This window comes from Elaeis guineensis, chromosome 3, assembly GCF_000442705.2.
Source record: "Elaeis guineensis isolate ETL-2024a chromosome 3, EG11, whole genome shotgun sequence".
NCBI classification, from domain to species: Eukaryota; Viridiplantae; Streptophyta; class Magnoliopsida; order Arecales; family Arecaceae; genus Elaeis; species Elaeis guineensis.
Window position 1 is genome coordinate 94,888,217 of NC_025995.2, and position 144,179 is coordinate 95,032,395.

At 39.4% G+C, this 144,179-nt stretch overlaps 7 protein-coding genes across 9 annotated transcripts; 3 read left to right on the forward strand and 4 right to left on the reverse strand.

Annotated features, from left to right (window-relative positions):
* The first annotated feature begins 47,244 nt into the window (after positions 1–47,244).
* On the forward strand, positions 47,245–49,910 carry LOC105041749 (uncharacterized). The gene is made up of 3 exons (XM_010918763.4): positions 47,245–47,861; positions 48,055–48,486; positions 49,331–49,910. The coding sequence occupies exons 1-3, from the start codon at positions 47,381–47,383 to the stop codon at positions 49,624–49,626; spliced, it is 1,209 nt and encodes a 402-aa protein (XP_010917065.1). The 5' UTR covers positions 47,245–47,380; the 3' UTR covers positions 49,627–49,910.
* Positions 49,911–52,275: 2,365 nt separating this feature from the next.
* LOC105041746 (uncharacterized) lies at positions 52,276–60,787 on the reverse strand. Of its 2 annotated transcripts, none has more exons than XM_010918761.4 (6): positions 60,667–60,787; positions 60,420–60,491; positions 59,801–59,901; positions 59,348–59,586; positions 54,018–54,166; positions 52,276–52,694 (listed from the first exon to the last, which is right to left on the reverse strand). In XM_010918761.4, the coding sequence occupies exons 2-6, from the start codon at positions 60,459–60,461 to the stop codon at positions 52,452–52,454; spliced, it is 774 nt and encodes a 257-aa protein (XP_010917063.1). In that variant the 5' UTR covers positions 60,462–60,491; positions 60,667–60,787; the 3' UTR covers positions 52,276–52,451. The 2 variants fall into 2 exon arrangements, with proteins under 2 accessions (XP_010917063.1, XP_010917062.1); XM_010918760.3 differs by having other exon boundaries at positions 59,801–59,998; positions 60,667–60,726.
* Positions 60,775–65,254, forward strand: LOC105041747 (pentatricopeptide repeat-containing protein At5g39680). The gene is made up of 2 exons (XM_010918762.4): positions 60,775–63,199; positions 64,679–65,254. The coding sequence occupies exon 1, from the start codon at positions 60,775–60,777 to the stop codon at positions 63,010–63,012; it is 2,238 nt and encodes a 745-aa protein (XP_010917064.1). The 3' UTR covers positions 63,013–63,199; positions 64,679–65,254.
* A 1,267-nt stretch (positions 65,255–66,521) lies between these two features.
* On the reverse strand, positions 66,522–67,359 carry LOC105041744 (probable calcium-binding protein CML46). Its single transcript, XM_010918759.4, has one exon. The coding sequence runs from the start codon at positions 67,178–67,180 to the stop codon at positions 66,620–66,622; it is 561 nt and encodes a 186-aa protein (XP_010917061.1). The 5' UTR covers positions 67,181–67,359; the 3' UTR covers positions 66,522–66,619.
* A 23,665-nt stretch (positions 67,360–91,024) lies between these two features.
* Positions 91,025–92,045, reverse strand: LOC105041743 (uncharacterized). Of its 2 annotated transcripts, none has more exons than XM_073254039.1 (3): positions 91,626–92,045; positions 91,443–91,507; positions 91,025–91,365 (listed from the first exon to the last, which is right to left on the reverse strand). In XM_073254039.1, exons 1-3 carry the CDS (start codon positions 91,933–91,935, stop codon positions 91,246–91,248), a joined length of 495 nt encoding a protein of 164 aa, XP_073110140.1. In that variant the 5' UTR covers positions 91,936–92,045; the 3' UTR covers positions 91,025–91,245. The 2 variants fall into 2 exon arrangements, with proteins under 2 accessions (XP_073110140.1, XP_010917060.2); XM_010918758.4 differs by having other exon boundaries at positions 91,443–91,516; positions 91,626–91,988.
* Positions 92,046–96,957: 4,912 nt separating this feature from the next.
* On the reverse strand, positions 96,958–99,822 carry LOC105041741 (cyclic dof factor 1). Its single transcript, XM_010918757.4, has 2 exons — positions 99,553–99,822; positions 96,958–98,589 (listed from the first exon to the last, which is right to left on the reverse strand). Exons 1-2 carry the CDS (start codon positions 99,670–99,672, stop codon positions 97,336–97,338), a joined length of 1,374 nt encoding a protein of 457 aa, XP_010917059.1. The 5' UTR covers positions 99,673–99,822; the 3' UTR covers positions 96,958–97,335.
* Positions 99,823–104,961: 5,139 nt separating this feature from the next.
* LOC105041740 (uncharacterized) lies at positions 104,962–106,433 on the forward strand. The gene is made up of 3 exons (XM_010918756.4): positions 104,962–105,322; positions 105,408–105,466; positions 105,993–106,433. Exons 1-3 carry the CDS (start codon positions 105,235–105,237, stop codon positions 106,089–106,091), a joined length of 246 nt encoding a protein of 81 aa, XP_010917058.1. The 5' UTR covers positions 104,962–105,234; the 3' UTR covers positions 106,092–106,433.
* Positions 106,434–144,179: the final 37,746 nt, after the last annotated feature.

Here is a 144,179-nt window from a genome sequence, read left to right on the forward strand (position 1 = left end):
CGCGCCGGGCGCCATTTCGTGTTCGTCGACTCCGGACGAACTTCTCCTGATAAGGGCTCGATACGGGGTCCCTGCGGAGTACGACCTGGAGCTTCCTGGCCCCTCTGATAGGGCCAGCGCTCCCCCTCCCGACCGCTTTTGCCTGTACCAGGAGGCCTTTCGTGCCGGGCTTCGGCTTCCGCTCCCAAACTTCGTCGCCGCCTTCTTTCGCTTTTTAGATATTTCACTTGCTTCTGTTGCCCCGAATTCCTTTAGGTTTTTGATAGGGTTTCTCTCTCTCTGCCACATAGCCGAGGTCCAGCCATCCCTCTCCTTATTCAGACATTTCTACACCTTCAAACGCCATCCTTCAGCGAAGGATTGGTGGTACTTCTCCCCCCAGTTCGGCAAGAAGAGGTTGCTGAAGGGCGCCCCTTCTTCGATTCACAACTGGAAGGGGAAATTCCTCTTTGTCTACTGCCCGACCTTAGAACTAAGTCTGCCCCGTTGGGGGGCTCTGAGGGATTCCGTCCGCCGGGCTCCCAGCCTGGGAGAGGATGACCTCCAGGCCGTCCAGAAGCTTCTGAGTTACCCCGCTCCTTCCCTTCCTAACCTTCTGAGGGAGCAGCTTCTTTTCAACATCGGCCTGAGCCCCCAGGATCCAGCAAGTATTTATCTTTTCTCGCCTTCTTTTCGTTTATTTTTTCTCCCCTCTTCTTTCTCTTTTTTTCTTCCTTTTTTTTTTTTTTTTTTTTTTTTTTTCGGACTGATCGATGTTGCTTCTTTTTCTTCTTCTTCTCTCCCCCCCTCCTTTTTCTTTAGCAATGGACGCCGAAGCCACGCGGATGCTCGCCAAGTCCATGAGAGCCCAGAAGAGGAAGGGCACGACGACCTCCGGCTCAGCGAAGAGGGCCAAGGTGGGAGAGACGAGCTTGGTCGCGCCCGTCCAGGCGACCCCGGCGATCGACACTCCTTCGGATGCCGAGCCAGCGGCCCCCCGGGCTCTCCCAGGGAGCCCACCGACCGAGGTCCCCATTCCGGAGGTCCGCCCCGCGGAGGCGCCCGCCGTGGGGAGGAGAAGGAAATCGGTGGCCCGCAGGGTGAGCGGCCACCGAACTACCGCAGACGAGTCCGTCTGCTCCGAGGGGGGATCGGAGAACCCCTTCAACGACAAGGCTCTGATCAGGCGGCTGCTCGACGGCTGCATTCTGCCCGATGTCGTGGAGAGGATCGACCATGCCGATCCCGAGCAGCGGGCCTGGGATACTCTGGGATCCTTTCTTGAGGTAAGCGGATGTTTATTTGCATGGTTGTTCGGTCTTTGTTGTAATTCTCTATCCGTCCTTGCAGATCGGGCACCAGCTCTTCGCCTACGTCGAGGCATCGGGCCGCGCGAGAAGGGACCTTCTCCGAGCGGAGGAGCGCTGCCGGGACGAGGCTGCCCATCTTCAAGCGAAGACGGCCGAGGTGGCCGTCCTCCGGGAGGCCCTGGAGAGAGAGAGACAGGAGCGGGAAGAGGAAAGACAAGCCCGGGAGGAGGAAAGACAAGCCCGGGAGGCGGAGAGACGGAGCCTGGAGGAGTCGGTGAGGAAGGCGGAGGCCGAAGTCGCCCATCTGGCCGAGTAAACTCCGGTTCTGGTCTCGGAGGCCAGGACCCTTGCGGTGGAGGAGTTCAAGGCCTCCGCGGAGATGAGGGAGCTGAACGTCCAGTTCGGCCTGGAGGCATTTACCAAAGGGTTTGAGCTTTGCCGGGAGAAGGTGGCTAGCAGATATCCCGATCTTGGCCTCGAATTCTTGGAGGAGTCCGACGACGAGGCCGGCCCTTCGCCCGCCGCCACAGCAGTTGCACCCCCCGCGCCGAACTCTCCACCCCCCGTTCCCGAGGTCTGAGACCTCCGACCTTGTATCTTTCTTTTGTTGTCATGCTTCCTTTTCATTTGTCTTCAAGATCAATTAATAAAGCCGAATTTCTTTTTGTGGACGATTTTTTCCTCCCTCTGCTCCTTCTTTCCGGCCTTCCTTCTTGTAACGAATCGGCCTTTGACGCTTGCCTCTTCCGATGGCAGTGTCTCGCTGAAGCACTCCCCTTGCCCCTGGGGGTCCCGCTGAAGTCCACTATCCGACGGTTGAAAAAGGAGGTCCTCCGCTTGACGAGGAAGCTGAAGAAGTCGGAAGGTGAGCTCCGTCAAGCGAAAAAATGCTACTCCGAGGCCGCTGCCGAGGCCGCCCACTTCAGGAGTATTCAAGTGAAGGCGATCATGGACTACAGTCGGAGGAAGGCGAGCTTCACAAAAGAGCTTGAGGAATGTAAGAAGAGCACCAGTGACCGAACTTGGGCTCAAGAAGCCAGGATCAGCGCCCTTAAGATGGAGCTTTCAGCTGCGCAGAGGAGGATTGGCCAGCTGGAAGGAAACTCATCCCGGACCCTAGTGCGGGCTGACGATGCCCAAAAATGATCGCAGAGGGTCTCCGACCTCCAGAAGCAGCTTCAAGACGCCGAAATGAGCCACGACGTGCAGCGGGCTAGCTGGCGCCGACTGGTAGAGGAGCACAAGGGGAGATTCCGTCGAGCGGCAGACGAGGTAGTCCGTCTCCAGAGGCAGTTGGTTACTAGGGCGCAGCTTGCTAACGCCCAAGATAACGAAGAGCTCCGAGCCCTGAGAGGCTCTGTCGAAGGGATTTCTGTCTCCCTTGGGGAGAAGACAGCGGAGCTTCAACAAGTAAAAATTCAACTGGGACTTGAGCGGAAGGCCATCGCAGACGCAGAGGCGGAGTCCGAAGTTCTGCGGAAGTGGCATCGGGAAGCGGAGGCTGAGAGCCGGCGACTTCGTCAGGCGCTCCAGGATATGCTGCAAAAGAAGGAAGAACTAGAGGAAATGGTGGAGACCCTGAGGCAGTCCTGGTCGGGGGATGGAGGTGATCACCCTATGTTAGAGGGAGCAGGACCTCCTTAGAGTTCTTTAGTAGTCACCCCCCTTTTGTAGCTGCCCCCCTTTTCTTTTCTTGTCGTTTTGTCCCTCTTTTTCTGGCCGTCCTGGCCCTGTAGCACATATATCGGAAATGAGAAAAAGGTATTTTGTGTTACCTTGTCCGCGCGTAGCACTAATATTGTCGTTCGTTGATCCTTTCTCGTTGTTTAGCCTGTTTGGCTTAGAGGTCGCCGTGGGAAAGGGCTCTTCCCTTCCATCCGATCTCATCATGTGGCCGAGCCTCGCCACCGTTTTTAACCCTTGCTGGCGAAGTGGCGGATGGAGCCCGGCTTTCTTAGGAGCCCGGGCGAAGTCTTTCTTGGGGGCGGAGCCCGGCTCCCGTAGGAGTCCGGGTGAAGCTTTACCTGGCGGCGGAACCCGGCTCCCGTAGGAGTCCGGGTGAAGCTTTACCTTGGCGGCGTAACCCGACTCCCGTAGGAGTCCGGGCGAAGCTTTACCTTGGCGGCGGGACCCGGCTCCCGTAGGAGTCCGGGTGAAGCTTTACCTTGGCGGCGGAACCCGGCTCCCGTAGGAGTCCGGGTGAAGCTTTACCTGGCGGCGGAACCCGGCTCCCGTAGGAGTCCGGGTGAAGCTTTACCTTGGCGGCGGAACCCGGCTCCCGTAGGAGTCCGGGTGAAGCTTTACCTGGCGGCGGAACCCGGCTCCCGTAGGAGTCCGGGTGAAGCTTTACCTTGGCGGCGGAACCCGGCTCCCGTAGGAGTCCGGGTGAAGCTTTACCTGGCGGCGGGACCCGGCTCCCGTAGGAGTCCGGGTGAAGCTTTACCTTGGCGGCGGGACCCGGCTCCCGTAGGAGTCTGGGTGAAGCTTTACCTTGGCGGCGGAACCCGGCTCCCGTAGGAGTCCGGGTGAAGCTTTACCTGGCGGCGGAACCCGGCTCCCGTAGGAGTCTGGGTGAAGCTTTACCTGGCGGCGGAACCCGGCTCCCGTAGGAGTCCGGGTGAAGCTTTACCTTGGCGGCGGGACCCGGCTCCCGTAGGAGTCCGAGTGAAGCTTTACCTTGGCGGCGGAACCCGACTCCCGTAGGAGTCCGGGTGAAGCTTTACCTGGCGGCGGAACCCGGCTCCCGTAGGAGTCCGGGTGAAGCTTTACCTTGGCGGCGGGACCCGGCTCCCGTAGGAGTCCGGGTGAAGCTTTACCTGGCGGTGGAACCCGGCTCCCGTAGGAGTCCGGGTGAAGCTTTACCTTGGCGGCGGGATCCGGCTCTCGTAGGAGTCCGGGTGAAGCTTTACCTGGCGGCGGAATCCGGCTCCCGTAGGAGTCCGGGTGAAGCTTTACCTTGGCGGCGGAACCCGGCTCCCGTAGGAGTCCGGGTGAAGCTTTACCTGGCGGCGGAACCCGACTCCCGTAGGAGTCCGGGTGAAGCTTTACCTTGGCGGCGGGACCCGGCTCCCGTAGGAGTCCGGGTGAAGCTTTACCTTGGCGGCGGAACCCGGCTCCCGTAGGAGTCCGGGTGAAGCTTTACCTGGCGGCGGAACCCGGCTCCCGTAGGAGTCCGGGTGAAGCTTTACCTTGGCGGCGGAACCCGGCTCTCGTAGGAGTCCGGGTGAAGCTTTACCTTGGCGGCGGAACCCGGCTCCCGTAGGAGTCCGGGTGAAGCTTTACCTGGCGGCGGAACCCGGCTCCCGTAGGAGTCCGGGTGAAGCTTTACCTAGGCGGCGGGACCCGGCTCCCGTAGGAGTCCGGGTGAAGCTTTACCTTGGCGGCGGAACCCGGCTCCCGTAGGAGTCCGGGTGAAGCTTTACCTGGCGGCGGAACCCGGCTCCCGTAGGAGTCCGGGTGAAGCTTTACCTTGGCGGCGGGACCCGGCTCCCGTAGGAGTCCGGGTGAAGCTTTACCTGGCGGCGGAACCCGGCTCCCGTAGGAGTCCGAGTGAAACTTTACCTTGGCGGCGGGACCCGGCTCCCGTAGGAGTCCGGGTGAAGCTTTACCTGGCGGCGGAACTCGGCTCCCGTAGGAGTCCGGGTGAAGCTTTACCTTGCGGCGGAACCCGGCTCCCGTAGGAGTCCGGGTGAAGCTTTACCTTGGCGGCGGGACCCGGCTCCCGTAGGAGTCCGGGTGAAGCTTTACCTGGCGGCGGAACCCGGCTCCCGTAGGAGTCTGGGTGAAGCTTTACCTTGGCGGCGGGACCCGGCTCCCGTAGGAGTCCGGGTGAAGCTTTACCTGGCGGCGGAACCCGGCTCCCGTAGGAGTCCGGGTGAAGCTTTACCTTGGCGGCGGGACCCGGCTCCCGTAGGAGTCCGGGTGAAGCTTTACCTTGGCGGTGGGACCCGGCTCCCGTAGGAGTCCGGGTGAAGCTTTGCCTTGGCGGCGGAACCCGGCTCCCGTAGGAGTCCGGGTCTTCCATTTTGCTTGAGCCGGTGGTGAGGTTCTCGTCATCAGCCTGGCTTGTGGGGGCGCGTTAGGGCGCTGTAAGGCCTCTTCCCCCTCCGGTCTAAAAGAATCGGGCCTTCAACTTTGCTCATGTCAGGACGAGGTTCTCCTCCTGTTCCTGACATGGCTATGGGGGCACATTAGGGCGTTGCAAGGCCTCTCCCCCCATCCGGTCTAAAAGAACCGGGCCTTCGACTTTGCTCAAGTTAGGGCGAGATTTTCCTCCTGTCTCTAACAGGGCTGTGGGGGCACATTAGGGCGTTGTAAGGCCTCTCCCCCCATCCGGTCTAAAAGAACCGGGCCTTTGACTTTGCTCAAGTTAGGGCGAGGTTTTCCTCCTGTCCCTAACAGGGCTGTGGGGGCACATTAGGGCGTTGTAAGGCCTCTCCCCCCATCCGGTCTAAAAGAACCGGGCCTTTGACTTTGCTCATGTCAGGACGAGGTTCTCCTCCTGTTCCTGACATGGCCGTTATTTTTTGGAGAGGTCATATCCAGTCATAATACATCCGCGTTAAGCAGGAGGAGTGCGTTAGCTAAAAAGAAAAGTAGATTCAAAATGAAACAGTAAGCAATATATTTACAGTTCTCCCGCTCCTCCTTGAGGCCCTCCGACGATGGAGTCGATGGTCCCAATAGGAGGCCGGTCCCCGGGCTGCTCCTCCCTCTTCTGTGGTTCGGGCGGCGGGAGGGCTCTTGGCCGGTCTCCTCTACCCTCAGGCCTGCGGCGGATGAATCTGTCGAGCCGACCTCGCCGGATGAGCTCCTCGATCTCGTCCTGGAGCTGGATGCACTCTTCGGTGTCGTGGCCGTGGTCGCGGTGGTAGAGGCAGAACTTGTTGGGGTTGCTCTTCCCGAGGTGCGTGCGCATCCTCTCCGGCCTAGGGATCAGCTCCCTGACCTCCATCAGTACCTGGGCCTTCGAGGCGTTGAGGGGGGCGTAGCTGCGGAACTTCCCTGGCGGGGAACCCCGCCGAAACCTGTTGTCCGGGCTTCTCTGCCTGCGTGCCCGGGGTGGAGTATGGGCGCGCTTGTGCCCAGGAGGGGATCGGGAGCGAGGCCGGGCTTCCCTTGGCCTCTTCTCAACTGCGGGCTTGCCAGAATCTCCCACCTGGCGCTCCCTTGCAGTCTTTTCATCCTTCATTTTGAAGGCTTCTTCCGCTCGGGCGTATCCTTCAGCCCGAGCCAGCAGATCAGCGAAATCCCTGGGGTACTTCTTCTCCAGGGAGTACAAGAGATCATTCTTCTGAAGGCCACCTTTCAGGGCGGCCATGGCCACTGACTGGTCCAAGTTCCGGACCTCCAGCGCCGCGATGTTGAAGCGGTTGATGTAGGCCCGTATGGACTCCCCTTCCCTCTGCTTGATGTTGATGAGGGACTCCGAACCTTTCCGGGGACGTCGGCTGCTGACAAAATGGGCCACGAATTGGTGGCTCATTTGGTCGAAGGAGAAGATGGTACCCGGCTTCAGTGCCGAGTACCAGTTTCTTGCTGCTCCCTTCAAAGTAGACGGGAAAGCCCGGCACAAGATGGCGTCGGGGGCACCATGAAGCAGCATCATTATTCGGAAGGCCTCCAGGTGGTCCACCGGGTCCGACGTCCCGTCGTAGCTTTCAAACTGGGGGAGCTTGAAATTCGGCGGGATCGGTTCCTGCATAATCATTTGGGAGAAGGGAGGGTCAGTGCAGATATCCTCACCGTAAGCGGGAGGCGCATGGCGGAGTTCTTCGATCCGCCGGTTCATCTCCTGGAGCCTCCGGTCCAGGAAATCCTCTCGACTTCGAGTCTCGAGGGTCCGTTGGCAGAACGGGGGCAGGGATCTCCCAGGGGTGGGGTCGTGGTCCGACTGAGGGCTCTCCACCCTCGGGTTCGCCTTCTCGGGAAGGACGGGGCGGCTAGCCCAGGTGGCTCGCCCCACCGCCGGGTTCTGGCATTCCGGAGATGCCCCTTCCGGATGCGCTGACGCCTGCGGCGGCTGCTGCTGCATCGCCTGTACGGCCTCGACGAGGCCCTTGACCTGCTGCGCCAGCAAGTCAAACTGCTCCGCGCCGACCGCCATCGCCGGAGGGGGAGGAGGGGTTGGCTGAGACACGGGAGGGGAGGCCGGAGCCTGAGATCTGGCCGCGGAGGCCGTGGACCGCCGGGTGGACGCCCTGCGCGGAGGCATCGGGTGTCGATCTCGCGGGGGAGGATTAGCAGTAGATGACGGAGAGATGGCCGGAGGTGGCTCCGTTGAGCGCTCCTTTAAGAACAAGGGTGCTGCGAAGATTCGCGCCCTTCCTCTAGCGCCAATCCTGTTGGTGCAGAAATCTGTTCGCGCCGGGGAAGCTGGAGTCGGAGAAGCCGCGGTCGCCGCCGCCGGGACCTGCAAGGGAAGTCTAAACCGGAGGTGGGGTTGCTCTGGCAAGACCCTCCGATGCTCAAGTCAGTACTCTGCCTCAACAAGAATGGAGTGCTCGAACGGAGAGTTTAGCAGAGTTTTGAGATAAGAAAAATGAGCTTAAAAAATAACGTATCTGAGTCCCCCCTTTTATAGGCGGGGGAGGCAACGGACTGATGGCGACGTGTGTAACTGCCTGGTAGTGGGCCGCCCATGGTCAGGGGAATTGATTGCGAAAGATAATGGAGCAGACACGTGGGTATCACCTTGACTTGCCACGTGGAATCCGTTATGAGGGGTGGAGCAGCATCCGTCGTCAGGAGAATCGCATGGTATCCGTCGCAGGAGGTGGAGCAGGTTCGTGGCCGTTACTGTGGCCTGCCAGGGGGACAATGGAGCTGTGCGGAGTCCGCCACAGGAAGTGGAGCAGGGCGGCTATGGCTGCTGCGGCTTGTCAGGGAATGATGATACTGCGTGGAGTCCGCCACAGGAGGTGGAGCAGGGTCGCGGCCGTTTTGAGGGCCTGCCAGGGGGCGTGGATCTGTCGATTGAAGCTCGGCAATGGTCGGAGCCGTCGTGAGCGGAGCCCGGCTCCCGTAGGAGTCCGGGCGGAGCTGTTCTGATGTCGGCGGCAGAGCCCGGCTCCCGTAGGAGTCCGGACGGAGTTGCGCTGATGTCGTCGGTGGAGCCTGGCTCCCGTAGGAGTCCGGGCGGAGCTGCGCTGCAAACAAAGTCAAGGGGTGGAGTCCGGCTCTGATAGGAGTCCGGATTGAGCTTACCAGCGATTGATATTGAGAGTGGAGCCCGGCTCCCGTAGGAGTCCGGGCGGAGCAGCGCTTGCTGATGGCGGTGGAGCCCGGCTCCCGTAGGAGTCCGGGCGGAGCTGCACTTGCTGATGGCGGTGGAGCCCGGCTCCCGTAGGAGTCCGGGCGGAGCTGCACTTGCCGATGGCGGTGGAGCCCGGCTCCCGTAGGAGTCCGGGCGGAGCTGCACTTGCTGATGGCGGTGGAGCCCGGCTCTCGTAGGAGTCCGGGCGGAGTCGCGCTTGCTGATGGCGGTTCCACCGTGGATTCGGGCTGTGGGTATTTTATACCCAACAGTAACATTCTTGAACTTGTTGTTGATGCCACCAAGATCATCTCAGGTAGCGACTATCCTATAGCTAATTTATTTCTAAATGAAGTTTCTCAAGTGAAAGAAGTACTAGATGACGAAGTTAATGATGAAAATGATTTCATTAGAAATATGGTCCATGCTATGAAAGAAAAGTTTGATAAATATTGGGAGGAGTATAACTTAGTGATGGCTATAGTTATACTTTTAGATCCTAGAGCCAAAAAGGTTTCTATGGAGGATTGGTTCCCTCAATTATATTTCGGTGAAGAGATCAAACAGAAAATTGAGTTAGTGGAGGGAGCTTTGAAAGAAATTTTTAATGAGTATGCACAACAGTATGGTGCTTCACCTAGTTGGCAAACAAGTGGTGAAGTTAGTTCTCAAAATGTATCTTCTTCCATCCATACGGCTTCCTCTTATGCAGAAGGTTTCCAGGGGATGAAACAATTTGTTAAGTCACGTATGTCCACTTAACCCAATAAATTTGAATTGGATGTGTTTTTTGAGGAATGGTTGTATGTATGTGAAGGAGATTCTAGTTCATTTTGTGTATTAGATTGGTCGAAGGTTGTTGTGGTCATGGGTCAAGAGATCGAATGGCTCAGATGATTGGCTTATACCTCCATCTCCGCATACATAAGGTATTGTCCGCTTTAACTCATGATCATTTTTAGGCTTCAGTGAGCCTTAAGCTTTAATATTATATGGGACTAAAGAAGTCCTCTCTACCCCACAACACAGCCCCTTAGTCAAGAGGGAGTATGTGTGGATAGGAAGCATTTCCACAGACGGCGCCAATATTGTAGTCATGGGTCAAGGGGTCGAATGGCTCAGATGGTTGGTTTGTGCCTCCGCCTCCGCATACGTGAGGTATTGTCCACTTCGACTCATAACCATCTTTAGGCTACAGTGGGCCTCAGGCTTCAATAGGCCTTTGACTTCAATGAGCCTTGATCATTTAGAGCCTCACGGTTTTGTCCTTTAAAAAATGCTTCATATTGGGAGAGAAGATTTCAATCCATATAAGCCATATTTTCTCTTGACTCATAACCGATATGGGACTAAAGAAGCCCTCTCTACACTACAACAAAAATAAATCAGTTCAAATATCTTGTATTGTTTAGAATGATAGTAAATATTTTAACGATTTTCATAACTACCGTAGCTCCTAAAGCAACCTTTTGTGTTGGCACCAGAGTCATTGATACTTATAGAGCCCCATTAGCACCATCAATGGTACAAGCATTGATTTATGGGAGAGATTGGCTTAGGTATGCTGTTGGCTTAAAGAAGAAAATAAAGTTTAGTTTTGATTTTGAATAAGTGAAATTTAAATTTGAATTTTAAAAAATTTGATCTAATCTTTTTTTCTCCTTCTTTTGCAGATTAAAAAGGAATCTATTAACATTAATCTTTCGTGAAGACTGCATCTTTGTGGTGTAATATTATTAGTATATGTGATCTTTCAAATTGATATTAAATTCTAATTAGAGTTGTGGCAGTATATTGTTGAATTGAACAGATTTTTTTTTAATTTTACAGATTGATAAGGAATCTGAAGGAATTAATTTTTCATGGAGGCTGATGAAATAACGTGCCACTCATTTTTTTTTTTTTTTGTCAAATATTGATGTGCAATGAGTACTTTCCTATCAAATGTTGATGTATTTGAGATTTGAAACATTTTGCAATGTAATTTATTTAGAATTTTTGATTTTTGATTATAGTTTGTCATATTATTGTTCTTTCTATATATTTTTTAAATTTTTTTAAATATTAATTATTCTGAATAGGTTCGGCTCGATCCAGTAAAAATTTGGCTTGGCTCGGCTTGGCTTAATTTCTTGAATTTAGCCGAACTCAAGCCATCCTATTTAACTCTCGAGCGAGTTTGAGTCGGATTCTTATAGACTTGTCGAGCCCGAGCTGAGCTTTGAGCTGGCTCACAAAAGAACTGAGCCGAGCTTTGCCAGTCAAAGCTCGGGCTCGGCTCGATTTTGCTTGATAACACTACTACTTTGGAGAAGACTAAGATTTTTTACATTGCTATCCGTTAAAAAATAGACCAAACATAATGGAGGTCTTCCATAATAAATGATCTAGTATCAACATAGACCACTCTAGGAGCAAGAATTTGCCACGTTAGATTAGAAAGTCAAATCATATATTAAATTTCTGGAGATCCTAACTTACCAATACAATATTGGATTAATATATTTTTTTAAAAAAAAGATGATAATTTTCTCATCTCTAACACCAACTCATGGAGGGCTTAACATGCCTAGCATAAATAGAGAATAAACTCATGATCGACTAAACATGCCCAGTGATTTTGAAATTCAAAATAGATGGTTAAAATAAAAAAAAAAAAATTAAGAAAAAATTTTGACCGAGTATATCTTCCAATCTCAAAAGAATTAGATGAGGTGGCTTAAGACAAGATTGGGAGGATTTAAGTTTTTTTTATGATGATTTTTCTTAGCCATTTTAATTTCAGGAAAGATGCAATCTTTTTTAAATAGAAGAGCCATCTGACTTAGATTATACAATGATGAACTTTACTAGCATAAATAGAGATTTTGTAAATCAATTTTATTGTTCACTAAAGAAAGTAATATCTTTATTGAGGATAATTTCTGATTCTTGCATTTCATTGTTCTCCAATAGGAATATATATATATTACAAGGTCTAGCTATTGTAGCAATTACAAGAAGAAAGAATATCTCGATTACATACTAAGTAAAGAAAAATCAAATGTAAAATAGCTAAATAAGGAGAAAGACCAAATAGGAGTGTCAGCCAAATATGAATATGTGTTGACTTGCTAAACATAGAAAAGAGCCAAATAAAAGTGCAAGCCAAAATAGAATGTTGGGTTGGAATGAGTGTGTGCTGATACACCCCCTCAAGATGAAGAATCGGGAGAACGAATCTTCAGCTTGTTCCTTAGGAACCTAAAACGGGAGGTACCCAATGGCTTGGTGAGAATATCGGCAAGCTGATCTTGGGTGGAGATGAACTGAACAGATAGTTGATGTCTTGCAACACGTTCACGAATGAAATAAAAATCAATTTCGACATGCTTCGTGCGAGCATGAAAAACAGGATTGGCCGACAGATAAGTGGCCCCAATATTGTCACACCATAGAATCAGGGGACTATGTAAGGGATGGCCAAGTTTCTGAAACAATGACTCAAGCCAGATAAGTTCAGCTGATGCATCTGCTAAGGCTTTATATTCAGACTCTGTGGACGAGCGGGCAACTATTTTCTGTTTACGAGATGCCCAAGAAATGAGGTTGGGGCCGAGAAAAATTGCATAGCCCCCAGTGGAACGTCTATCAATCCCACTACCCACCCAATCTGCATCCGAGAAAGCTTGGAGAGAGCGAGAGGTGGATCGGCGAATGTGTAACCCATGATCAGCTGTAGCTTGAAGGTACCGTAAGATGCATTTGACCATAATCCAGTGATCAGTATTAGGAGACTGCATAAACTGGCATACTTTATTCACTGCAAAAAAAATATCCGGACGTGTCAATGTAACATACTGAAGAGCCCCAACAATGGAGCGATACTGTGTGGGGTCCGGATGGGGAGCACCCCCTGAATCAGAATCTTTTGTCATGGCCATTGGGGTCTGAACAGGTTTACAATCAACCATGCCTGCCTTTAAAAGAAGATCTTTAATGTAGCAATTTTGAGATAATAATAATCCAGTAGAGTTCCGAACAACCTCAATTCCTAAGAAAAAATAGAGATCACCAAGATTCTTAATAGAAAATTCCTTAGCAAGCTGTTGAAGGAGAAGAGAGATCTGACTGGAGTCATTGCTGGTTACCAAAATATCATCAACATAGATGAGCACATAGAGGACATGAGACCTCATCCTTAAAATAAATAATGAAGGATCAGTTTTGCTAGCAACAAACCCTAGTCGGAGAAGAAACTGGGAGAGACGGTGAAACCAGGCACGGGGTACTTGTTTTAACCCATATAAAGATTTGTGGAGATGACAGACATAATCTGGATGGTCGCGGTCCTCAAACCCTGGCGGTTGGGACATGTAGACTTCTTCTATTAGGTTGCCATGTAAAAAGGCATTATGAACATCTAATTGCCGGATGGACCAACCTTGAGAGATTGCAATACTTAGAATAGACCGAATGGTGATAGGTTTGATAACCGAACTGAATGTCTCATTGTAGTCGAGGCCAAGTTGCTGATGGAACCCTTTAGCAACTAGATGCGCTTTGTAACGCTCGAGAGACCCATCAGCTTTTCTCTTGATCCTGTACACCCATTTACATCCGACCAAATTCTTTTGATGAGATGAACGTGAAACAAGAGACCACGTACCATTACGAATTAAGGCATTAAATTCTTCAGTCATTGCAGCACGTCACTCAGAGTGTTTAGAGGCTTGAGTAAAGCAAGTAGGTTCTATGGTGAGGATAGTGGTGGTGAGGGCGGATGGCTGGTTGGAACGGGGTCGAAGTATCATGGAATGTGTACGGGTGGGTTGGGCAGGTGGGTCAGGGGAGGTTTTATCTTGCTGGGAGTTATTTGTAGGGGAAGGTGGTAATCTGGTCCGAACAGGTGCAGAGTCGTTAATGCTAAAAGGGCTTGGAATGGGATCGGTCATAGGAGAAGGTGTTGAGGCAGACCGAGAAAAAGGGGATGCAGCCGATGATGAGTTGGACAGACGATGCAAAGGAGAATGTGAAATCAGTGGAGGAACGGATGGTAGTGGGGTGGCCTCTTGTAGAGGTTGAAGTAATGTAACGCCCCAAGGTGGGGAAGAGGGAGATGATGGTGGTGGACAAGTTAATGAAGACTGAGATTGAAAAGGAAAGATAGATTCGTCGAAGCGAATGTGCCTAGCGATATATGTATGATTTGTTTTTAAATCGAGACATCGATAGGCACTATGAGAGGGACTATAGTCGAGAAACACACACGGTTGAGACCGATACTCCATTTTATACCGAGTGTAAGGACGAAGAAGAGGATAGCAAAGACACCCAAAAATTCGTAGGAAAGCATAGGATGGTGGTTTGTTGTGAATGAGTTCGAAGGGGGATACATCACTAGAGACTTTAGATGGCATCCTATTAATGAGAAAAATAGCCGTTTCAAAGGCATAGTGCCAGTATGACATGGGCACGGATCCATGAGCAAGAAGGGATAGGCCGATTTTCGTAATATGATGGTGACGACGTTCGACAGCCCCTTGTTGCTCGTGGGTGTGAGGAGCAGCAACACGATGGGTAATGCCAATTTTACGAAAAAATTAAGGAAGAGAGCGAAATTCTCCTCCCCAGTCGGTTTGGATTGATTTAATAGTACGAGAGAAATGCCGTTCAACCAAGGCTTGAAATTGTAAGAAAGTAGAGAATACATCAGATTTGCGCATTAATGGATAAAACCAAATATATTTACTTTGATCATCAACAAAAATTATGTAGTAGCGGTGTCCTAACAAAGATGGAGTAGGGGAAGGACCCCAAACATCACTATAAATAAGATCTAATGGAAACTGACTGCGACGATGGGACGGAGATAAATGCAACTTACTAGACTTGCCTAATTGACATGAGGGACAAAGGGGACGAAGATGTGCAGACTTGCAGGGTAGATTATTGGTCTTCACCATGGAGCGAAGCAAGCGATAATGGGGATGGCCCAAACGGTTGTGCCAGCCATCAAGAGTGGTGCTCTCGACTACGTGAACAGATGCAGACAATGGAGAAGGACTGGAATGGAGAGTGTATAATCCTCCTTTACTCGGACCGGATAACACTATGGTCTTGGTAGTTTGATCCTTCACAAGAAAATAAGGGGGGTGAAATTCAAAAAAGACGTTGTTGTCTTTTGCAAACTGTTGTACGGAAAGTAAATTTTTAGAATTAGAAGGAACGTGTAAGATGTTAGATAACTGAAAAGAAAGAGAAGAGTAGGGAGAGGAAAAAGAACCATGACCAATATGTGATATATGTAATCCCTTACCATTGCCTACATGCACCTGATCAGGACCAGTGTACTCATCATAGGAGGACATAGAATGAATGTCAGGAGTGATATGGTGAGATGCTCCTGTATCTAGGTACCAAGTGAGGGCAGTGGAGGGGTGAGGGGTAGGGAGAAGTGGTGGATTAGGATGACGTTGAGATGGATTTGGATTTGGATATGGTGAATATGAGAAATTGACATTGGATTGTGGAGAGGAAAAGTATGGATATGGTTGCTGAGGGCGATAGAAGCAGGTGGCATTAGAGTGGTTGTTACGATTGCAAAACGAACACCATTGAGAACCACGGCTACCAGGTGGACCAGAACGACCACGACCTCGACCAAACTTGCCACGTCCTCCACGACCTCGAGTAAAGCCACGGCCAATAGAGGGCCTAGGGTCATTAGAAGAATGGACGAACCGTTGAGCAGTATTGACGGTAGGATTGGTAGGAGTGGCATCAGCAACAGTTAATTTTCTAAATGCTCGCATGCTTTCATGGCTAAGTAACAGCCCATGAAGTTCAGTGTATGTCGGAGGGGTGTGTCGGTTGAGAATGCCAGGGATCGCATCTTGTAGATCATCACATAGAGCACGCAATACATGAAGATTAAATTCGGTTGGCTTGAGGGCATTACCAGAGGTAGCAAGTTCATCAGCTACAGCTTTGGCACGTCGGAGCAGAGAGGTGACGGTCTCATCTGATTTTTGATGTAGATTTTGCAACTCTAGATGCAGAGACATGAGCCTGGTAGGAGATGCTGAACCAAAGGCTTCATGAAGAGTGGTCTAGCACTCAAAACTAGTTTCTTTGTCAAGAAGATGAGGAACCAAATCTTCAGATAATGAAGCAACAAGAAGGCTTACGAGTTGGGCATCTTGTTGTTGCCAAGCAGTAGCGGCAATCGGATCGATGGGTTGTGGGTGAGAGCCATCAAGGAATCCAAACAGGCCTTGACCCTTTAAGAAGGTTGTAATTTGCTTTCTCCAGATCAAAAAATTGGATGCATTTAATTTGATAGATAGAAAATGCTGTGCCAATGGAAAAGTGAGAGGGGTCATTGTGTTGGGTGGAGGAGGAGGAGAAGGTTTGGAGGAGGTGGAGATAGATGAACTGATGGCCATGAGAGAGCACAGAAGGAGGAAGAAGAAGAGATGCTCGTTGGAGCTTCAAGGCTCTGATATCATAAAGAAGGTAATATCTTTATTGAGGATAATTTCTGATTCTTGCATTTCATTGTTCTCCAATAGGAATATATATAGATTACAAGGTCTAGCTATTGTAGCAATTACAAGAACAAGAAATATCTCGATTACATACTAAGTAAAGAGAAACCAAATGTAGAATAGCTAAATAAGGAGAAAGACCAAATAGAAGTGCCAGCCAAATATGAATATGTATTGACTTGCTAAACATAGAAAAGAGCCAAATAAGAGTGCAAGCCAGAATAGAATGTTGGGTTGGAATGAGTGTGTGCTGATATTCACTAATAATAAAAGAGAAATTTAGATTCTATTTTTATTGATTTTTTTATTTTTTTATTTTCTTTAAAAAGATTTGAATTGAACGATTGGATGAAATTTTCCCCTCCTTCGCGGTCAGATCCGTACCAGCCTCTTGTTCCTTATTATTATTATTTTTTTTTGGGTAGGATTGTTCCTTATTTGAAGCATCCGCTAAAACTCTCACACTTACTTGTACTGTGCCTCCTGAGCAAGCGTGTTTATATTTGTAGTGAAGACTTGCTTGTGAATCAAAAGCCATCCTTCTTCCTCCCTTCCATTCTTATGGGCTGTTTGGCGGAATAAAAGAGTGAATGCTCTACTTCAATCAAGCTGGGATAAACTGGCAGTGGCCTTTTGCTGAAATCAACGGTGAGAAAAGAGCCAAAGCGTGTTCCTCAAAAAGAAATGTGGTGCCGTCCACGTTCTCCATAAAGTTCCGGAGGACTTTTAAATGGCCCTGTGCTCGAGGAAGTTGGCCAAGGGCAAGGATCGCTAGCGAGTCTTTGAGAAGGTTTTTGGCGCTCCTCAGTCATGGTCTTTCTTTATTTCTTCCTTTGCTCCTGTATTTTCTTCTTTGAACGATAATTTTGATTTTTAATAAAGTTCAAAGGTAGAAGAGTTCTCAATCCTTTATATATTAATTTAAAAAAATTATCAAAATCAATATAGACCATTTTAGCTCCTACAAATATGATTGAATAGGATCCAGGAGCAAAATCTGTCGTATTGAGAAGCAAAATTTTTGGAGATCATAATTTGATCATACAATGTCCGATTTCGATCATCTTTTTTTTTTTCAAATTGAACAGTTTTTCAAAATTTACGACATGAGCCATTCTATCGAGGAGATAGTGCCCCCAGCGATCGGATAAAATTCCTCCATTTTGATTCTGAAATGAACCTATCAATCCAAAAATTTTTATTTTGAATAAAATTTTGATCGATGGTAACTTCTTATCTGAGAAAAATCCGATGAAATGACAGCAAGCAAAATTGATCTAGAAATCGAGATGTATCTCCTAAAAAGTTTTAGTTTTTTTTTCAAATTATTTCTAATAGATTTATCTATCTTAGATAAAAGAATTCTTTTAGAACTAGAAGATATATATGACTCAATTTGTATAAGAACAAATCTCATTATGATAAATAAAAGATATATATTTTTATTTTAATCAATAAAAAAATAAAAAAAGGGTTTATTCAAAAAAAAATTTGCTTTTATTTTTTTTTTGAGAGATCTGGGAGAACCAAAGAAAATATTCTTCCTTCCCGATCGAATTATATATATATATATATATATATATATATATATATATATATATATATATATATATAAAGAGAGAAAGAGAGGAAAATAGATTAGATTAGGCTCAGATCAATTAGGTTCAGCTCCAAATCTGGTTAGAATCCCCGTTATCCGATCCGTATGGATTTTCATACAGAAAAATAAAAAGTTAATAATCACTTTTCCACTCATTTGAATTTGAAAAAACAAATATGCCACTAACGTGGATTGGATGGGAGTCCATGCATCATTAATGTATATGAGATGAAAATCCACACACGACGTGAATTGAAGATGAATTTATATTTATTTTAAAATATTTTTATTTATCATCATAAAATTTTTATTCTCAAATATTTTATTTATTTTAAATTTATCCATATATATTTTAGAATGATTTGTTTTTATTCTACAAGGGTTTATATTTTTTCATTCGTAATTTATATTTGTTCTTCGGAGTTCATTACTTAAATAATATTAAAAAAAATTATTTACAAAACTAATGTATTTTTTAACTTATTTATCAAACTAATACAAATCTGTAAAATACCATTTGAAATGTCGTTTTACGGTGCCACGTCACTTCCCATGTGGACACAAAAAAAAAAATTCATGTGAAAACGCCATTTGGAATGGTATTTTAAAAAATACCATTCCAAATGGCGTTCTTGATTTTTTCTAATAAAAAAATATCTCAAAAAAAATATCTAAAAAAAAAATACCATAGAAAATGACGTTTTCATCTATTAAATACTCAAAAAAAATAAAAAAACATACATGCGGCGATCACCACAAAAAAAAAAATTAAAGTCACCATTTGGAATGATATTTTTGAAAGCTTCAAAATCTTTAATTTAAAAAATTCTATATCCTTGATAATATAATATATCATAATAATATAATATAATATAATATAATATAATAATAATATATAAAATATAATAATATATAAAATATAATATAATATATCATAATAATAATATAATATAATATATAATAATATTTATATTAGATATTATAATACATTATTACAATATAATGTACTATATTATATTTTAATATAGTATATTATAATATAATATAATTACTATACTATATTTTAATATAATATATTATAAAATAAAATAAAATATTATATTATAATATTATAAAAAATTATTACAAGATATTAAAATATAATAATAATATAATATATATTTTATTATAAAATGTAAGATATTAATATAATATAATATATTATATTATTATAATAATATATAACAATATAATTATATCATAATATTTGTATAATACTATAGTAATATAATAATATAAGATTTTATATATAATAATATATACTAATATAATATATTATACTATATTAATATATAATCATATTATAAAATATATATTATATTAAAATAAAATATTAATATAATATAATATTTTTAATATAATAATATATAATAATAAAATAATATAATATATTATAATATTATAATATAATAGTATATCAATATAATATAATATAATATTATAATAATATTAACAAGCTTTTTAAATACATAAATCTTATTATTAGTGGTTTTCTTCTCATACAAATCTTTAAGCTTCTTCCAAAGTATAGTAGCCAATATTTTATTATCTACATGATGGTAAATATTGTCATCCAACCATTATCGAATAAAACCAACACATTATCGGTTCAAAAATTTTTACTTCTCATTGATCATATCTTTAGGCTTGGCATCATCACCTTCCAAGGGAGCATGCATCTCCTTACAATAAAGTAAGTCTAGCATCTTGCCCTTTCATGTCTCTAATTATCATCATTTAGGCTCACCATTCTATTTGTATTCACCTCCATTACTAACTTAGGAATTTTATAAAACACCTTATATATACCAATTATAGCTCTGATACTATTTATTGGGAAGGAGTGCTTTCTTCCCCTCTTAGGTGAGGTATTGATAATATTTCACAAGCACAATGTACAATGGCAAACAACAACCCAATAAATGTAAAAAAATCAAACAACTAAGAGAATAGGAACAACAAACTTTTACATGGAAAATACTTTAAGAAAGAGAAAAATCACGAAGCATAAAGTGAAAATGTACTAATCTAAACTGTATTGCATCGATCAGTGTCATCTCTATACCGATCAGTATCGATCAGAAAATCAATTCGTGTCATCCCCGTACCAATCAGTACTAGTACCGTACCGACTTATACCGGTCCAAACCGCATCGCACCGAACGGTTGGTAAAAGCACCATATCATACCAATGCCTTACCAACTTGTATCGGTCCATACCGCACTGTACGTAGCGGTTCGTGCCCTACCGACTTGTCTGATTTAATTTATTTTTAAATATTTTAAAAAATATAATTAAATTATCTGACATATTATTATTATTATTATTTACGTTATAATTTTTATAGCCTTTTTAGCATAATTTTTTCTCTCCTAATCTTCTGAGACACATGAGACTATGTGTATCCATGTTCACAAAGCATAACATCTGATCACTTGAAATTAAAATAATCTTTGATAAAAATAATAATTAATAATATAAAATAGAATAAAAAATATCAAGTGTAAAAAAAATAGTACAATAAAAGTATCAAAAATACTAAGTACAAATCTAAAAAATACTAAGTCCCACAAGGACGTCGTGGTGCTCGTGATCGCTTGGACTTTCTAAGGAAGATTCTCAACGATCGCTCCTGTTCTTGTATCTGCTATGATGGCTCCTCCCCCATATCAGTGGAGGTCTGCTGGTTATGCTGCTCAGGAATAACCTCTTCATCTCCTCAGGAATGGTCTGCTGTGCTGTCGGAGCATCTACGGACTGAGTGACACCCTCAATCCCCTCATCTGGATATACGGATGGTCCTGAAAAGAAAGTATCATACTCATGTGGCCAACTGGTACCCGTTGATGTCATTTAGGGCATGTTGGAAGAAGAAGGCCCTGCCATCTATGGATTAAGTGATGACATCTGCAGAATATGCGGTGATGACATATGTGAAACATATGGTAACGACGTATATCTCATATATGGTGCATCAGCTGTCCCATACCAAGGCACACAGCTATCTGGATCAACGCCAATCGTCACCAATATTTTTGAACTTATTCTCTCTATCTCACGCAGTATGCAGATCCGCTCATCCTCATCAACCGTAGATAAAGTACGACAAGCGTCCAACATAAGACCTGACATAGAATCAGTCTACATAATAAAAATAAAATTAATAATATATTATAAAATATAAAATAAAAATATAATAGAACTATATAAAATATTTTTTAATTTAAATTATTAGAAATAAAGATATTGATATAAAGTATAATTTTCATGGTCTTACCAAAAGACGCACAACAGAACTCTCACCCTCATATCTTGGAACTGCATACCGAGGCTGTCCAATGACCCACACTGTAATGCTAAGAAACTAAGCTATGTAATCCTCGGTATATGGACGACCTCTCAAAATAGGATCACCATTGACTATGTGATCTCGACGTGCATCCCAAATGATGATGGACTTTGCATGTCTGATACGCCAGCCAATACGAGCTCTCCCTCGTCGATCAATACGATGAAGTCTTTGGTTAGTATTAAACTGCTCTGGGATGCTCTGAATCTGGCCAAACTGCTACATAACACGATCGAAAAGATGTCATTCCACCACATCAAAATAAATAAGTGGCATCCTAGCAGTCCATATATCATGTCCAACTGTACACATCTGCAGCAATATAGCCAATATCTGGTCTGTATATGGCTCCCACAAAAATTGATAGAGTTAAAATAAAAAAAAATTAGTAAGCTAAAATTTTAATAGATTATGAATACTATAAAATGATATTTGTAAATAAATCAAATTTATCTATCTATATGTATCAACTAATGTATCCAGCTGGCACCTATAAATCCATGCCACTCTTGTCAATACGTGATGAACGTTGAATGCAACATTCCATCTACTTCACAGTCTACTCATGTTAAATAAATTTTATCAAATTTAAAATAGTACTAAATTTTAAATAAAAGAAGTAATATTTTTATACCTATATCCCAATGGTTCGTCTAGTCTGAATAGAACATCAGGATCATGCTACTTTGGTGACATCTCGAGCAACTGTCGTCGTAATGGACTGATAGTCGGCATACACTCTCATACCCAAATCTATAAATTTTAAAAAAATCATATATGATATACCCAATCTGAGCTACAATAGAATGTCGATAATGATAAAAATTTTTAATTCAGATACCTGTAATAATACAAAATAACAACCAATCTCGCTCTGGTCAGCATAAGAATCTCGACACATAATTCTGTGCAAGCAAGCTAGTACTGCACTACCCTAACTGGGCCTATGAGCGAAGTCTAAATCCTCTAATAATGGCAAAAATATTAACTTCATCTTATTCAATGAAGTATCGGATAATAGAACACCATCTAGCAACCGCAGCACCTGACCCCTAATATACTGCTGCACCATCTCCTCTGGTGCATCATCCCTAATGTAAAAATATCGATAACGATCTTCCAAACACTCTATCCTGAGTCATGAATGATTGAAAAACTGGACGTCGGACTTAAACCCTAGCAATCGCAAGCACAAAGCTTGCCACTCTGGAATGCTAAGCGTGGGATCAACTCCGGTTACTGGATCACCATCAACTAATAGTCTGATAAGGATGCTGACATCCTGTAACGTGATGGTCTCCTCACCAAATAGAAGATGAAACATGTGTGTCTCTGGATGCCATCTCTCAAGCAAAGCAGTAATAAGACCAACGTCTATCTGTATACGATCAATCCGATACACTCCATAGAATCCAAGATATCGTAAATAATCCAACACTCTATGTGGGATATTCTCTGTCCTCCAGAAGTCAGCATCGGATCATCGTAGACGAAGGTGTCTGGGCTCCTGCAATAAGATATAATAATTAGATAATGTATATAATTTTTTTAAAAAAATTTAAATAGTAAGAGTAGGATTGGAATGCTTATGCCGCCATCTAAAATAGTCTGTGATCGATGGTGCTCCTGCAATATAAGAATACTACTGTCTCGAGGACCGGGATGCTGTGGATCGTAAGTCATAATACGTTAATGAATCTAAAATAATGATATTATCATAAATATATTAAAAAATAAAAAATATGATAGCCATTCATTATATGAGAGATATATTTTAAACATAATATTGTCACATAATACAACTTAAACACACAATTCAGTTCATCTCTGGATATTAAACAACATTGAAAATACAATCCCACAGAAATACATAAAATAATGGTGAAAATATATCTTCAGAGCCTTTAATTTCTTCCACTGCTTGAAGTTGAAATGTGTTGAAGTATCTTAGGACAGCGGTGACGATCATGACTCTGTTCCTTACAAATGCCACAGTGGTTCTTACTTCTTATTTGCCTATCATCCATCTCATTTCACAGTCTTATTGATTTTGATCTACCTTTTTGCTTGGGTCTCATTTGCATGTTGAAGTGCAGCCATATAATAGGATAATTTAGCATAAGATGGCTCCTATTCTCCATAAATATCAATCAATACCTTCTACTTTCCACACTATGTTTTTCTGTATGACACTGTGTATTGAAATTGATCATTAACGGTTACCACAATAGCTTCAACTCTAACATCGGGATCTTTTTCAATAATATGTCGGACTAGTATGCTAATCATCCTTCCACTGATATATTTGTGGTCTTGACTCAACCCCGTAAACAAACAAGTGTGAGGATCCTCATATTTTGTGATTTGAAAATATCCATATTTTTTCAATAATGCAGCAAGAAGCCTCCATTTATAATTTGGAACATTATCTGATAATGTATATCGTACGGACCATAATTTTGAATGTGACTGAGCTATATTGTATGTCCGATGCTTCATAATGTGATAAAGATTAACAGCTCTCTTTAGATAATCTTTACTCTCAAACATTAGACCTTTAAAAAATTTAGTCATCGAGGAGTCCTAAAACTGATAGTCAAAGTTTAATCTTCGACCAGTACTAACACAACCACCATTATTTAAATTTATATCATTAAAAAATTATGGAGGTTCGTACAAATGAGGTTGAGGTTCTCCCACATTAATATTAAGCTCAACATCTTCATCATCATCCTCATCTTCACCATTATCATTATGACTGCTACTGTCCTCATCCATTCAATAGTCTTCATCCCCGCTTTCATCTAACTCAAAACCTAGATTATTAAAATTTATTCCACCGCCTATCCAGTCATCATCCCTTATATGAGTGTCGTATCCAGTACTTACTACTACTTTTATCAAAGGAGAAGTCACCATAGCAGAAGACACAGGAGAAATCACTATAGGATTTTGAATAATTGGACAATTAGGGCCAGCAGTAGTAATGTTGTTCTGCAAATATGGCTTCAACACTATCGGTTTGCACCATAGGAGTTACGAAAGACGAGGAAGGCCTAACAGTATTGTCCGCTTAGGTTAAAAACCGACTATAGTATCCAAAGCTCGGTACATCTTCTTTTTCAATATATAATTCTAAAAATTGACATTCTGAATATTTCAAAGAAAAGGTCAGCATTTCTTTGACATCTTCGTCGTCATCAATTGGAACTAAGATATACTTGTTCTGCATTAACTGTCCCGACAGATTAGGAGATCTCCATTTCAATTTTATTTCATTTTTTTTTTGTTTATAGGAATACTGCTGTATAAATGGTCCAATAATTCTTGATGTGATAATAATGAAGATATTCAAATTATCCGGTTTGCAGGGTGACTGTACTGCATATCAGTTTCATCATTCTGTATTATGCCATCATAATATAATAGTAGACGAACCCGAGTACTGGCCATTTTCTCAAAGAAATCTATGACAAAATCAAAATCAAAAAATTTAGTATTAGTAATTATTTTATCATTTCAAAAGATTTACATGATAAATGCATCATATCATCAACTAATAGGCACAAATATATCCTATCTCATTCAAGAATTGTATTAATTCTATAGGTTAATTACATTAATCAAACGATATGCAATAGAGATCGAAAAAAATTTTGACAGTATTTTTCCTTAGTTCTCTCCACACGGCTGAAAATGTGTGAGGAGAACTAAAGAAAAATACTTCCGAAATTTCTCTCGAACCCTCTGCATATCGTTCGAATAATATAATTACCTATATAATTAAATATAATTTCTAAACTGTCCAAACTAGACAATCAATTGATCAATATATATATTTTACGATGTCTATATAAAAATATATAAGTAAATATATATTTTATATGGATACCATAGAATATCCTATATTGGTCAACTGATGGATCTACGGTTTTATGAAATGTAATATATTTTAAAATTCTTAAATTAGAGTCGAATTGAATTTTAAATCAAATCCGAATCTAATGAGATAAAAATAAAAAATAAAAAATAATATGATAAAAATAAAAAATAAAAAGATTGAAATAGGAGGTGGGGGGGTGGGATGGGGCCGACCAGCCACCGCAGGGCCGCGTCGGGCTAAGGAAGGGGGGTTGGGAGGGGGCGGCCACCGCCGCGCTGTCGATGGGCCAAGGACGTGGGGGGGGGGGATAAGGCCGCCGCCGACCAACTGCCGCCGGCTGACCGCCGCACCGCCGTCGGCCAAGGAGGAGGGAGGGGGCACGCTGGGCCGCCGCAGGGTCGCTGCCGGTCGGCCACCACAGGGCCATGCGATACCACCGCCGAGGGGTTGCCACAGGGCCGCCGTTGATAGGCCGCCGCAAGGCCGCGCGGGGCCACCGTCGGTCGACCGTCATAGGGCCGTCGTCGGGGGGCCACCGTAGGGTCGTGCGGGGCCGCCACCGGGAGGCCGCCGCTGGCCGGCCGCCGCCTGCCGACGAGGGGGGAGGGCCAACGAAAAGGGGGGGGGGGCGGGTGGGGAGGGGGCGGCCGTCGCCTCCCTGCCATCGGGCCAAGGATGTGGAGGGGGGGTGGAGCGCGGCGCCACCGATGCACCGTCGGCCGACCGTCGTAGGGCCGTTGCTGGCCGAGCAAGGGGGAAGGGCGTGGGGAGGGGGGGCCGAGCAAGGGGATGGGGCGGCCGGCCAAGGGAAGGGGAGGGGCGGGGCGGCCGCCACCGACCCGCTAGTGGGCCAACGATGTGGGGGGGAGCGCAGGACCACCGCCAGCGGGCCAAGAAGAGGGAGAGAACAGAGGAGGAAAGCGAGAAGGAGCTCACTGCCGTCGGAGCTCGCTGCTTGTCGTCGGAGAGGAGAAGGAAGATATCGAAGGGAACGCCGGAGCTCGCCGCAGAGGTGAGTTTTGGTTCTCTCTTAGGTGAGTTCTGAATTTTTTTTTTTACTTCTTAAACAAAGAAAACTTCAGAAGAAATGGCGTTTTTGAAAACACCATTTCAAATGACGTTTTTAAAAATGCTATTTCAAATGACATTTTCAAAAATATCATTTTTTATGATATTTTTTTTAAAATATTTTTTTTTAAAAATATATTTTTCTTAAAAAATATAAAATAAATTATTTAGAATTGTGTTATTGAAAATGTCATTCCAAACCACGTTTTCACATGAAATTTTTTTTTTTGAATCCATGTGGCAGGTGACGTGGTATTATAAGACATCATTTTAAACGGCATTTTACATATTTATATTAATTTAATAAATAAATTAAAAAATATATTAATTTTATAAATAAATTTTTTTTAATATCATTTAGATAATGAAGTAATGAACTCTGTTCTTCGTTACTGCCATTTGTTGCGGAAAACATGTAAAGGCGCCTATTCTGTCCGCATTAAAGGATGTACAGTAATGTGAAGCCACCGTTAATATGGATAGGATAGGTCATTTTACGTCTTACCATAATAAACAACAATAATAAAAAATATAAATTGAAAATAAAATAAATATAATTTTTTTTAAAATAAATATAAATTATTATAAAATAAATATAAATAATTTAAAATAAATAAAAATACTGTAGAATAAATGTAAACTCGTTCCTCAACCCTTGACGTATGTGGTGTGTGAGTTTTCATGGGCTTGCATGATCTGTTCCATTCATATTAATAGCATATATTTTTTTTTTATTTTTTTAAATTCTGGCGATGGAAAAGTGTCCGTTAATTTCTGCTTTGCTGCGTGAAGATTCATATGGATTGGATGATGACAAATTTGATCGAATTTGCTCTAAACCCAATGGATTTGAGCCTAAACTCTGTCTCTCTCTCTCTCTCTGTATATATATATATATATATTTCTTGCACTGAGGTGGTAAGCTTTTTTTTTTTTTTTTTCCTGACAAAAGGGAGTAAGAGACCCTGCGAGGTGGGAAGAGGTGTCAATTTTAAGGGATAGGTGTGGTCGATTGGAGGTTGGCTGCGCTGGATCAAGAGCCAAGTTTGGCAACACATGGGCCTGATGGCTTTTACTATAAAGGAGAAAATTTTACCAGGCTTTTGCCCTTGACCATTTGATGGCGGTGGGGTGCTTCCCGTGCTCGTACGATTGAGGTGTGGAGATGACTGACGGGACAAGCTTAAACATCCCCTGGCGTGTAACCCGCGCTATACGGCAAAATTTATCTTACATCAAAATAAAAATTTATAATATTTTATTAATATATAATTTTTTATACAATATAACATATAATATTTCTATTAGCCAATAAATTGATGTTCTTTTTAATCTTCATCTAACATAATTTTTTTATCTAAATTAAAAAAATATAAATATCAAAAAATTTTATTAGAATATAAGTGAATTAAATTTCATAACAAAATATAAATCAAAATGATTGAAAAAATAATCCATAATTTGAAATATTTAATATTTAATATTTAAATATTTTTATTTTTTAAAAATTTATATTGATCTTATTGGTGTACTCTAAAAATATATAATAATTTAATATAAAGTAATTGATACTTAATAATAGTATAACAAACAGCTACATACATCATATATAAGACATCAAGTATCATCCTTATCTAGAACTTCATTTTTTATTTTAAAATTTTATTTAAAATTATCATCAATATAGTAATAAATTTTTTAAACAATCGATAATAAAATGATAAAATAATAATGATAAAATTATTTCGACCGTTCGAAACTTTTCATTCGATTGAGATGAATCTAAAATTTCCTATTTAGCTACTCCAAGTCTTCCACCAAATTGTGACTCCTGCGAACGAAAAAAGTGAATGGAAAAAGTAAAGAAAAAATTAAAAAAAATATACAAAAAGTCAATGAAAATAAAAAAAATAAAAAAATAAGACCTTTTTTCATATTGATTTATAATTTATTTTAGTACAAACCAAATACTATAAAAATAGCAACATATTCTTCAAACATAATAAAAAAAGATAATAAGATTTACGGTCTTTTCTTAAACCTACCTAACATCATTTGCATCATGTTTCTTTAGAATAATATTTTATTTTAATTTAAAAATTTATTTAAATAGAGTTAAAAAGTTAAATATAATAGGAGAAAAAGAACCATCTAAATGATCAAGTACTCCACTTTTAGGTGATATGAGCAAACATAACTAAATCAATAAAATCACATAAGAATATGAAAAAAAATCACTCAACTAATTTACCCCAATAATAATGATATAATATAATAAATTTTAATAAAATAAAAAAGATAATATTGTTTGATCTAATAGAATTTAGCGGCCATCCATCATGTCCATGAAAATAAAAAAAATCTCAAACAATAATTAATACTAATATTATTCTTATCCGTCTGTATTAAACATGTCTTAAATCTTGCTAACCAAGAGATTATAATTAAATACCAACAACATGGAATAAATAACAAAAAAAGTGCGGCTATAAAATATAAAAAAGATAATTACAATAATAATTAATATAAAATAAGATGATACTATAAGTTATATTTAAAAAATATCCTAACAAAGATGCCAACAATAAGACAATGAAATTATTCATTATACTATAAAATATAAAAAAATAATTACAACACTTTTTGATCTGATCCAATGGATCAATTTAGATCTCGAAACATATTATTTTTAAAAAAATAATAAAAATAAAAATATTATTTTTAAAAAAATAAATTAATATGTTATTATTTTTAAAATTATAAAATAATGTATTATTATTTTTAAATAATAATAAATTAGTATTTTAAAAAATATTATTATTTTTATAATATTTTATTTTTTTAAAATAATATTTTTTTTAAAAAATATTGTTTTCGTCTCTTATTCCTCCCCCATTTTTTTAAAAAATATTGTTCAATCTGGAAATCAAATTAACACTAAGACAATAATAAATTTTTTAATTACTAAATAGCAGTAAAAAATAATCTATAAAAAATAATAGGTTTCAATAAATTTTATTGAGAGGAGGAGAGAAAGCTACCTTGTCTGCTCCAAGCCTCCGATCCAATTGAGATAGATCTAAACTTTTTTACTCCACCATTTTGAGTCTTCCATCCGATTGAGACCTCTATAAATAAAAAAATATAAAAAAAAATTAAAAAAATATAAAAAAATCAATAAAAATTAAAAAAAAGATGAAAAAATTAAAAGATAAGATATTTTTTTATATAAATTTAAAATTTATTTTTTTACGAATCAAAAGCTATAAAAATAATAATATATTTTTAAAATATAATAAAAAATAATATAAAAAAATGGTAATGAGATTCACAGTCTTACCTGCTAAGTGCAGTCGATAACTTCATTATGTTGTATCGAATCTCAAGTTCGTATATTAAACCTCAACTTCATTATACTGTATTGAACTCTCCTTTTAAAATCTAGAAGCTGTCAGATTCGTATCGATATCATTTTATTAAGCTAACGAGAGAATACAAAGCATAATGAATGATCAAACAAACTAACAAAAAAGAAAAAGATATGTAACTCACCTTTTGTGGCTCAATTATCTGAGTTTCTTCTTCAGCAAACTGATGAAACAACAAAAAAATAATAATTAAAAAAAAATAATCAATAAGAAATAATATCACTAACCATACATTGCTTTGAGCGAGATAGTTTTTAGCATCATATGATAAACCTAATTTGATTTCTCATTAGCTATATAGGAGGGTTGCTGCTTTAGTGACAACAGCCTTCCGCTTATTGTTTTATAACATCATTTGAGGGGAGGGTTGGTTAGAGGGTCCGAATATAGTTGCTAATGCGATGCAGTAGCCTTACTATCTCGAAAAAAAATTTTGAAGCACGGTTACCGTTGTGCTGTAGTAGTCTTTCAGTGCCTATGAACTTGGACAGAAGTTGCTGCTAGCTAGAATTTAGCGATCGTTCATCATGTCTATGAAAATAAAAAAAATTTTAAATAAAAATTAATATTAATATTATTCTTATCAGTCTGTATTAAACATGTCTTAAATTTTTGCTTACCAAGAGATTTATACTTAAATACCAACAACAGGGAATAAATAACAAAATAAGTGCAGCTATAAAATATAAAAAAATAATTCCAACAACCAATATAAAATAAGGCAATACTATAAGTTAAATTTAAAAAATATCCTAATAAAGATACCAATAATAAGATAATAAAATTATTTATTATACTATAAAAAATAAAAAGATAATTACAATAATAATCAATATAAAATAAGATAGCACTATTTGATCTGATCCGATGGATCGATTCAGATCTTGAAACATATTATTTTAAAAAAATAATAAAATTATTATTTTTAAAAAATAAAGTAGTATGTTATTATTTTTAAAATTAAAAAATATATTATTATTTTTAAATAATAATAAATTAATATTTTTTAAAAAATATTATCATTATTTTTATAATATTTTTTTCAAAATTTTGTTTTCATCTCTTATCCCTCCCCTACTTTTTTTAAATATTATTTTTTTAATTTTTAAAATACTATTTTATTATTATTTAAAAATAATATTTTAAATTATTATTAATAATAAAGTAATAATATTATTTTATTTTTTTTAAAAAAAATATTTTCGTCTCTTATCCCTCCCCTACTTTTATTTTTTTAAATATTATTTTTTTCTAATTTTTAAAATACTACTTTATTATTATTTAAAAATAATATTTCATATAATTATTAATGATAAAATAATAATATTTTTTATCTTTTTTCTTTTTTCCTCCCCTCCCCAAATTTTTTTCTTTTTTTTTCTTTCTTTCCTTTTTTCCCCTTCCCTTCCCTTCCCTTCCTCTCACCAGTTTCCCCCCCACCCCCTGCCCCCACTGCATGAGGCTCAGGTCGCTGCTGTCTGCATTGCCCCTGCCATGGTCTCACTCCACCACCGTCTGCACCACATCTGACTTCGCATGACCACCAAACCCTCTCCCCTCTTCCGGCTTCGGTGCCACCAACCCCTCTCACCTCCCCTCTCCAGCCTCGGGCACCTCCCATACCTCCCCCACCTCCTCCAATCTCCTTCAGGTGCTTTCCTTTTCACATATCTCCATTTTTTTTTGCTTCGTCCCTTTTTCATACCTTTTATTTTTTTGATCTTTCCTTTATTTTCACTGATTTTTTTTTTATATTTTTCTTCTTATTTCCTCTATTTTTTTTTCATTCTTTAGCATTTAAGAAACCCTGATCTCCCTCAATTACCATCTCCTTCCCACAGATCTTCGAAAAACCCCCTAATTGGAACCTAAGAAACCCCAATCTCTCTCAGGTATTATCCTTTCCACAGATCTTAAAAAAAAAAGCCTCCAGAAGGGTTTGAAGTAAAAAAAAAAAAGAAAAAGAAAAAGAAAAACAGATATCTAGAAGAAGAAAAGCACCTGTGGGAGATTTGGAGGGAGACTCGATGCTGATGAGGATTGAGAGAAAAACCTCCTAATCGGAATCTAAGAAACCCCGATCTCTCTTAGGTGCTGTCCTTTCCACAATCTTCGAAAAAAAGGGCCTCTAAGAGGGTTTGAAGCAAAAAAAAAGAGAAAAGAAAAAAAATATGGAAAGGAAAGCACAAGAGGGAGATGAAGGCAAGGCTAATGCCGGTGATGATGGAGATAAAGGTGATGACAAACATCGATAGGAGATGGTGGCGAGGAGAGCAGTGCGGTGGCAGGGAGGGGAGTGGGGTTGGAGAGGACAGCGACGACAGAGACCCACGGAGAAGAAAAAAAAGCCTTCGAGAAGATCCAAAGGAAGTCTACAGCATGCTGAGCACAAAAAAAAAAAAAAAAAAAAAAAAAAAATCATGGGGAGAAGGTCTGATGGGCTGCCACATGGTGTGCTGAATATCTGACAAATATCACGTTGAGAAAATTCTAATCTCATCTTTAATATATAGGAAAGATGCCTTTTAAGTAAATATGGATAAAAGATTCTAATTTTTGGACGGTGCCCCATGTAGGAGTGTATGATATACCATTCGCAACCCCCGCTCTCTCGGTAGTGACCATCTGGACTCAATGTAGCTCTCTACCACATTATGACACTTGCAGCGTTCTATATCTTTTATTTTTTAAGAATGAAATTATTTAAATAACTAAATAGGGAATGCTAAAACAAAGGTTCAGGCCTTCCATCTCATGGTTGATTAAGAGGTGAAATACAACAATAAGTGTTTAGAGATGTTTTTTCTTAATTAAAGGGAAATGTAGAAGTTTATGAGTTTGTGTTTGCAACTTATTTTGAATTGTTTGATAGTGAATAAGGGCTTCAAGCAAATAACATATTAAAAGGTGGAAACAATGTTCTTATTTTTATTCTGAAGCTGGGAAACAATGTTCAGCCTATCCCGTCTACAACCCAATACGCAGAGCTTTATATGTGCAGCCTCTTTATGGTTTCCGTTACATACACTGCACACAACCTTTAATTATAATGTACAAATACTCTACTTCCAGATTTAATGATATATTCTTTCCCAGAACAGGAACAACAGGTAATCTCTGTTTCCCAACAACAAGAACAATTGTCACAGCTTACTACGTATATTTGTCCAGTAAAATTTTTGCTTTATTTTTGGAGTTTCTTCATCTCTTCCATCAGCACTTAGACTGTTTGTACAACATTTTTGGCAGCTTTTTCTCTTATAGTTTCTCACATTATTGTAATGCAATTTTGCCTAGTTGTATCGTCTTACAGTTCATGTATGGGCACTTCGGAACCGAGCCTCCTTGTCATCTTGGGCTCTGTTTTTTTGTGGTTAACATTTGTACCGTATGATGTACCTTGTTTACTGAATGAATAAAATATCCTGATGTTTCACCAAAAAAAAAAAGTGGAAAGTATAATACTATAATACTTCTATATTATCAATATATTTACACGTAGCCAAGTTAGTACGAATATCCTGTGATTTTGTGGGGTTTCATAAATTAGAATTATAGGATTGATAATATTGCACAAGAACATAGCTGCAAGGTAGGATAGTTGAACAAGGTTGTCTGGATCACACTTGGCTGGTAGATAGGGGTTGTATTTTTTGAGGAAAATAAGGATTCCACTTTCTTCCTATCTATCTATCATTGGATCATGCAACAGAGGCTTCGAAATTTGTACAAAAAGATGAGTGAAGAACTTTAGAATGCTTTGAGATCTATGCAAGATGTGATCCAACCGTTGACATTATCAAAGATCTTTTTTCCATACAATGAGGAAAAAGATAAGAAAAAAATAATTCAGTTAAAAAATGTATAAGAACAATAATATCTATTTTCAGTGGTAGAGAAAAATTTTGTGGAATCAAAGAACCAACTTGTAGCTCAATCGTGAATCCTAAATCGGCAAGCCAATCAGTAATCTAGTTTGCTTCTCTGTAAATATGCTGTGCTCTAAAATAATATAAAAAAAAATCATGCAATAAATTTTCAATAGAAGAAGAGAAATTAAATATATTGAAAGATATTTTCAATTCAGAAAATGATTGTGAATGAGTCACCCTCCAAGACAATTCTCCCACAACCCAACCTAGAGGCTGCACTAGCGAGCCCAAGTTCCGTTTGTGGAACAGAGGCAGCTGAGAAATTCCTCATGAAAGAAGTTCAATCATTTTTTCATGCGAATGATACAACCCGAACCCTTGGCCTGCAAGATATGCCGACAAGCAGCTCTCTCTCTCTCTCTCTCTCTGTGTGTGTGTTTTTTTTTTTTTTTTGCTAGAAGACAAGCAGCTTTCATTGGTCTTCCAAAGGTTGTATCCAACTTGTAGAAAATTCCCATAGACAAGAAAGCCATTATCACCAACTCTCAAGGAACATCTGTATCCTATCATCTCTTTTCACTAGTTACAAGGTTTGAGTTCAAATTCCCAACATACACCCAACAATTCACCATTTGGACCAGGCCAAACAATATTCGATCCAATTGAGCCAACTCTCCACCAAATAAACAGATGGTACCGTTAAGTTTCCCAGTTGAAACCAGTACTAGATCCATATCCCAACAAATTACACACTAGATGATTGCCATGTCTCTCGCAGTACCCATTTGGAGGTCCTTGCCCCTTGGCAATGGCCGGTTCATAGGCTTAAACACCACCAACACCATGTGGTGGTGATCTTCAAGTACCCCAGTATCCGAATATTCCCAACCACCACCACTGGTAGCCCAAGCGTGGGTTGGATTTTTCGCCGGGGGGGGTGGGGGGAGGGGGGGAAGGATATGCTCGTATGGAGGAAGTAGCCAAAAACAAACTCGATAGAGAAAGAGATTGCGTGATGAAAGCAAAAGATATCCTCCTTTTCTTTTCTTTGGTAGAAAAAGATATTCTCCTCTGCAAGTTGTCCCTTGTCGTCACCCGGTTCCTCCAACCATCCCCCCCTCGTCTTCAGGGCTGGTCTGAAAAGCTGGGGACCAGCTTTGCTCTTGTACCATTTCCTCAAGAAAAATAGCAAAACTAGGGTCTCTCTCTCTCTCTCTCTCTCTCTCTCTCTATCACACACACACACACATCCATCATAACTAAGCCATGCTACTTCTGTAGAGAGAAATAACATATGGGGCCTTAAATGTCCCCAAGAAAGGAGGGCAGCGCTTTCACACTTCTCCATCAACTTGACCATGATTCCTAACTCACTCAAAGGACATGGATGGTACTGAAAAATATCCCCACACCCTTCCTTGGATCCTTTGTTGTGTAGGCCACCCTAACAACCTTCTAACTTTAGAAGCATTTCCTTCCAATGATCCATCACTGAAAACATGGACCAACGGCACCAATGACTTGTTAAAAGAAAACACTCGCATGTTGACAGAGTTCTGCACTCCTTGCTCCTCCATACTTTGGCTACTCTTAGATCATGGTCACCATTCATATTATTTTCTTGTGCCACTAAGGCCAACTTCTCAATCCTTCTAGGTAGTTTTTCTTTTCATGACTTCAGCACTAAAATATGATTTATAAGCTATTCATAATGGAGTTCAAAGGGATCTCCAAATTGAGCCATGTCGCTTTTCATGATATTATAGTCGTGACTCAGAGATTAGTAGTTCCACATTTAGGATTGTTTGTCATCTTTCTCAATAGTGGTTCTGCGGTAATTCTCCACATTTCTAAACATATTTCACTGTTTGGCAGCTTATCCAACATTAGTTATACTGCACTAATTATTTGCCCAATTATTTATTGCACCTTGCTCTCTCATTCAACTAAATTGAAAGAAAGATAAGGATATCCATTAGATGAGGAACCAATGTCACTTCTAACTGCAGCTGGAATTAAGAAAATTTTTCAAGTAATGCTGTGGTAGCATTACTGGGACCAAATGTCATGAGATAGCTCTTAGTCTCTCGCTCTCCCCCCCCAAGCTCTGATAATTACCAAGACAAACTTTAGAAAACAATGGCTGCGAGGAATTAGGTTAATTCCCTGAGGAGATTAACTCATAGCATTTTACTTAATGTATCAACTCTTAATCAAACAGTGGCGGAAAGGGTATGACTAGCTGCATCAAACCCATTTGACGCATTCTTCCTTAAAAAATAAAAATAAAAATAAAAGATAAAAAGCCTTTCATATTTAATAGCTTGAACCTAGGTTTTTGATACAAGCATTTCTGTTACATCCTGATCCATTCGTACAAGTTGGGTACATGAAAAATGGCCGTACATTCCATAAGATTTAGCTGCCGACTGATGTTGGAGCATCGTAGTCTCACTTGTACAACCATCAATATGTAACTAAGTATTATAAATTAAAATTATTTGGATTTACTTGTAGTTGCACTTAATGGGTATGGCTTTTGAGCGTGATGAGTCTCTTTGTTAAATTGGAATTATTTCTCTGAATGATTAGGTGCCTCGAAAAGAATGTTCACTCCCCCCCAAGCTGAAAGCTTTAGAGATCCCGAGCATTGCTTCACACAACTGCCAGGACCATTCATGGCAGGCTGCAAGCAACTTTTCACATGTAAACTTGCTTTTTTTTGGTGAACAATGTAAACTTGCTTTCAAGAGAACGCCAATCATTCATCCATCGTTCCCAAAAAAAATCTTTTGCTATTATTGTACTTCATCGATCTGTAGACATAATTTGTGGATGCTATATATACATTAAAAAAAAAAAAGTGCGCTTCAAAGAGAATGCGCTTAGCACACCAACCTTCTAACGTTAAGACAATCAAGAACAATCCTCTATCCTGTAGGCTATCCTAACAATCTTTTAATATTATAAATATTTTTTTTTCAAATTATATTATTATATTAATATGAATGTGTGAGGATTTTTATGAGACTATAAAGTTCATAAATTTTTTTTTTTTAAAATTACAGAGTATTTGTACTTGGTTAAGTTTGGGATCTTAATTTGAAAGAATTGATTAGATAGAGCATCATTAATAATAGTTGGACGGTCAAATTATATAAATTATATAAGATTTGATATTTATTATGAATTGAGATCAAATATTTATAAGATTTTAAAATTATAATAAATTTTAAATTTTTTTATATTTTTTAAAATTTTATACTATAGAATATGAGATTGCCGCATTACTAACCTGGATGCTGAGATCAGGACATGATGTTAGAATTGTTTGGTACCTTCTTCGGTGGTGATTCCACTAATCATTTTTCTATAGATATCTTCACTGTTTGGCAGCTTATCCAACATTAGTGATACTCCATTAATTGTCTATCCATGTTGTTTGGCCCCACTCAAACTGCTCAGTATCCAATTATTAACTATACCTTGCTCTCTCATGCAACAAAGCCAAAAGAAAGACAAGCATATTAATTGATACGAGGGACCTGCCATATGTGGGCCAATCTGTACAACATGTTACTGATGACACTTTTAGCTGCAGCTAGAATTAGGAAAATGCTTCAAATCTTCTAGTCATTAAGAAATACTGTTCTAGAGTGATTCGAACCAAATGTCAAATAGCCCATATACTCTGTCCCCCTGCTTATCAAGATAAACCCGAGATTATGATGCCTGTGTGGAATTATGTTAATTCCTCAAGAAGAGTAGCTCACAGCATTGTACTTAGTGAATCCTCAGGCAAGCTGCAACAAACGTATTTGACATGATTTTTCTGGAGAAATCGATGAGATTCTCATATTTACTAGCATGAACATAGATTTTCATTGGAAGTGTCTACCTAGTTCATCGGCACGAGCCTAGCATGTGATCATAAATGGCCGTGTCCATGGAGAGCCCCATAAGATATGTAAGACCTAACTGTATCTTTTGCAGAGCTTTGGTTGGAACAGGACGGTCTCATTTTTATAGCTACGAAGGTATAACTAAATATTATAAATTAAAATTATTTGGATTTACATCTAGTTTTATTTGGTGGGTTTGCCTTTTTGACTGTGATGATTCTCTTCGTTGAATCTAAATTATGTCCTTGAGTGATTAGATGCCTTAAAAGGAATGCTCATTCTCCTGATGCCAAAGGCTTTAGAGATTCGGAGCAGTGATTCATGCAACTGCTTGGATTATTTATGGCAGTCTGACTTCAAATGACTTTCCACATGTAAACACGCTTTCAAAGAGAACACCAATCATTCATCTACCGTTCCCTAAAAATCTTTTGTTGTTATTGTACCTCATCAATCTGTGGACATAATTTGTGGGTGCAATATTTACATCAAACAAAAAGAAAGTGCACATAACATTTTCTTAAGGACAATTCAATTAATGTTTTAACCCTCATAACATCATGGATAAATTATATCCAAGACATGAACTTTGATATTCCCCCATGGGACAGGTTCGGCACTTGGATGGTGCATCTTCTTCTTCCCTTTTTTTTTTTTTGTTTGATGAATATATCTTCTGTTGGGTATAAAGTGCCTCCCGATCGAAGTCTGCAGAGGACTGATCCTTCGGGGCTCCTCCGGCTCCCGAACTTGTACGTGACGCCTCTTCAAACTCCCTCGGCCGTTCGGACTTCTTCGACGATGGGCCTCAGTGTTCACCCATTGGGCCGCCCCAAAGGCCCTCTGAGCCTCGCTGTTAGCTGTCCTTCTACAGTAATCGACTACCCCCGAACTTCTTCCGGTCTTCGTCAGCATCCGAGCTTCCCCGACAACGAGATTTCTACAGTAACCAGGCTCCTTCCACGTTTCTACGGCGGTCGACCACCTTCAGGATTCCAGCCGAGCTCCTGCGATAGCGAACTCCTGCCGCGAGCGGCCTACTCCGAACTTCCACTATAAGTGGTCTGCCCCGAACTCCTGCTGCGAACGGTCTACTCCGAACCTTTACAGCGGATGGCCTACCCCGAACTCCTGCTGGAGCAAAGTTTGCTGAATTTTGTGAGGACCTAAACATCTCCCACAACTTCACTTCGATGGCCCATCCTCAGGCAAATGGCGAGGCTAAGGTAACCAATCGGACTCTGTTACAGGGCATCAAAGCGAGACTTGAAAAAGCAAAGGGAGCTTGGGCTGATGAGCTCTATCATGTGTTGTGGGCATACCGGACTACTCAGAGATTGCCCACGGGGGAGACCCCCTTTGCCTTAGCTTTCGGGACAGAGGCCGTGATCCCAATAGAACTCAAGCTTCCGTCAGCACGAGTTGTGGCGTTTGACGAACAGCACAACCCACAGGATCTCAAGGCCAATCTCGACTTGTTAGAAGAAAAGTGGGAGACAGCTCGAGTTCGGATGGCGGCCTACAAATAGAAAGTAGCCCGCTACTACAACTCTCGGGTCAAAAGCAAAGTCTTCAGAGCGGGGGACCTGGTGTTACGGCGAGCCGCTGTCTCACAACCTCAGAATCAAGGAAAACTTGCCCCAAACTGGGAAGGCTTGTATGAAGTCAAGGAGGTAGTCCGGCCCGGAACATACTATTTAAAAAAGCTTGGAGGAGCAGAGCTCTCGCGATCGTAGAACTCAGAAAACCTACGAATGTATTACCAATAGCTTCGCCTTAAATAAAAATTTCATATTCGCATATTTTTCTTTTAGCATGAGTTTATAACGATGGAGAAAAACTCTCCCATGCAATCAGAGTTAAGCTTGTTAGGAACAGGAGGAGAACCTCGTCCTAACATGAGCAAAGTCAAAGGCCCGATTTTCTAAAGATCGGATGGGGGGAGAGGCCCTCACAACGGCCCTTATGTGCCCCCACAGCCTTGTTAGGAACAGGAGGAGAATCTCGTCCTAACATGAGCAAAGTCGAAGGCCCGATTTCCTAAAGATCGGATGGGGGGAGAGGCCCTCACAATGGTCCTTATGTGCCCCCACAGCCTTGTTAGGAACAGGAGGAGAACCTCGTCCTAACATGAGCAAAGTCGAAGGTCCGATTTCCTAAAGATCGGATGGAGGGAGAGGCCCTCACAACGGCCCTTATGTGCCCCCACAGCCTTGTTAGGAACATGAGGAGAACCTCATCCTAACATGAGCAAAATCGAAAGCCCGATTTTCTAAAGACCGGATGGGGGAAGAGGCCCTCACAACGACCCTTATGTGCCCCCACAGCTTTGTTAGGAACAAGAGGAGAACCTCGTTCTAACATGAGCAAAGTCGAAGGCCCGATTTTCTAAAGATCGGATGGGGGAGAGGCCCTCACAACGATCCTTATGTGCCCCCACAGTCATGTTAGGAACAGGAGGAGAACCTCGTCCTAACATGAGCAAAGTCGAAGACCCAGTTTCCTAAAGACCGGACGGAGGGAGAGGCCCTCACAACGGCCCTGATGTGCCCCCACAGCCATGTTAGGAACAGGAGGAGAACCTTGTCCTAACATAAGCAAAGTCGAAGGTCCGATTTTCTAAAAGATCGGATGGGGGGAGAGGCCCTCATAATGGCCCTGATGTGCCCCCACAGCCTTGCTAGGAACAGGAGGAGAACTTCGTCCTAACATGAGCTGAATCCGACTGTCGAGAACACGGGGAAGACCTCATCCCGACGCAAACAAAGGCTTGGTTGATCGGCAGGGAGGAGACCTTCCTCAACGATACCTCTACACCTTCACGACCCCGTTAAGAGCAGGGGGAAAAACCCTCACTCAAACACGAAAAAGAAAGGGAAAGATAAAAGAGAAAGGCCGACGGACTACTTCTGTGACAGGTAAGAGCAAACTGCATCAAAGACATAAGGAACTTCGTCCCAGCCGCTAAGAGGGAACCTGACATGGGCCGAGGATAAATCGACCTCTTCAAGGTAACGAAAAGTTCGGACCCTCGAGCTCGCGCACCAGGAGAAAGCGTCAAACTCAAATAGCCTCGAAAGAACCTACGATCATAAACCAAAGGACAAATCGACACTGCAACGACCGGGAACCCCCAAATAGCGTCGGCATCGAACACGACGAAGGCCAAAAGGAGTCCGGTAAATAACCGGTTAATACCAGAATGGGTGAGGTAATAAGCAATTTCATTCTCATTCCATTGGTGAAGTGTACATTGCAAAGCCTCGAAGGCCCAAAAAAGAAGGGGGGAACGAGGTAACGAAAGATTCTCTTCTCATTCCATTGGCAAAGTGCATGCTACAAAGCCTTAAAAAAAAAATAAAAACACATATACAAAATAAACAACTCTAAGGAAGCTCGGCTCCATCAGACTTCGAACTCCCGGTTCCAGCCATCATCGAGAATTACTTCAAGTACTTGGCTTCTTCTTCCAGTCCCCCTCTCGGATCGATGATTACTCCAGCATTATCTTCGAAGTACATGTAGACGCCATGATGACGGCGGGCATGATCGGCGATTACTCCAGCATTATCTTCGAAGTACACGTAGATGCCATGATGATGGCGGGCATGATCGGCGATTACTCCAGCATTATCTTCGAAGTACACGTAGATGCCATGATGACGGCGGGCATGATCGGTGATTACTCCAGCATTATCTTCGAAGTACACATAGACGCCATGATGACAGCGGGCATGATCGGTGATTACTCCAGCATTATCTTCGAAGTACATGCAGACGCCATGATGACGGCAGGCATGATCGGCGATTACTCCAGCATTATCTTCGAAGTACATGTAGACGCCGTCTTTGCCGCGCCATGGCTTCCACTGCCTCATGGTGATGGCAGGCATGACCTTCTTTCTGAGGTCAAGTTCCCCCTCACAGTGACGGTGGGCATGACCTTCTTCCTAAGGTTAGGTTTTCCCTCACAGTGACGCGCACCAGGAAGCCCTCGCGGTCGAAGATGTGGCATAAGCGCGGGCTCTGGGCCGTTAAGGCGAAACACGGTCAGATCTGTCTCTTCTACCCTCACCTTCTTTGCCAACCCAGAAGTTGCAGCGTCTTCCCTCTCGTGGACTTTCAGGCTCTGGACTAACATCAGAGCCGCATCCGTGCCCATATCGGCAACGAAGGAAGGCCAGTGCCGTCTACAAATGGGGCTGCGGAAGTGGAGAAAGCTTTGAGGCTAACCCAAGCTGGTCTGAGAAATGCAAGGGTACAGAGATGAGGACGACTCGACGGATGCCTAAGGCAAGGAAGGGAAGACTGAAGAGGCTCCCGTACAAAGTGAGATCCCAAAAGGGGGGAGAGGCAGGTTTAAATAAGCAATGAGAGCCGGTGCAGTAATGACTGCTAGACTCCTCAAACCAGTCCGCGACCGCCGCATGGCCCACTCACCATGGCAAGCGGCTAGAGGTGGCCGACAATTAGTAAAACCATTATGGCACCGTACCTGAGAATGCGTTCTGACTGAAATTCCAAAAAGGAGAAGCCTTTTCCGAAAAGGCTCCAGTACCAGCGTACCGAGCATCAAAATATCTGACGACCGCTGAGTACGGAAATCGAGGAGAGCAGCTTCGGTCATGAGAAATTCTCTGTACTTTCTTCGTTCGGAACCCGAACTCGAAAGTAGGGGGATCGGTGTTGGGTATAAAGTGCCCCCCGGTCGAAGTCTACAGAGGACTGATCCTTCGGGGCTCCTCTGGCTCCCGACCTTGTACGTGACGCCTCTCCAAACTCCCTCGGCCGTCCGGACTTCTTCGACGATGGGCCTCAGTGTTCACCCATCGGGCCGCCCCAAAGGCCCTCTGAGCCTCGCTGTTAGCCGTCCTTCTACAGCAATCGACTACCCTCGAACTTCTTCTGGGCTTCGTCAGCATCCGAGCTTCTCCGACAATGAGATTTCTACAGTAACCAGGCTCCTTCCATGTTTCTACGACGGTCGACCGCCTTCAGGATTCCAGCCGAGCTCCTATGATAGCCGAACTCCTACCGCGAGCAGCCTACTCCGAACTTCCACTACGAGTGGTCTGCCCCGAACTCCTGCTGTGAGCGATCTACTCCGAACCTTTACAGCGGACGGCCTACCTCGGATCCCTACTGTAAGCAAATCCCATCCGAGCCTCTGTTGTAAACATATTCCTTCCAAACTTTCATTACAGGTAGACTTCAGTCGAACTTCTTCGTAGTCGGATCCTGCGACAATCGATCTTCAACCGAGCTTCTACAATGGGATAGGACTCATCGCCCAGGTCGCTACTCCAAGCTCTCACGATAACTGACCTTCGACCGAGCTTCTACAATAAGCGATCTCCTTTCAGCCTTCTACAAGAACCAGACTTCGACCGAACTTCCATAGCGGTTGGATATTGGATGAGCTTCTACGACGATCGGGCTCCAGCAGTTGGATTCCTACAACGACCGATCGCCTCCGGTGCCAGCCGAACCTCCCCAACGCCATCTGAAGTCCATCACCGGCCGACCCTCCACCAGATCCTTCATAAAACCAAACTTTCCCAACGGATCATCTTCAGGCGAGTTTCCACATCGGGCGAATCTCAGACGGACTTCTCTAGCAATCGGATTCCTACCGGGCTTCGCCAACGAAAAGTCTCTATCCGAGCTTCTACAGCAGGTGACTCCCACCTGTAGTATCAGTGCCTAAGCTACCCGACAACAGTAGACTCGTTAGCAGCTTCGGGGACATCCGAGCTTCTCCGAGACCAACAATAGAGAGCCATTCTGCTCCATCAGATGTCCCAGCCGAGCTCCAGCCGACGGATCCGAACTCTCTGACGAGTCGCGACAAGAGCCGCCATCCTGCTCCACTCCCTGCAACGGATTCCATGCAGCTCCACCACTCTCTGACAAGTCGCGACAAGAGCCGCCCTCCTGCTCTACTCCCTGCAACGGATTTCATGCAGCTCCACCACTCTCTGGCAAGTCCCGACAACGGACATCACTCCACTCTCCGCAACAAGCTTCACGTGACCCTGAACGACCCCTGACGCCACTACTCTCCGTAACAAACTCCACGCGGCTCTGAGCGGTCCACTACCAGACAGTTACAGACGTCGCTGTCGGTCAGTTACACCCTCCATCTATAAATAAGGAATCCCCAGACACGTTCTTCTCTAAGCTGGTAACTCTATCTCGAAACTCTGCCAAAATTTTCGCTCGAGCACTCCATTTCTGTTGAAGCAGAGTACTGACTTGAGCGTCGGAGGGTCTTGCCGGAGCACCCCCAACTCCGGTTTAGACTTTCTTTGCAGGTCTCGGCAGTGGCCGCGGTCATCCCAACTTCAGATTCTCCGACTTCAACGGAATTCTGCACCAACATCTTCAATTATTGAGATCTAGATAATTATAATACAGCTGGATCGATCTCTGCCCTCTATCTAAAGAATAAATAAATAAATAATAACCAAGACAAACACTAAATCTTACCCACCTCAATAAAGAATTATTTCAGTTGATAGTAGTATGATGATGCTACAATTAAATCCAAGATCATCAAATTAATCCTCATACTTAATACAAACGAATTCAGAAATATCACCATTGTGAATTGTTATCATTTTGGGATCTGAAAAGTGGCTTCGAAAATTACTGCCCAGACTATTGAAGACCACTATGGAGAACTTTCCACGTCTTGATATGCTTTTCAGACAATTCAGTCTTGGTGTCTTGAAAAAAAAAAAAAAATTCCTTTTTTGAGATAAAGATAAATCTTTTATTATCATTATTAAATTTTGGTAATTTGTGGGCATATATTTTATGAACTGTTCCAATAATGGGTGATCCTTCTCAATCAGTTAGTCCTAATTAGTAATGCTAATTTCGTACTTACTGAAACTGAAATTTGTGCCAACTGATATTAGAATATCAATGTTGCAGCAATCAGCAGATTTCAAATTGTTTAATTGCATAATAAACATAGACAACGATCCTAAAAATGTTTATCTTTGTACCCATGTATTTGGCCATAATGTTATAATGATGTAAACGTACCAGGAGATGATTACCAAATACTGGCATTTTTTGGAGTTGTTGTGGGGTTACATGGTGCAGAACTCAGATAATACGACAGCATTCATAGGAACATAGTATAATTAGTGCTGCAAATAAGTGAATAAAACTGAACATGTTCTATAATTAAAAATGAGGACCAAGTGGCACTGACCTGGAGAGGGACTTAGATTGGTGCGGAAGGGTAACAAATTTCAAATGTTAGGTGCCAAAAGAGTGTTCCAGAAGAATGAATGGGTGGTGGAGTTTCAAAGTGGATGTCTAGTCGACTGTGTAGAGCTGTGTCACATTGTAGAATGGTAGCAGACAATATTATTGTAGCATCTTTTTCCCACTAAGAGGGTTATATTTTACAATTCACTCGCCAAACCTTCTCAAACTGCTGAAAGAACCTTTTTTGGATTCATTTATTCAGGTTCTTAGTTTCCTTGTGTAAACTTGCATGTTTTCATCTTTAATTTGGAAGTGATGGGGTCCACTCAAGACTTTGTGAACTGTTGGGAGTGTTGTTTGTTTTCTGCTGCTCCTTGGCAGTGCTCCCTTCCAAATGCATTCATTTAGCACACCTTTAAATGCTTGATTCCTTGGGTTGGTTGTACACTTAAAATGGCTTCAGTGCATGTGCATGCCTTCATTTTAATGAACCCATGGATCTGGGCATGAGTCCAAATAGCATGAGAGTTATGGGTTAAGATGAGTCAGATTTATGGACTGTCAAGGAGATCTGAACTGGGTTTCCAATAGGTCCATTGTTTCAGCCAGCTAGTACAGTATTTAGCATTGCAAACAATCCAATAATCATCAAAATATGGATATTCTATCCTATGGACACATCCTAGGTGAGCAAGCATGATCTGGCCATCTGCTTTTCCCTCGTGCTATCATCGCTTCCCGACCATGCATGAGTCAATGGCATTGATTATGTTGAGAAATAATAGTCTAATATAAGATAGGCTAAGAACTTTTGTGATGCTTATATACTCTTGGACCCATCTATTTAAATACCTGAATTTTTAGATTGGATCTTAACATGGTATCAGAGCCCATCGATCTTGTTTTGTCTATCGAAATCTTTATGCTCCGACTTACTAATCTATGTGTTGTCCTTCATTCTGGATTCTGCCACTCGGGCTCTACACACAAGTATCCAGTTTTTTAGATAGAATCTTAACACATTGATTGGTGAGTGAGTGAGTTGCAGATTATAAATGCACTAATGAGCTTATCATCAGCCTTAATGTACATCATTAGTAAAGCAACCCTTGTAAACTAGATGAACTTAACAAGATCCACGCTCAAAGTTAACATTTGGGATTTACTTGTCCTTTTTTCTGTAGGGATTCCTGTTTCAGATTTGATGGATTTCATCTAAATCCAATGAATGATATCCGTAATAAACTAAAATGACTGCATTTCTCTTTGATTGGGAGAAGGTTCTGTAGGTTTTTTTATCAAGTGTTTGGCATGGCTAATTTTTCCACTATTTCTAGAAAATGATTGATGGTGGTCCTGTTGTTATTCTGATTGAAGATTCAAAACAAAAATGACATACAGAATCCATGAGGAAAAAAAAGGGTAATGTTGATATATACATACGTATCAAATTTTTATGAACATATAATAAATTTATCATGCATGCAAATGACTATCAAATTATTTATCACTTAGAATAAGATCAAACCGAAATCAAATCTAATAGGATCACCTGACTACATTTTAAGATGTAAATATTATTATTCTCTAACTATTAAAATAGGTTAGTGTGGATGATCATCCTTCATCCTTTCATTTGTTGTGCTTCTAACTATGCTGTTGTATATTTATTCTACTTGTCGACTAATTCTTCATTACTTTAAGCTTTAAAAGTAGTTAATTAACATCAACAACCAGTGACTCCTCAAAGATGATTTTTTGTTCTTTTTGGAGAACATATTTATTAGCTGAGGCAACTTAAGGGAAGGTACATTCCACTGACACTGTTCATATCGTATTAAATAAAACGTCTGCCTCTGCCCTCTGGGCTTTCGCAGGATCAGGGTGAGTAATGGTGTTTGAGCAAAGAGGAAGGCAGGTTTTTCCTTCTGACAACGGGATGGCTGTTGAAATACGACTGCAAGCTAGTACCTTCCTCATAAGGAAACATGCAACCTCGAACAGTTTTTTTTTTTTTTTATTTGTGTTGTACCGTTCTTGACTCTCTCTCTACTTGGGTCGAGTACCACTCGTTAGGATATTGTATGGTAGTAACAAGGACCTAATTTATGAAAAAAAGGGACCTCGAGAACTGTTGAAGAATTCTGTGTCGGTATTTCTCATAAAAATCATATCTTGGCGATGGTCTAATGTCAAAACTAGATGCAACATGAACTGATTCAGAGGTGACTTTGACTGAAAAGTGAAGTAGTTTTTTTTTTTTGGTAGAAAAAACTGAAGTAGTTTGGTGAGCAATTGTGAAACATTTTGGAACTTAATTTAGTGTAATAAGAGGAATCAAAGTCACAAACACACTCTCCACCCTTTTGGACTCTTCTTTTAGTCTAGACCCATGAACCGGTTCATGTCCAGCGTGTTATATTTTTGATATTTTTATTTTGCAGGCTCTATCTATTTCAGGTGGCCAGCTAAACCCTTCTCAGGTTAGATAGAGTGAGAGCGAGAGAGAGCGCCATAAGTGCATTTACCAGGGTTGGGATGGACAGAGATTGTGTCAGAACGCAATTGGCCTTTGATAAGAAAGGTGTGCATAGGCCTCTGCAGGGCTCATGCAACCAGACACCACGGTAGCGTTTCTTTAGTCAAGCAGGGGACAGGCAGCCATAAGACAGATGCTAGAGAGATAGGGAGAGACACCCTCCTTCATGCCACACGTGCGGTGAATGGACACCCACGTGTGGTTTGAGTCAGGTCTTGTTAAATGAGCGGTGACTGTGATAGATGAGGGGGCTGGTTGAGCCAAAGGGGGTTCAAAAAAGAGTGGAGAAGCAGTGCGAATTCCGTTATATTATCGCACTAAGATGCTATAAATCTAATCACTCTCTCGTACACCCTCATCTCTTCTTATTCCATCTCTTATCTTCTCCCCCTTGTGTTAAGGATGGCTCTGAAGCAGTGTAATGGGAGCCAAGGCTTAAGGAGTTTCCCACCCTCTCCTTCCCCTTCTACGGGGTTGTTTGCTGAGATGGGTTCTCTCTCCATAAATCCAACTTCTTCGGTGGGGAGTAATTGCTCCAACAAGGGCTCAGAGAAGACCTTTTGGACTTCCTCTTTCATGAGGAACTACATTGGACTAGAGGACCACCCACCACAAAACAGTGAGGATGAAGGTGGGAAGTGCTCTGATGCCACTGATGGTTTCGGAGAGAACCACATCAATGCCATTGGAGAAGAGAGCCCAGAGGGAGAGAACACAAATGAGGGATCATTGGCAGTAAAGGAGGCTGCTGATTGTGGCCAGTCAAAGCTCTGTGCCAGAGGCCATTGGAGGCCTGCAGAAGACTCCAAGCTCAGAGAGCTTGTGGCCCTCCATGGCCCTCAGAACTGGAACCTTATAGCAGAGAAGCTGGAGGGCAGATCAGGTGAGGAAAGAAAAAAGAGATCGATACATCATCTCCTCTCTTTTGTTGGTGTTGCTGTTGTTATGATTGCCTTTTTGTTACTAGAATATGTATATATATATATATAGTTAGTTGGTTGCTTTGAGTTTGAAGGCTGAGCTCCTGATGATCTTTCTTGTTTTGCTTTATTTCTTTATCATCATTGGTGGTGAAGGGAAGAGCTGCAGGCTGAGATGGTTCAACCAGCTGGACCCCAGGATCAATAGGAGTGCTTTCACTGAAGAAGAGGAGGAGAAGCTAATGGCTGCTCACAGATTGTATGGGAATAAGTGGGCTATGATTGCCAGGCTCTTTCCTGGGAGGACAGACAATGCGGTGAAGAACCACTGGCATGTGATCATGGCTAGAAAATATAGGGAGCAGTCCAATGCCTACAGGAGGAGGAAACTTAGCCAAGGTGTCCACAGGAGACTGGAGGATGCTGCGGCAACCTCACTAACCTGTGGCTTCAACACCAATCTACACCTTCCCTTCACGCATCTTTCTCTTGCCATGGGTGGGTCCAATGGCTCGTATCACATCACAACTGATGGGGGTGGAGAGGATGGGTTTTGCTCAGATCAAGCACCTTATGATTTCCTTTCTGGTGTGTTCTCCCTCTCCCTTATCATCACTGCTATTTTCATTATAATTTATTATCATGTTCATGGGGAAACCCATTTTTTTCTCCAAAAAAAAAAAGAAAAGAAAAGAAAAGAAAAGACATCATCACCATCGATCATCATCATACCAGTCAGTGCAGTTTCTGTCGCATTTTGGTTCCTGTGCTTCCCCTCGTTGGTGTTTCCCATAGGAGGCTTTAGCTCCATGGCCTATTGATTACCGGTCTCCTAGTTGAAATTGTACATTAGTTCAACAGTAACTTGTGAAGCTTTCTTTTTCTGCAAAGCAAAAAGTTTGCTTAATTTTCTTTCACTTCATGACTTGAAAAATTGTACATTAGTTCAACAGTACTTGTGAAGTTTTCTTTTCCTGCAAAACAAAAAGTTTTCTTAATTTTCTTGCACTTCATGACTTGAAAAATGGTACAAAGTTTAACAGTTCTTGTGAAGCTTTCTTTTCCTGCAAAACAAAAAGTTTTCTTGATTTTCTTGCACTTCATGACTTGATTTTTTTCAAAGCCTGTTTGGAATAGGAGGGGAAATCCAAACCTAGATCCTGCCACTGCCCGCAGAAGGGCAAAGCTTGCAGAGGGAAAATCTGCACCAGAAACCCTAAGTTGTTTATTTTCTAGTAGTCAGTATGTTAACATGCACAGTGATTAACTATAAAAGATAAAATTATCTTTCTCAAAAAACTACCAGAGAAGAATAAATATATTGAAGGAAGAAAACCCGATGAAGATAGAATGAAATGAGTGCCATAAATGATGGCGAAAAGTTCTTCATCGTATGCAAAACTGATTCACTCTTTGGTTGGTCCAATTGCAGGGATAAAGGGTCAAGGCAAGACAAGAAGCTTCCACAGCACCAATAACTGGCGTTGGGATGGACCAAGAGATGAGTCCTTCATGTGTTCTTACTCCCAACATCCATTCATGGTGGGTATGCAGCAGCCAAGCTACCCATCCCACATCTCAGACTGCTCCGCGGCATCGGCAGCATCAGGAGCTTCAGCTACTGAATCATCATCATCATCATCATTCAAGGAGAATGGAGAAAATGGTCAATTTGAAGCCACCACCTCACCACCTTTCATAGATTTCCTAGGAGTAGGAGCCACTTGAGGGAGAGGAGTAACACAAGAATGGGAAATGAAGAAGGCTGGCAAGGAGGTCAGAAACTCAGATGACATGGTGGGAAAATGAGAACATTGTTTTGAGTTGGGTAGCACAAGTAACAGGAGACCGTAATCATTTTAACTCTTCTTCCATGTGAGCGGCCACCTGCTCCACCTCAGTTGGAATCCAATTAACTCCTTTCAAAGATGAGATAAAGTTATTTGAGTATAAATTGCAACCCATCCTACTGTTCTTCCCTCCCTCTTACTTAAGTTGCCATACAAAAGGATGGTTTTTAGTGTGATCAATAGAAATTTTCAGCCCATATCAAATTTGACCAATTAAATGAAAGAAGAACAAAGTATTAACAAAATAATAAAATGTGATAACCAAGACAACAGATGCACCTTTTTATGCATGATTGTTGTGTGCGAGGGAAGAACAGCAGACACCACTATTAAAGTCACCACAAATGCAAACATGACAACAGTGTCAAAGCAAACTGCTAACAAGCATTACACACCATACAAATCATGGTCAGCTGTTCACTTATAAACTACTTAATGCTATTATTCATGGTCTGGTCTCCAGTCTGTCTTCACTGTTAATCTCTATATCAACAGTTCAGGTGGCTCCATTTCAAAGTAAATTAATTTTTATCTTCTTTGCTCTGATTTATTCCACACTTCTTAAGCTCACACTTCTCTCTACAACTATTTCTGTTTGCGCCTGAGCATTCTTTCTTACAAGAGCCTCAATGAGAGAAGGCCTATCTAAAAGAACAAGAAAATGAATAAAGTAGTAATGTTATTGCTTGAAGACATCTAGAGATTAAGCTAGTGAAGGAACAATGAATCCCTCACCTACCGACGATGCTAGCTAGCGTGTTCGTAAATTCTTGTGGTTGTTATACTAGTAATCTTAGATCAAATCTTGCCTACATTTGGGTTGAAAGGGTCTGGGAGCATTGGTGGATGACTATCACCCACCCCTTTTTTGCTGCCTAAATTTAGCTATAGAACTCTTAAATATTCTCTCAACTTTTGGATGCAGAAATTAGCATATTGTTTTGTTAATAAGCAACTACTAATTTGCCTCGATAATTTTACTTATCGAAATACTATGACGATGGCTACAAATGACAAACCAGTAGGGATGTTCATCTTGCAACCAGCTTTAAGAAACATGAGAATTTTAATCAGCTTAAGTTTAGGCATGTTTGGTTAGATGTAAGTGCTCAGAACTGCATGCGTCTACTTCCAGGAAGTAACTTTGGACCACCCCCACCCCACTCTAATGCAAAGGAGCTTGGCATTTTTCAGAAGAATAAAGGCATGATTTATACTGTCATATCTCACTTGCGAAACCAAACAACCAGAAGTGATAACTAATACCAAAACACCACTTACATCTGATCATTTCCAACTTTGGAGAAGTTTATCCTATGCAGCTCCAATTACCACCACAGAGAACTTGCTTCAAGTTCTTGATCATAACCATCCAATTGTATAATTGTTCAAAGTTGTGGACAGCACTGATCACTGATCCCACTTTTAGCCCTTTAAATGCCAAAAATAAGAATAGCTTCTTTTGTGAAAATGTCCTATCCACAAAGGAAGAAGGGAGCAACACAAAAATGGAAGAGAATCACTGATCACAAGAAGAGGCCTTTATAATAGGAACAAGACAGAGAGACAGAGACAACAGGCTCACCTCATGACTGTGGGAACGCCTGGAGAAAGAAATCAGGCCTGCACAGATTCTCCTAGCCTTTTACATCAAACGGCACACACTTATGAGAGGGAGGGCAAACTGTTTCTGCTCAAGAACAAGAGAATCATGGCAGAAGGCCTATTTCCCTCATCCCCATGAGGCAACATTTTTTAATTGTTTTTTATTTCCTTTTTGGACTCAATAGAGAGAATAAGGGCATAGGATCTTATGCCTAAGGGTACAGACACTAGTAACACTACCCACAAGATGACCATGAGATGATGTGGAAAGGACCCAGGTCAAAGGTCCAGCATTGGCTGTGGTTGGCAAACTTTTCCAGTGACCTTTCGCTCTCTTCCCTGTCATTCTTCATTTCTTTCCATCACATGTAGATTCAAACAACCAATGCCAATAAAGATTGCCAAACTTTACCGTAATTGATCAGATTCTCTTGGGTAATCAAATGTGGGGGTAAATGAAAACTACAGACTAGAATTATGAGCAATACTCAGCTGTTTTATTGGCATCTTCAAACATGTAACAACTTAGGATCTCATCAAAAAGACTCGTCGAAAAGTATTATTTAGATTTTTTGATCTTATATAAGTATCCCAAATATGTCCAATATATAGTTGATATAAGACTAAACACAAACCGTCACATAAGCAGCCTCAAAGGAGTTACCCTAACATTACTTCAAATTGATCAGGTTCGAAACTTGAAAGCCCCGAAATGGACTACAACGTACAGTAGTTTATATCCATTAGGATCTTCTTCAACTTGATTAGATTGATTCATGCACCATTATTTCTTGTCCAATTCCAAGCAACTCCAGATTTATCTGTTAACATTGATTAACATGAAATGTTCTTTTATGCATTTTTATGTACCTATGGAAGTAAAATATGCTGCGATGTTAGTATTGTAATATTTACAATTAAATGCATAAAGAGGTCTGCTGCACAATATGCAGAGCAAAACTTTAAATTAATGAATAGAAAAACAATTAGACACACGATACAATAATTAGGATTCTGAGAAGCAATGGAAAGGCAATTTCTCTGGGAAAAGTAGTCAATCAATTGGGGAAAAAATATGCATCAGCATCTGTTAAAAAATTATACAGGAATAGGTGCCATCTGAAGTTTTTCACACAGAGATGAATATGCCTCCTCCAGCTCCTGCCTGGTCAACAGCTTTGAACCGCAGTGTAATGTACCGGAAGGATCAATTACTCTATCCTGCTGAATGGATTTAACTGAGAAGTGGTTTCCAAGAGCTGCAAGGGTTCTCTCAATGAAAGTTGATCTGGATGGCACATATTCCTTCATTCGACATAAGAACTCAACATGGGGCCTTGCCTGATAGAGAAAGCAGGTAAATTCGCATTAATGCGAGTTTTGGAGTTGTTGTATTAAAAACTTCAAAGATAGTGCTGCTCTTCTTGTTACAAGGTTTTTTTTTTAGTGAATTAAACATCCTAAGTGAAGGATATATAATCAATGCAGGGAAGTTTATTTTAAGTGCAGATACCAAGTTTAGCAACACTTAGATAAGATACGTACTTAATAAATCAATCATTTCATGTTTGTAATTTTGTACAAGTGCAATAACTAACAACAATTGGAAGTTTGTTAAAATAAGAACTCAGTGATATAATTACTAGTGACAGGAGGTTAGATACCAGTGATAACACATCAGCAAATTTCGAAAATGTTAATTGGACAAGCTAGAAGTGCATCATGGAATGCTGTGAACGAAATAGCTCATAAACTGAGTTTTCTTATCTGAAAAGGCCAGGCTTTGAGGTTTGTTTACTGAGTTTATGATCTAAAACTTCAGCAGGAAGACTCTATCTTGCAAGTGACTAGATAATTCATTTAATTTTATGTTCTCCATTGAGCTACTTGCTATTAAGTCCCCAACTGGATACGGCAAAAAAATTGGCCAAGCTCATTAATGGGAACACTTTAATCTGATCATTACACTTCAAACAAATCACCACATCTTGAACTGAAAGCAAAACTCACCACCCGGCATCATTAAAAGAAAAAAGAAGTCTTCTCTTTTAATAATAGAATTTATGCAAAAGAATCAAAGAGTAGAAAATCATCATGAATTGGAATTCAACAATTCATCAAGTTTGTCATGTCCATATATGACACATTGTACCATGTACACGGATACAGAAGCAGTGGTAGCTCACTTATATGCTAACGAGTGGCCTTCGCAGTTTGCATACAAATATGCTCAGTATCTATTACATATTCCATATAATATATTAACACAAAGTGTTGCAAGCCTGTAAACATGTCCTAAATTTCAGAAAAATAAAGGCTGATACCTAAAATCACATATCAAATCCACATCATGTCACCTTTTCATACAAATACTCATACAAAGGGTCATGACATTTGATTTTCGTTTTAAGAAAAAATCAACATATTAGCATGAGACACGGAAAAATAGCAAAACCATAGAACAAAGCCGGATCAATTGCTTTTCTTTTGGTGAGTCAGAAAAATAGCAAGGAAGATGTGCATTATTGATATAGATATGGAGATAGCCGTGATTATGAGGCATTTAGGAAGGACATGTCAAAGCTCAAAAGATTCTTAGTAAGTTCCCATCACATTCTTAATACAAAGTCATAAAAGGATATAGAAAAGAAACAGAAAACATACAGATCGATACTTGGGAGCTCGCGAGGGAAGTTTCAGGTATTCCATATTGTTGATATCATAATCCCATAAAAATGATGTGTGGTGGACCCATCGATTTTTAGTTATGGATTGAGCATTTCCACCAAACTTGTGAGTACTGAATGCATAATCTGAAATTATGTAGGTAAAGAGAATCTGATTAGCAAGCATTGTATTAGATAAATGATAGCAGAATCAATAATGCACATAAAGTTTGGAGTCATGAACTTCTACAGTCCTTGAAGAACTAAAATTACTAGTGAAATATTTATTAATCACTATTAAGCTCACATGTAGTAAAACAAAATTTCTGTAAGACACAGAGCAACAGAAATTTGGAAAAAAGACAGAAGAAATCAATTTAGATGGTTTGGCCATCTGCAGATGGATTTAAAAGAACTATTACTTTTGCGCTTTCCTGCTTCAGGCAATTAGTGATCATGTAGGATATAAAGAAATAAGTGGAAAACTATGAGCTAAGGCCTTGTCAGAATATTCATGTGTAAAGAGCATATGATTGACAATGATGCACTTGCACAAAATTAGTAATGTCATCTCAAACATCACTTTTCTAATGCTATCTATACACATACAAATAAGAGCATATGCACAAAATGAGTGACGCTGATTAACTTGCACAAACTGAATGTATAATGAAAATATCCTTGACCGTTGACAATGATGGAAGTTGTCCACCAAATTTATTCTTCTGCACGTTCTTGCACGCCAACTTAAACTTTGATGCTTCCTAGTATGAGCCACTCATCTTTGCTCCCCATGGACCAAGATGTCCTTCATGCTTCCATGAAGGCACCTAAGCAGCCTTAAAGTCCTCTATTCCAATTACTCTCTCTTTCATCTAAGATTAGAAAGAATCTTAACTTTAGATAGCAGCATTATAGTTGTCCATACAACACTCTCAAGCTCATAAAAGCAGTTTACCTCAAACTGAGATGTGATAGCATGCATGTCTGGATGCACTTTACATGGCCATGATGCATGCTTAATAGCACTATGTGAATAGGTGTCTTAAGCTGCATGTGACAGCTAAGGCCACTGATCATGCAAGCCTATTGATGCATTCCATGGCCCATTTGGCATACATCATCATCTGGATAAGGATCACATCCAGATGTAGCACAAGCATTGCCCTTTCTCAAACCTTCACCGCTTTCTTCAAGCTTGTTTCACAAATTATGGCCATCCATCAACCCAACTCTCAAGAAACACCCACAGAAATTATAATCAGCATGTTCCAATGGGCCTACATGCACCAAGCATTGATTGATGCGACTCTACTATAGTGTATGTTCTTTTATATGAAGCAGCCCCATGAAAAGATGTAGTAGACAGATGACAGTAGTCTGCAATAACCAGGAGATATGATGCAGGTCATCAGAGGGGAGACTTTTATCAGTCCCAAACATTCAATTTGTGTGCCTTTCACCTTCTTTACATGTGCATGTGGGTGCACAAGCAGTGGTATGATTGCATCAGCAATCACAATTTATATAGCAGACTTGAAGACCAAGAAAACTTGCAATATTCATAACTTCCTGCACAAAGCGAGTTCATAAGCATGAAGCATCATATATTCAGAATATTGATCCCATTATATGTTTGTTTTCTCCTCCAAGATAACCTGCTATGCAAAAGGTATTGCTCTACAGCCATTCGAGGTTTCATTCCTGCATTCACTTGTCCCTTGTCTACCAACCAATAGAAAAACTACAGCCATGATTACACAAAGGATTTTAGATCACGAGAAAATATAGCACCAAGTCTTCGCACCATAAAAGAGGGAGATCATTGGGCTCCCAATCATTCTCACTCAAAGGCATCAACTTCGTAACTTCTAACCCTTCCTTTTAACAGGAAGAGTGCTAGGATTTCCTCCAAATAGACAATTTGACGGATTTATTCCCCATCTTTCTTCCCTCTTCTATCTGCACCATATCCTTGCATTAAATTGAGGATATGGCATATAATTTCTAAACTAAGTTCAAGTTCGGATTTTTAGATTTTGTTCATGAACTGTGGTGCAACTTAAAGAGGGTATTTAGTGCAAATTGTAGAAAGAAAGAGCGAGAAATCAAGTAACAAGAATACTAGAGTTATGATAAAAATTAGAGTAGATAACAGTAGTTTTTTATAATATCTCACGAAAGATCATGACAGCATATAATATACATGATTTATTCAAGATGTTCCATAAGGGACTATAGTCAAACCACATAGAAATGAGTATTCCAGCCTAAAGTATCAACTTAACAGAACAATCAATCAAAAGAATATTAATGTAGACTTTGCAATGAACTCAGAAATTTCCATGGTAGACTATATTTAGAGGCTCATGTCAAATGGAAGGTGAGTAGTGTTTTTATTTTTTTTCTTTTTAATTGGAAAAAAGACTGGAACTGAGATTTGTTGTGGCTCTTTGGATTAATTATGCCTTCAAATGAAAACAGCTTCATATGTCAAAAGATAATATCATATTCCTTCATGCGGACTCTTTGCAAGTCTACAGGATTTTGGAGGACTTCTCCTTGGTTGCATGTGCAAAATCTGTGACCAGTAAGGTAGACCACCAACCACCCTGCCATGTAAATTACTTGGCAATTTCCTTTCTTGTATAATATTGCATTGACATCAAGCTGACATAAGGTCATAAAAATATGCTCAAGCATTCTGTAATTTTAATTCTGCTCTATAGAGGACCCATATCTGATGGGAAAAGAATAGGACAATGATGATTGGAAGAAATCAGTAAAGGATATGAAGGTCAATTTAATAAAAGATCACAACTTCAACATTGCTGGGCCAAATGCTCTCCCTCTCTGGAATCAAGCACACATCCATCCTTCCTATTTATCACTACATCATCCATGGTCATTCCGAATCTGCTCCAACAAAGTTGTGAAAAATTGCACATCTCATGCAACCTCCCTTACTGGTGAACAACTGATGATATTACTGTGATCATGGGCCAGATGACAGATAATATGCATTCACAGCATCCATCACAAACTGTCAACTTACAAGGTGGGTATAGAGGGAGGAGAGAATTATCCAAAAGGTTTCTTGTGTATGATTATCCTGCTCAAGGAATCTCAGAGCTGGCAATAGTTAATTTTGTTCTTTAATAAACTTTCCTACGTCAATTGTAGGGGCAATTATTTAGTGGATAATTCATAAAGGACATAACGCTACAATTTACATAGCGGCAACAAATTGTGTGAAGGAGGTTAAACTTGATCTGAAGCTTTATTGGCTTAAATGTTCATCTGTTTTTTTTTTCTGAATTTAAGGAGAGAAACAAGTCCAGTGAGTTATGATTGTGGGCTACTGTTCTATTGCATTTAAGGAGCTTAACGAAATGATGCGATGTGATTACCTATCTTTTTCTAAAAAAGGGAGATAAAAACCCCTCCCCAATTGTAGGAGGCAGAGAAAATATTGCTATATCTTCTTAGATGTCACCAAAAATTACATGCATCTGGACATCAAAACAGGTTTGTTTTAGGGACAGTGATGATCAACAATGATAATGTTCACAAAGAAAGATGAAAAATTTTACATCTACTTTAAAAGGCAGACCTCAATGTGGATAAAATTGATAGTTCATGGTCATGACTAGCTCATACTAGTGTTTCAAATGCTGCCAAAAAATAAATTGCTTCTTGTTCATTTTGTGATAAGTGCTTCAATAGCAGAACAATTATTTAGATTTGAGACTGAGACATGTCTCAAATATCTGATACCTTAAAAGAATGAACAAATTTTAAAGCAACTGAATTACTCCAAAATTTATCACACATCAAAACTCAAAGATAAGAAACATATAACCTGTTAAGCATGGTTTTCGGAATTGTCCCGAACCAAACCGATGGCCAAACGGCCCGAATCGGCCGTGAAAACCGGCACAGAAAAAAAAAAATAGTGAACCGCCCGGTTCAGACCCGAACCAGGCGGTATGGGGACCGAACCGAGCAGTTCGGCCCTGTTTCGGACCGAACTGATCGGTTCGACTGTTTTAAGAGGGGGAAAGACCTGAGAGGAAGCCGAAAGACTTTCTCTCTGTTATTTCGACACAGCAGAGGCATCTTTCATCCCTTTTTCATTCCAAGAATGGTCGAAAAATGCACGATAAAGCTTGATTAGAGGTACATATTCGATCCTAGCTCCCGTTCTTCACCTTCTCTCCTCTTTTTTTTTTTAATTCGTGAAAAATAAAAAACAAGGGGAAACTATGTCAAAATTTTATTTTTTTATTTGATTTTAATATATGTTGTAGATATATGGAAGATCTACACAATGACACTAAAATCATTAATTTTTGTTAAATATATAATTTTTAAAATTAAAAATATATTCTAAGAATAAAAAATTATTTAAAAAATAAAATTCAAAAAAAAACTGTAAAATCAGATTATGAATGAGGGTCTTATAAGCTACTTTCGACATAAATTTGGTGTCGATTGATTAACGTTTTGATGCATCTTGCGCATAGTATTCTAAGCCTAAATTTAAAAAAAAAAAGTATTTTATCGCTCTCCATGGACTAAGAAATTTATATGTAGCATAAATGGTGGGATCCTACATGGGTCTAGGATCAATTTTTTTCATAATTTTTTATTTTTTTAATATAATTATTTTTTAAAAAATAATAAAAAATAATTAAATAATTCAAAAAGTGCCTTAGACTTTGTAGTTCGGATATCGCTAGTTAAAAAGTGATCAAAGAATTGCAAGATCATAAATATACTTAATGAAATTAAAAGAGAAAAAATGCTGCCAACTTGTCAGGGCTATCAATCCAAATATCTGGCCTCTCCTTTAAATTATTTGTTACTTTATATAAAGATGGCATTTTTTTTGGATACTCATTCTTCCTAAAAACACAATTTGGGATCAAAGAATAGTTTTATTAATCAAAATTTCTCAAAAAAATAAAAAAATCATTAAATACTCCTTAAAAAAAATGACGTGCCAGTTTGACCGGCATGCCTGCTGTACCATATGTCGGTACGGTACCGTACCGTATCAGCCAGCGATCGAAATGGCATCCGATACCAGTTCAAAAAATCTTGCTGTCAAGTATCACGAAGGGAAGTACCATGAAGGAAACTCCCGGTTATTGCATATAATTAATAGGAGGACTATATCAAGGAGACTAATGTATAACTTGAAGCAGATAGGCTAAAGTAAAACACCACCCAACAAAATATAAATTCCTAGTCGAAAGAACAGTAATGGTGTCAAATTGTGCAAACCATGCAAATGAAGGAGCTTGAATTTTTCCTTTTACTTACCATTTTCTTGGAGATGGAAATCACCAAACCCATGAAGCACATCCCCATACAACTGGCCTGTCCAAGACATAATAGGGTGAGGATATGGCTGCAGCCCAGGAATAGCATCCTTATTGCAAATAAAAGTGACAAAAATTGTCCCATCATCAACAATGACAGTTCCTCCTCCAGAAAACCTTCTAATCACAGGAACATGATCACGAAGCACGGACTTTAGATCAATAAGTTCTGAAGGTCTCCTGATGTTAAAAATTCCTATCCACAGTCAGTATTTTATTCACAGCTCAAAATATTTCTATGAGATTGTCCAAACAATACATTGAACAAGACTTCAAGAACAAAATTATAACAGTCAAGGCTTGCAACTGTCCCACAAACAAGATTAGACAAGTGAAAAGGTAAAAATAAATAAATAAATAAATAAATAAAGAGCGTAATGAAAGGAGAGATTACCCAGATATCCCCATGACTATATTAGGACGATTTGTTCCATCATTAATAATGCACCAATTATCCGATGAGCTCCTGAGCAGCCTTTCCTCCAAATGCAGCTGCTGTAGAATAGGAACTGCTCTCAATTTAATAAGATTCATCAGGGGAAGACCATCTCTAAATCGATGCAGAATCATCTCCCAACTGAACTAAAGAGTTCTGAAATTGTGTCCCATTTAGTAAAGAGAACAACATTGTTTCTCAAGAAAAGAAAAAAGAAAATCAGAACTTTGGACATAATCTAGAATTAGCTCAACAGTTTCTATCACAAGTTAGGATATTTTCTTTGTACCTACGATACTAGATAATTAATCATGAATTTTTCTTAAAGACTCTTTTTTATTTATAATAGGTAGGAAATCAAATTTTAACCAATTTCTTCTGTCTAGACGACAGCATCTAAACAAAAAGAAGCCTCTTTTGCCTAGAATCAAAGTGCTTCTAAGGTTTTAAGAATCAAAAGACGAGGTTTTAGGATCTAAAAACCATCAAAAGAAATCACCGCTCTCTCTCTCTCTCTCTCTCTCTCTCACGCACACGCACGCACGCACGCACGCAGCAACAACAAAATTAACAGTACCTGCGCCAAGAACAGATCAAATCCACTACAAAAACAGTTCATTCCTCCATGTTTAAGTTTTCCAACATCCTCCTGAGAAATAAAAATTGCCTTTTCTTAGTATCAGGTAACATATTTGGGATCAACTGAAGCAGTAAACCGATCCCAGTAATCCATCCATGAAACCAATCCAGAAGAAAGAGGAGGAAAAAAAGGAGAAGGGGGTGGGGGGGTGGGCGCGGGCGGCAGAGAAAGAGATGTATGTTACCTGAGACTGAGACAACCCTCGCTCCTCCGCTGCCAGGCTCCCTCCGGGTTGGACGGCGACGGACCACGATATATACGAGGGTATTAATTTGCAGTTACCCCCTCATGAATGCGTCTAATGACATATAACTCCATTTATCAAAAGATTAAGATTAGTGGCAACGGGTGTATCCTCTTTTCTTCGGACAGAGCACTTAATGACCAAAGCCGGAGACTTGAATCCATGACAGTCCATAGGCCCTGCGCTAATGGGTTTGCTCTCCTCATCCACAGCATGCCTTCTCCTCTCTTCCAACCCGCGCAAGCCTTTGTTTCTCGGCGGAACAGCTTAGATCTCTTGAAAAGGTTCACGGAGACTAGGAATTTGAATTTGGGAAAGGCCATTAACGCACACCTGATCAGGATGTTCCAACTTGATTTAATCCAGGCGAATTATTTGATTAATCTCTATGTCAAATGTGGTCAGCTTCATCTCGCCCGTAGACTCTTTGACATAATGCCTGAAAGAAATAATGTCTCTGGTAATGCACTAATGGCAGGCTATTTCCATGCTGGGTTTCCATTGGAAGCGCTTGATGTGTTTAAATCAATGGATTTAAGCCAATTGTCGTGTGGCCCAAATGAGTACATGCTCACCACGCTCCTCGCTTCTTGTGCGGAAGTCCGCGCCCTCGAGGAGGGTCAGCAATGCCATGAATATGCGCTGAAGTCTGGATTGGTGTCGCATTCTTATGTCAGGAATGCACTTCTCCACATGTACAGTAAGTGTTCGGGCATGGAAGATGCATTGCAAGTTTTCAGGACCATACCCAGTTTTGATATCTTTGCATTTAATTCCATTATCAATGGATTTTTAGAGCATGGGCAATTGAATTATGCCATGGAAGTAGTGAGTGGTATGGTGAAGGAGGTTGCCTGGTGGGATCATGTCTCATATGTTGCTGTTCTTGGCCTTTGCGCTGATTCAAAAGATTTGAATTTGGGAAGGCAAATTCACAGCCAAATTCTTAGAAGAGGAGTTGAGTTCAGTGTCTTCGTCGGTAGCGCAATCGTGGATATGTATGGGAAATGGGGTGATGTTCAAAGTTCTCGGTGTGCTTTTGATGGGCTGCTGAATAAGAATGTAGTCTCATGGACAGCAGTTATGGCCATCTGTACACAAAATGGATGCTTTGAAGAAGCCCTGAAGTTATTCTTAGAGATGGAAGTAGTTGGTTTTCGGCCTAATGAATTCACCTATGCTGTTGCACTGAATGCCTGCGCAGGTTTGTCGGCTTTGAAGAATGGTGATGCACTGAATGCTCATGCAGAAATATCAGGATATAAGGCACACCTGACTGTTGGTAATGCTTTGATTAACATGTATTCTAAGAGTGGTAGCATTGATGATGCAAAGAGAGTATTCACAAGCATGCCTCACCATGACATTATTTCTTGGAATTCCATCATAACTGCTTACTCTCATCATGGGCTTGCTAATGAAGCTTTGGAAGCTTTCCATAAGATGTTGAAAGAGGAGGTTCCAACGTATGTGACCTTCATTGGGGTTCTATCAGCATGTGGTCACTTGGGTCTAGTAGATGAAGGGTTCTACTATTTGAATCATTTGATGAGGGAAGTAGGAATAAGACCTGGTGTGGAACATTATACTTGTATCATTGGGATGCTGTGTCGTGCTGGTCTACTAGATGAGGCCGATAGATTTATGAGATATACATGTGTTGATTGGGACATCGTTGCATGGAGAACTCTTCTAAGTGCTTGTCAAGTACATAGAAATTATGGTCTTGGTCAGAAAGTTGGTGAGCACATCCTTAAGTTGGATCCTGATGATGTAGGAACAAATATCTTGTTATCTAACATGTATGCTAAAGCACACAGGTGGGATGGCGTTGTAAATATTCGGAAGTTAATGCGAGAAAGAGATATTAAGAAAGAACCTGGAGTCAGCTGGATACAGGTGAGGAATGAGACCCATGTTTTTGCTTCAGAAGACAAGAAACATCCATGGATGAGCCAGATCAATGAGAAAGTAGCTGAACTAATAGCCCAAATAAAGCTAATCGGGTATGTTCCGAACATTGGTAGTGTATTGCATGATGTTGAGGATGAGCAAAAGGAAGAGTACCTTAGATATCATAGTGAGAAGCTAGCTATTGCTTTTGGGCTTATTTGCACACCGCCAGGAGCACCTATCCATGTGATGAAGAACCTTCGTATGTGTGATGATTGCCACATTGCCACAAAACTTATATCAGTTGTCACAAACAGGAAGATAATAGTTAGAGATGCCAACCGCTTCCATTGTTTTGAGAGTGGAATATGCTCTTGTGATGATTACTGGTGATCTGAATGGGGGAAAAAGGACTCTCTCAAAGGATAACAAAAGCAGAAGGTTTGCTACATCAGATTGAAAATGCATGCTCCATTCTTGGAGCTGCTCCTGCACATGCAATCTGTTGATGCTGAAACTCATTTAACTCTCTTTAGTCTTAAGAGCCCATCCAGATTTCCTGGAGAGATTCCTACGATTGGTAAGCTGTGCAAGAATTCTGAATCACAATTAATGCAAATATGTAACATAAATAGCAGCACCATGATTCTTTTTTTTTTTTTGAAATATAGCAGCTCAGAATGAATAATTTTAACTATTTGGTAGGCAATGAACAATTTTTGTGTGCTAATTGATTATTAAAAATATGTGAGAATCTCACAATAGTGCTTTCTCTAGGACTTTCTTATTTGTTTCTTCCTTGATCTAAATTCTGCTGTTTGTAGACAGCCATTCTCAAAATGGGTGTGCCTGCTTGTGTAGACAACTATGAGAAGAGAAGATCTGAAAAACTAGCTCCATTACCAGCTTATAACCTTGATGCATCTGTGCTCTTAAGATCAGGATTTATTTGACTTAGTCTAGTCTAGTAGAAGATTTGCTGTGAAAGGTTTAATGGTGGATATAGTAGTTCTCTTCAGCCAAATTCACATCCTGTAAGTCTATTAACATCCCATATGAAATCAGTAGCTATTCATTTACTTAGATATTACTAATATATATAATATTGCTATGATGTGTCTTGTATCTAGATAATAGACTGCTAAAGGGTCTGTTCTCTCGAGCCTTCAGCAAAGGGGCACAGGCCTAATGCAGGGCCATGTGTGCTATGTCTATGTCTTGTGACTGGCTAATCTAGGGGGTTCAGGGGCAAAGTGCCCTACCCGAATTTTTTAGGTGTTCATACATGGATAGGTTTCGCCTGTCTTAGGGCTTCCAGGGATTACACCTTTGTACTTTGGAGCTTTTGGGCACTTGTGAGATTAAGGGTTTTTGTTTTTGGGTCTTCTCCTCTTTGTGCTTTCTTCATCATTAGTGAGGCTTTTCCCAATCATCTTTGCCTGTGGACGTAGGCCTTTAGCCAAACCACGCAAATCTTTATGTTCTTTTCTATCTCTTTGTTTAGTTTGCTGTCTCTATATTGGAACTCTGCATAACAAATATTGAAATAAAAATGAACTGCATGACTGATTTTGTGGCAATAAGTCTTTTTTTTCTTTGGGCTTTACTCACTTGTGCGGTTGTATTTTTACTAGTAAGTTATGTACATTTAGCTTCTTTTCTCTAAAAGAAAATTCTACATTTGGCTTGTTCTCCAAAAGCTATTTTACTTGATTGTTGGATTGTTCATAGTTGCTATCTGCTTTCAGCACATGGTTCTCCAATAAAAGAAACCTACATTTAGGTTCTGCTGTAGTGTATCTAGTGTTTAGGTTGGAAGGTTCAGTAGTGATGCACACATTTCAGTGATGTTCTTTTGGAAAAGATGGACTTCTTTTTTCACTCCCATTTACGTTCTGTTCTTCTACCTGTTTGAATTTTGACGTAGCTGTTTGATTTCCTGGTGCGAATCACTGTCAGAGCCAGCTGTTCAGCTTCCTATTTAGCAACAAGCTTTTCCACAAGTTTGCTAATTGTATCTGATATATTTTTTATACACCGACTTGTTGTGATCTTCCAGGTTCCAGATTCCAGCTCATCAGTGTACTTCAGAAAGCCTTGCTCAGCTTATCACATGCTGTGTCTCCTACATTATAATCAATAATCAATTTGTGTGAGATCTGTAAACAGTGAACAGAGGGTAACATGAAAAAAAAGCAGATACAAGAAGCAAGTTGACCACTATTTCTTGGCTGAAGGGTTAGCAGAATGATCCTTCTTAAATTTATTATTGTGAAGGGCAATGCAAAGATAGGCCATGGCAACTGGGTTCCAAGTCCTTTTGCCAAATGGCATGGTGTGATTATTTGGCTTGTTGCCATAGAATTAAGCCCTTAATTACGTGGGTCATATATAATACTCCTGCTAGCATCCATTTAATGAAATTTCTTTTTTTTTTATTCTTTCAAAATTTGTATTTTGAAGTGTGGGTTGTTGAATCTGTATTTGTAACAAGGTATGTACCAAAATTCATAAGGAAGGAGATATGATGGTGCATAATCTATAAAATATGCCATTGACTTCTCAAGTTCATGTACTGCAACTCTATGGCTGGTGTACAATCTCAACTATGCAAGCTGTATGTTATATGCTTTCCATCTAAAATATTAACATTTGTTGATTTATTATTCAGTCTGAAGTTCTGTATTTGATATTGATGTTAGTATGGCTAAAATACACTTCTCAAGTTCATGTACTGAAACTATATGGCTGGTGTAGAATCTCAACTATGTAAGCTGTATGAACTATATTACTGGTGCAAAATCACAATTATGCAAGCTGTGCGTTGTAAGGTCTTCATCTAACATATTCACAGCAGTTAATTTATCATTATTCTTAAGTTTTTTATCATTGATATTGATTAGTGTAGCTTTGGAGAGGCTACTGGGCTCTCAGGGCAAGTAACTTGTCTGGGTAGAAGGTAATTTAGGGGTTGTCTGCTCTAGCTTTTACAGCTGTTCTGAGTCTAATTAGTTATGCTAATCTTACTCCATCACAGGAAAAAAGGTAGTGTGACCCTCATGGCAATCATATTACAGAACAAGTATATTACAGTATAGTTTGTATGATTTTATGAATGCATATAAAAGTTTAAATGTTTTTATTTTCACGAGATAAGAACCATTAGTTTCTTGTTGTTCTTAATTAACCATAACTAAGCTTTTAGTTTGAAATTACGACTGTGGTGGCATGAAGTTTTATCAACAGGATCCGAAGCGATTCATTTATGATAATTTATTGAAGTGGGGAAATAAGAAAATAACCACGAACAAGTAATGTCTCAACCTTGTCACTACACAACAACCAACCCATGTAGTCATGGAAATTAGTGTTTCTTACTAACTGGGAAATAAACTTCACCAACATCTAGGATACTAAACCATGACTGATGTATCTGTCGGAGGTGTTGCCATTACCTTTTGAACATGGCCTGACAATGCTCTAGCTTAGATATTATGCAGCTAGAGAAATTTGTGAATGTAATCCTATTTAGGGATTCCAATACTACTAAACTCAGAGATGTCTTCATGAACTTAACTATATAAATTTTTGCTGTTCTAATTTCTCCTGTTTATATTTGTTCATTAAGGACTCATTTTATAATGGATGCAGCTTTGGAACTACATTTAGCATCTAACATCTTTACTTAAGCATATTAATCATAAATATTGCATCATCAGAATGTACAACTTAGTATACACCAAGTGCCACTTACCTCTGTCCATTCCTTTAATAATTAATACCCTGTTATTGGTGAGCCTAATTAATCCAACCGCTTTCACTTTATACGATAGTTAAATAGGCAATATGAGGATTGTGGTAAAACAAAAACAAACCGAATAAAACACACAGCAAAAGAAATGTAACCGAATTGTCTCCATGGATCAAACTTCCATTCGATTTCTCTTTATACAACTTGGATGAACAAAGAGAAGAAAAATGAAAAAAATATATATACACATCAGCAAAAGCTAATCTCCATAAACTTGACAAACTCGTTGAAATCAATCCTCCCATCTTTGTTTTCATCATACACCGCAATCATCCGTTTGCATGAATCGAAGTCTGATCCTTCTCTGAATCCCAGCTTGGAGAGAACTCTCTGCAGCTCAACTGCATCAATGAAACCATCACTGTTCTCATCAAAGACACAGAAGGCCTCCTTAACTTCCTCCAAACTAGGCTCCTCCTCAAATACACCAGAAATCTCATCAGATCCCATGCACTCCAGCTGGTCATCTTCCTGGCTGCAACATAGTCCCATCCTTCTCATAACAATCTCCACATCTTCTCTGCTAAGATATTTGTCCTCTCTAGGCTGACTTGGTGTGTTCTTCACTAGATGATCTTCATGAAATGCTGATGAGAAAGCGAAGAGCTCGACATAGGAATGGAGGAAGGAAAAGTATCTCAGGGAGAACTTCTGAAGTGTCATGATGAACCAGCTGAGTATTCTGTGAAAAAAGACTAGTTCTGCCAAAGAGATGGAGTGATAGAGGTTTCTGGGTGATGCTTTCTCCATTGGTTTCTAGCTAATTGGTAGATGAGGGAGACTTGAGAGATGGAAAAGAAGGAGATGCTCTTGTTTTGGTTTGATGAGAGGAGGGTCATGGAGGTGAAGGTTATATAGAAGGCTATTGTTGCTGTCTGCAGGACAGCCCCAGTTGTCCAGAGAGGAAGGTGCCTAGGGTGGTGCAATGCCCTACAGAGTGATGGCTGGGATTAATAAACAAAAAGAAGTCGCCATGGAGAAAGAGAGAGATGAAGGGGAGTAGGGCCTGGGTTTGAAAGGGCCAGGATCCTAATTTTGTGGGGCTGGTTGGCCCTTGACCCGATGGAAGTTTCCTTGAAAGAGAGGAGCAGGCATGCCTGCTTCTTTGGAATATTTTTATAATGAGTTGTTTACCAACACCTCTTGGTAAACTTAAGCTTGTGCTGTCCTTTCGCTCTTACTAGTTCTAGCTTTGTAGGCCAAGAAACAACAAAATAAATTTAAAACTAAGGATTGTATTTCCTTAAAGAATAGTAGACTTTATTGAATAGGAATTTGGTGGGCAAGCCAAGGTATAGATGCCAATTAGTTCTAGAGTAAAACCTTAATAAGAGTTGGTGAGTAGTTGGCTCAAGCTAACATTGACCATTATGAGAGACTGTCCCAACTTCCACCCATGAACTAACGTCCCTGTTTCATTGAATTATTATTATTGCTAAAGATGTTGGACTGCCCTCAAATCTGGACATAAACATGAGTGTGGGAGACTGGAAGGTGCAACGGCGGCCATGTCGCTCCAAATGGAAGGACTTCACCACGAGGCAAGAAATTGGATGGAAATTGGAGAAAAGTTGATTTGGTATGACGAGGGATGATGCCGTGTAAACAATATTTCCATGTTTTTTCTCAAAACATCTCTATTTGCATGTACTTTTGTATGAGGACGGCTGGTGGAATGGGTCCAAGGAACCAGCTTCAGAACACGTGGTGGAAGTAGAGAAGCAATAGTGATGATAGCGAACTTCTAATTACATGATATTTTTCTCCTGATGGCTGCTTCGCAATTCATTTCCATCAAGTTTCGTTTCTTGTATCGTAAAATGAAATAAGCTGGTTGCCCAGTTTTTATAAAGTGAATAAAAATTTTTAAGATCATTATTAATCGGGCTTGTTACAGTACCATAGCTTGTTACAATAATATAGAAAATATCCTAAGAAAAAGAGGGAGCCTGTAAGCAAAGATGGTATGAGAAACAACGATACGGTAATCTTACATATTTAGTTTAGTACTAGTTTTATGCCCCCACATTGTACCAGAATTCTAGATCATATAATTTATTATTTTTTATATCAATAATTTAATTTAATAATAATTAAGTAAAAAATAATTATTAAATTGATGTTGATAAACATTATATAATATTCTTAAATGAAAGACAATGAATATAAAGCGATGATAATATGAATATACATGATAGTTCATGTCTTCATGATCAATATTCTTAACGTTGTTAATAAATTTTACTTTCAAATATAGTCTCACTACTAGCGGTACATAAAAAATAATAATAATAAATATTTTTTTTATCGAATAAAAATTTTACTATTTGAATATAAATTTCTTAAGCTATCATTTGAAATCTAGTGTGCCTCTCACCTTCTTTCATTTTCTACCAATAGATTTGTATATTGGAAAGTGATAGAAAGTCATTGGAAATAATATTTTGAGATCATATGCTATGTAACTTCCTAGAAAGAATACTTTTTACATCGTTGCTGAGGTATGATGTTGAAAAGTAGTTATATTGATATGGAACCATGGGACTGTCCCTATCTCACCCCAACGTTATGTAATTTTCTAAAAGCAATTGCTGGTTGCATCAAAGCAGATATGCTGAAACATAAAAATTAATAATACTTTATTGTTAGGAGCATATAAATCGAAGCATCCAACAATCTATTTGTGAAACGGTAAAAGCTTGATAAGGTGAACTGTTTATGGAACATGTTTATAAGTAACTGTGCATCAGATTCAAAATTATTGACTTGCAACCCAATGTTTTGACTCCTTGGTACTCCCAATTGTAAAAGCACTGTAGTTTGGAAACATGACAAATTATGATCGCACTGACAGTGAATGCTTAGATCGGATGTGTTGTATAGTATATAAATTTTAATTCTTAAATCCAGAGTTGCCTTGGCATGATGAACCATATTTGCAAACTGAGATATAAAGGGACCATTGGCATGTTAATAAGATTATTAGAAGAATGAAGACTAACACTTAATAGACCTACTTACTTGACGCTTCCTCATCTTCTCTTGCTTCGTTAGCAATGAGTTTGCTTCGATCGCTTGGATGGCCACGATCAACCCCATGTTCTCCCCCGCAAATGCAATCAAGGCACTATAAAAAGCTATGGATTTCGATGGGGTGGAGAGGCACGGGACATGACAGGATGTGATGAAGATATGGCACTCCACCACCACTAGCACCACCTTACAAGCCATGCAGATGCCGTCACCATCATAGGGGAGGTTGACCGCCATTGGAGACGCTTCGACAGAATGAGATAGAGGGTTAAAGTTTAGAGAAGACGAAGAGCAGTGGGATATTAGAAGGAAATGGAGATGGCGGTTTGAAATATTTCTTCCATCTCACCATCTTGTAATTAGTGGCACATAAGTGGACTTCAATGCAGTCCTTTAATAATATAATGTTGTCATTCAATGCTTGAAGGATTGTAAGATAGGATAATCAAGACACATGATTATGATCTAGATGGTATTCATAAATGAGAAGTTACTGCTTACGTGGACAGTTTCAATTACTAATAGAGCTATCAAAATGGGCTTGGCCCATCGGACTGGCCTGCCTAACCTTGAAAATGGGGTGGGCTGGGTTGCCATGTACTAGCCCAAATAACAATCGGGCTTTTTGGCCCACCCCACCTCAGTCCTTGGACTGAGGTGGGTTGGGTCGGGCTAGTCCGGTTGGGTCAATAAAATATTATTTTTTTTAAAAAAAAATCATCTGAATTCTGAAGAAAAGTAGCTGTAGGGCAAATTTTTCATTCTCCATGCCTACACACATCGAGCCACACCACTACCGACGGTGCACCCTCTACCTACGGTGCTTACCAGCCTTCACAGTCTACGCCTCCATGGCACCACCATCAATACCTCACCTCTAGGCTGCAGGCGGTAGGCGCTCGTTCTTCGAATTCGACCATGAGACCACTGTCATTGTCGTGATGGGATATTAAAAGCTACAAGACTACTCTCTGAAATCTTCCAATAGGAAGTCAATTCAATTAAAAATAAAGTGCTAGAAGGTATCTTTTTCCTTTCTCCTTTTATAGTAGCTTTCTTAGATAGAGAATAAAATGATGGAAAATATTTTGTGATGGATATTCCCTAAATCTTGTGAGGTCTTGGTCTTGGATGCACTTTTTGCCTTCAAACGAATAGAAAAGTCATTCTTCCTCCCTTTTTTTTGGGTGTTCTTTTTATGTTAATGAGAGAGTATCTCAACAAGACTACGGTTGGGAACTGTCTCGCTATGCTGGGCACATTTGTCTCATCTCTTTCTTTTATCTCACCCAAATTTTCTTTGGAATCTCTCTCTCTCTCTCTCAAGCTCTCAACCTGGTTTGGACCGTCTGGTCTGAGCTCCCTCTCTCTCAAGCTCTCTTTCTCTCTCTCGAGCTCTCTCTTTTAATCTCTCAAACAAACTCGTCCTGTGCCACTAACAAATCGCACTCTCAGTCAGAGCTCTTGGTCTCTCTTTCTCAATCTCTCTCGAGGTAAATTATCTTCTAATTTATATATGGCTTTATATTTCTCTGTCTCTGGCTCTCTGCTAGTAGCATTGTATCTTGATATTTTGTACTAGTATCATCTTTATAATTTGTATTTTGGTATGTATTCATTATGATTTATGATTTTAATGTAGGATTTTTGAAAAATCATGGAGTCTCAGTCTATGGGTAAGTATATTAATCTGGATGATGAGTCAGAAATTTTAATTAAAATTGAAATTGAATCTAATATTTCTGGATCAATAAATAAGAAGTAAAAAATAGGAAGCTTGAGTATTTGAAAATTTTTTACAAAACTGGTAAAGCAAAAGATGGAATAGAAAGAGCAGCATGTAATGGTTATAAACATGAGTACAAAGTTGGTTCTAAATCTGATGATTCAAACTATGGAACTTCACATTTGCATCATCATTTGTAAAGTTGTAAAATGGTTGAATATCATAATGTGAGGAAAATGATCATTGATCAAGTAGGAAAAATAAGGTCTAAAAGAATAGATCAAATGATTTCTTGTAAAATACTTGCAGAAGCTATCATTAAGCATGACTTGCCTTATAATTTTGTTGAATATGATAAGATTAGAGCTTGGGCAAAGCATGTGAATCCAGATATAGTGATGAATTCTAGGAACACTATTGCAGTTGATGTTCAAAAAATTTATTTGAGAGAGAAAAAAAAAGTTTAAACAAGCCATTGCTAAGATTCCTAATAGAGTGTGTTTGATTTCTGATATATAGGCAGCATGCACTACTGAGGGTTACATTTATTTAACTACTCATTTTATTTATGAAAATTAAAAACTAAACAGTAAAATCTTCAATTTTGCTCATATGGAACCTCCCCACATTGGAGTTGAATTGGCTTCAACTATATTTGATTGTTTGAAAGAATGAGGCATAGAAAAAAAAAAATTTTCTATGACCTTAGATGATGTTTCATCTAATGACAATATGATAGATATTTTGAAAGATCATCTTCGTTTACAAAATAGCTTGTTGTGTGATGGAGAATTTATTCATGCCCGTTATTCTGCTCACATACTGAATCTTATTGTTCAAAAAGGCTTGAAGGTAGCTCGTGAATCCTTGTATAAAATCAAAGAAAGTATCGAATATGTGAAGGGATCAGATGGGAGGATAAAAATATTTCAAGAATGTGTTAAACAAGTGAGTCTTGATGTAGAGATGGGTTTAAGATTAGATGTATCAACCAGATAGAATTCAATATATTTGATGCTTAATAGTACACTTAAATATGAAAAGACTTTTGCTAGTCTCCAGTTGGTTGATAGAAATTTTAAATATTGGCCAACAAATGATGAATGAAGAAGAGAAGAGAAAATATGTAAATTTTTGAAACCATTTTATGAGACTACTAATAAGATCTCTGGCTCATCTTACCCGACTTCCAACTTGTATTTTTTACATGTTTGAAAAATTGAATGTATATTGAATGATAATTTGTATTGTGAAGATGAGGTTATCAAGGACATGGCTCAAAGAATAAAAAGAAAGTTTGATAAATATTGGAAGGAGTATAGTGTAATGCTTATATTTAGAGCTATTTTTGACCCATGCATGAAGCTTGAATTTTTAAAATTTTGTTACTCAAAGATTGATCCTTCTACTACTGAAGAGAAAAGAGATTTTATGAAGATGAAATTGTACAAGCTCTATAAACAATATGTAAGCAAGTCCAATACATCAGTAAATATAAGTGCAAGTGCTTCGCAATCCAATATTTTGCCTAGACCGAGTGGAGGAGCTAAAATCAAGAATACAAATGTTTTGAGCGTAAGTTTTGAACATTCTTTAAAATTTATTGTTTTAAAATTTTATTTTATTTTCAGCTATATGTTATTTAATATCTCATCTTTTTTAGTTTTTTTGTTGTGAATGTGTTTAAAATTTTTAGGAGTTCAAGAAATATGGAAGTGTAACTAAATCTAATACTGGCAAATCGAAATTGAATCTTTATTTGGAAGAATGAACACTTGATTATGACTACTTTAGTGGTTTAGATATACTCAAGTATTGAAGGAATACTACACAATATCCTGAACTTTCAGTTATGGCACATGATGTGCTAAGCATTCCAATTACTACAGCAGTATCTAAATTTACTTTTAGTATGGAAGATCATGTTCTAAACAAGTATAAAAGCTCTCTCCTTTCTAAAAAGATCCAAACTCTTATTTGCACACAAAATTAGTTGCATGGCTTTGTTCCAAATGGTAATTTTTTTTTTGTTTATGTTCTTTGAATTTATTTTAATGTCTTGACTAATGATTGATTTTCAATGGGATTGATTGTCTAATTCTTTTATTATTATTAATTTTAGATAAAGAGGATAGCTTTGAGATTTGTGTCAAAAGCAGATTCAAATATTGTACAGCTTGAGAAAGAGGCAATTGAAGATAATGAAATGTGATTTATGATGGACATTAAATTTTGCATGGTTTAGTGTGATGAATCATGAATTATTGAATTGGTGATGTTTGAAACTTTGAATTTATACTTTATTAATATTTGGGTTAAATTTTTGAATTTTAGATATTTGAATTGATGATATTTCAATTGAGAATATGCAGACTTGTTAGCATACAGTATATGTTAATTTTTTTTATCAGATTATATTTTTTTTCAGATTTTAGTAGACTGATCCGTCCAACCCACGACCCTTAAAGGGCTAGACTAGGTCGGCTCTATGCTGTCTCATTTTTAGCTGGGCCTAGCCTAGTTTAGTCTATCAAATTTTAGGCCTTTGTGAGCTGAGTCAGACTAGATTGATCCATTTTGATAGCTCCAATTGCTAATTAATTTTTTCTCAATTTCTGCTTTCATATATATATATATATATATATATATATATATATATATATATATCAGATCTTAATAAATATAAAATTTTAAATATATAATAAATTATATATAAAAAAAATTATAAAAAATAAATAACAATCATACTGATAGTTGCAAATACAGTGCAGAAAAAAATAATAAATAATAACTATAATAAATATAATTAAAAAAAATGTTAATGAACAGGTTTTGATGTTTAATATTTTTTAAAAAAATATGAAGATACACGAAACTGCTAACTTCATTTTTCTATGTAATAAATTATTATTATTTTTTGATGAAACTATACAATAATTGAAACCCAAAATGTTGAACGATGTCATTATTTTTAATATTTTGATTTTTGATTTTTTAGAATTAGAATCAAAGGACGCTTGGTAACTGTTACGCTCCAAATCCGGGACATAACACGGCAATGCTACCGAGGGATGGACCCACGATAACACGAAGCCAAAATTCATCTTCTTAAATATAATAACAGGTGTATCATAAATAAATATAATAATAAAGTTCAATTCAAATATTTAATTAAACCAAAATTGGTTCAGAGCATCTAAATCCAAAGATGAAATAATCCAAGCCTTAAAATTCATAATGACTACAATCCATAAACATAAACTGAATTTCTAGTGCAAAATTTTCAAGCTTGCTTTGCTGATCCCCAAATCTGGATTCCCTTTCCATCAGTCCTAGCCTTATTTCTCTGTACATGAAAAAGAAAACAAAAAGAATATGAGCTACACCAGCTCAGTAAGTAGACTTCCGCTTTCTTACCGGATCAAGCATAAGTTTTCTATGATAATGCATCATTTAGCAAATAACAATTATTATAAAAATAAATATTTCATAAAGTATATAATAAAACAAGTTATAAACTCATCGTGCATGCATAAATCATGTATATTTCACAATTATAAATCGTAAATCATTTTCATCATGTATTCATGTCATGTTTCAAAATATTGCTCACAGATATTCGTGCTAAGGTCATTATTATACCCATGACAGGGCCATGTTTCTTAATCGACAGAGTTCTTAATTCATGTGCCAACTTTATACCCGCTGGCAGGGCCATGCTTCGTGTGGATGCTAGCTCCGGATGTCGACCTTTCCGAAGGAATTCGTTCATAGCCATCTGAGAGTCTTTTTGAAATCATTATATCTTTTTCTTAAAACATATATATACATAGATGAAAAATAATAAAATTTCATGCTTCATAATCATGCAACTTTTTATAAAATACATTCATGCAAATATGCTTTTTCATATCACATATGCTGATCCTTATTTTATGAATATTGGGTATAAAATACCCACAGCCGAAGTTCTCAACAGGATTAGCCCTTGCGGACTCCGCCCGGACTCCTACGGGAGCCGGGCTCCGCCCACGACTTCGACTCCGAGAGGACTCCGCCCGGACTCCTACGGGAGCCGGGCTCCGCCCATAACTCCAACTTCAAGAGGGACTCTCCGCCCGGACTCCTACGGGAGCCAGGCTTCGTCGTCAACTTCAACTACCGGTAAGCTCCGTCCGGACTCCTACGGGAGCCGGACTTCGTACCTGACTTCAATTGCAGGGGGACTCCGCCCGGACTCCTACGGGAGCCGGGCTTCGCCCACGACTTCGACTCCGAGAGGACTCCGCCCGAACTCCTACGGGAGCCGGGCTCCGCCCACGACTTCGACTCCGAGAGGACTCCACCCGGACTCCTACGGGAGCCGGGCTCCGCCCACGACTTTGACTCCGAGAGGACTCCACCCGGACTCCTACGGGAGCCGGGCTCCGCCCACGACTTCGACTTCGAGAGGACTCCGCCCGGACTCCTACGGGAGCCGGGCTCCGCCCACGACTTCGACTCCGAGAGGACTTCGTCCAGACTCCTATGGGAGCCGGGCTCCATCCTCAACATCAACTGCTGGTACACCTTGTCCGGACTCCTACGGGGGTCGGACTTCGCCTTTGACTTTAATTGCAGGAGGACTTCATCCCGACTCCTACGGGAGCCGAACTTCATCCTCGACTCGACCGACTGCGAGTGGACTTCGTCCAGGCTCCTATGGAAGCCAGACTCCATCTTCTATTCCGACTACGGGAAGACCTCGCCCGGACTCCTACGGAAGCCGGACTCCGTCACCAACTCCAATCGAACTTCGGCCGACGAGTCTGGACCCCCTGGCAGGCCACAATAACGGACAACACTGCTCCACTCTCTGCGGCGGGCCCTAAGCAGCTCCATTACTCCCTGACAGGCCGTATTAACGGTCATGATTCTGATCCACTCCCTGCGGTGGATCCTGTGCGATTCCACCACCCCCAGATGAGTCACGACAGCAGACGTCGCTCCACTCCCCGTAACTGATCCCACGTGGCGAGCCACGGCAATAGCCACGACCCCACTCCACTACTCTCCGCAATAAATTCCTCCTGACTCTAGACGGCCCACGACCAGACGGTTACAGGCGTCACTATCAATATGTTGCCCTCTCCGTCTATAAAAGGAAAACCCCAGATACGTTATTCGATAAGCTCTTAGTTTTTACCTCAAAACTCTACTAAATTCTCCATTCGAGCACTCCATTCTTGTTGAGGCAGAGAACTGACTTGAGCGTCGGAGGATCTTGCCGGAGCAACCCCACCTCCGGTTTAGACTTTCTTTGCAGGTCCCGGCGGCGACCGCGACTCCCTCGACTCCAGCTTCTCCAGCGCAAGCGGATTTTTGCACCAACAATGAAAAATATGACTTCATCAATAAGAGATCATATGCATGAAAATCATGAAGATTTAAAAATAAATAAGGAGTGTAAGATCCACTTACCTCGATCGTCCTGGACCTTTTAATCTACCTTAAAAGAATCGGACAGTCCTATTTAAAATATTAAATCATCAATAAATTTTATTTCATATATTTAATAAAATTACATAAATAAAGAAATGATCGATTTGATGATCAGTCCAATAAATCTCTCCCTTCGGCTCTAAACCGATTTAAGGTCATAGGTCCCTAGGAGTGGAGAAGATGGCCTAATAGGGGATTCACAGGGCTTCTTAGAGAGAGAAAATTTTTTAGAGAGAGAAAGAGTCCAATTCTAGAGAGAGAAAAACTTTAGAGATGGATGAGAGAAACTTCTTTCATGTGTATTATTTTTTTTTTTTTATTATCATTATTATATAAATATATTTTTTTTTCTTTTCTTTTTCTTTTTCTTTTTCCTTTTTCTTTTCTTTTTCCTTTTCTTTTCTTTTTCTTTTTCTTTTCTTTTTCCTTTTCTTTTCTTTTTCTTTTTCTTTTTCCTTTTTCTTTTCTTTTTCCCTTTTATTTTCTTTTTCTTTTTCTTTTCTTTTTCCTTTTCTTTTCTTTTTTCCCGTGGCCTTCTTTGGCCGAAACAGGGGACCTAGAGGTCCCCGTACGTTAGACCGGCCGTTCACGGTCGTACTTTGTCCGACGGTGGCCAACAGCAAAGGGCGACTCTCCCGAGTTCGGAGAGGCCAGAGCCGGCGGTCGACGTGACCGTCGGCGGCTTAAAAATCAGGAAAAGGGAGAGGCCGAATAGGGCTTCCCTTTTTCGACAAAATCCGACGACTCCTGTCGCCGACAGTCATGCCCTCCGGCACGGGAAAGAAGGGATAGAAGGGAGGAAGAGGAGGAGGGACTTACCACAGCCTTCGATGACCCCCATCGGCGTGAAATCGCGGCGAGCACGAGTCGAGGGGCCGCAGCTTCAATCGAAAAAATCGGAGAAGAACTCCAGCGATCGTCGGTGACTGTTGTGTTTTCTCTTAGAGGAGAGGAGGGAGGTTCTTATAGAGCTCATCCTAGGATCTTTTAGTGGCCCTAGGACTCCGATTCCTGATCGAAATCGGAGAAGGGGAAGACTCCGATCGGGAGTTTTCCTCCCTATTTTTTTTTTTAAGTGGGCTCAGTGGGCTTTTGGCCCATCTAATCGGGTTATCACATTCTACCCCCCTAAAAAAAATTTCATCCTCGAAATTTAACATACCTTCATTTTCAAATAAGTGTGGATATCTCATCTTCATATCATCTTCAAGCTCACATGTGGCCTCTCTCTCTTCGTGATTACTCCAATGAATCTTTACATACGGAATGATACGCTGTCTTAGAACTTGCTCTTTTCGATCAATAATTCAGAAGAAAAATTTTTCATAGGTTAGATCTTCATGAACTTGCAATGGCTCATACTTTATCACACTATTTGGATCAGGTACAAACTTTCTCAGTAGTGAAACATGAAAGACATTGTGCACTTTGGATAAATCTAGTGGTAAGGCTAGTTCGTAAGCAACATCTCCTACTCGATTTAAAATTTCAAAAGGTCCAATATATCGCAGACTCGCTTGCCATGTCTTCCAAACCTCATGACACCCTTAGTAGGTGATACTTTTAGAAAAACATGATCATCGATCTGAAATTCTAATTCTCTTCTTTTTCTATCTACCCAACTCTTCTGTCTATCCTGTGCTGCCTCGAGTCTTCTCTTGATTAGATAAATTTTATCTCTAGCATCTTGAACTAACTTGGGACCTATTAATTTTTTTTCACCTACTTCATCCCAATACGGAGGGGATCTACACTTTCTTCCATATAGAGCTTCATAGGGTACCATCGGATACTAGAATGAAAACTGTTGTTATATGCAAATTCAATCAATGTCACATAATTATCCCAATGTCCTCCGAAATCAAAAGCACAAGCTCTTAACATGTCCTCAAGAGTTTGAATTGTCCTTTCAGATTGGCCATCGGTCTGGGGATGGAATGCAGTACTAAGCCTCAATTCTGTCCCCAAAGCATCTTGAAAACTTTTTTAAATTCTAGATACGAATCATGGATCTCGATCAGACACAATACTTATTGGAACACCATGCAGACGTACAATTCCATCAATATACATCTGGGCTAACTTATCAAGTGGAGTGCCAACTCAAAAAGGTAGAAAGTGAGCTGATTTAGTAAGCCGATTAACAATCACCCACACTGCATCACTTTTTCTTGTTGTCCTTGGAAGTCCAGTAACGAAATCCATCGTGATATGCTCCCATTTCCATTCTGGTATCTCTAATGGTCTTAGCAAACCAGCAGGTCTTTGATGTTTGGCTTTCACTTGCTGGCATACCAAGCATTGGGATACAAATCGAGCTATCTCCTGCTTCATTCCATTCCACCAGAAGAGTTGTTTTAAATTTCTATACATCTTTGTACTACCGAGATGAAAAGAGAAATGGGATTTATGGGCTTCTTCTAATTTTTTTTTTTTTTAGTTCAGGATCTCCTGATATACATAATCTATTTTCAAAATAAAGAGTTTCATCTGTATGTAACCTAAACTCAGTTCGTAGCCCTTTTTTCATGTCCTTCTTAAACTGACATAAATGAATATCACTTTGTTGGGCCGCTTTTATCTGTTCGATCAATGCTAGTTGTACCATTAAATTTGTTAACACATTCTTAACATCAGTACAAGTCACTTCAATTTGTAAATCTTCAAGATCCCTCAGAATTTATTGCTGAAAGGATAGCAGAGTTATCACATTCATCGAAGACTTCCTACTAAGTGCATTTGCCACCACATTGACTTTTTCAGGGTGATATTTAATATTTAGATCATAATCTTTTAATAGTTCAAGCCACCTTCTTTGCCTCATGTTCAACTCTTTTTGAGTAAATAAGTATTTCAAGCTTTTATGATCAGTAAAGATTTCACATGATTCTCCATATAAATAGTGTCGCCAAATCTTTAAAGCAAAAATAATAGCTACTAACTCTAAATCATGTGTCGGATAATTCTGCTCATAGACTTTTAGTTATCGAGAAGTATAAGCTATGATCTTATTGTTCTGCATCAACACATAACCTAATCCCTTCTTGGAAGCATCACTATAAATGACAAATCCTCCCTTATTAGATGGTAAAGTAAGAACTGGGGCAGATATCAATTGTTGCTTCAGATCTTGAAAACTCTGCTCACATTCACTGCTCCATTCAAATTTTATTCGTTTCTAAGTTAAGCGAGTTAGAAGAATTGCAATTTGAGAAAATCCCTCGACGAATCTTCTATAATAACCAGCCAAGCCTAAGAAGCTTCTAACTTCCATCACATTAGTCGGAGAAGGCCAATTCACTACGGCTTCTATCTTCTTTGGATCAACTGAGATTCCTTCCTTAGATATTATATGGCCGAGGAAGACAATACTATCCAACCAGAACTCACACTTGTTAAGCTTGGCGAAGAGCTTCTCTTTTCTCAAGGTCTGAAACACGATCCTCAAATGTCTCTCATATTCCTTTATATTTTTAGAATAAACTAGGATATCATCAATAAAAATAACAACGAATTGATCCAGATACGGCTTGAAAATCATGTTCATCATATCCATAAAAGCAGCCGGTGTATTGGTTAGTCCAAAAGGCATTACTAAAAATTCATAATGGCCATACCTGGTTCTAAATGCAGTCTTAGGTACATCTTCATCTCTAATTCTTAGTTGATGATAGCCTGATCGTAAATCAATTTTGGAGAAAACTTGTGCACCCTGAAGTTAATCAAATAAGTCATCTATTCGAAGAAGAGGATATTTATTCTTTATGGTTACCTTGTTCAACTCCCGATAGTCCATGCATAAACGCATGCTCCCATCTTTCTTTTTCACAAATAACACAGGAGCTCTCCAAGGTGATGTACTTGATCGGACAAATTTTTTATTCAAAGTTCTTGCAGTTGATCCTTTAATTCTCGTAATTCTACGGGAGCCATCCGATAAGGAAGTTTTGAAATGGGTCCAATTTCTGGGGTGATATCAATTTTAAATTTAACCTCACGCTCTGGGGGCAGTCCGGATAGTTCATCTGAAAAAAATATCAGAAAATTCTTTGACAATTGAGATATCATCCAACTTTATTTTTTTCTTCTTGGCGTCTACTATATGGGCCAAAAATACTTTGCATCCTTTCCTTAAAGCTTTTCTTGCGTTCATGATTGAGATAATACCCAAAGATTGTTTGGGTTCCATATTATGAACTTCGCCTTGAAAGAAGAATTGCGATTCATCCGGAATTTGAAATACCACTCTTTTTCCAAAACAATCAATATGTGTATGGTACGAAGATAACCAGTTCATCCCAAGAATAACGTCAAAATCATACATATTTAGCTGAATCAAATCTGCTGCTAATTCTTTTTCTTCTATTTGGATTATGCAATTCTTAAAAATAATGTTAGCAACCACAATATTTTTAAAAGGTGTGCTAACATATAATGGTTCATTTAGTTTTCCAGGCACACAATTCAAAGAAGTAGCAAACTTGAGAGATATAAAAGAGTGTGAAGAGCCGGAATCGAATAACACACGAGCATGAATAGAATTGACTGGGATAATATCTGTCACCACTTGATCATTTGCATTGGCTTCCTGCTGGTTTAAAGTAAACACTCGTGCATTTCCTTTCTGTTTTTGATTAACTAGTTTGTTAGGTCTAGAGTCATCTCTTTTCCTATTTGGGCAATCACGAGCCATATGTCCTTTCTCACCACATAAGAAGCATGCTCCTATCATCTTGAGACAAGGTCCATTGTGATTTTTTCCACAGTAGGAGCAGGATGAAGATTCTTTCTTCTTATCAGAGTTATTATTTTTAAAATTTTTCTGCTGATCCTTTAGATTTCCTGCTGATTTCGGTCTCTTCTTATCTCTTCTTTCTAGATATGCTTTTTTCAATTCAGACTCCACTTTCAAAGCTCGTTTCAGTACGTCCTTGTAGTTATTGAAAATATGAGAAGACAGACAGGATCGAATTCCATATCTTAGACCTTGTTCGAATCTGTTAGCTTTACTCCTTTCGAACTCCATAAGCTGGGGGCAGAAGCGGCCTAGCTCATTAAATTTGTTAGTATATTCTAACACCGTCATATCATCCTTTTACTTTAAGGCTAGAAACTCATTTTCTTTTACCAATCTCATTGTCCTCGGAAAGTACTGATCATAAAATATCTCTTTGAATTCTTCTCAAGTAAGCTGATCATCATTGTTCCCATAGGCAGTTTTTATTGCAGTCCACCAAAACTCAGCATTCCCTTTTAACATAGGAACGGCTAATCGGACCTTCACATTTTCAGGGTATTGCAGGGCATCAAACATCTTTTCCATCTCTCGAATTCATGTCTCTGCAGCCATAGGATCAGATCCACCCTCAAATAGAAGTGGGTTGAGCCTTCTGAATCTCTCGTATGACTTTATAGATAATGTCGGTCGAGGAGCAGTCTGTGCCTGCTGCTGGATAAGCTGAGCCACCACTTGACATATACCAGCACTGTCTGCCTGAGTGGCCGATGCGTCAGGAGCCCACTCAACTGGTTGATTGGTAGCTCCCCGCGACGTCAATCTTGCTCCTCTTGCTCTTCTTGTCCTAGCAGCCATATTTGCCAAGGTCTCGCCCTCTCTATCGTTCATCGCTTCCTATTCAAATGCCAACATTATTACATTATTTTATAATAGAGTTGCAGTACAGTTAATAATTTAAGTCAGAGTCTAACTATGCATAACCTAACTACCCACTGTTAGGTTTTAAGTTCTACCCTTGATTAAACCTATCGCTCTGATACCATAAAATGTTATCCCCCAAATCCGGGACATAACACGGCCATGCTACCAAGGGATGGACCCACGATAACACGAAGCCAAAATTCATCTTCTTAAATATAATAACAGGTGTATCATAAATAAATGTAATAATGAAGTTCAATTCAAATATTTAATTAAACCAAAACTGGTTCAGAGTATCTAAATCCAAAGATGAAATAATCTAAGCCTTAAAATTCATAATGACTACAATCCATAAATATAAACTGAATTCTTAGTGCAAAATTTCCAAGCTTGCTTTGCTGATCCCCAAGCCTGGATTTTCTTTCCATCAGTCCTAGTCTTATTTCTCTGTACATGAAAAAGAAAACAAAAAGAATATGAGCTACATCAGCTCAGTAAGTAGACTTCCGCTTCCTTACTAGATCAAGCATAAGTTTTCTATGATAATACATCATTTAGCAAATAACAATTATTGTAAAAATAAATATTTCATAGAGCATATAACAAAACAAGTTATAAGCTCATCATGCATGCATAAATCATGTATATTTCATAATTATGAATCGTAAATTATTTTCATCATGTATTCATGTCATGTTTCAAAACATTGCTCACAGATATTCGTGCTAAGGTCACTATTATACCCATGACAGGGTCATGTTTCTTAATCGACAGAGTTCTTAATTCATGTGCCAACTTTATACCCACTGGCAGGGCCATGTTTCGTGTGGATGCTAGCTCCGGATGTCGACCTTCCCGAAGAGATTCATTCATAGCCATCTGAGAGTCTTTTTGAAATTATTATATCTTTTTCTTAAAACATACATATACATAGATGAAAAATAATAAAATTTCATGCTTCATAATCATGTAACTTTTTATAAAATACATTCATGCAAACATGCTTTTTCATATCACATATGCTGATCCTTATTTTACGAAAAATATGACTTCATCAATAAGAGATCATATGCATGAAAATCATGGAGATTTAAAAATAAATAAGGAACGTAAGATCTACTTACCTCGATCATTTTGGACCTTTTAATCTTCCTTAAAAGAATCGGATAGTCCTATTTAAAATATTAAATCATCAATAAATTTTATTTCATATATTTAATAAAATTATATAATATAAAGAAATGACCGATTTGATGATCAGTTCAATAAATCTCTCCTTTCGGCTCTAAACCGATTTAAGGTCATAGGTTCCTAGGAGTGGAGAAGATGGCCTAATAGTGGATTCATAGGGCTTCTTAGAGGAAAAATTTTTTAGAGAGAGAAAGTAGAGAGAGAAAGAGTCCAATTCTAGAGAGAGAAAGACTTTAGAGAGGGATGAGAGAAACTTCTTTCATATGTATTATTATTATTATTATTTTATTATTATCATTATTATATAAATATATATATTTTTTTCTTTTTCTTTTTCCTTTTTCTTTTCTTTTTCCTTTTCTTTTCTTTTTCTTTTTTTTTTTTTTTTTTTCCTTTTTCTTTTCTTTTTTTCCTTTACTTTTCTTTTTCTTCTTCTTTTCTTTTTCCTTTTCTTTCTTTTTTTTCCCATGGCCTTCTTTGGCCGAAACAGGGGACCTAGAGGTCCCCGTACCTTAGACCGACCGTTCACGATCGTACCTTGCCCGACGGTGGCCGGCGGCAAAGGACGACTCTCCCGAGTTCGGAGAGGCCAGAGCCGACGGTCGGCGTGACCGTCGGCGCCTTAAAAACCAGGAAAAGGGAGAGGCCGAACAGGGCTTCCCTTTTCCGATGAAATTCGGTGACTCCTGTCGCCGGCAGTCATGCCCTCGGGTATGGAAAAGAAGGGAGAGAAGGGAAGAAGAGGAGGAGGGACTTACCACAGCCTCCGATGACCCCCACCGGCGTGAAATCGCGGCGAGCACGAGTCGAGGTGCCGCGGCTTCAATCGGAAAAATCGGAGAAGAACTCCGGCGATCGTCGGTGACTGTTGTGTCTTCTCTTAGAGGAGAGGAGGGGGGTTTTTATAGAGCTCATCCTAGGATCTTTTAATGGCCCTAGGACTCCGATTTCTGATCGGAACCGGAGAAGGAGAAGACTCCGATCCCTGTTTGTTTTTTTTTTTTTTAAGTGGGCTTAGTGGGCTTTTGGCCCATCGGGCCGGGTTATCACAGTAACTATCCGTGAAGACGGAGTTTTAAATCAGGGCGTGTCAGGCTTCTCGCTGAAGATCTACGGCGGCGAATGCGGCGGCGGCGGGTGGTCGACACCGGTGGAGCCCAGGAGCTTTTCCCAAGGCGTGAAGCCGTAGTGCTGGGAAAAGGCAGAGAAGGTGAAGGGTCGCGACTCCCTCCACAACACGTCCGCTTCCTCCGCTGCGTCACCTCTATTCCACGGTATCGATCTGGTGCTGTTTCTTTATCGATCTCTTCTTTAGCATGGGGAAAAATTGGATTTTTTGGGTTTTTTTTTCCTTTTTTTGGGAGGGTTTGTGATGTAGGTTCTCTTTGAACCAAAAGAAAATGTCGTTGTTCCTGTGATTTTTCCATTAAGGTTGATGTTTGGAGTGCTAATCTTGGATTTATGGAGAGTTTAGAACCAGAGAGGAACAATGTTTTTCTTAGTTTATGGCGGCTATTTTTGGGTTCATTTCGAAGGATGATTATAATTTTATGGTCCCAAATTTGCTGTATTAATTTTTTTCTGCTTTGATTGTTGCATCTTGCAGCAAGTGGGAATTCGTTTGGTATGCTATGGGTTCAGGAATTTGTAGGTTTCAACTTGTCAAGCTTTTAAAAAGATGATAATTGAGATACACATTATAGTTTATGTTTATGTATGGCAAATTTGAGAGGAAAAAATTGGAAATAGTTGCATTTGAAGGAGGTTTTTCTCCCAAAAGAAAAAGGAAAAAAATGGACTCCGGCAAAAAAAAAAAATTATAACCAGAGTGTAATCTGTGAACTTCGGGGCTTCAAGTAGGTAGTCATTGCACATGATGGCAAATCTGTGCACATTAACTGTGAACCTCTGCATACAGAGGACAAACCTATGCACCTCAGCCCTGAATACAGTGATACTGTTAAATTCACACCTGGGTGCAATTTAGTCTCATTCCTGCTGTATAGAAAGAATAGAAAGCCAAGAATGCAGACCCACCATCCCAAAGGAAAAAAAATCTGGCAAGGCCTACTGTAGATCAACCATTCACTGTCTACAATAATGGCTTGTTGGTATTACAACATTTCTTCTTCTCTGGGCCAAGCAAGAGGATGGCAACTTCAAGGGAACGCACCTTAATTGTCAAAAAAAAAAAAAAAAAAAAAAATCATGTAAGAAAGTGGATTCAACATGCAACAGTAGAAATAACTCATTTGATCAAGCTTAAACATGATATTAGGCTTCATAAAGCTGATAAGAACTACTTGTTTCTTTGTTCTTTCTTAAGCTCTGCAAATTGAACTGTCAGAACTTCTACACGTTCATCTTGTCCTTTCTCTTGAAGCTTCACAAAGGAGAAATAGAGACTCACAAAAGATCAGCTCTGACTTTCCCTAGTTTCCAGAACAATCCATGAAGATTCAAACTTCTTGTGAAAATAAACGTTACAAGTATAAAGAAATGAAAGGGACTAAGAAATGCAGCATGGAGGAAATTCAGTAGGGTGACCATTCTTACATTATGATCTATTTATGATTTTTTTTGTCCTTTGATGGGGTCCCACTCAAATAAAGAGGAAAGCCTCAACAGGAGGAAAAATTAGAGAGGGGACTAAAATGATGATAACTGATGAGATGACAAGATACCATGCGATGAAAAATTAAAGACACCATTAGAGAGGGGGCTGAGGCATATGTATGAGGGTTACACGAGAGGTAAGAATTCCGAGTATTCTAGTCCAGGCTTTGACATCCTGGGGAAGAATGGTTAAAGGGGATCATGAAGCTTAGTTTAGATAGTTGAGATAGGATTGCTGATAGCAGATTTGGATATGGTTGTTAACATTAGATAAAGGGCATGCAACACAAATAAATGTTGAGATTCTGAACTTGTATTTGAATTGGTAAAGTCAGGCTCGATTTTTGTCTATTGAAAGGTTCGATCCTTGAAAGTATTGAGATCTAAACATCTTCCTCTTCGTCTTCTTTTTTCTTGTATTTTCTTTTGTTTTTTTTGCATATATCTTGGAATAAGGAGAGAGATTTGAAGTCCATCTCTGACATAAGCAAGTATAGTTTGGATATGTGCTCAATGTGTCTTGCATGATTTTGACTTGCGGATGAGACGTGGTGAAGATCTTGTGTTGAATGCTAAAAGGAGGCATGGGTGCAAGAAAGTGGATTGATATAGGTCACTGGAGATTTAGAACAATTGGGCTATCAAAATGAGCTTTCAAATCTTGTGGTTGGAATATGCAGAATGTGAAAAATAATCAGGATGTGAAGTTTTTCAAACTATAACTTGGTGGAGATGGATAATCCTGTCATGAGATCTAATGAGATGTTGGCTTTCCCAAAAAGAAACAAAAATGGATGACTGTTATAACAGTAAACTGAAATGGTATCTTCATCATAAAATGTAGAAGAGCAGGAAATGTCTAGTGCATGCTGAAAGGATGAAAATTCAGAGCTGTCCACATATACAAGGTCAGAAAACCTTTTTCTACTTTTATAAACTAATTTTTCGTGAGTGAGCAGTAAAAAATTGTTTTCTAAAACTCCTGACAGTGAATTGTAGATTTTGGAAAGTCGGAGCTAATGATGATTTGTATATTCGAGGATGGTTCCTTGTTCTTTCAGATAGACGACAACTAAGTAGGGATTATAGCTGAGGATAGCAGTCTAAATACCTGAAAACCATGGGATGGTAAAGCATGAAGTTCGATGGTGGAGGACAATGTTATTCTCTTGAAATTTATGCAGTGAGATGTTTCTTTGAAACCCCCTTTTTTCGAGTTTATACGATATGCTGGGAGACATCTGCATCATTTTTCATAGTCATTGGAATGCTTTTGTTTTGTTTTTTGTTTTTTTTGATGAAAAGAATAGGGCTGAAATGCAAAATCATTGGAATGCATTGTTGTTCGAAGGGAAGAAATTTAGCAATTCTTCTCTATTGAAATTGGAACTCAAAGTTTTCGATTGATTATAATTAGAAATAATTTATTTGCATAAATTGAAAACAAGAGGGTGGAAAATGGAGATGGTTCATGAAAGTTAGAAGATGTACTCACAAGTATTATAGTCATTCACATGAATCTAATAGCAAGTTTGAAAACAGAGAAGTGATGATTTGGCATTTAATAAAAACCCAATCGAAGAAATAAATCTTTCTTATGGGCCAACTATAATTTTGATATTTTGGTAGAAAATACATGGATTGTTGCTAAACTGTGGAAGGACATTTTGAAAATTTTCCGGTATCATTTGGTGGTGCATTCATATCATTCAGTGTGGAAGATATTTTGAGTGATTGGTGAATGGTAGTTTTCTTAGGCCAAGGAAATGTCTTGTTAATCAAAAACAGAAAGAGAAAAAGGGTTTTCATGCCATCTTTGGTTATGTATGAATATAGAGATAAAAGAATGATTGAAAGGAAAACAATGGCGTGTTGTTCACAAATGGAGCAGAAACTCTGCATATCTTAGGGAAGTATCCTTTTTTTCATGGCTAAAATGTGTCTGTCTGCATATGATACCAGCAGTTACTTTATTTGTTTTTTATGTGAACTTATATGTTCTGCCTTCAGAAGAGCTACTCTTTTGCCCACTCATTTGCATTCTTAGCTTCTCTTAACCCGATATATTAAATAATTAAGCAGTAACCTAGATTTCTCAATTTCCATATAATTGACCATAGCAATCATAAATGCAAGAATAGTAGGTAAGCTTCTTGATGATAAGGTGTTGGAATTCCTCTCTTTCTCTCTCTCTCTGTTTTTCCTTTTGGTGTATGGGTAGCTTGACTTTTGTCTCTCTAATATTTGCAAAATGCAGGGTGGGAAGAGCACCTTGTAAAATTGCCAAGTTTTACAGGTGAGTGTGCTATTTCTTGTTTTTCTCAGTGTGTTGACTATTTCTATCTCTTCCTATATGCTTGGTATTGGGAACTTTTACAACTGAATAATTATCATATCAGTGTTATGATGACCTGTTTAGCTTAAGTTTCATTTTATATAGTTGGAATGACTGAATCCATGCAATTCCACATTCTTGCTTGTCTTTTATGATGTTTTTAGTGAAATGTTATATTTCATGATCTGGAGGCATAATCCATTAGACTGAAATTACTCTTTTATGGGTATATATTGATTTAAAGTCTAAGCTAAAGGGGTGGCCTCACATATAGCCTTTCTCTTTCCTCTAAAATCTCAATGTATCAGAGATGTTGAACATTTAACCAAGGAAAAGAAAATTAGCTTGAGTTAGCTTTATTAAGCGACTAATGCATAAAAAAATTGTGATGGAACTGTGATTCCATGGCCAGACTCTTTAGTTTTATTTCCTCTCATCAAACAAGTCATGATTAAAAAATCCACTTACGAGGGGTCCTGATTTAATGATGAAAATTACTTGAGCTTCTTGCAGTCTTCCAAAGCTGATATTTGGGGACATATATTCTAGTCATCTAGGTGGTGTAGCTTGCTTCTTTCCAAAGTAAAATAAAATATGATACAAAATAAAAAAATAAAACAAAATAGAAAAAGCCCGTGCTCATTTTGGTATATGCTGGGCCTCAGAACCTGTAGTGGTAGTGAGACATGCTGGTTTTTCTTTGATGAGATTTGGTTCCCTGCTTCTACTATTCAATGTAACAGCAACCACAATTAAGTTGTGGGAGTTGGTTCAGGAGGATTCAACTTAGTTTTTAGATTTTCATCTTTCTTTTTCTTTTTTTTTTAAAGATTTTGTTCTTGCGCCTCTCCTTTGCCTGTGTCTTTAGGCAGATCAGATAGAATAAGGAAGAAGCGAGAAACAAAACTTTAGAATTTCTATAGAATTAGAGCCAGATATTCAGTGGTAGCATAAAAGTTGTGTTTGAATTATACATTGTAGTGATTCTGTAGGCAATCTGGTGTCAAGTTGTGCATCTTGTAAAAACTCAACTGCTTAGAGGGTGTGTTCTAGTGGTTAAGCATAACAGCATTTGGTTTAATCTGATTATGTCTATTTTTGTGCTTTGATGCTGATGCTTGACTGTGTTGATGTTGTGAAGTTTATCATTATTTTCCAACATCCATTGCACGCAGTGTGGCAACTAGAAAAGCTGGGCCATTTAATTATGGTGTAATCCATATAATACATACACAGTTGTTTCTTCCATACTTGATAATGTTGTCTACATTATAAATTATATCCAGTGTCTGCACCTATTGCTTCTCACTTAAATTTATTTGACAAATAATCTCATTTTGCAGGCAACTGTTAATTGTTCTAAGGGAAATAAGACTGAAATATCCAAACCTGTCCTCATACGGAAGAATGCATATTATAGAGTTTCAGGGGACTTGAAAGTTTTATCAAAATGTTGTTTATCAGATTTATACACAGGATTGCTACCTAATAGAATATGGCATGCATTGCTAACTTGATTGCTAATAATGGAGTTCCAACAACATCAGGATGAGACATGGATCTTCTAGAACTCTCTGCATATGGTGATGTCTGTCTAACATCCAATTACGAAAATAGCTGAAAAATGTCAATCTATAAAAAATCCAAAATTTCTAACCGAAAACAGCTGGGTAAGTGATCCATGGAGTTTTTTTAGTCTTAACAATGTATTCACTTATGTAATTGGAAAATCTTATGTCAGTGATTCCAAATATGCAATTTTTAGTGCCAGAAATTTTATACGTAAAGTATATTCTGATGGCCTAGAATGGCTGATTTATGCAATATTTTTTTCATTTCAATTCGAGCAAAAAATGACTGACATATATTTTTGTCCTGAGGCATGACAATTATGCTTCTTTTTAAATAGGCTCTGATAAGGTATCTTGGAGTGCATCAGCATGGAAAAAGTGCATCCTGATGCATAGCATCTTTGAGGATAACTAAATTGTTTAGGAGTACCAGATTGCTTGCATTATTTTATGAAATCTTTGTATAACAACTTTAATTGGAGAATATTGTCTGTCATGCTGCTGAAAGCTGTAATTGTTATGCAATTCCCATCAAATATGTTCATGGTAACCAATTTGGCATCAAAAACATTTTTTCTATGCATGGCAGATGCAAGTGGTAGGTTTCAGCTATGCAGCTCACAGTAGCCTACCCTTTTGCACACTCCTACATCTGTATGTCTTCTCTTCTTTCAGCAATCATTTTAGGGGTTGGCAAAGTCTCCCAGCTTTGCCTACAATGGAAAAAATTATTATGTGAAACATAAGGTGTATTATATCCACTTCCTAACTAAAATAAATATAATTAATAGTCTATGCCTTGACTCAACTCTTCAACTTGTTCCCAACAGATTCCATGAAGATGCTGCCTCACTTTCAGCCAATTCTGAGCTCTTTTTTTCTTTCTTTACTTTATTTTTTAGTATTAAAAGGTGGGAACTCCCATCAGCAAATTAATGAAGGCAACAAAATAGTCACACCAAAGTAAAACATCATAATCCCATTTGTAAAGCTTTCTTCATCTTCATATCTCCAGCCTGAGAACTACATCAACGGTTCTTAGACAAAGATCCTAAAAACAAAACCTTAGCTTTCCTCCACAAACAAGCTCACATATTTTACAAGATAGACATTGATTGATACATCTTCAGGAAGAGAAGAATATCCATAGCTATATATAGACACAGATTCATATCTTAGTTTTAAATGTAAACAGGAATGCCATCAAGGCCTTGGTGGCCGAAGTGGGGGGTTGAAGGGGTCTCCATTCCTTGGGTTGGTGTTGGCTCCGGGTTCCTTGTAGTCCTTCTCCATCTCCAACATTTCCCTTCCCGAGCTTTCCTCCTGAGACAACACTCACAAAAAATGATAAGAAAAGTCTTCTAGTTTAGTTAAATAAAAGAACTAAAGAAGAAATCCACCTCAGGCTCAAAGGAATGCCCTCCTTTATCAACAGGCCTCAGAATTCCAATCCTTCTTCCAAGTCCTGTTACACCTAGCAAAAAGAGACAGGAGTGCTTCTTTTGACATAAAAAAAGAAGAGGACTCGTACAACGAGGAAACTTTTTATATGGATATACTACTAGGAGAGAGGAGGGAGTCACCTTCAGAGAGGGAGAGGGAAAGAAGGGCTGAGATGAGAAGAAGAGAGAGAAAGCGACAGTAGCCCATTATCTCTCCTATGTTCTTAGAATCACAAGAATCCTCCTCAATTTTTTCCTTGCAGCACCTCTCTGCTCTATTTCTGCCACAGGGCGGCCAGCCACCGCCACTAGCCAGTGGTGGGGACTGTTTGCTCTTAATGGCATGATGCCAGCACTTTTGTTGCCAAGTCCACGTCCCAAGCCACTTTGGCTTATAGCGAGCATGTGAATGAAGAGGGACACTTCGTAGATGTGTGATGGTTGGATGCATCTGCTGACCATGAATAATAATGATGTTTTTCTTATACACACACAATTTTCTAGAAAGAATTCAGATATTGGTAGCAGATTTTATGAAAGTTTTAAACAAGATTTAATGTATATATGTAGGTAGGTAGATAGGTAGGTAGTATAAGAATTTAAATATCAGGAGTAGATATTAGTAACAGTATACCTTTCTGTAGATAGTGGCATGTACAATAACATTAATACCAACCATTGGTATTAATTTGCCAAGAAATATTTCTTCTGTCGGACTTCATTGATAGAGTTCAATAAAAGCTAAAAATTAAATTTTTTAATCCTAAATTATTTTTAATTTTTATTTCTATTTAACAATTTCTAAAAGTATGTGGATTGAATAATCCAACTCTCTTCGAATACAAGAATGAGAAAATATAAGATACCATTCTTCCGGCTGCAAAACTTAGCAATCAAGGGACTGCATAATTAAGCACAGTGAAATAACCAAAACGATAAAATCAATATTTTTTAATACTATTGGTACTTATTTCATGTCTACCTAAACCTATGTTGAATTTAACTATAAGTTTGAATCTGCATAAGAGTGGGTTGTTTATGCAGTGAGCTCATATATGTATATGTAGCTACAAAATACTAAAGTATCCACATATATGGCGAGACAGTGGTAAGTGGTCCGTCTTTTTGGTCATATATGGCGAGACAGCGGTAGGTGGACTGTCTTTTTGGTCCTTAAACACTGTATGACCATGTACAGTACTGTGTATAGGCAATGCGACGCAGCCATGGATCACATTTGCGTATCATATGCGGGCCACAGTATCCACTGCATTTTAAAATATTGAAGAAATTTCGTAGATTTATAGGCTGGTGGAGAGTGTCGACATTATAAATGTTATCCTATTAAGTTGTTAAAGGTTTTATTTACAATGCTCGGTGATGTTGTGCATGCGATGCCTCCATCAGTAGTGCCTTCTCAAGGTCACGGGTGGAAGCATGCCCAACTTTTGTGAAGCTTCTTACAATGATAGCCATCGATCAAAATAACAATTAATTGGTTGCCATTGGTTTGTAGGTCAGCTTTCGCTGACCATGCTTGCCTCAAGTTTCATTATTTTGCCAATGTTTTTTTTTTTTAATTTCAAGTCATTAATTATCGTTTCAAGCTGCTCTAGATTCTCGCACACAATTAACATTTATGTTTTATGAAGGCCAAGGTTTACATCGACCTGCTGTACGTGCTTTTGTGGGACATGGCCTCGAAATCTTAGCTCGTTTTCCACTACTTGTCAAACTGTGTCATTGTTACTTTGTGACATTCTTGGCATAGTTTCTTACTGCACTCATGCATCCACTTAGCATTGTCATCCCAGTCAAGAACATATTAGCTCCTTTGACCCTTTGCACAACTAAACGTTTTGAGCCTTGGAACATTTTTGACTGCAAGTTCTCTCTTGAGACCCAAAACTAATCACCTGCAAGATCTGAAGCAGATATCCAATCCTGCATGATTAAGCATGTCAAGATCAAATTTAACACCACTGAGAGCAGTCGAATAGTAATCTGGATTCATTCACCTAAATGGATCAAGATAGCTTTCATACTTGACTTCTAATCAGTAAACATTTTATTTTTGTAATAGTGTATATATATAACTCATAAAATTCTAGCACACCAGATTTAGATCAAATTATTCATGTAAATTGTTTAATAAAGAGCCAAATGCATCAATGAAATCCAAGTACATCGAGGAAAGACTTTTTCCCATGCCTCTTTTTTGTGTTGGAATATAAAAATTCTTACGGATTTGGATCAAGTCACCATGCACCGACATCTTTCGTCACTTGTAAGAGAATCATCCAAAATGAAGCTTTTTAAATTTATTTCTTACCTTTGTTAATTAAGTATGATCTTAATCCTTCCCACCTCTTTTTCAATACCTCAACTACCCCAACACGTGCTTGGTGGTGTCTTTGGCTGAGATAAGTTTTCCTAATTAGATATATTCTTCGTAGGTAGTAGCGAGCTATCTTCGACATATCTGATAACAAAGATAACTTCATTTACAAAATTTATGAAGGCCAATCCTACGTCGACACGTCTGCAACATATAAATATGTTAAATTATACGAAGTAACACTTCATGGGACTCTTGTTGAACACGTAACAACATATCTAAACACTATCATAAAAGTTCCATGATGGTTAGGTCATCCTCTTCCTCTTATCTAATTGTTTCCTGCTCCACCTAACTAATAGACTAAACTTTAAAAGTTCAGGGGCAATGTTTCTAGGTGTTTTTAACCCCTTTTTCCTCCACACACCAAATGTGCAAATATTTCCTCTCCCACTAGCCCCCTCTAGTGAGGTCATTGGGGCCTCCTTCACCACTTTCTTGTTAGCTTTGATGGGAAAGTGCACTCATGCTTTACTGAAGTGGACGCTTTTTGAGGTTGAGTGCCTCACTCCATGATACTTCCAATGAGTCGATGACAGGATGCGCAAAATGCTAAGTGGATTGTCCTTGAAGTCAACAGACGCTGACCTCCACAGTTTTGAGTAGTGGACCAAAGAAAATGGATCAGATGATGAGCATGCGGTACAACAATACGGTGGTGGGTGCTTCATGGTTTGACACTTGAAAATGTTTAGTGGTGGGTTTATATTGGTGATATTTCGGTGCTACTTTTTATATCTTTTTTTTGTGTGTCAACCATGACCACATGTCAACCATGGAGTCTTTCCAACTAGGAGGATTTATCTTTGACAAGGTAAAATATTTTATCAATGTTTTTATGATTTTTAGTTTTGTCCAAATAATCGAGTCTATATTACAAAACTCTGTTGTTGGTTGCATACATTCTTTTTAAAAATAGAAAAAATTTCAATATAGAGCAAAATATAATTAGAGATTCATAATTAGTCTAAAATGGCTTAAAATACCTTATTCTGCCCATTTGATCTAAGCCTCATAAGATTCTTTGCCACTCCATTCATATGTTCATTCCTTCAATAACTAATGGCATTATTAGACTTCATCAAAGCATCGGTTGCATATTTGGCATTTGGTTATTATTTTCCTATCTCTTTAATTAATCTCTATTGTCCATATGATTGTTTAGGTTTGTATTGGACATATGAATTTTTCTTCTTAGCCTCTAAAGTTCAATTTTCCATGGCTTTAATTGGATCGCAGGTTGTCATGTGCCACATCTTCAAATTCCTTCTCTTATCACATGAATTTTTCATTGGTTCATGCACTTGATTAGATTGGCATTCAAGTTTGTTAGACAGATGTAATTTATATGAGAGTTTAGATATATATTATAGGAGAATTACTAGATTCGATATAGAGCACTCCAACTACTAGGAAAAGATTGGATGGGATTTAGGAGCAAAATCTACCCACTCTAGCATATATTATATGAGAGTTTGTAGAAGATTGGGGCTTGTTGGCCGATATTTATATGAGTTTGATTGCATGTTGTATTACTCAGTCTATGCATCCCCCTCTAGCAGATATTTGTAGAAGATTGGGGTATCGTAGGAGATTTGAAGTTAAATACATCTCTTAAGAAACAAATGATGTAGTGGATCGAGTGGCATTTTTGTGGCCAACCATTTAGGATTAGCAATTTGGGATTTCATTGCAACCACGTGGACACCACTCCATTATATTTTGTTCTCTAATTTTTTTAATTGCATCTACTCTCCAATTGTGTAATTTTGCCGCCTTACCCAATAAAAATGAAGAGGTTGATCTAATTTTACTTGTCGATGCACTCTTTCTTTACCAAACTCATTTTCTTTAACTACAACTCAAATCTGAAGACTTTGTTGAGGTCAAAATGTGATAGCTTAGAAATCCTAGAGCAGTCAACTAGTTGATGGATGTCGTCAAAAGTTTAAAAAAATTTTGCGGAGGTGGGTTTTAGTAGATCCGAAAATGTCAAAGGGCGTTAAGAGATGGTCACTAAGGGTGCACAAATGGGAAATAAATCTTGCCAATAAATTTATAGATCCACCCGTTGACTAAGGAACCTTTCTACCTCCACTAAAATTTCTTTATACTGGTCGGTCTGGCAATTATATATTTGAAGATGAGTAAGTTAGATTTGTCTTTCAGCATCTTTTTTTTTTTAAAGAAAAAAAGTACATATAAAGCATCATTGTTTTAAATAATTAGTTTATGGAAGTAAATTGAATCAAATGCTCTTGGCAGCATATTTGTAGTAATACAAAGCCCCAAGAGAATCTGAAATTTGCATCAGGTTGATCAAAAGGATATTATTCAAAGGAGGAGAGGGCAAGAAACATGATTAGATTGGAACAACGAATGCAAGAGGATGCAAAACATACAGCTTTAAATTGACAAAGAGATGCTTTTCTCACCCAAAAGAGAGAGAGAGAGAGAGGGGTGGCAAAAGCTCCCTCCTAAAATGCAAGGCAATTGGAAATAGCATATCTGCAAGCATATTTTTCAATTCTGAGTATGGTGCTCCAAGTTCTGAATTCACTCTAAAGATGTAGACATGGCATTAGGGAATAGGTCCACCATATTTTTCCTCCTAAGAGTTAATTTTTTTCTCTTTGTTAGCCCAAAAAAGCGTCACTTTTTCCACATTGCTATCTTCCTATTCTTTCCACCATTTGCCTGCACCCACTTGGACTCTTGAAATGACCCCCCACCACCCCCCCCCCCAAAAAAAAAAAAAGTGATGCTTGGCCTTTTGTGGTGGAAATTCATCCCTATCCACAGAGGTGGGGCCTACAAGAAACTTTTCTCTTTTTTCCCAGCCCTGTGTTTGGCTTTTCTACAACTGTAGTGCCTTATTGCAGGCATCGCAGAAAGTGGTTGTTTCCGCCACCATAGTATCTTCCATATCGCAATACAAAGCAAACATGGCAGTATCCGACCTTTGTTCTCCTCTCTGAGTTGTTGGTCCTATTTTTATCTTCTATATTTCCAGCATCCAAAAACTCACTGATATTTGATCTAAGTAGGCCTAGGTAAGAGAATTCAAAACATGAATTTGTAAAAAAGAACATCCCCTTGGATCAAGTTGGCTAAGTTATTTATGTACAAGTGCATACATCACTCTCCTCAATCTACCTCTCTGCTACTCATCAGCTCTTTACATGGAGGGGGCAAAAAAAAAAAAAAAAAAAAAGACCAAACCATCATTTTTTTTTTTTGAGAAGAAAAAACAACCAACCAAATCATCATAGCTAGGTGAAGATGGAGAATTCTTATTGTTACATCTGAGAAAAGACCACAGATGATTCCGCGGCTCCGAGATGGCTCCATATCCATCAAAGGATACCAAAGTTCCTCCTCACCAGTCATCACAAATTTACAAAACTTCAGTACTGTCAACTTGTCTTGACAAAGTGAGAGCCTTTCACTCCTCTATGAGCTCTCTTGGAAGTGAAGAGATCGTGACAGAGCCGCAGGGTTGGCATGCAATAGTTGGGAGGTCTCGCTCGTATGATTTTTGATATCTATCTTTGGCTGGAAGGCCTTGAAGATGCCTCTGCCACTCACTGCATCAGCCTTGTCATTCTTGATACCAATCATAGCCCATATAGAGCTCTTTGCAGCTTCATCAGCGTCATCGATCCTCAATGTTTTAGGAACCCAGATGCACGTCTCCTGATTGGTCTGTTTGAAGCCATCTTCTTTTTCCACATTGCTGCCTTTCAGTATATGTCCATCCCTTGAATGCTTGCCCAAGGTTGGAGAATTGGGTCCTGATCCTGGGGAGCCACTGTTAGGAGGAGAAGAAGCTAGAGGTGAGAGCCATGGAATGCCCCAAGAGCCAGGGACAGCACAGCCCCAATAAGCTGTGGCAGGATAGACTGGAATAGCAAAGCTTGAAGTGCAGAAAGGAGTAGCTGGATTCCATTGATAGGGCCATGGAGTTCCATTGAAATATGGAATTGGAGCTGGAACTCCCTGCAAGCCAGTCTTGGCTGCCTCATGTTTAGAATTTGATGCCATCGCTGATGATCCACTGGAGTGCTCGTCTCCATTCTCCGCTCGACAAGACAATGGAACCATCTGTTCTTCCATCTGGTGATATCCATTTCTGGTGCAGTTCTTCATGTTTTTCTCAACAAGGTTCAGCACAGAGGCCATTGATTCACAGAGAGGCGTGTCGGAGCCAAAGCTAAGGACGGTGCCGTTGGAGTTTATAGGAGGATGGTGAATTGCTTCCATAGCGTCGGATCGAACTGTTTGGAGAGTGTCCATGGTTATGTGTCTGTAGTGGGAGATGGAGCTCTTATTCTTGCGGCGACCAGCTCCGACAGGGACATTCCTCATGGTGCCCCCGGCGGTCCAGTATCTCTGGCAGTTCTTACAGAAGTGTCTTGGCTGGTTGACGTTGTAGTTATTGAAGTAGCAGAATTTGGTGTCTAGACTATTGCAGCGAGGGCAAGGAAGGATCTTGTCAGGCTTCTTTGGTGCTTTCTCTTGGGAATTACTTGTCCCATTTGATTGTTCTTTAGATTTCGAATCCTTGATGTTGGTATCCTCTTGATTGCCAAAAGAAAGTTTATCAGTCTCACCTGCTATGGATGTTGGAGAATCACTCTTTTCTTCTGAATCTGGGGATTCAATGTCTTGGTCCTTGGTTTCTGGAGTAGTTTCTTCTTTGTGATCCTGAAATTTCCAAGCTTATTGTTAGATATGCTCATAAATTCTATATATTCTTTCAGAAACTTTCAATAGTACATGCCCAGTTTCAAGTTAAAAGCAAGGATCACTTTCAAATAAAACAAATCTATACACCAAAATGTATCAAAATGGTTATTAAATCCATATTGAGGAGATAATGGGGAAGTATATGTATGCAGTCCAACTGCTTCCAATATTTATAATGATTAGTCTCGTGGCAAGTGGTGGAAGAAGTAACAACACATAGCAATTTTAAAGATGATCCTTTGTTCAGTGACACAAAGATATAGTTTGAAGCAATTAATGGCTGAAACCAATAGAAACCACGGTAACATACTTCTGAACATTCTCTTCTACCCATAAAAACCACGAATTGGGGAGCAAAAAAATTAATAAGGTCGAAAAATTGAGTAACATAAAACAAATTATGTTCCATTGAACTGGAAATATAATATCTTCATGAAGTAAATTCCATCCTTGACATTTTAACATTCTTTTTTTCTCCTTTTTTTTTTTTTTTGGAGCTAAAGTTTTCTCTGCGGAACTATCTAGAAAAGCAAATAACTTTTCCAAAATTCAGTATTACTCCAAACTTAACCCTCAGTTCCAAAAACCAAAAATTTCATGAAATTTGATAACGGCGTCAGGGATAATCACCCAAAACATGTCATAAAAAATAAATTCCATAAAAGCAAGTAAAACTCAACCTCTTTCCCCAAAACAGAGCACTACCTCAAATTCCACACACACCAAAATCCATCCGAACTCCACAAACCCCAAAAAGCTATCCACATAACCCCTTCAGCACCATATAACTCTGAATAATTCTAAATCACTAATCAAAAGAACTCCAGACAAATCCCAAAAAAAGAACAAAGAAAAATCAACCTTTTTTTTTTTTTTTTGTCATGGTAAGTAGACTATTCATTCCAAACCAGTAAGTAATACCTTCTCCTCTTTCCCACTGCTCTCCTCGCTGCCACCGGAGACGGGCGGCGACTCTCCGGTTGACTGGAGAGGGATCGTCTTCCCGAAGAGCTTGATCGCAAGGTCTCTGATCTCTGCCATCCCCTCCTCTCTCTCTATCTATCTATTACTATCTCAGCTCTAATTCTCTGTTTCTTTTTTTGGTGTTCTCTCTGTTTTCCTCTGCGGATTTGGGTGTGGGTAGGGCTTGGCTACTTCCCTGTCTCGGGGGTTTAACGGGGAGGGGGGAGAGGGGGAGGGCCACATCAGCTGGGGAAAGGGATTCTGAGCCACAAGTTCCTTTGTGGCCTTGGGAGGCCGTTATTTGATTCTATTTGCCTTTTCTTACCTCACCCAGTCCTACATGAACGTGAGAAAGAGACTCCATTGTTGACTTGCAGGAAGTCGGCATCGGATTGGTGTCATCACTTTGCTGGAGACTGCGTTTGGAGTGCGTTGTGGGTGATTTAATCATGTCTCTTTTACCTCTTGGCTATAAGGAAGTGAAGGAAAGCAAGTCTTTTCCTTGGTTCCGAATCATCACCCAGTAAGCAGCAACTTCTCCAAAACGTTGCTCTTCCTCCCTCTCTCTCTCTCTCTCCCCCTCTCCACCCCTCCTCCTTTTTTTTATTTTTTAATTTTTTACTAAACTTTTTCTTAAATATAACATTGTTCTGACATGCTTAGTGCCTTTTCTTCTTTATGACATTGAACACATATTTTATTAAATTTCGTGATAAGAACTATAATTTGATTTGCATGACTGACTCTGGAAGGTGGAAAAATTTTTTCTTTGTTCAAAAATTATATATATAGTTGGTATATATCAAGTTTATATATATAGACTAAATAATATTGATGGTTAAGCACTAAAATTTTTATATTTCTATCTAATTATTAAGTGAAGTGATCTAATTTTAAATTTAAATAATATTATTTTTATAAATGATAAATTTTATTTTGAAAGATTACTTGCTTGAAATATTTTTTTTTTGTTACTCTATCATGCAGCATACAACAAAAAAATTAAATCAAGAAGAGCAAAAAAAAAGTTGCAAAGTTGTAAAATAATTTTTTTAAATGAGATAGTTATTCCAAATATAGTTGTTTGTCATATCATCAGATAATCAATTGCTATAGTGTATGCATTCAAGCATTCCATTATCCATAAAAAATAATAGGATCCAAATTTAACCAAAGATAAGTTATGAATAAATTTTTTTTTTTTTTACTTGATAGTAATACTCATTTTATTATTATTGGCACTATCAAAACCAACTCCTCCTTCTACATTTGCATAGTTACGTTTTGTGGTCTACAATTAGACTAGAATTGTATATCAAGAATTTTTTTGACCTTTTATCTTGGGTTAGTTATCGAGAATAAAACTATAACCAATTATCTACTGACACGTTTGAATTTGTTTTAGAAGACTGTATGGAGTCAAGGATCTTTAATAATGTCAACAAGAAGCTAGAAATATGTAAGTTTTCTTTACATGATTTGAAATGTATATATCCAATGCATTAGCTGACAAAATTAGATTCTCATAATACAATTCTTTTTGCATCTTCCACGTAATTTTCTTTACAACCGAGGATATGTCTGCTCTATTTTACTCCCTGCGCAAGAGATGCCTTTCCATAGCACTTGTTTATCCAACCCACGGCTGGATTCTCGGTGGGCCCATCACTCACAAATCAGTCATCCCCACCGTCCACTACTATTATATATCAACCATAGCGGAACGTGGACACATGTCCAACGTTAGAAGCCTTCGGGAAGAGAAATTATTACATGGGCCAGATCCAGCGGATCAGGCTAAATGCCGAGGCACATGTACGGTGGATAACCGGACGAATCTTCGCCTCGAATTTTTATCTCGAATAGTTTAAATAAAGTGGGGGTAATGCGGCGACTGACTATTGGACGGGTCCATTTGATCCGCTCCATCTAATAATTTTTCAGAGAAGATGTTGAGGATGAGTGACACGTGTGCCTTATTTTAAGTTGGTGCTCAAATATCTTTGCCGATAAATAAATTGGTTTAAAGTGAAGGCTACCACGTCTCATTCCCGGGCCTCTCCTCGGTGACATGGAGACAAAAATTTTAGGACGTGAAACGGATAACGCTCGCCACGTGTCACCCAAGAATGGCGTTGGCACCGTCCCCGTAAGTCCTTTTTTATTTTTATGAAGATTCCTGTCAGTCCTCATGTGATTTGGCTTTGGCATTTCCATGCCAAATTCCAGAGGATAAGGTTCCGGCATTAAATTACGATGGTCTTGTAATTTTAATCACCGTAATTTGGCATAGCTAAGCTAATGAGTGGATTTGATGATTCCTTGGACAAGATAATATAGCAAGTTTGATATCACTAATCATCTATGAAGATAGGTTTTATTGCCTTCATCCCTTGTGGTTTATAATGACTAATAAAGTAATTGATCTATGGCATTGAATCTAGGGTATGTTAGAGAGACTTGCATCATTAAAATTATCTTGGATGCATATCCCAATTATTCTTTATTCTATAACTAACATTTTTGGGTAAAAATTAGTCAACGCTGTAACTAGAAGCATAGCAAGAAGTTTAATAAAAAATTTAAAAAAAAAAATCAAAACTTGTTAACATGGCTAGCATCTTACTCTTAAGAGCTTGTCCTTCAACAGTCCAGGATTTAAAAAAAAAAAAAAAAAAGTTATTTGTTAAGCTAGTGGAATATTCTAGGAAGAAAAAAAAGGTGGGCAAGGAGTGTTGTTATTGAAAGTGCAACAGATTTTTTCTTTTATGAAAACTAATTTATCAAATGTAGTTTAGAAGAAAAGACCTATCCAAAGTAAATTATCTAAATCCAATTTATCTGAGAATACACCCCTATATTTCTATGTACTTTTTGCTAGATATTTTAGTTACCAAAGCATTTATAATCACGCTAGCTTCCTGAGTCCTAAAAACTGTATAAAAAGAGAAGAAAACTTACTTTTTAAAAATACTTCTTTAAACTCATTATGAGACTACAATATGTGATCCAAATGAGATCACTATGGTGATCTAATATCACCGATGATATAAATCTTGTAGTGATTAGATTATTAATAATTTAAAATTACCGCATTCAGTAAACCACGGTCTAGTGATTAAAGATTCTTAAGTATCCATAAGTAACTTGTTTAATATTCTATGAAAATCTAAGATCACTGATTATATAATATCAAAACTATCCATAATATATTTCATAAAATATATTTATTAATTATATATAATATATGATAAAGAAAATATTACTATATTTATTAATATATTAATAATTAATAAATTTTATAATAAAAATATATTTATTAGTCTTATAAAAATATATTCATTAATCCTATAAAAATATATTAATTATTATTATAGAATTAATATTAATATTAATATTTATAATATATTATTTATTAATATGTATATTTATTTTGATTAGAAAAATAAGGTAAATAGAAGTAATATATTAAATATTTTTATTATATAAATATAAAGTATAATAAGATATTTTTACTCAAATATAAAATTATTATTAAATCATAATATGATAATAATATGATTACTATTATATTATAATATAATATATATCATAAATATAATATATAATATCAAATATAATATAATATTGTATACATAATGTTGATATAATATATTAACAATATATTTATATGTCAATTTTTTTACTAGACTGAAGGATATTTTTATCTTCATATTTCAGCCTAAGATTGCTACATTGGGTTGATTTTGAATTTTCAACATCGAGGATGGATATCCCATCATTGATTTGGGAGTAATTTAAGGAGTAGAGGTGATTTAAAATCAATGCTATGTGAGATCACCATGATATAATCAAATATGATGATCTCATCATCTCCACTCACATCACCCTTAATATCAGGTGAATCACGCTATATCAAACATCCTCTAGAAATATAAGATCTATCCATTTAATTATCATATATCATTGGACCTCCATAGCAATGTTGGAAATTATTCTAATTTTTTGATCTCTATTTTAATTCCAAGAAAGTGAAAGGGGAAAAAATAGATCAATCAAGAGGGAAAGGAATAAATAAGTTAAGAATTTTTTTGTTTAACATGATAGAGAAAACATAGAAAAAGTAATGAAGAAAGTGGTTAATTAATTATAAGGTGTCCTTATCAACGCACCTTTAGTTGTTGTCTATCATAATCAATTCATATATGGAGAGGAAAAAGATTAGATGGCCTTGATTAATGCTTAGCATTAATCTAAAAATTCCGTTCATTGGATTGAAATGTCAAACTATAACCTATCCCCTTGCTAGCTATGGAACACAGCCTACCCCATTCAAGAAGGAATGGTGCAGCTTTTTTATACGAGTAAGGTTAGACCCTATTAAGGGTTGTCCCTAACATTCAGCAAGGTCACGTTCCAAATACTATAGAAGAATTGAATGTTTAAGGGTAATGGCTGAGGCGCCACCTATTTTATTTCGGAAATAAGGGAAGAATTACATGTGCCGTACAAGAAATAGCTCGAAGATTCAAATGCAGAACCTCCTCTTAACAATGGATTGCAACCATTGGACCATAGCCTTGTTTGCGTAATAGCAGTGGGTTTGATCCCATATTGCGTAACGTAAGATTATCACTTTTTGATGACCATTATAGGAATGAATTTGATATTGCAAAGTTTCATATATCTTAAATCAAACAAGCATGAGATTGATCATGACTCCACACCAACCCAATTTGCCACTCATCCCTAACTAGAAAGTCAAAGTCTAACCATAAATTTCCCTCTAGCAATTAATCAAAGATTGCCACACACTTGATTGAGACTGAATAGCTCACATCCTCTCTATAAACAAGGCTGATTTTGCATCAAGACCTTAGCTCCCATAGAGGGTTGTCTTTAATACTTAGCAGGGGCCTCATGCAATAGTATTTGTTTCACTCACAACACCCAACTCTATATTCTATTTTTTTCTCAAAAAAACAATGGAAAAAAAAAAAGACTCTAAATATTACTCAATTTGAAGGCAGCTTATCATCTTTGGAAATTGAGGGGAAACTAGAAGCCCACTGCATTCCCTCATGGCTTCATACTTTTCATGCTTCTCTTTGCAACATCCAACCAAACCTACAGACTTGAACCAATTGGTGGAAACTTCACAATGACTGAAACGCCAAAAATTCATCACCACTTTTATGTCAGATTCCACTTTCAGGATGGTACACTCCCTTCTTCCTATATCTTGCATCTCTTCCCACTTTCTTAGGAATATTTAATTTATCCCCAATTGCATCTCTCCACCAACCAACCAATCTAAAGATATGATGTGTCGAGATAATCTCCTAGAGTTACCATGCATAACTTACACCACCATAGGTGCCCCTCTCTAAGGTAGCCAGGGGTGGTATTGTTATTCTAGGGTATGTTAAAGTGGAAAGGAGGCTCGTTTCTTGTGGAGCACTACAAAAGTAGAGTGTTAGGTAACTAGTTGCTGAGAAAGGGTACTTCCTAAGCTTTTCACCCATGGTAAGGTGACCCAGATGACAAGGGGGAGCCCATCATATGGGTCTGCATAAAAGGAGACAGATCCCATGTTCCTTCTGAAGGCATAGCAACACCTGCATAAAGAGCTCGGTAGAAATGGAAAAACTATCATCATTTCATGGACTAGTGATTGTATTGGCCTTCTCTCATCTAATTGATTTCTCTCATGCAGTCCCTTCAACAAGTATGTCATCTGTTTGCCTGATCTTTCTCATAGGAAAACCACCTTCATGTTCTTCTTTATATTTTATCAGCTTCCATTGCTGCAGGAGCTCAAAGAATGATGCAGGAAACTGGAAACCATGGGGCAGTTACTGAAACCGCTCAGGTAATGCAACTCAATCAAAAATTTAATTTCTATACAATTTTATTTGAAAAGATTTCAACAGATAACTAGTAGATTACTTCTATTGCTCTTAATTTCATAAAACTCATTTGTCATGCACTGTCTATTCTTGCTTGGATGTAGATTCCCTGTTCATCAAAATTCTGAGATATCTGAAACTTTTCAATTGTCTTGTATCTTCTGCAAGAAGAAAGGTCACTATCTAGGGACCACAGAATTCTTTCAATCTCTAGATGAATTACAGTGTTATTCCTAGCACTAGAATAGTATATACTCATTAAAATTGATAAATACAGGGGGAACTATTCTTTTTTTAAGATTTTTTTTTTTTTTGGTTGGGGCGGGGGGGGGGGGGGTATCATAATTTCCATTTGAATTATTTGAAACTTCAGGACTTCCACTCATGATGATTTTTCCCTTTTTGTCTGATATCTACAAATTTGTCTCCTCTTCTCTCAGAAGAGTTCTGCAAATTAGATTCTAAGCGATCTAAGCCATTATATTTCAGGAATATGTCAGGAATGAAAGGATGGATTTGGATATCAATGACTATCCAGGATCAAGTGCTAATGATCGCCATACTCCGAGGCCCCCAGAAAGGAGCTGACTTGGAGCTGATTGCAAAAACTGATCTTTTTTCTCCTCTATCACCATAGATGTTGTTCTTTATAGATATCTTAACATTGAACAGTTCACTGATGAACATGCTACTTTAAGTCATGGACTAAGAATCTAAGTTCGTATTACTCAATTAGTTTAATGGAGCCCAACGACAGAGTGAATCAAGTTCTTGTTAGGACGCCCACCTAGTTTAATATAGGACAAGGAAAGAGCAAATAAAGTTGTCAGCAACAGCAAAGGCCCTTTGGATCCTTGTAATTGGATTGCTCCATGTTGTATAATAATGGTGAACTTTGTGTTTACAGAGAGATAAATTTTCATTCTTCAATTTGAATGTTCTATAAATTTTGGGACCATACTAAATTTGACCGGATTAAAGAACTTAATGTGGTCTGTAGAATTTTTCAAGGTTTTTTTACTTTAAAGAAATGCTGGTTTTCTTTGGTCATGGCTGCAATTTTAGGAAACAATTGAGATTAGCAAACAAGAGAGATAATTAGCACACATGGTAAACAGCAAATGTTTCGCGGAAAGATAGAAGTTGCTGGAAATCACATTGGGAATGAAGGGAAGCCATAAAATTTCAGACTGCTTCAAAATCATTGACTACATGGTCTTGAATCTTGAAGAAGCAAAATATGATTCTGTGGATATTGGTGATTGGATATTTTGTCAGAATATTCTCAGATTGCTTAGATGTATGAAATTGTTTTTCGATCAATAAGTTAAATGATTTCTCCTACCTAGCCTCATGGCTTATGATGATCCGTTTCATAAATTTTATAGCAACCTAATATCTAAACATCTAAAATTTTAAAACTTTTGAATGTTAGTAAAAATAAGAGCTACGTCTCATCTTTCTCCCATCTATGCCCCCTCCCTGTACGTGATATTCCCAATACCGCTGTTTATTAAAAAAAAGGCAGCCACATGCCCCTCGGGCTTTGGGGAAATTTTTAAATCAAAACTATGAGCTTAAATTTGATTCCACATTACAGCATTGATTTTCTTGATGATGGAAAGGGCTGACAGTTAGTTTTAATTATACGATGCAGTGTTTGGGTTTTGCTACGTTGCATCAAAATCATTTTTGTTTTTTTATTATTAGTTTTTTTTAACTATTCGATGTAAAATGGATGGCACCGATTTATCTATAAATAACTAGTTTTAATAGATCATATATGTAGCTGATGCAGTAAATACTTTGAATTGCATAGACAATTTCGTATAAAAATAGGTGGCAAGTTAAAAGAATAATTTCGATTCTTCAAACTCCCATCTCTCTTCCTACACCCCCCTACAACCTCTCTCCTCCTTCCCTGCCTCCACCCCCGCCACAAGGCCCCCCTCTAATACTGCTGTTAGATTTTCCGCAGCCATCATCCCATCTCTCGATTCCACCATCTGATCTTCCATGACCATCATTCTTGCTATTGCTACCGCCATCGAATCCTCAATGGCCATCATCCCCACCGAGGCCGACCTCGCTTGTCAGGCCAAGAAGCGGATGGAGAGTGTCTTGTGGCAGTTCGTGCCGCCATTGGAGCGGCAAGCTTGAGCCGACCTCATGGCCACAGCTCCCCCTTGGCTCCATGACTTTTGGATGATCTTCGCTACCATCATTGGTGCAGTCATCACCATCATCTTCGAGATCCAGCCCCCAAGGCTCCCTCTAACTCAGCAACCCTCGCTCCATTACTCCCACCCCCAACTCCTTCCCCCATCACTCCCACCCCCAATCCCATTGCCCCAACCCCACAGATCACCACCCCTCTTGCCATCCACTCCCCCCCCCCCCAATCCCAACCTTGATGTCCCTGCCTCCAAGCCTCTCGGTTCCTCCAACGGTGGTGGCAGCTTTGCCTCTATTTTTTGGATCAAATCTCTCACCGCCATTGATTCTTTATCAAATGTTCATTGGACGGTTAGAAAAAAATAATAAAAAATAATATCTTAATATCTTTATTTGTTGATTTAATTTTTTTATAAAATATTTTAAATATTTTTTATAAAATATTATAAAAAAGTGTAGTTAATCCGTTATGTTTATGTTAGTTATTTATATCAGGTACATATGTCTATACATGAAGATTATGCGGATTTGCTCCTTATAAAATTTTTATGTGGGTGCCCATATATCTCATTATATAAAATTTTATGCAGCTTACTGTTGCATAGAATTTTTATCCACCTGCTTGCTCATGTTGGCATATTGATTTCTATATAGTTGTCCAACCGTACAAGAATTTTTATTAGCGGCCTAGCTATTGTCTGCATCATATATATATATATATATATATATATATATATATATATATATATATATATATATATATATATATATATATATGAGATAGATTAGGCTCTGCACGATCGGATTCCAGCTTCCATCCGATCGGATCTCCCTTCGTTGGATTGATGCGTATCTCAAAACTTTTTTTATAAACTAACGGATGAGTTCAGAGGGCATTAGCTGAGCTGGTGTGTTAAAAAAAAAAATAGTATTCAATGGGATGTGACGCGATGTAAGGCCAGCGCATGCGACCGTCATCATCTCCTCTACTGTCATCTTCCGGTAACCCCCCCACCCGCCTCTTCTCTTCTTCTCTCTCTCCCCCCCACCCATGGCTGCTGTCTTCCGGTAATCCCCCTCCACCCACACCTCCTCTTTTCTTCTCCCTCCCGTGGTCGCCATCTCATTCCTCTCATATCAAGTTTCCTACCCCGTGGCCGCCATCTTCTCTCCTCCCAAATCTCTCATCGACCATTAGTGAATATTTTATATGAATTACATTCAAAAATTTATATTCTCATTGTTTCTCATTGTTTGTGTTTATATTGATAGGATAAACACAAACTGTAAATAACTCTGGATAGGATAAACACAACCATGGGTAGGATAAACATCAAGTACTATAGAATAATAAATATAAATTTTAAAAAATAAATACAAACTCTGAATAATAAGTACAAATTTTACTGGAATAAACACAAATCCTACAGAATAAATATAAACTATAGAATGATAAACACAAACTACCCAGAATAAACACAAATTCGGGATCAAAAAGTTGAGTGATCCAAAGATCCATGCTGGATAAACGACAAAGGGATAGGATAAACACTAAGTCCATGCAAACCATCCCAGAATAAACATAAACTCTAAATAACAAATACAAACGAGTTTAGGATAAACATAAATTTTTTTATAATAAACATAAATCTTGAATAATAAAGACAAACTACGTATAATAAATAGAAACTTTTTGAACCACGAGTTTGTGTTTATCCTGAGAAATTTTTGTTTATCAGTATAGAGTCTGCATTTTTTAGTGCCTACACTTCTGCTCCCATAAATTCACTACATGTTTGGATGTCTTTGAAAAGAAAAGCATTTGTGACTTAATAGGAGCGGTTAAGAAATGCCTCGTGACTTAATAGGGAGTGGTCAAGGGACATTCCGTGACTTAATAAGGGTGGGATGCTGCTCTTTTTACAGGCTTCTTTCCCTCCATCCATCATGGGATGATGGGGAGGAGCAATATCTTCGTGGGCAGTGGCGCTCAGCTTCTCGATCGAGGCCATCGCTCGTCATTTGAGAGGTGGAGCCATCTTGCAAGCTTCGTATTGGCTTGGGAGGTCTACGAAAATATATTTTAATATTGGAGAATCTGAATCTTCCTCAAAGCGCATCAGACTCATATAATTGGTATTGATGGCATATGATATTACATGAATTATAAAGAAAACTTAGATGTCCCTACATTTCGCTTCTTCTGATACATTATGATTAAGCTTTTATTTTTTTTTATCTTCTTTTCACCAGATTTTCAGTAAGATTTAATGATTTATTTTTCTTGCATTTTCATCTGAACATGTGGGACTTGACACCAAACACAGACCTTCTAGCAAAACTTCCAACAGAGATTTGAAACTGCTCTTGCCGACTTGATCGTGAGTCACTTGTGCTTAAAAATTTCTTGATCGCTGGATTTTGAAGACTGCAATATCAATATATCAGCACGGGATATGGTGAATGTTGGAAGAAGCTTTCTACTGTCATCTATTTTGTTTGTTGTTTTTATTCTATATGGTGCTTGGTACGCCATCGTTATAATACTTTGCTCATTCAAAAATTTTAAATTATTTTTAATTTGATGATATATACACTCAAACTATATAATATTTGTGTGAAACTTTAAATTATTTTTAATTTGATGATATATATATTCAAACTATATAATATTTTATTTCTTTTAATTCATTTGTTGATAATGTTTATGTTTTAAAATGGAATGAAATAAAAGACTGACGAATCATTCAGGCATTGTTAAAAAAAAATTAAGCCGAAAGAATTGAATGAGATGGAGAAACTTGGAAGGAAGAAGCATGAAGGCGTCTACATAGAGCATGTAGGTGCCTTCATTTCAGATTCCTTCGACAATCTCTCTGATTTTAGATTTAAATTTTGTTAATTTATTAACCCCTATTCCGTGAATGAAGGAAGAAGAAGAGGATGCGGATCCTCTATTTCGTGAAAAAAAATCTTTGAAAAGGTATCTTCATGCATGATTGTAGGCGCCTACATCTTAATTGTAAGCGCCTACAATCAAGATGTAGGTGCCTACAATCATGCATGAAGGTGCCTTTCTGAAGGTTTTTTCTCTGACCCACATCTTCTTCTTTCTTCTTCTTCATTCATGGAACATGGTTAATAAATCAACAATATTTAAACCTAAAATCGAAGAAAAAAATCTTTAGAAAGGTGCTTTTCATGCATGATTGTAGGTGCCTACAATCATGTATGAAGGCGCCTACACTTCCTGAAGATTTTTTTCTTTGATTTTAGGTTTAAATTTTATTGATTTATTAATCTCTGTTCCATAAATGAAAAAAGATAAAGAAAAGGATGTGGTTCGAAGAAGAAAAATCTTTGATTGTAGACATCTACATCTTGATTGTAGGCGCCTATAATCAAGATGTAGGCGCCTATAATCAAGATGTAGGCACCTACAATTATGTATGAAGGTGCCTAAAGGTTTTGTTCTGATGTAGGCAGATTGTAGGTGCCTACAATCAAGATGTAGGCACCTACAGTTATGTATGAAGGTGCCTAAAAGTTTTGTTCTGATGAAGGTACCTACAATCAAGATGTAGGCATCAAGATGTAGGTTTTGTTCTCTGACCCATGTCCTCTTCTTCCTCCTTTTTTATTCATTCACAAAATAGGGATTAATAAATTAACAAAATTTAAACTTAAAATCAGAGGAAAAAAAATATGTGCTTAATGCATGATTGTAGGCACCTACAATCATGCATGAAGGCACATTCCTGAAGATTTTTTTCTCCAACCCGCATCCTCTTCTTCTTCCTTTTTCATTCACCAGGATTAATAAATCAATAAAAGAATTTGAAACGAAGGCACCTACATGGAGCATATAGGCGCCTATATGCTCCATGTAGGCGTCTGGAGCATATAGGTGCCTACATGAAGTATATAGGTGCCTACATACTCCATGTAGGTGTCTACATGCTCCATGTAGGTGCCTTCATTTCAGATTTCTTCGATAATTTTTTCGATTTTATGTCTAAATTTTGTTGATTTATTAACCTATGTTCCATGAATGAATGAGGAAAAAAAGGATGCGGATTTTCTATTTCGTGGAGAAAAAAAATCATCAGGAAGATGCCTTCATGAAGGCGGATAAATGTTATATTTTTCATGTGAAAGAAGGATAACTTTTCTTTACACGAATCCAATCCACTTTAAGTCGCCTATGCACAACTCTAAAAATTGTCCAAAATCCATCATAGTGAAGAGATAACAATAGATGATAGCAATTTGCAGGCAAAAAAGCTCCTTCATAATAGCAGACCACTCCGAGCTGTCTTCCGATAACCCACCCCCCCCACCCACGCCTCCTCTCTTCTTCTCTCTCCTCTACCCATGACCGCTGTCTTTCGATAACCCCCCCATCCGCGCCTCCTCTCTTCTTTTCTCTCCCCTGCGGTCGCTGTCTCATCTCCTCCTAAGCCGAGTTTTCCACCCAACGGCTGCTATCTCCTCTCTTCTCCTCTCAAACCCCCCACCAGCCATTAGTGAATATTTTTTATGTTATTTCTCATTATTGTTTCTTATTGTTTGTGTCTATATTGAGAGGATAAACTCAACCTGCAAATAATCTTAAATAGAATAAACACTCCATCTACGATAAATAATAAAAGAAGAGGATAAACACTAAGTCTTGCAAAAATAAACATAAATTATCGAAGGATAAACATAAACTCGAAATAATAAATAGAAACTGTGAATAACAAATACAAACAGACTGTAAATAAACACAAATTCTATGCAGATAAACAGAAACTGCATTTAATAAATGCAAACTTCATACTGATAAATAGAAATTTTCAGGATAAACACAAATTCGAAGTTCAAAAGTTAAGTGATCTTAGGATCCATCCATGATAAACAACAATAGGAGAGAAAGAGAGAAGGATAAACACTAAGTCCTACGAAAATAAACACAAACTCTCACAGAATAAACACAAATTTCAAATAATAAACAGAAACTGTGAATAATAAATACAGAGGGACTCTGTGCAGATAAATAAAAATTATGAATAATAAATACAAACTCTGTGCCGATAAATAAAAATTTTCAGGATAAACAAAAATCCAAATTGGGCTTCGATTGAAATTTGTATTTATTATTTATTATTTATATTTATCCTCCGATAGTTTGTATTTGTTTTTGTAGGACTTAGTGATTATCCTCTTTTCTCTCTTGTTATTTATCGTGGTGGATCAGGACCACTCGATGAGTTTATATTTTTTTTAAGAAGTTTCTGTTTATCGACATAAAATTAATATTTATTATTTATATTTTTTATTTATTATTCAAAATTTATATTAATTATTTAGAATTTTTATTTATTATTTAAAATTTATATTTATCTTCAGATAGTTTATATTTATTTGGATAAGACTTAGTGTTTATCATCTTCTTTTGTATTTTATCTTAGATGGACCATTGGATCACTCAACTTTTAAACTCTGAGTTTGTGTTTATTCTGAAATATTTCTATTTATCGACATGAAGTTTGCATTTATTATTCGTAGTTTTGATCTTACGCAAAGGCCTGAATTATGATCCGATCCGAAGAGCCCGCATTGTGATCCTAATGAATTTTTTTGTGAGGATATTTATCGTGAAAGTTTCTGTTTATCGATACTTTATTATGCAAATTGCTATCATTTATTACCATGACAGATTCCGGATAGCTTTTAGAGTTGTGCATGGGTGCCTTTAGCCTTCATGAATATTTTTTTTTATCTCCACAGAATAGAAGACCTGCATCCTCTTCTTCCTCCTTCATTCACGGAACATAGTTAATAAATTAATAAAATTTAAGCCTAAAATCAGAGAGATTGATAAAGGAAACTGGAAGGATTCATGAAGAAAGCTGGAAGGATTCATTGAGACGCCTTCAGGTGCCTCATCTCTTCATCGCATGTAGGCGCCTACATGTGAATTATAGGTGCCTATAATTCACATGTAAGCATCTACAATTCATGTAGGTGCCTACATGTAGAAGAGGCCGTCGGCGGGACAGTGGAGGCCAATGGTGATGCAGCCAGGCCCGACGGACGTGCGAGCACCTCGCCTAGGAGCATGTAGCTCCTATATATGAATTGTAGATGCCTACATGTAAATTATAGGCACCTATAATTCACTACAATTCATGTAGGTGCCTACATACCAGAGGAGGCCATCGATGGAGCAGTCAGGCTCGACGGATGCACGAGTGCCTTATCTAGGAGAATGTAGTACCTACATATAAATTATAAGCGCTTACATATGAATTGTAGGCATTTACAATTCAATTGTAGGCGCCTACATAAAAGGCCTCCACCGACGACGGTGCAGTCAAGCCCGACAGACGTGCGAGCTCCTCGCTTAGGAGCATGTAGGCGTCTACATGCGAATTGTAGGTGCCTACAATTGAATTATAGGCACCTACAATTCGCATGTAGGCACCTACATGTGGAGGAGGCCGCCAGCGGGACAACGGAGGCCGGCGACAGATCGATGGAGGCCGGTGGCAGTGCAGCCGATCCGACAGTTGCGCGACACCTCGCTTAGGAGTATGTGGTGCCTACATGTGAATTGTAAGCACCTACAATTTAGTTGTATGTGCCTACATGCGAATGTAGGTGCCTACATGTGCACGTAGGCATCTACAATTCATGTAGGTGCCTACATGCGGAGGAGGCCACCGACGGGACAACGAAGGCCGACGATGGACCGATGGAGGCTGACAGTGGTACAGTCAGATCCGACAGACGCACGACGCCTCGCTTAGGAGCATGTAGCACCTACATGTGAATTATAGGTACCTACAATTTAATTGTAGGTGCCTACATGCTCTATGTAGGTGAGGTGCGTGTGTCCGCTGAGCCTGGTTACGTTACCGTCAGCCTCCACCGACTCATCGCATTCCGTAGGCCGTGCCATCTATTTTGGATTTCTCTCGCACGTATCTTCACTATCTGAACTTTGCTTGGGATATTCTTGGCTTGTTGGACCAGAGGGGGTGGGTGCGGGGTGGCCGCATCTCTCCATCGCATTTTTTTTTATTTTCGTGCCTTCATGAAGGTGCCTTAAGCACTGTAGCATAATGGGAGGGGGAGGGTGGCATCGTATCACACTCAATGTGTGCTTTCTCTATCGTGTCTCTCTCTTTTTTTTTTAAAATAATGTCAGATCAGCTAATAGACGAGGGAAGTCCTCCATTTGCTTTTTAGGAAAGTCTCGGAGATACGCACCAACCCAATAATCGGAGAGCCGATCGGATATAGACTAAAATCTGATCGATCGGAGATTAATATATATATATATACACACACGCATTGAATTTTTAGAAGTCTGGATATTGATCGCTAGAAGATCTGTATATATATTTTATGCAAGAATTAGCATGCACCTGCATAAAACATCCATGCGGACGTTCACTTATGTTTGCATGATAATTTCTGTACATATTAAAGCCGTATAGAAATTTCATGCAAATGCCTGCTGATATTGTCTGCATATACGCTTTCGTACGATAATATCCATATGAAACTTTTATGCAACCACACGTGATTATCCGCATATAAGTTGGACGTGCAACCGCATAGAAATTTTATGCACTCCCATATTGATGCCCTTATATTATATTAAGTTCTACGTGGATTTTCTCATAGTAATTCTAAATGCTTATTAGCATGTCCGCTTCATAATTTCTGCGTGGATTTCATTTGCATAAAAAATTTATGTATGTACTCCTATATATTGACAAATGTCTGCATGTATATTTATATGCAAACCACAATTATGTGGATATTTTGTGCAACTATTCACATGTTTCCTCATATAAGCTACATGCAAATAGTTTCCACACGAAAATGTTGCATGCGTGATCTTTGATGTCCGCGTATTATTTTCTATGCGCAATTACCTCTCATGGCAATTTTATGCACTTACTCGTATGTATCCGCATATTAATTTCTACACAGATTTTGTCTGCATACAAATTATATGCACATACTTTCAGATGCTCTCAGATGTCCGCAAAAAAATTTCTGTGCGAATTTGTGGGGCATAGTAATTTTATGCAGCTATCAGCATGTGTTCGCATATATTCTCTGCTCAGATATAATTCCGCACAGAAATCTTGTGCAAACTTGTTGATATTGCATATTAATTTTTATGCAGGTCTGATAGTAATTTTATACGCTTACTATAATATTTTTATAAAATTTTTACATAAATATTTTAAGATATATTATAAAAATATTTTTTTAACTTTAATTCAATTTCACTTACATCCCTTCGATTTTAAAATGTGTCAAATTATTGTTTCAATTTTTTGAAATATTTTAATGTGCTTTTACCATTTAACTTTGTTAACAAAATGTTCTCACACGACCATCACATAACACTGTAATTTTATAAAATGATAAAACTATCTTGATCTTTATTTCTTTTCTCCTCCTTTGATTGCTATTCTTCTCCATTTTTGGCATCGACGTCTCTCCTGCCTTCTTTCTTATCCTCCTCTTTCTCCTCATCATCTTTCTCCAAGCCTTCCATGGTGGCTCTCTCTATCTTCACCCTTCAAACCAGCGAATTTTTCTTTTTCTCTCTCCTTTCTCCTCTCCCATTTTTCTTTATTGGATATTGAATATCCCATTCACCCATAATAGTAGCAGGCCCCTTCAAACAAAGCCAAGAAATTTTTTTTTTGAGAAAAAAAAAGAAAGAGGAAACACTGCCCACTCCTCGGCAACACAGTAGTGAGTCTCCTCAAATCAAGCAACCTCCTATACTTCTTAAGTGTTTTCCTCCCCTTTTATGTGTATCATTTTTTTCTTCCCACTTCCTCGCTTTCATTCGCGAATCTATACCAGCATTTTAAAATTTTTAAGCTTTCCTTTTCCCTGACTTTTACTTCTAGATCTACACCGAAACTATGACATCCCGTACCCAAAAAAACAGGTTTAAACTGCATACGAGCTATAGAAAGAAGAAGATATTTTAATTCTTCACATTAGAAGAGAACAGATTTTTTTCCCAACTTTTTTTGTTTTAAATTAAATGAAAACAAAAAACTTTCTCTCCTTCTTCTTCATCCACTTCTCGTCCTTATCTTTCTCCTTCTCTAAGACTACCTATGAGTGCTCTCTCTCCTTTCTCCTTCCCTTCCTTCTAACCCTTTCTCTTCCTTCTTTTCTTCCTTTAATCCTGCCTCTAAGGTCTTTTACACTATCCTTTCCATCTATGCCGACCTCCATGATCCCACTCTTTCCTTCTATGGCAACTCTCTTCACCTCCATCCATTCTTTATCGATATCCACAATCCATCCAATATGAGCAAAAGATATTTTTATTTATTGAAATAAAAGCTAACACCATTTGTTGGTAAGTGAATAGTAGAACTATATTGGAACATCTCAAGAATTTGAAGGACTAGTTTGACACTTTTAAAGTTAAGAAGATGCAAACAAAATTAGACTAAAGTTGAGAGATGTTCTTATAATTTATTTAAAATTTTATAGAGATGTACCTGTATATAGAAATTTTTTTATAAATCATTAGTGTGTGTATACTAGTTTTCCTTAGAATATTGTAATACATGAATATCTTTTTTTATTTAAAGAATACACCACCCTAAAATATTATTTTTGTTAATTATATAATTATTTAGGAAGTAACATTTTTAGTACATAAAATATTGATTATTTAATAATGATTTTGAGTTTTAACAAATTATAATTTTATTAATATATTATTATATTATTAAATATTACAAAATTTATAGGAATACGTTTTCAAGCTAGGATCTATCCTAAAGACACTATCTCAATTTCAGAAAGTTCTAAATGGATTCTTTGAGTTTCTAAACTAATCCTTTAGCATCTCGACTAGCGAATGACTTTAGTGTACCGACCAAGATACTCTCACCTTCTTCAAAGTTTAGAATGAATGAAGAGATATTGAGTGCTTTGAGATCTGCATGATGAGCAATCCTTAATTATCGGCCATATACTAAGATTGCTATAAGTTTTCATACAATCAGATAAATGAATGAATTTAGAGTACTTTGAGATCTATGTGATGGATGATCTATAACTAGGAGGCACATCAAACATGCTTTAAGATCTATGCAAGTGGATGCATGAAGGGATTTGGGGTGCTTTGAGATTTGTATGGTGGATGATCCTTAACTATGGATCTTACACTAAGGATACTTTGAAATTCGTGCAAGTAAATAAATGAAGAGGCTTGAAAGTGCTTTGAGATATGCGCGCATGTGATCCTTCACCATAGAAAATGTGCTAAGAGTGCTTTAAGATCTATGCAGGCAGATGAATGAAGGAGTTCAGAGTTTTTTGAGATCGATGCAATGTGCAATCCTTAACTATGGGTTGAGACCTGTGTAGCTTATGAATGAAGAAAGTTGGAGTGTTTTGAGATCTGTACAATTGATGATCATTTTCTATAGGCCATGTACTAAGGATGTTTTGAAATCTATACAAATACATGAATAAAAATATATCTGGAGTGCTTTGAGAACTATACAGGAGGATGAATGAAGGTATTTGGAGTGCTTTGAGATCTATGCATGTGGTGGGTGATCCTTAACTATGGGTCATAGATCAAGAGCTCTCTGAGATTTGTGCTAGCACTTCATCATACAAACAACCTGTTCGAAGAATATTTTGTAATAATAGGCCTTAACCTATTCTTCAAAGATTTTGACTTTTGAGGATCAAGACCTACTTCCTATCTTAGAGCGATCGTGCTCTGCCGAACAAAAGTGAGGCCAGCACAGCTTCTTTCTCGACAATAATCTACATCTCAGACCTTGAATGAAAAACATTTTATCCATAAAACTCACAAAGAAAACCCATTGAGAGAAATAGATTTGTAGCGCAGAGAGCCGCTGTCATCTGAATCGATTCTTGGGAATTATGTCAAATGGAGATATAGATTGAGAACAAGTTATAACGCTCTCCTGATGGCAGGAGATCTATACGGAATCCAGAGGCTGAGACAGGATTTATATCTGCTTCTTTTTGTTCTGATGGGAATGAGATAGGAGACTCTAGAGAACGGTGGTTAGGAGGAGGCGCCCGACTCCTTGCATGGACTCCAGATATTTCGTGTTCTACTTTTCCCTCTCGCTTCGGTTTCCTTCTCCCCGTTCTTCCCTGCGGCTTTCCCCGAGACGCGGCAGCTGACATTTTAATCCCCGTTAGGTGGCGAGTAGGCATTTGAGGTGCGCCCCCGATTTGACTACTACTTTAATATATATACCAGTTTGTAAGCCGCTTAGCGGCTGCGAGGTTTAGGGCATGTTTGATCAAATTTTGGAAAAAGAAGAAGCTACTTATTTTTTTTAAAAAATATTATTTAAAAAAATAAAATGTTTGATCAAATTTATTTTAAAAAATAATCTATTTACGAGTGGTAGTAGAAATAATTTTTCTGCTGTAAAAGGAAGCAGAAAATTAAAGCTTTATTTTGAAAGCAGAAGCAAAAAATTAATTTTTTCAAGATAAAAATATGCTTACTCAAAATTATCATTTATCATAACTATTTATATTTATTTTCACCTAATCCAACCCGCTTATTATTTACCATAAATATATATCTTTTTTCATAATTTGACAATCAAATGTACTTTTTTTGAAAGATTTGCTAAAATTTTTAAATACTGATATAAACGCTTATCAAATGATTTTACCAAACACAAACTGCTTCTCTCTCGCAGCATTTCTTCTGAAATTCTATTTCAAAAAAAATAATTTTAAAATAAACTGATTTTCACAATTTGACCAAATAGACTTTTAGCTGAAGTCAAAAGTTCAGAATATTTAATTTATATATATATATAGAGAGAGAGAGAGAGATTTCATATTATGTGGTATATATTGTTTACACTAATTAATAAATTTATATTTATACTACATTTTATCTTCCATAATCTCCGTATTTAAATTGAAAATATGAATACTAAAAAATTTTATTAGTGTATATTACTGAATTGGGAAGGTCACAAAACAAAATATGTATAAAAAAGTAGAAATAAATCATAATATTTGAAATTAAAAAATTTTTAACAAAATAAAAAGAAAACAAAAAATGACTAATAATTAAAATACATTACTGGATTGTGCCCGGCAATTTTTTAGAAGGTGTTTCATCCAATTAAAATCTTTTTAATCTTCAAATATTTTTTCACCAACATATAATAAATCTAAAAATATTACATGTTTGGATATAATCTTTTAAAATCCATCTAAAAAATCTAAAAAAATTATATTAAAATAAAATATGTGAGCCCGAAAATGGAATGGGTCAATCTTACATCTAATGCTGCAATGGGCATAGAGATGGTAATTCGATCAATTTTTTCGAATATTTGATCCATCTCGAACCTTAAGAGGACTCATGCAGCATACCCTATAAAGTTAATTGAGATGGATTTAGGATTTAAAATTAAATCCTATTCGAATTTGGGATCTGCCCCTAGGATTTCCCTTCTTTTTCCTGTTTTCTTTCTGTTCCTACTTATGAAGATGATACTTTACCTATTCTCTTTGTAATTAGATGTTTTATTCCGCTTGTCTTGAGTTCATATTGTGAGATCGGCCTGTTTGCCATGTGCTTAGCCTGGTCCATTGACCTGCCCTGCTATGTTGGATGGGGCCCAACCTGGGCCATTGACTGGCCTACCAAGCTAAACCGGCCCATTTGGCCCGGCCTGATGTTGGAGCAAGGCTCAGAATGACCCAGTTAGGAGGTCAAACCCCTGTTCAACTTGGAAACGGAGGCAGGCTCCGCCGCCTCCTCAAACTCCGACGATGAGGGGAGTCCACCAGCTGTTTGGACTCTTCACGAGTCCCTTGTGAGGCCGCACCGCACACCCCTCTCCCTTCCTCTCCTCTTCTCCCGCTGTTTCTTCTCGATTCTTGCCATTGCTCGCCATCATCATTGTGGCCGAGGCCAACCCACGCCTGCAACGAGGTAATGAGAAGCCCTCCTTCACCTCCTCGATCATCCAGCCTACCCCCTTCCCTGTGAAGTTGCCATTGATTGGATTTCTTCGAGAATCATTGGGATATCACCGGGACTCCACCTCCCTTGTTTGGGTTCCTACTGGCCTTTTCTCCCTTGTTTCGAACTCAATCAACGTCGTTGTCTTCTCTGGCCATCCCTTCTCGATGGCCTCTAGCTGACGTTGAACCTCTGGCCAACAGCGAGTGGGATGAGGCTCGATTTGTTAACGGTTACAAAGCTAACATACAAATTACTAACTATGATTTGTGATATTATGATCTGTCATGAGTATAAAGTAATCTTAGCATTAATTTTTGAAGGCATTATTTTATACTGTGATTGACTAAATGGCCATTGCTTTATGACTTTAGTTATATATTAAAGTTATATTCATATTTATAAACTTTCTATAGTTTATACTTATGTAAAAGTATGCTCTGTTTCTGACTTGGTTTATTGTATTATTACCATAAATATTCTATTTTCAATGATATTATCTTTAAATGATGTATGCTTGATTCTGTAAGGCATTGAAGTTTGCCTCCTTAGTTGTGTAGCTAATTCTTCTTTTTATCCTTTAGACAAGTAAGGAAGCTAGGAGTAGGGAATGATAAAATCTGGAGGCTCCATGTTATCAAGCTTAGAGACTTTTAGTAGCAGATTTATAATTATTAATTAAGTAATGATATTTATAGATTTTGAGATGCCAGGATTTGGATATTTGTGTTTGAGGATTAATTTTGTTTTGTAGTTTTGGGGCATGACATAAAGTGGTATTAAAGCATAGGTTTAATGTATTGAGCTAAATGCAAGATGAGTGTAGTTAGGGTAGACTTTAATTACCCTAAGATGTTAAGCAATCTAAGAGAGACACAAGTATCATTTATCTTGAATTGATGATTTATTTTATTAGTTGCAACAAGCACTAGTCTTCTCCAAGATTGATCTTCGATCCTGATCATCTTTTGAATATTTACAATACTTAAAACTGCATTTTGAATATGTTATGTGCCTTATGAATTCTTGATGATGTCGTTTGATTTGATGGATACACCAACAGTTTTTATGGATCCGATGAATAGAATGTTCAAACATTTTAATTAAATTGTGATAGGGCTCATTGATGATATTTAATTATATTTCAAGAGTAAAGTGAGCATAAGTTAATAAGTTATAGCCTATAAAGCTTAAGTTCATTAAGTTTATGATTCCTAGGGTTTGACTTAGGATGTATTTATAAGGCTTACACAATGAAACCTTCTGATTAGGATCATAAAGGCCAGGCTTAGGCTGAGTGTTATCGAGGCTACATAGTTAATATATATGAGAATTAATTTGTGTTAATAACTAGATTATGTTATCTATTATTTATGCACCCATTGGTTATTTGAGTAACTTTTGAAGCTTAGACATAATCATCGGTGTAGACTATTGCAAATTCAGGTTCATTAAGAAGAAATTTTTAATCTGCAAGCTAAGAACAAGTTTCATAACATCAAAAAATCCAGCAAGAAATTATGAATGAGTTGGAAGAGTTGAGATGTCTTGCTTGAAGATTTCCATGAGGCAAAAAAACCTCTTGATTGATGATTCCGGATCATCTAAGTTGAGGTTGACTGGTCTCTTTATTTTCAAGAAATTTAGTGAATTTATAAGTAGATGAACCTCTTGTGAGAATGAAGAGAATGCAACTTAGTAGAATTTCTAATAAATTTAAGCTACCATGTTTGAATCAGATTTTGGATATGTCTTATATTATTGAAGACTGATGGGTAAGTCAAATTTAAAACCAAACTTTAGGCCTATAAGTCAATTAAGGGTCTCTTTCTATCATTACTGAAACTGCCAATAAAGTTTGACATTAAGTAGAGATATTGATTTGAGAGATAAAGAAAATACTTCTAAAGGGTGCCAAGAAATGCTAGAAATCATAGTGAAAGAAACTTCGAAGGAGATAATCAAGTTGACCATGCCCAGAGGCAAGTTGATTTGGGATCTTTTAATTTATTAAAGCAGAAAGTTAAGTTTCTAAAAGAAAATGGATTTGGACCTGTCTACTCGAATTGGCAAGGGAGTCCATGATTAACTCAATCTAGATTGATCTAGAGTAGGGTAACTAGACCACATAATGGTTTTGAATATGGCAACTGGCACAAGGGTTAATCATGATAAGATATGCTCCAAGCAAATTAAGAACAAGGAAATCCAAAGCTTTATTCGGGTTCTATTGCAAATTTTGAAATTTGCACATCTTTTCAGTATTTATATTGAGCAATAATTCAGCAAACCTTGAGAATTGTTGTATTTTTGGATCAGAGTCGCACTATAAAAACATAGCATTGTTGAGTTATTTGGAAGCAGGACAGAAACAATACCTTCAATTCAAAAGATGTTATGATAGAAAGCTTGATTTAGTTTTCCTAGAGACTTTTATTAATAAGGAGAAAGTTCTTGATTCTTAGGCTAATCTGAATGATGCTATGTCACCAATACGTTCCAAACAAATACAGTAAAACATCACAAAATAAATATTAAACATGAACCAACATAAATTGAAGGATGAAAGAGTACAAAAGAGAATAGAAGAGATGATAGAAACAGATAATATAAATACAAATTTACAAAACCGAATTCAACAGGGAGAGTGAATAGAAAATAAAAATATTAAAGCACACCAATGAAAAATATGCTTATTGTAACAGAAAAATAAAATAAAATTCTAAGCATATATCTAAAACCAGATTACAAATGAGATATTAATTTATTGGGTGCATTTAACTTTTTTTTTTTTATCAGTTTACTATTTTCCCTGAGATTTGATTATGATAAATTGATTTTCAGTGAAAATTATCTGTTTGCCATTACATATAAATTTGTTCAGATATATTTAATGGACAAATGCTAAAAATCATCCATTATTCATCACCACTTAGTTCGCTATAGATGTGGAAACCAATGACTAATAGGGGGATCAAACTAACACCGCCGACCATCTGTGTATGGCATCAATCCCCACTACCATGTCATGAGTAAATTCAATACTCTGATAAAGACATCAATGATATATTATGTTATTTTGAATTAATTGCATTGTGAAATATATGGACTTTAAACAAATTATATAAGGTGTAGGTTTATGAGATAGGTTTTATTTTGATATCATTTATTGATTTTACCATATTGTGATGGGACTTGATTATCATAAATTGCTATTTGTAATGATAACTTCTTTTTCCCTTTCAATTAGAAGCTTTTTTAAATGAAAAGCTACTTTTCCTTAATAAACATATTTGCATGACATGATTCTTAAAATTGACATGATGATATCCTCTTACAATTGTTTATATGTTATCCATTCAAACAATGTGGGATGATTATTTTCTTATGGCATGGCCCGTATCTGTCATGGAATCAGATTGTTTAGAGCTGAAAAGCAAGAGATTGGTAAGCTTGTTTTGGAATTAGGTTGGAAGGGACTAAATTTATTATGGGTGGCCAGCACCTTGGTGTATGCAGAGCATCAAAAATAGCATAACAGAAATTCCAATTCAATCCATGAAGACCTTCCCCACAGAAAAAAGGGAAATGTCAGAAGGCTCAGTGGAGATGATGGGAAGTGCCTGTTTTAAGACAAGTTTGGGTAGGCTAGCCAAATAGCAGATTAGTTAGGCCAACGTGATCAACTTTAGTTCTCCAAAATCTAAATTTCAAGGAAACAGTTCCACTTAATAACTTCAATCCTGTACTTGTCACTTCATTTTTTTTATCACACACTTCATTAAATTATATATATTTCTACAGAAAGGACATAATATATTCTTTAACGAGCATGCTGATATATAAATTTGAAAACCTCTAAGGAATTTTCTTCTCTCCAGTCTATCACTAAATAGCATCTGTATAATGTTTTATTAAATTATATGTGCACAATGACAGATATATCTATCTACTCACACGTATATATAAGGGTGCATTTGGTTACACTTTTTGATTTTTAATTTTTTTAAATTTTTTTTTTGATTTTTGCTATTGATTTAAAGCAAAAAAATAAAAAGTATGTTTGGTAACTACATTGCTATAAAGCAAAAAGCAACGTTTGGGGATGGTAGGTAAAGAGCTCGACGAGGAAAAATGATTCAAGAAAAGAGGAGGAAAGGGGTGGGGAGGTGAAGAGCTCGATGAGAGAGAAAGATTCGGACTCTTTACTTTTTAGTTTGGCATTTTAGATATGCGGAAGCAAAAAATGCAGAAAAGCAAGTTTTAGAAAGCAAAAAATTTTTGCTTTGCATATAAAGCAATTATTTTGATTATTTTGATTTTTATTTTTTGCTTTTCATAGTGTTACCAAACATTGCTTTTTGATTTTTACTTTTTAAAAATCAAAAAGTAAAAAAAAAAAAATTTAATGGCTAACCAAATTCACCCTAAGTATTTGCATGGTTGTATGGATACATTCATTCGCATGGTTGTATGGATACATTCAAAAATAATCTCCTAAATAAATCATCTACAATAGGCTTGACCTGTATAACAATGTAAGTTGAATACAGTACTTGCAGATTTTTCAAAAAATAAAGCATAGGTTTAAAGATTTTAAACATTTCCAATGCTAAAATATTTTTGCATTTTCTATTGATTAATCATGTATTTTTGTATCCCTTGCATCATCTATGTATTAAAAATGTTCTCATGAAGTTGAAAAGAAGATTAAGGCATGGCTGAAATACAAAAGACTTTCTGCTCATCCAGGAGGATTATAGGGTTCCGTTCCAAGCTTCAGCACCAAAGTTGCGCAAAAATTTTGGATTGCTGAATTCAGGGGAATAACAGATACTGATCTATGAGCACATGTCCAACAAAATTTTGGATCTCATACGCTTTGATTTGTCCTAGCTGATACCTCCTTTTCTAGCCACCTAAATCGTCTGCCACTTTTTAGTATACCATTAATTTATTACACTATATTAAGTTCATATTTACGCTATTCTATAGAAAACAATGGTTGCAGCATCACAGAGCAAATGAAGATAAAACATTGAATGACATAAAAGACAGGTAAATGTGATAATAGTACCATAATATGATGAAATCTAGTATGCAAACTTCCGGAAAATATCAGCACAAAGTTCAATATGAAACGGCCACGAAGAAGGGCCCAAAAACCACAAATTTAAGAGGATCAGGATACCCACCACTTACAATCCATCTTAAGGAATCATTATGGTAGAATCATGGTTCATCGTACCAGACCGAACTGTCCAGTATGAGGCGTACCGAGTCGGATCGATCCCTTACCGGTCCGATTCGGATCTATTTTTCGGAAAACGACCCCGAACCGCCTTGTTCGATGCGGTTCGGGCCCATACCGCCTGAAACCGGGTGGTATAGCTCGATTCGCCGTCGGTTCGGAATGAACCGAATTGTACCGCCCAGGGCACCATTTCACATGGGGGAGGAGGGAAGGTGGGGGTCTTTTCACGTTGTTAGGGGGAGGGAGGGGGGAGAGAAATGGGCGTGGTCCACTTCACATGGGGGGAGGGTCTGGTGCTTTAATAAGCACCAGGCCTTCGGTGTTCTCTGAGAGTTCTCAGAGAACACCCATGGCCGTGGGCAACTTAATCGTTGAGATCTCCAAAAAATTAGAAAAGAAGGCAAAATTTCGTGAAATTGGAGAAGTGATTTGAGAAGAGGCTGATCTTTGGCTGGAGGTAAGATAATCTGTTATTTTGTTAGTAAATATTTTTTTTTATTTTTGTTGTTAGAAATAGGATAAAAATAAGGTAAAACAAAAATAGGAGAAAATCATACTAAAATCTTATGATTTTGATATGATTTAATTATATATGATATATTTTTGAAAGATCTACATGATGACACCAAAATTGTTAATTTTTGTTAATTATATTTTTTTAAATATTTTTAAATATTTATTTATTTAAAAATTAAAAAAAAATTAAATTTTAGGAAAAAAAATTAGAGTTTGGGAATCATGTTTAGAATGATTCAAGCTACTTAAATCTAATTTTAAATTTTTTTTCAAATATTTAAAATTAAAAAATTATTTTTTTAATTATTTAAATTAAAAAATTTAATTATAAAATAAAAAATATATAAAAATAGTGTTATATTTTAGTTAATTTAAAAATATTATTTGAAGCATAGAACATATTTATTTTGGATTTATAAGTTTTAAAATAATTATTAAAATTATTTTAAAATTATATATAATTATTTTAATTATCATTAAACTATCGTGTTTTGTTATACTTGTATATATTTTAATTATATATATATATACTGCGGACGATCTTACACGTGGAGTAGGGTCCATGGATGTATCTGGATCATCCTCGCATTATGGATCCTATTTTCCACAGTCACCTTATGATCCATATGTATATGGTGCATCCGAGGCATCATCTTCTAGTGGTTACTACCCTATGCAGCCTGGAGCATCTTACGGATCAGATTTTGCTACTGGCATATTTGGATGGACTCCTCCACAACCATACCATCATCTCGAGAATACTTCTCAGAGTCAGAATTTTAGCGAGAGGTCTGAGATGTCTTACAATCCAGAGAGGATACCTTATGGGATAATGAATATTCGAGAGTACGGTGCAGCTTGGCTTGAAGGTTGGACTGATATCCCTTCACACTATGTTGATGATCCAGACATCTACGAGCGTCACAGACGCTCGACAAGAAATTAAATGCAGAGTACATCTTAAGATTCGTATATCAGTTATTACGCTTTGTACTTACTTATTTAGATATATTTTAATACGTATTTTATATATATATTTTTTAATTTTAAGATGACATAGTTGAAATATAATGTAAATAAATATATGTTTAAAATTTTGGATCAAGAGTCTTTGTATCGCAACCTAACTCCAAATTGAACCCAAATATGTCAATAATATGTAATATAATGCCATATTGAGGTTGTATTTATCAATTATTAACTTCAAAAATCCAAAAAAAAATTTAAAAATAAAAAAAAATATTGTGTACCGGTACCGGACCGGTATGCCTGAGCATACCGTATGTCGGTACGGTATGGTATCGGTACCATACCATACCGGTCTGGCATCGGCATGCCGTCCGATACCGGTACAGCGAATCTTGGATAGAACTCTTGCATATATGACTATGGATCCCTACCATCTATCTCGAAAACCGAAGAGGGGGTGTGCAGGCTGAATGTAATATCAACTATATGCAATCAATATAATTGACTAGGAAAAATCCAGATGATTTTAGTTACAGCAGATCCAAACTTGGTCCACTTCAGAAATCTCCACAGGAGGAGATCAGACAAACTGACACAGAGATTCATAAAAATGAAATGAACAAGACAATTCAGAATCATAGAGTAGGTTCTTTCCATCCACCAGAGATCCATATAAGACAACATTCAAAACTACAACAAGTAATCAACTCAAATAAAAACAGAGATCTGTGGTTTGTATGATTAATCTAGCATTCAGTTCCAGTGTTCATCTTTGATGGGGCACAAAATAATCAAATAATTAATGAGCGACAAATAGTAAATTAACACCACAACATTGCAAACCGCTATAGGCTCTATGCTATAATGATTGCTTTATTCATTTTACTACAGCAAGTGGAAAGTGCACTTTAGAGGTAAAAAGACATCATTTTTTTTTAAAAAAATAAAACATCTATTATAAGATCATAATTAACTATTATAAAATTCAGATCTCAGAAAACTTTACAAAACATTGAACCTCAATTTTTCTACACAACCCCCTCCCCACTAACTAACCGACAGCAGAAGAAGAAGAACACAGAATAGCATGACTATGTAATGCTCAATTGTCCACAGTAGATTCAGTATAAGCAAAGCAGACTGGGAAACTCAGCTATAGATGAACAATTATCCTTCAAGATTACCACTGAGTGAGGCTGTTTGAGAAAATATATAATCACAAACTCAATATACCATAAAATAACAATGTGCCAGGAAAGCAAGAGACGCACACCATCGTCCTCCAGAATCTCCGCATGAACATTAACAAAGAGTATGAAAACTTGGAAATTACCACTGATCTTGCCATACAAAAGAATAAGATATACTGGAAAACCTACTATGTCGGAAGAGCAAAAGATTCACAATCATAACTCATAATCTTCAAGAGAACATAAATATTCATGTGAAAAACCCCGGCTCCATCTTGAACTGAAATAGTTGGATGAGATCCTGCTAAAAGATGGCTCCAACAGATCAGTCATTGCAGAAAAGAATAAAAAAAATCAGAAAGTGCGAAAATATCTTATAGAAAATGCCTGTTCTCAAGAACAGCATTTGCAACTCTATAGAACAAATAAGCATTTGTATGTTGCTGAAAAAAAAATGAAAGAAATAGCACATGGTAAATAAGGAGTCAGATAATCCAAAGAATATCTGCAAGAGGATACTGAACAAGCAAAGATAAAAAACCACGTGAGACACTAATGGTGACAATTAGCTTATAGCTTGAATTCTCTCCATCAATTTTAGAAATCTCTACAAGAAATTCAAATGCTATGTAAGATGTAAACATGGTATGAGTAAATGAGATGATTTTTTACTCAATTCCTCTTAGAAATCCTTACAAGAAAATTAAAATGCCATGTGATAAGCAGATAAGCTGAAACACGTCTCAGAAAACCCAATTGGAGATGAGCAGACAAGTTCCACATGTAATTGCCTCAACAGAACTTACAAGGTTGTAAAAAATTAATTCTCTTAGCCATCTCAGAGTTTCCTGCAAGAAAATATTAGATGTCATTTGTAATAAATCAGATGATTCTTACCGGATTAATAATTTCAGCCGCCTCTGTTCATCCCTTAGAATGATGTTTATTGCTTGAAAGCTATTAGAATTTATATGAATCACAGTTATAATAAAATAACCAAGTTGAAGACAAATAGACTCCTAAAGCAACAAAAAATATCATGAAATTGAAGGTAAATAGACTCCTAAATCACCCGAAAAAAAAAAAAAAAAAAAACCTAGAAATACTTCACCGACTAACATTCTAATGAAAAACCCACCTTAAAAGCTGGTTTTTGCTGCGACCTGCATGCAGAAATCATCAACATATATATAAGAGTGGAAAAAACAAAGCAAAAAAATCAACAGGCAACCTAAAATGCAGAACTGATACATGGGTTAGGAAGAAATTTGATTAATATCACAAGAGCAGATCATAAAAGCTAGAATCTTAAATAAACTTTCATTCACCAAAAGAGATGTCTTCAGCAACCAGAAAGGTCCAAGAACCACAAGCTTCACACACAACCATCAAGAATTATTAACAAATTAGAAAACATATCAGATAAAATCAAAAACCAAACCAGAAATTATTGTTGTTTACTTCAGAGCAAAGTAGCAAAGATTCTTGTACTATATCTTAAAAATATCTAATGGAAGCTCTAGCATTCAAGAATCTAAAAAAATGATGCCGTAGAGCTCCCAGATTATTTGATATAATTCTTGATTTTTGGATATTACTAACCCTATGTGCAGTTTTCAATCATATTGACATCATTGACATCATATTCTGTGATGTTATTGACTAATCTCAAACTTTTTGTTTCTCAAATTTAATTAGATACCAGTGTTAAGCATGGTTGGCAAGTACCACCCACCTTCCCGTCTTAAATTTTGAAAAGCAACTGCAAGAGATATTCTTGAACTGTGCACTTCAGTTTGGTTCTTTCGCATATAATATATCTAAGAGATGCACGCAGTCTCCTATATCAAGTAGTGCCTACTTCACTCTTTCTTTCCAAGTAATCGTTCCCTAGTCCCACGAGATTTGATGCATGCAGTTGTAACCAAGATAAGCTTAGCTCTCATGCCTACCACCCGGTACGTCAGATCCTTCTGTTTCTAAAAGTTGTCTAAACCGGAAAACACACGCGCGCGCGTGCACACACGCGCGTGCACGATTTTAGAGGTTGGCAGCAGAGTCAGGAGTTCAACAGGTCTACATCTATTCCACTGAGTTGGTCCAACATCAGTGAGATAAGTCTCAATGGCTTGAGTTTCATGAAAATGTATCCTTTCTATCTCTCAGTCTTCCCCTTCTTCATCAACAATCTCGCTAATATCAATTATCAAGCAAATTAAAATAACAACAACAAGAACAACAGATGGTATCATTTTATAGACCAAATCAACTAGGTCCATATTACCACTATTTTTAAAATTTAAACATTTCATGCAATTAGATGAAGACTTTCCAACACAAGGTTTCTTGAATCCCTTGAAATTAATAGGTCACAACCAAAAGTAATTAATTGTATTTATCATTTTCCATGAAGCAATATATACCACATGACTAACAAGATGAATGGCCTGCAACATCTCACCCAAAAACAATGTTTGAAAAACCTATTTTGGTTTTGCTCTAGACCAATTGAGTATCAATTTCTGCAAATGGTTTTAATGGTTTTTGTTAGAAAATACGCCTCAAGATTCAGTCCACATTGAGCCCACAACGAGGTTCAGAACAACGAACGGAGTTCAACGAGTCCAAGAACAGCTCAAACAAAGTCCAGACGGCGAAGATACGCACCAAAGAAAATTCGGAAAGATGGTACGATGCACGAGGTGGCGGCGGGCCAGCGGAGCCCGGCGACAGCGCGGTCGGGCCCGATGGAGACAAGCACACAAGCGCGCGCAGCCCAGCACGTGCAGGCACCCATGCCCAGCGTCCCTGCACGGTCCATCGTGGACTGCGAGGCACTGGGCGGTCTATGGGGCCGCGTGGACCAAACACGCAGTCTATGCGCGGTCTACCATATTTTTTACACGATCTGACGGCTCTGGAGTGAACCGTTCATGATCAGACGACTGAGGTTGATTTCGAGTTTGATCAGATGATCGATGGCCCTGATATGTGTGATCAGACGGCTCTGGTGCGAGCCGGTCACGATCGGATAGTCATGGATGGTTCTAGGCTTGATTGGGACTTTGTATTCCTATTGAAACAGTATTTTAGAGATTTTGGAGCTATATAGCTTCGATTGACGAGCCATCAGCTGCATTGGAGAGCTGGTGACATCTTGAAGGTGCAGAAAGGCTTCAAGAAAGATTTCAAAGAGCTTTTGTGAGGATTTTGGAGTTTTTTGTTGAGAGACACTTATACAAGGGTTGAATGGTGAGTTCCTCTTGTATTGATTTTGTTTTATTCTCTCATAGTGAAGCTTGCATGCCCTGTGAAGGTAGGTTTGAGGCCAATCCACGTATTTGTATTATATTTCTTATTTTGTTTCTTCTTTCTTCTTGCTGCATCATGTGGTACCGGATCCTGCACAACAGTTGGTATCAGAGCAAGGTGGTTCCAGAGCGTAGGTTGTAGTGGTGGTGATCGAGATAGAAAATAGAGAAGACAAGCACAATCAAGATGGAGATCAACAGGTTTGATGGAAAGAGTACTTTCTCTTTGTGGCAGGCAAGGGTGAAGGACGTGCTCATCCAGCAAGGGTTGATCAATGCTCTCTTGTGCGAGGAAAAGCCAACCACTATGGAGATACAGGATTGGAGGCGGCTCCAGATGCAGGCGGTGAGTATGATCCGCTTGTATCTAGTAGATGAGGTGGTGATCTATATGCTTGGCAAGACTTTTTCGATGATGCTGTGGTCGAAGCTCGAAGAGTTGTACATGGCGAAGTCTCTCACCAACATCCTTTTCCTCTGGAGGTAGTTTTATCAGCTATGAATGATCGAGGGACAGAGCGTGCAGGAGCATTTCAGCCACTTCTAGAAGATCCTTATCGACCTCCTAGCATTGGCGAGAAAGTTGAGGAGAAGACCACGGTGCTGGCCTTGTTGGTGTCACTTCCTCCTTCGTATGAGTCTTTGGTGACTGCTCTTCTAGTGAGAAAAAGTACCATCAAGATGGATGAGATCACCATAGCGATTTTTTAGAACTAGTTTCTCAGGAGGGAGAACCCAGCTTCGAGCTTAGGTAGCAGCTCAGCTTTAGTGATTTTTGGAGGAGTAGGAGGCGGCAGACAGAGCGACAGGAGATCATGATGAGGGCGGTCCAAGTTCAGGATGAGAGACTTGAGTAAAATTAGATATTATCGGTGTGATAAGTTGGGGCATATAGCCAGAGATTGCTCTCAACTCAAGAATCGGACAAAGGCTACCGCAGCGACGGCCAGTAGCGACTCAGAGGGTAATGCTTTGGAGATATCTGATGAGGTATCTACTTCTTTCCAGCAGTGGATTTTAGATTCTGCATGCATCTATCATATATGTTGCAGAAAAGAGTAGTTTGACTCCCTGGAGAATAGTGAGGACACTGTTTATCAATCAGATAGATTGAGCTATGTGATCAGAGGCATCAGGATGGTCAGCTGGAGGACACATGATGGTGTAGTGAGGAGATTAGGAGAGATCCGATACATGTTTGATTTCAGACGAAATTTTATCTCACTAAGCAGACTGGATTTGAGAGGCTACAAGATGGTAGCTGATGGAGGAATCATAAAGGTGTTGTGCGACGATAGGATTGTTCTGGAGAGGAAGAAGAGGATGAGAGGATATTACTACATGGTGGAAAGCCCAGTGATGGTGGAGCTTCCGGAGTCAAAAAGAGTCCAGAGCGAGATGGAGCTCCAGGTGGAGGCAGATCAGATACTAGACAAGAGACTCGGGAGGACGAAAGACGACATCGCAGGATAATATTTCTATTACCATAGGATGATACTCCGAGTAGGTCTTTGGTCAGAGTGGACATAGTCCATGATGGAGGTGGGATCGAGCAGCCTGGCTTGACTCCCACATTTGTCCATCTGTGAGACAGCAGGCATGCCCCAGGGCTAGGGGTGAGACAGATCACAGGCTCTTAGAGACAAATGGAGATCGAATATCGAGTCGAGATGGAGATTGTTAAGAAATGCATCTCAAGATTCGATCTATATTGAGCCCACAGTGAGGTCCATGATGACGAACAGAATCCAACGAGCCCAAGAACAGCCTAAATAGAGTCCAGACGGTGAAGATACGTACAAAAGAAGGCTCGAAGCGGTGACACGATGCATGAGGCGGCAGCGGCCGATAGCTGGCCGATGGCAATGCAATCGGGCTCGACGGAGATGCACGCGCGTAGGCGCACGCGGCCCAGTGCGCAGGCGGGCCCAGCACAGGTGCGTGCGCAAGCTGGCCCAACGCACGCGGGCACCCAGGGCCAATGCCTCTGCACGGTCCACTGTGGACCGCGAGGCACCGGGCAGTCCATGGGGCCGCATGGACCAAGCACGCAGTCCACGCACAGTCTGCGGTGTTTTTTTTCGCGATCTGGTGGCTCTAGAGCGAGCCATTCACGATCGGACGGCTGAGGTTGATTTCGAATTTGATCAGATGATCGGTGGCCCTGATGTGCACGATCGGACGGCTCTGGTGCAAGCTAATCACGATCGGACGGCCACGGATGGTTCTAGGCTTGATTGGGACTCTGTATTCCTACTGAAACAATATTTTTGAGATTCTGAAGCCTATATAGCTCCGATTGACGAGCCATCAGTTACGTTGGAGAGCTGGTGACGTCCTGGAGGTGCAGAAAGACTTCAAGAGAGGTTTTAGAGAGTTTTTGTAAGGATTTTGAGATTTTTTGTTGAGAGACTCTTGTACAAGAGTTGAGTGGTGAGTTTCTCATGTATTGATTTTATTTTATTCTCTCATAGTGAAGCTTGCACGCCCCGTAGAAGTAGGCTTGAGGCCGATCCACGTATTTGTATGGTGTTTTTTATTTTGTTTTTTCTTTCTTCCGCTATACCGTGTGGTACTGGATCCTACACAATAGTTTTATATCCAATTTTATTAATTGTAGCTTAAAGCATGAAGGAAAAAAAAAACCCAAGAGTCAACTAAAATTAAGAAAAAGCCTTACAATTCAAAAAAAATTAAGTCAGAAAAAATTAGGCAACAATTCTCTAGTATACTGTTTAAGATGTTTTGATTTATCATTTGAATTGACTCACACAGCGACAATTAAAAAATATTTTTAAATGAAAAAATTCTAACATAATTTTTAACTGTATCATATCCTTTTCTTGTTTGATGACAGAAATGAATATGACAATTTAGATGTCCATGAAACTTGAGCTCAAGAATATCTAAAACTTTCAAAAAAAATTCTTTTATAAAACTTTAAAACTTGATGTCTTATTGCTTCTAAATCTTCCAGAAGCTCACAAATGATCTAGAAAAATACATTTATCATACAATGAAATGAATAACCAAATTCAGCGAACAAATCAACGTGTAATAAAATTTGGCATTGTAAATCAGTTTTGACTAGAAGTCTGAAACCAACCATATTTTTGAATTGCCTCCAACCATAATCACAATGCATTTATTTTGATCTCAGGTTCCAGAAAATCTTCAAACCATGAAAAGAATATACCATACAGTAAGAATATATAATGCAATAGAAACAAAGTCCCAAGCCCCATAGCCCTACATGATCTAGTTTGTAGTCTCATTAAAATTCAATTAATTTCAATGGGTATGGTGTTGCCCCTTTGTTTTATCCGACAAATTCAATATGGTCAAATTAAAATTGAGAACATTTCAAACCTATAGTTTTAAGTATCTCCACACTAAAAAAATATAGAAATAAATAATTAAATAATGAGGAATAAGGATTTTACATCTTAACCCATATTTTTTCAGGTAGCAATTTTCATCAACCACCTTCTCCACTGATACACCTCACAACGTCAGGATCATTATCATATCAATAGCTATTTGAGTTACAAAGTACTAACCTGAAAGATAACAGGAATGACTGGCCAAGCAGGTGACTTTTGATAACACGCATGCCGCTCAAATGGGAACTGTACAATAAGTCCTACCGCTCAAATGTTTTCAATATTTTGAATTTTCATTAGTTCTCTCTGTTTTTATGGCTTAGTGAATTTTTTGTCTTTGGTTCTGTTTGAGTGATGTTGTAGCTGCTACTATTATCTTCTTAATGCAGCAGGGTGCCTTGTTACCAAAAGAAAAAAAAATGGACTTCTGTTGGAACGAATACAAATGATGTTGTCAGATTCATATATTAACCTTGAATAGATAGTAAATATTATCATTGACTATGAATGTTATCCTTTGATGTAACAGCATTCATATTTTGTTGTTGTTTCCTTTTTGGTGTCACAACATTGATTATGAAGCAAACGGTAGATTTCGAACAATGAAACCAATGTAGACTCTCAATTTTGTTGCCTTGATTTTACATGTCATTTAATACTTTATTTTATGGGGTTGAAGATGCTAGTTTTTTAATTTGATGCCTGCAGTTATTTTCTGAAAAATATCTAGGCTACCTTGCAGGTACTATTTGATAAATTTGATTCTGATCTATTGTCCATGATTGAATGCTTAATGTAAGTTCTTTGCAGTCTATTATTTGTTTAGATTCTTATGAAATCAAATTGACAGAGTTTCTGGCCTGGTAATGGATGGACGGAAAGAAAACATCCACCAAATGAATGTATGTCAAACTGTCATACTTTGGCATTTTATATCTGGTATATAGTTTGTGTCTAACCAACACACATATCTTTTTGGAGAATAACTAGTGACGCAGATGTCACTTTCTTTCTAGGCATACTTTCATGGGCTTTCGGAGCAACCTTGGTTGAAGGTGTAGAGTTTTGGTTTGAAGAATACAGAGGTCAACGAACTTTTCATATATTCATCCCACAAAAAAAATAACAATTAACAACAAATTGATAACCATAGAAAACTTCATTCTAGATCAATTAAAAGTGGACCTAAATTGATAAAGAGCTTTGTCTATTAGTTGTTTGATTCATATTATAAGCAGTTAACCAATGAGGTAGGCATGGTGCATCTTGATCCCCTTGAATATTTCAGAACCTTAAATTTGCAGGGTCTTGTAGAGGCAGTGAAGATGACAGCATTGGAACTTGGAAGAGCCTTCTCTGCAGCTACATAGAAATCAAACAGAAGGACACAACTGATTGTCTTTAAGACTGTCACCATATAGGGTTTTAATTTTCTCCTCTTTTTTTTTTTTTTTGATTGAAGGGCCGGAAAGGCCACCCAAAATTTTATTAGAAACTTAGTAGAACAATGCTTACAAAGGATGTACAGGGAGATACAAAAAACTGAGAAGAGCAAACAGGAAAACAGCTAATGCATGGACAATAAAAGAAAGCGGCAACATAGAAGATTAAACTAGAAACTAACAGAGGGGGGAGGAACAGCACCACCAGGAGAATGAAATGAAGAATCCTAAGGCAGACAAGCAATGTAAGCCAGCCTAAAGTCAATCTGCTGCACATTCCACAGAACTTTACACACCAAGTAGCTGCCCACCTCCCCCACCACATCAGCCACATTTCCAGAAAAATGGAGCTGTAGCAGACTTCCGGCTAAGAGGAACAGACTTTCAATCTTCCAGCAGTGCCACATAGCTTGGAAGGGAGTGCCGTTGAAGCATTACTTCAGCATTATTCTTAATTTGTCTATAAGGTAATAAGAACTTCAAAGATAACTACAAGCATCTCATCACTTGTTGAACTCTTACGATGCTCTTGAAGAACTTGAAGAAGGCATCTCTTAATTAGACAAGGATTTTGGCGTTGTTGATGCCGTGTCTTTGGTGGAAGATGTTGAGAAAACAACTCCATTATTTTCTAAATTTATATACAGCCTAACCTTTTTGACTCACAGAGATCTTGCATGAAGTAAAATTAGAACTCTAAATTTCCTAGCACTATACCATCTAGGTTTGATTCTGTTGCGGCCAATCGCCTCGTCGTCCGATCGTCGGGGGGCGTGCACCTGCAAAACGAAGTCCGCACTGACCGGAGGCGGCTCCGGCGGGGACCCTCCGACGGTCAAGTCAGAGAGGTGACTGGACAACAGTGAAATGTAGACAGAGAGCTCTTATCGAGAGAGAGAGAGAGAGGAGCGAGCCTGCGTTTTTGAGAGAGACGGAGCGGATCCCTTGCACTGTTGCCTTCCCTGGTTTAAATAGTGGAGCACGGTATGGCGCCGTCATTAATGGCGCGGACAAGTGAGGAACTGTCAACTCACTGTGGACTGTCAGAGTCGCCGTGAAAATGTCACGTCGCCGTGCGGCTGTCAAATCACCAGGGTTGACAATGCCCTCGGCGGGACAATGCCCCTAGGTAGCCGTGCCGCATGTTGCCGTCAGAGCTAACAAGGTCTGGCGGCTGTACGGCGGTCGGAGGAGTCGGCCGACCCTAGGTCGGTGGCCAGCTGAGTGGCGTCGGGCACCTCCGTTGGTCGGCGAGCCTTTCGTGAGTCGGCCATCGGACCTCCGGGTTCAGTCGGTCGGGGAAAGGTGCGCCCGACGTATCTTCAGTCGGTCGTGAGCCGATAATTAGCCGGTGATGGCATCCGTCAGTCGGTCGCCCCGACCGACAATCGGTCGGTCGGAGTCGTCAGTCGGTCGGTCGGGCCGCAAGTCGGTCGGGCCGCCAGTCGGTCGGGCCGCCAGTCGGTCGGGCTGCCAGTCGGTCGATGGGTATCCCCCAACAGTTGCCCCCCTCCACTCCTAAGTCGGGTGGTGAGCTGGCCGATGCTTTCGTTCGGGCAGCAATCCCGGACGACTGGGAGTGGATTCGTCGTATACGTAGATTCGACCGTACTCCCGGCTGATTCGATGTCAGACGCCTCATAAATGCCGAGCGATCCGGACGTCTAGTCGGTGTCAGAAGTCATGTTGGCGTCAGACGTCAGACGTCGCATCTTGTCATCATCAGACGTTACGTCGGTGTCAGAAGATCGGGCGCCGGACGATACGGCGTCAGACGACCGGATATTCGGCGTCGATCGTGGGAGTGTGGGCCGCTGTCAGGCGTCCCATCGGGAACGCGAATCGGCGCGGGCGCATAAATGCGGAACCGCGCCCCCGCGTGCCGCGTGTCAAGGGTAGTTGGCCGGCGCCCCCCGCATTTAATGTGGGCGGTGCGGCCGTCCCGGGACGGGGCGCGCCGAATCCTCCGCCAACCGGCGGGCGCCACGCGTCGCGCATCTGCGGGCCTTCGGTCGGAGCGGAAGCATCTCGGCCGTCGGTCGGCCCTATATATATAGGACCTTCCAGACCCATGACCCACATTTGCCATTTTGCTGGAGAAACTCTGTCTGGGCGATTTCTCGGTCGTCGCGGGCAGAGCTTTCTTGCTTCCGGAGGGATTCATCTGGTTCGTGGTCCCATCTTCTTCTTCTTCCTCTTCTTCGCTTTCTTCTTCTTCTTCCTTCGGTTCCGGTGCAATGACCAGGAATCCGACTCAGGGAGCTCGGTCGGGGAACCCGACCGAAGACTCCCGATCGGCTCCGGAAGATGAGGCCTCCTCGCTTTCGGGGCCGAATGTCGATCGGCTTCGGGAGCAATACCGCATCCCGGAGCAGTTTCGGCTCTCCGCTCCAGGGGCCGGCGGTCGGGTTAACAGCCCTCCGCCCGGCGATCTGGCGCTATATGTCGAAGACCTTCGCGCGGGTCTTCGGCTTCCAATTCCGGAGTTTGTCCGGAATTTATTAGATTATTACGGACTCTGTCCGGCGCAACTGGCGCCGAACTCTATCCGTCTGATCATCTCCTTCGCGTTGTTGTGTCAGCTCTTGCCGACCAACCCTCGCGTTTCACTCTTCCGGGCATTCTTTGTGCTCCGACCCCACCCTAAAGCCCGAGGGTGGTGGCTCTTCAACCCCCGGAAGGGTCTTGCCTTCATCACCGGTCTTCCATCATCCATTCATGGGTGGAAGAACCAGTTCTTTTTTGTTTCCTCCTCATCTCCCTGGGGCTTTCCTTCCCGCTGGGGTGTGCCCCGAACTGAAGCCAACGACAACAGCCGGGTGGAGGCGGACGACCGGGAGGACTTCCATCGACTGAAAGACATGTCGGTCCTGAAGCAGAGGAAGCTTGTTACCGAACAAGCTCTCTATGATGCCGGCCTAAGTCTGGTCCCCCGAATAGGTATCGCCCGATCCCCCGGTCTTTCTTTTCATTCGGCTCTTGGTCCGGTCTTTAACATTTTTGTCGGTATTGCAGGGACACCTCCAAGGATGCGGCCGACAGATGCCGAGATTCGGCGGTTCGCAACGAGGAAGAGGCCAGCATCGGGGGCCGGTCCTTCGCGCCCCCCGAAGAGACCTGCTCCAGCGGTGCCGACCGTCGAGGCATCGGCGACGGACCAGTCGGAGCCCGTAATAGCCCTCGCGGCTCCGACGGTTCACACGGAGGAGAGACCGGCTGAGGAGGCGGTCGAGGGAACATCGGCGGCTTCATCGGTGCGGGTGGAGCCGGATGACGTTCGAGAAACCGAACATCGTCCGGCGGCGTCCGTTGGCGCAACGGGGGGCGCCGGGTCGAACTCAAGCGTCCCCTCGCTGCCGGTCCCGTCGGTCGGGGCAGCTGATCGGGGGAAAGCTCCGATGGAGCCCGCAGACGAGACAAGATCGGGGAGCCGATCCGCGCCTCCCAGCGCGCATTACCCCGAAGGAGCGTCGGCGTTGGCCGACCACAACCTTGCGAGGAGGTTGTGTCAGGGGATCCTCCTCCCAGCCGACGTAGAGTCGCTGCGATCTCGACAGGTGATCGAGATGCTGTCACGGTTCTACCCGACCATGGTCGAGGTAAGCTTCGCATCACTTCTTCTTTCCCTTAGAAATTTTTCTTGTTATGCGATTCTGACGAAGTCTTTTCGATCGGCAGCTGATCTTCACGATGTCTGAACTGGAGGTCGGGTACCGAAGGTTCGGCAATGTTCGGGCAGCTTATAAGGAGAGGTCGGCGGCGGCCGAAGCTGAGAGGGCGATGTTGGCCGACCAACTTCAGCAATCGACCGACCGGGAGGCCAAGTTAGTTGACGAGGTCTCCCGGCTTGGGTCCGAACTTCGGTCGGCCAAGAAGGAGGCCAGACATAAGGGTCGGGCCATGCGTCGTCTTCGGCGCGAACGAGACGGTGCCACCGTCGAACTCCAAGGGGAACGCGAGCAACTTCGGGTCAGCCTGGAGAAGCTCGCCGAAGCCGAAGAGGAGCTATCCATCGCCCAGATCGACGCCGAAATGGTGAAGGTTGAGGCGGAGTCGGCGAGGGAGTCGCTCGCCCGTGCGGAGGACGAGGCAAGGTCGGCGAAAGAGTCGGCCGATCGGGCGGTGGAAGACTTTCGGGCCTCCGACCGATATCGGGAGGAGATGCTCGAGTCGGGCTTTGCCTCGTACCGGGTAGGGTTCGAGGATGGTCGGGATGCCGTCCATGCTTTGTACCCGGAGCTGGACGTCAGCCGCGTCGTCCCGCCGTTAGCCGAGGAGGAAGGAGCCGAAGGGGAAGGAACCGAGGAGATGGCCGACCAGCCGTCGGGAGGCGTCGTCGCGGCGGAGGAAGCCGTCCCGGAGCAGGCGCCGACCGATATCTCCTTGCCGACCGAAGCCCCTCCTTCAGCCGCCGACCCGACACCGCTTATGGCCGACACGCCGGTCATCCCCGATCCTCCGTCGGTCGAGGAGATCGACTAGGACAGATGATCGGGCCCTGCCGACTGCCATTTGTTTTTCTTTTTTCCCGAAGTACTTGTAATCGGGCTTCGACCCGACTTTGTAATTCTCTTTCAGTTTTGAATGAAACTTTTTCACTTTCCCCTTTTGTTTGTAATGTCGCATATGCCTGTGTGAGTCGTTAACTTAAAACAAGCCGCTAACTGCCATAGGTCGGTTAGGACGTCGGGCAACTTGTGCCGACCCGAAGGTAAGGCGGATCCCGCCCTTAGATCGGCTTTCGATAGTCAAAGCTGATCATCGGGAGCCACGAATGTAGAGTAAGTCCCGATTTCAGATCGGACTTTGATGGCCGAGATCTGACCGACCGTGATTACGGTTCGGCAGTCAGGATCCGATCGACCGTGATTACGGTTCGGCAGTCGGGTCCTCTGGCTTGAAGTCGTCCGGCGCATTCAGTCGGGGAGCGATGAAAAGTCGGGCCCCGATACCCTGGTGTCGGGTACACCTCCGCACCTCGTGATATACGGTGGTAAGCCGCATTTCCTTCGGCCGACTGTGGCTCGGTCGGTAAGTCGTAGATGCGACTGAGGTCGCGTCGTGTGATAGACGGCGGTAAGCCGAACATCCTTCGACCGACCGTGGCTCGGTCGGGAGTCGCGACGTCGGTCGCGTAGGCATTTCGCCTTTTCTTGGTCGGGGCCCGATCGGCGCGTCAGTCGACGGTCTGGCCCGAGAGTTCGACCGTAGAAGGAGTATTAACTCCCGTCCATAAGGGTCCATCGGCCCCTGTGAGGGTCCGACGCATCGTCGAAGGAGCGTCAACTCCCGTAATTGTAGGTGCATCGGTCCTTGTCATGGTCCGATGCGTTACCGATGATGAGGTCGTTGGTTTTAGGTGGATGCTAGGTCCACGTCAATACGTCGGGACTTGACCTTGATGAGCACCGATCACCAGTCGAAGAGTTAAAACTCCAAACTTTCAAACTGAACTTGTATTCCGACTGTTTGAATTACAAAATTCACTGGTAATACAGCTTCAAGTTGTCGGCGTTCCAAGTCCGAGGAATGGGCTTCCCCTCAAGGGTCTCCAGCCGATAGGCCCTCGGCCCGTAGGTGTCTGCAACCTTGTAGGGTCCTTCCCAGTTGGAAGCCAGCTTCCCTTGGTCCAAGGGCTTCGACACTTCTGCCTTCCTCAAGATCAGGTCGCCAGGCCTGAAAAGCTTCGGTCTGACCTTGGCGTTGTAATACCGGGTGACCCTCTGTCGGTATGAAGCCATTCGGATTTGAGCCTCGTCTCGTAGTTCGGGGAGGAGGTCTAGGTCGGCCCTCCGACTCTCGAAATTGTCCGGCTCTTGGTACCGCTCGACCCTTGAAGATGGTAGGCCAATCTCGAGCGGGATCATGGCCTCTGTCCCGTAGGCCAAGCTGAACGACGACTCCCCGGTCGGGACGGGGGGTCGTTCGGTAAGCCCACAGAACGGAGCCCAGCTCGTCGACCCAGAGACCTTTGGCTTCATTCAGTCGGGTCTTGAGTCCATGGAGCAAGGTCCGGTTGGTCATATCAACCTCACCGTTGGACTGTGGGTGCCCGACTGAAGTCAGTCGGTGCCGGATGTGGAACCTGGCGCAGAAGTCTCTGAAGTCCTGGTTGTCGAATTGCCGTCCGTTGTCGGTGATGATGGTGTACGGCAATCCGAACCTGAAGATGATGGATTTTTGGATAAAGTCCTTTATCTTCCGCTCGGTGATCTGCGCCAAGGGCTCGGCCTCGACCCACTTCGTGAAGTAGTCGATGGCGACAACGATGAACTTCCTCTGGCCCGACGCAGGCGGGAAAGGGCCGAGAATGTCGACTCCCCACTGGGCGAAGGGCCACGGAGCGACAATGGGAGCGATTTGGCTGGCCGGTTGGTGCTGAATATTGGCATACTTTTGGCATGGCTCGCACCTCCGGACCAACTCTGCCGCATCCCTCTTCATGGTAGGCCAGTAGTAGCCTTGTCGCAGGACCTTGAAGGCTAGGGACTTGCCCCCCAAGTGGTTCCCACAAATTCCTTCGTGAACCTCTCGGAGGGCGTAGTCGGCGTCGGTCGGTCCCAAACACCTAAGCAAGGGAAGGGAGAACGACCTCTTGTAGAGTCGGCCGTCCATGATCACGTATTGCGAGGCCGACCATAGGAGTCACTTGGCCTCCGCGGGATCTTCGAGACTGATCCCGTCGGTCAGGTACCGGACGATCGGGTCCATCCAACTTGGTTCGGGCGTTAACTGTTGCACTTCTTCGACCCGATCGATGCTCGGCTGCTGGAGGTTCTCCACGAACGTCCGACCCAAAGAGTCGTAGGCCGACGTTGCCAATCTGGAGAGTGCGTCGGCGCGGGCGTTCTCCGACCTAGGGATGTGGGAAATTTCGAAATACTCGAGGCGCGCCACGAGGTCCTTCACTTTCTGAAGGTACTTGATCATGGTCGGATCTCGCGCCTCGAATTCGCCCTTGACCTGCCCCACGATCAGCTGAGAGTCGGAGAATGCCCGGAGGCTGTCGATGCCCAGCTCCTTTGCCATCCTCAAGCCAGCGAGAAGTGCCTCGTATTCGGCTTGATTGTTGGAGGCCTTGAAGTCGAACCGGAGGGCGTATTCGGTGACCACCCCATCCAAATTTGTGAGCAGGAGCCCGGCCCCGCTTCCCTGAGCGTTTGAGGCTCCGTCGATGTGAAGTACCCAGGTGGAGATCGGGTCTGGCTCAGAGACCGCATCTCATCCTGGGTCTTCAGCTCCCGACCCTTGGTCGGTTGTCGGACACTCGGCGATGAAGTCAGCCAAGACCTGAGCCTTCAGGGCAGGCCTCGATCGGTACTGAATGTCGAACTCGCTGAGCTTCATTGCCCACTTGGCCAGTCGTCCGGACGTGTCCGGTCGGTGCAAAATCGCCCTCA

Coding starts and splice junctions, on each gene's coding strand:
- LOC105041749 (XM_010918763.4), top strand. CDS start 47,381: ATGGCTCTGAAGCAGTGTAATGGGAGCCAAGGCTTAAGGAGTTTCCCA. Junction 47,862..48,054: donor GAAGCTGGAGGGCAGATCAG/GTGAGGAAAGAA, acceptor TTGGTGGTGAAG/GGAAGAGCTGCAGGCTGAGA. Junction 48,487..49,330: donor ACCTTATGATTTCCTTTCTG/GTGTGTTCTCCC, acceptor GTCCAATTGCAG/GGATAAAGGGTCAAGGCAAG.
- LOC105041746 (XM_010918760.3), bottom strand. CDS start 59,976: ATGATTCTGCATCGATTTAGAGATGGTCTTCCCCTGATGAATCTTATT. Junction 59,587..59,800: donor ATAGTCATGGGGATATCTGG/GTAATCTCTCCT, acceptor TTTTAACATCAG/GAGACCTTCAGAACTTATTG. Junction 54,167..59,347: donor TTTCCATCTCCAAGAAAATG/GTAAGTAAAAGG, acceptor ACATAATTTCAG/ATTATGCATTCAGTACTCAC.
- LOC105041747 (XM_010918762.4), top strand. CDS start 60,775: ATGCGTCTAATGACATATAACTCCATTTATCAAAAGATTAAGATTAGT.
- LOC105041744 (XM_010918759.4), bottom strand. CDS start 67,180: ATGGAGAAAGCATCACCCAGAAACCTCTATCACTCCATCTCTTTGGCA.
- LOC105041743 (XM_010918758.4), bottom strand. CDS start 91,935: ATGCATCCAACCATCACACATCTACGAAGTGTCCCTCTTCATTCACAT. Junction 91,517..91,625: donor TTCCCTCTCCCTCTCTGAAG/GTGACTCCCTCC, acceptor TCTTTTTGCTAG/GTGTAACAGGACTTGGAAGA. Junction 91,366..91,442: donor GGCATTCCTTTGAGCCTGAG/GTGGATTTCTTC, acceptor GTGTTGTCTCAG/GAGGAAAGCTCGGGAAGGGA.
- LOC105041741 (XM_010918757.4), bottom strand. CDS start 99,672: ATGGCAGAGATCAGAGACCTTGCGATCAAGCTCTTCGGGAAGACGATC. Junction 98,590..99,552: donor GCAGTGGGAAAGAGGAGAAG/GTATTACTTACT, acceptor TGGAAATTTCAG/GATCACAAAGAAGAAACTAC.
- LOC105041740 (XM_010918756.4), top strand. CDS start 105,235: ATGGAAAAACTATCATCATTTCATGGACTAGTGATTGTATTGGCCTTC. Junction 105,323..105,407: donor TCATGCAGTCCCTTCAACAA/GTATGTCATCTG, acceptor CCATTGCTGCAG/GAGCTCAAAGAATGATGCAG. Junction 105,467..105,992: donor CAGTTACTGAAACCGCTCAG/GTAATGCAACTC, acceptor ATTATATTTCAG/GAATATGTCAGGAATGAAAG.